This window comes from Lichenostomus cassidix, chromosome 2 (genome assembly GCF_008360975.1).
Source record: "Lichenostomus cassidix isolate B80296 chromosome 2, HeHo_3.0, whole genome shotgun sequence".
Taxonomy (NCBI): Eukaryota; Metazoa; Chordata; class Aves; order Passeriformes; family Meliphagidae; genus Lichenostomus; species Lichenostomus cassidix.
This window is the reverse complement of record NC_139482.1, coordinates 105,003,286-105,126,358: the sequence shown is the minus strand read 5'-3', so window position 1 is coordinate 105,126,358 and position 123,073 is coordinate 105,003,286. Positions and strand designations below refer to the sequence as shown.

The window sequence follows — 123,073 nt, the reverse complement described above, 5'->3', positions numbered from 1 at the left end:
CCTTGGAAAAGTGATATCATAACCTCATGATCTGCTTGCCTGGACTATATTGCATAAGAGGCAGAAGAATTATTCCTCTTTCTGAAGACTCCAAGAACAGTCTCTGCAGGCACTGCCTTGGCCATTCTACTGCATCAGATCCTACTGACTGGGACAAACTATTATAAAACTGACGAAGTGTCTTCAAGCAAAATTAGTCTGTTCCTCAGGTGAATTGTAATTCATAAACCCATCTCCTGTTCCTCCTGAAAAATCAGATTTTGATAGTGCCCTTAGGGACTCCTCTGTGACAATTCTGCCCATATTCTCCACTTTGAGAGCCAATCCCCACCACATGGCACCATGGTGCTACAAGGTCTTGGCAAACTGATGGTAATGTAAACCATACACAGCTGTTAGTAGGTCAAACTGAATTTGTCAGCACATCCGTGCTTATGCACAGTGTCTGGCATAAGGACACACTGCACGTATTTGCTCACAGCAACAAGTGCAGGGTGTCTGCAGACTCTGCTGCAATAATAAGCTGCATTTCTACACTGTTTTCCTTCAACAGCTCAGTGGTTGACACCTGGTTTTGGAGCTCTTTGGCCACATGCTGCCGTGCAGTTGGCACCTCTTTATAGAAAAGGAAATTGCACTGGCTAGGTTGGGACCTGACCATGTCATCCAGCAACTTTGTAGCAAAGCTGGAACAAACATTGAGTCTATTGAATTCAAGTCCCAAGCTTTCACTAGAAGGCAATAAATAACTTCACCTGAGTGTAATAAAAATGAACATATTTCATTTATTTCAATGATAAATGCAGACAGGATGTGATTTAAAGAGTGACTATAGAACTGTCTGAGGTTAGATAGGGGCACGCTGGCACAGTTTGGTGGAGCAAAATACACTAGGGAAAATGAAAAGATGAAAAGATGATAAACAGACTTGATTAAGCATCACCTGACATACTACTTGCATATTTGAGTACTGGCAGCATCAGACACATTGCTGTCAGCCCCCTTGCTCTGATTCAATTCCACATGGTTAATCTGAAGCTAAGAGCATCTGACCAAAGTATCAGGTAAATTGAGTCATGTATAATTAAAAACCAAGCAGGCCTCCACAGGTGATGGAGGCAGACAAAAGAGAGCTGATCAAAAGAATATGATTCATTTATAACACAAAAAAGGAAACCCCAGGTTTGTTTAGTACTAGTTTTATTCTGGTTTAGCTGGAAAAACAGTCTTGGAACGAGCTATAGTGGTTTTGTCTGAGCCCACAAAAAACCAGAGGTATGAGAAACTGGGTGAAACTTCTCACTCACCTGTTGCAGCTTGTCTGCACACAGATTGCAAGACATTCCCGAGGAGAACATCCAACTTTCCCATATGCTTGTGCAGGGTGTTGCTTACCGTAGCTCCCACTTCTTGCAGCAAGTGCCTCCAGGTGCTATTGCAATAGAAATAATAAAGGCTTATAATAAATTATGGAGAATAAACAGCAATAGACATTTTAATTGATTTTGCTGCAAACCAGTCATGTACTGTGTTTCTGCTGGTAGGCACAAGTAGTTACAGACAAATTGCTATCTAGAAATTGCAAGGTTATTACCACTAGGTGTTCAGTTTCTACTGGAAGTGGTAACACAGGTTTCATCTCTGCATTGAATAAAGGGATGGGTACACAATAAGGCCTATACCTCTGCAGGCAATGCTTCTGCTTTCTGTCAAAGACACAGAACAGAACAAAGTTATTTCACATGAGCTTTCTGGCAGGAAACTTTACACCATTCAGGGTACCCAATGAGGGAAACGGCTGATTTGACTCTAATGGAAAATTAAAGGACTTGTTCAATGAATTAGTAGCAGCTTCTTCCAGGCAGGAAAATTCAGAACCAGAACAAGTGTTCTCCATTAATCTTCCAAGTCCCCAGCAGTTATGCATAATCCTGGGTTTAAAAGGGAACCTTATAACTTGATAAACATCCTTCTAAAAGAGCAGCTGGGAGTGGGAATGTTGTCTTTTGGGCAACGTGTATCACAGATGAGGCAATGAGCTGTTAGCAGCATATTGACTAGGGTTAACAATTCAGGGCTACTTTTTCCCTGCCCATAAGGAATGAGATAACCTTAAAGTGACACAGTCAACAGTGCCAGCTTTGTCATTGATAACACTCATGCAATTGTATTTAAGTAAATGTCTATGAGCTGCCAGAGATAGCTCTGCATCCCCATCCCCAAAATCTGGCACACAGCCACGACTAAGACCAATGGCTGCAGCAGGACTGAAGGCATACCCTGCTCTGGTCACCTGGCTGCCAGGGTGCAGAGGCCATGTAAAAACAGATACTTGTTTGAGTTTCTGCATCTGGCATTGCGCAAGATTGCAGTGCTTGTTAATCAGTCTTCATACCTGCACCACTTCAACTTGCAAGTGCAAAAAGGCAGCACTCTGAGGGATTGCATTGGAGTAACAATGTGAATTTAGTCAGCCATCTAGAGATATCCTTTAGAGAGTTATATAAATATTAAAATAGTACCCTCTCTCTCTGTGCTGTAGATGGAAGATAAGTGTGGTGTTATAGACTTAATTATTTTATGGTGAAAGTTGTCTTTGCAGTAGCCTCCCTCTTTTTTGTTTCACACCATTATACATTGGTTGTCTCTCACCTCTCATTCTTAAATCACTTATTCATGATGTGATTTATTCAGAAAGAAAATTTCTGCTCAGTTTTGCTATCCTTCAATTTTTTTCACAAGCACTGAAACAAGGTTCGTCCATTTTTTAAACTCGTAGCTATGCAAACTATGCAGCTCTGCTTATGTGGATTGCCTGGAAAATGTGGCAACTAGTTCTCCTGCTTCTAGGATCACACTTCATGGTCCCGAACAATTTTTAATTTATGACATGAAAATTAAAACACAGTATAACTTTAACTATTCTAGCTTTGTTTTGCTCTTGCCAAATGTCAACTCCTGCATTTGGGGTGGAGTAATCCCACAGAAAAATACAAGCTGGGCAGTGGCTAGATGGAAAACCGTTTGGAAGAATAGGGTGGCTGGGCGAAATGCGGAACATGAGTCAGCAGGCTGCATCATCAGCAAGGGGGTGGTCAGTAGGTCAAGGGTTAGGGTTCTTTCTCTTTAAGACATGTAAGACACATGTCAGCTGGAGTGCTGTGTCCAGGTTTAAGCTCTCCAGAACAAAAAAGAAAACCAAAAACCCAACCCAAACTAAACAAACAAACAAAAAAAAAAAAACCAAACCAAACCAAACTGAAAACTAAAAAAACCTCCCAACAAACAAAAACAAAATAGAAACAAACAAACAAACAAACAAACAAAAGACACTGACATACTGCAGCAAAATCCACTTTACTGCCACCCTGACAGCCTGGACTGCTGAAGCTGTGTTTACTCAGCCCTAAGCAGAAAGATGGCACTAGGGACATCTTACTAATCGTTGCATCTACGAAACGGGAGGATGTGGAGAAGGGGAAGTCACACCCTTCTCAGTCAGGCACCATGGCAGCATAAGAGGCAACAGCCTCAAGATGGAACATGGGAAAATCTCTTTAGATACAGGAAGAGCATTTTACTGCAAGTGTGGTCATTCAATGGAACAGTTTGTCCAAAGAGGTTGTAAAATCTCTATCTCTGAAGCTATTCATAGCCGGACAATTCCCTGAGCCACCTGCTCTCAGCAGAAAGTCGGATTATGTGACCCCCAGGAGGTCGCCGGCCAGCACGCCAGCCCGTGCTGCTGACTGACAGCCAGACTGGTCTGCATTTCTGTCAGCAGATGGCAATATCAGCTAAATTACATGTTTTATTCCAGCAGACCAATGCGCGTTACCTGTCTGGGAAGGCAATAAATTGTTAGGGAAGGCAGTAAAGAGGTGGAGAAATCAGAGACAGCGTGCACGACAATACCTCACGCCCTGCTTTTACTGTGCCTCCTCCCAGCCAGGTCCCGAGCTGATCCCAAACAAGACTCCAAACAAGCAGAGCCCAAAGTAACAGAGCCCAAACACGCAGACAGTTTTGGCAGAGCGCAGGCAGCACTCCCAGAACTGCTGATTGCGACAGCGCTCAGTGCAGCCGGTGTCAGCGCGTCGGGAGCGGAGCGGGCGGCGGGCACAGCCCCGGGACTGCCCCGGGACAGCAGGCACAGCCCTGGGACGGCGGGCACAGCCCCGGGACTGCCCCGGGACAGCAGGCACAGCCCCGGGACAGCAGGCACAGCCCTGGGACGGCGGGCACAGCCCTGGGACGGCGGGCACAGACCCGGCACGGCGGCTCTCGGCCGGGCAGAGCGGGGTCTCCGCTCTTTGCAGCTGCACGGCACGGTACGCGGGGCTGCGAGACCAGCCCTTGGCAATCACGAATCAGTGACTTTGAAGCCAAATTAAGGCGCTTTTGCCAAATCCAGGGGGATTTAAAGCGACTTCTGAGATTTACAAACTACGCAATTAACACTCCCGCGCGCGGACAAAGCCGCTGCTCGGCTGCCGGTGCAGCTAGCGGGGGATGGTCCATCCCGGAGGGGCACGGCTCCGTTCCCACACCGGAATGAGCCTCCCACCGGGGCCCCACAGAGCATCCTCCCCCTGCCCTGTGCGGAACGCTACCGCCGTGGCGTGACAGGCGGCCCCGCCCGCTGCCGCCGCCGGGCCAGGCCGTGCTGGGGAGGCGGTGCCGAGGGAGGTGTTTCGGGCGGGTGTGGGGGGGGTGGGGGGGTGTTTGTGGTGGGGGGGGGGGGGGGCAGGCCGTGCTGGGGAGGCGGTGCCGAGGGAGGTGTTTGTGGTGCAGCGGCGAAGGGGAGGCGGTGCTGGGGGCGGTGTTCGTGGTGCAGCGGCGAGAGGGAGGCGGTGCGGGGGGCGGGCCGGCGGTCGCGGTTGGCAGCGGCGCTGGGGCGGCCCTCGGCCTCTGCTCGAAGGGGTCGGCGGCACCGCCCGGGCAGGCGAGAGCGGCTCTTCCAGACTGCGCTGGCGCGGCTGCCTCGCCGCCGCCTCCGCCCCCCCGTCGCCTCCTCCCCCGTCCCCTCCTCCGCTTCCATTCGCCGGCGCTCGCTGCTGCTACAGACAGCGCCTGCTGGTCCCCCACGCTTCAGCCCGCGCCGCCATGGGGGCCCCGCAAGGCAGCGCCGGGCGGGCCGGCCTCGGCTTCCTCGTCCTCCTCCTACTTCTGTCGCCCGTGCGGGTGAGTCCCTCCCGGCAGGTCGCCGCGGGGTGGGGATGCCGGGCCTCCCGGCACTGTGGGGATGAGAGGGAGAGGCGGGTGGGCAGCGGGATCCCGCGGGTGCTGCCTGGGCCGGGGGAGCCGTGGTGTCCCCGCGCATCCCGCAGCCGGAGGTGTGCAGGCGGTGGGGCTGGGTAGGGGCGGCGGTGTCCGCGTTAGGCCCCTGGGCTCGGGGCGGCGCGAAGCTGAAGTGTGGTACTGGGGTGTCCCTTCCTCGTCCCCGGTGGGGTTTCCCCCCTTCTCCCGTGCCCCTGGTCCCCGTCGGGACAGGGGTGACAGCCGGTAGCACAGCAGACCGGCCGGGGAGCACCCGCGAACTTCAGCCTCTGCCCTGTCCCGTCCCCTGCGATCGCACCCAGCGCCGGCAGCCCCCGGGATGCCGCGTTCCCGTGGCGTGCCCTGGTTATGCAATGCCCAGTGCATGTGAGTGGCCACGCAGTCACATGCTCGGCAGAGGCTTGCAGATGTCCTCGGTGTCTGGTTTGCTTTGCTTGGGGTGTGACTTACCCTGGGTGACAGCTTCTTAGAAGTAATGGTCTGTGCGGAGTGAGAGCTGCTATTTATTCGTGTGCCAGTAGTAACTACTGTTTCCTTAAAATGAAAAACTACGTTTCCTTAAAATTAAGGACTAGAATATGTTGGACTTCTTGATGCTTTAGGAAAAAATACGGTAAAACATTCACTCCTCTCAGTCATGTTTTGTTATGCTGTAGTGCAAGATAGGAGCGGGATACTCTACATTCCTCTGGAGAAACTAGGAGTGTCCCGTAAGCCTTAGTAGGTTGTTTTCTTTCCCTCTGTACCTAAGTTGGGAACATACTTTCTAGGTCAAGTTTTATGATTAGCCCTTTTAAAACATAATGGCTTGTCATCTTGTGTGTGTGCTGAGGTTCTCCTGTTCTCATATCCTCTTCACAAACTTTTAAAGAGCTTGAACATAAAACTAGGAATTCATTCTTCTGTTACCACTGGAGAAGGTGATTGTTAGGAGTGACTCATGATCTTCAGGTGAGTAAGTAATGGTACTTCACACCTAACCAGTGCACCTTTATGTAATGTTTTTTGGAGGGAGATATCATCTTGGAGCAGTGAGGTGTGTCCTAGGCTGGTAAAGAAATGACAAAATGCTTCCCTTTACTTATCAGGCGGATACTGACCTAGGGTAACGTGTTTCAAGTTCCCCAAATGTTTAGGGGAATCATTGTGGAGGCTTTGTGGCCCGTCAAAGTAAACATTGCAAAATTTCTCTAACCATGTGCGTTACAGTTGTGTATTCTAAGAAGGCAGAATCTGGTTTTGTTGAAGTTTTTTGCCATTAGCTCTTATTTACAGCCTGGCACTTCACAGAAGACCTTAATATCTTTCAAAGAGAAGCTGATCCTTCAATTAGACTGAGCCTCTGTAGTGATAGATGCTTGCAGAAGAGAAGCATTGTGAAGGTGAACCTGTTCTCTCCCTCAAGTGTACTGGTGGTGTAATGTTTTTGTGCTTTCAGTTGTGATGTTTGTAATCCAAAGTGCCATATGTCCTGTTTTTTCTGTTTCAAAGCAGTCGGTGGACTGGAGTGGCACTTCAGTTCACAATCCTTCCATTACACATGCATTCACAATGAACTTGAAGTGTGCAGCCTGTATCTTTCACTCTGAACAGTGCAATGTACAAGATCTGTGCCAGCTATCCATTATTATTTTGTTTTCTTATCAGTGTCTTAATGCACTAGATGATATTTGTGTGCTTAATGGCCACTCTTGCAATTGATCTTTGTGTAATTACACTAAAACACAAGCTGTTAAATCACTGGCTAATCAAGGTTGGATACAGGTTTCCTATCAGCTGCTGGGATCCCAAGCTGTAGGATATATTTGATTTCTGAAATCCCATGGGAAAATGTTACTGACAAGTGCTGCTCTTGCCAAGCAGCCTACAGTGTGGTGTTACCTGACCGTGGACACCAAGTTCTGAAATGTCTGTGTGGAGCAGTTTCTTGTCAGGGATGGCAATGTAGCTCCAGAACAAGACAGTAACCACTTCACCTAAATTGCTTCCTGGAAAATCAGGAGTGACTTGTTCAGCCTTTCTGGATGGAAGATGAGGAAGCTTTCTTAGAAGGGGAGAGATGACTGAAGGGAATGACTGGTAGAACTGAATAGTACTTAGCTGGGCAGTAGCCAAAACAATCCAGCTGTTGTGCAGTATTATTTTAATTATTATTATTTACCTGCAGAACATCAGAGGTATTTTGGTGCAGATGGCTTTAGTTGCAGACAGGTGCAGTTAGGGACCCTGCGCTTTCTGATCATGCATGCATCCTTGTCAGCTAACATTAGCTCGTTCCCACAGATACTCTATTATTACTATTATTGCAGCTTTCTCTTCCTACTTGACTTTGACTTTATTGTGACATTTGAAATGTGCTTGGATAACTCCAGAACTGTGGCTTGCTTTGCCTGACCAGAAGTAGTAATGATTTTTCTGTCTGAAAGGGAACAGTCTCTTGCCTATGAGCAAAGGAACAGGAGGAGCTTGGCAGATAAAGCATGGCTCTGAATTGGCTGCCTCTGAACAAGTTACTGAACGAGACAAAGAGTAAGAACTAAACCTATAAAGTTTCCTTTAGTCCATGGACCTCTTTCCCCCACAGGAAGGGCTGTGAGGTAATATGCAGCCTCTGGGGCAGATATGTGAACTTGACCAGGTCACTTGTTTCCATAAACTAGTCTTGCCATTTATTAAGGGTGGTGTTGTGTTTCCTTAAAACTCCCAACCTAGTTGGCAAGAGCAGATATTAAGGGAGTGCAGGGGAAGAGTATGCTCTTTCCTGGATTGATCTTTTGCCCTGCAAGATCACAGATGTGTCGTCCTAGATGAAGGAAGGGGAAACAGCTGTATCTGATGCTCTTGCCTTTTCCATACATTAGTAATCTTAATTTGAAGAGCCAAACAGTGTTCACTTGTCATCTGGTATTTGCAAGACCACAAACAGTTGCTGTTTCTGTGTACAACATCATCATTGTTCTTTGTCTGCTTAACAGCTATGTATTCATTGGTGGTGGTGGCGGCAAATGTTGCTGGAAGCATGGAAAATTATCAGTTTGTTTCAACCTGCAGTTGAAGAAACTTAGGCTGAAATAAATGTGTTGATGATCTGTTGGAACACTAGTTCAGTTACAAATGAATGATAATGCCTGGGAACCAGAAAGCTCTAACAGAACTTTTGTAGAATGCCCATACTTGCTCATGTGCAAATTCTTTAGTAGGGCTCCTGAAGCCTTGGCCTGAAGTGAAATTTCTCTTCCAACATTCTAAGTCTGCCAGAAGTAGGAATAGAGTTTTCTGTACTCTGGGATATACTGAGGGTTAGAGTACTGACAAATTGTTTCTAAGATGTGCTAGAGGCAGGAAGGAACAGCCTTAATCTAAGGTTATGTTGCTGTTGCTTTATGAAGTACTTAGGAAACTCCCGTTTTAATGTATGAAGTACTTAGTCATGTGATCTTGAAAGAAAAACACACCAAAAAACCCCCCAAAACTATCAACTGAGCCCTGTGTTACTTATGGAATATTTTGCCTCATTTAGAAGGCAGTTGGGTTCAACATAGCATTTCTCTGTTACTTTTGGAGCTAGGCTTTCAGCCATTTAAGAAGCCTAATACCTAGGTGAGCAATTATCTGACCTAAAAGTCTGACTCTGCAAGCAGCACTGTTGCTAACTATGACTTAATTTACAACCACACTTACTCATCCCTATCTTGCCCTACCAGCATAGGAGCGTTCTTCTGAAAGAATGGAAAGAGCAAAGTGCTTGTCTTTCTCTGTAGCTTAATCTAGCTTTTACTAGAGGGTATTTGGGGGAAAGAGCTATCAGCTATATCTCATCTGTGGTACTGGAGTAGTTACATAGTTACTTGTATCTCCGAATACTGCCTCAACCTTAGGAGAGCAGCCCTCTCCCTTGTTTTGTGGCTGACTCAATGATAAGCAGGCTATTGACTTGTTAGTGATCAAGAGCTGTGTTGGAGACTTTAGGCTGTTAATGTGCAATGATTTGGTGTTTTTTAGGCTTATTGAGTTGGTTCCACCATTGTAAAGAAAGCATCCCCAAAGCTTACTGATTCAGGGAGCAAACTCATACTTTTATTAGTGAAATCTTGCTAGGTCATGGAGTAAATGTAGAATCTTAAGATGTTTCTGAAATTGCATTCTTGGTGTTAATATTGAAACAGAGTATTCAGACTTGCAGTTCTAGGCCTAAGTGCTCTTCTAATAGTTTAAAGAAGCTGATCTATTCAGCTTTTCTTAAACAGGCTGAAAGTTTGAGTGGCAAAGGTTGTTTTTTTTTTTTTTCTATTGCATGTTGTATTGCTGTGGAACTTAAGGAAAATTATTTGAAATTCTTTATCCACATTCAAATGTAAAATACTAGGCCGAACCTTGTCTTGGTTTATTTTTCTTCTGTTTAGATGGATACCTTTTGGTATGTGACCAAGTGTCATGGGCAAGCAAGTTATTTTATGTTCTGTCCTGAAAATGATGACAGAAAGCCTTGTAGGTAAATCTATAGACATAAATTTATAGACAAAAATATAGAAATTAAAACAAGATTGTGTTTTGTTTCGTATCCTTATAGCTATAACCAAGGAATTGCTACCTTGAAATACAGATAATGTTTTTAAAACAACTGAACTATCAGTCAGACTGATGTGGTAGTGGAAATTTAGTCAAGTTTTTCTATGCAAGAGGTGCCCTGATAAGTTTTTTGTAACTGTTAATTGCATTAACAGTTTTCCCACACTTTCTACTCTGAAAAAAACTAAGTCTTTCTGTAAAGAGTAGGTTGATGAATTTGTGTGTTTTGAAAAATATGATAACAAGACTCAATGGAGCACAGAAAGTGTTTTTTGGAAAGGATGATTACAAGCCATTCTAGACTAAACAAGAAAGCCAGCCTGATACTGAAGAAATACCTAATCCTTTTCTCATGGGCAGTGCAAAGCAGCTCTGAATTCTTTCCCCTTTTGCAAGAATAGTAGTGAACCTGTGCTTCCTCTTGAACAGAGAATTCACTTCTGATGCTGGTGCAAACAGTAAAACAATTTCTCACTGCTAGTAGATTGTTTGCTATTAAAACTGGGGCTTACAGGTGTGAGGAAGCAGAGTTGAAGATGATGACTTCTAAATTTGCCTCAAAGTAGTGTTAACTTCATAGATTAATTTGGTACATAAACACATTTACAATGTAGTTTTGAGAAATAGTCTACAAGTCATGGAAGTTTGACTTTTTGATTTATGCTGGTGCTAAACATTCAGTATTTATAAGTGCAATCTTAAGGGGTGTTTTCCTACTTGTATCATAATACATAACCATTTGTGGTTTATCTAGAAGAAGTGCTAGAATAGACAAATGGAATGGTGATCTAGATGAGTGGTACTTAAACTGACTTTTAGACCTGGCTTACAGTGAGTAACTTTGAACAGGGCTATGTTGCCCTGATTAAAGAGGAAACAAGTCTTGGGTTGGTTAAATTGGTGATGGTTATTGTTCCTGATAAACAACCAACTACTGATGTACTTTTTGAAGAACTGTCAGTGTTGTTCAGCACAAAAATGGATGTTGTGGAAGCACTGTGATTCTGGGTAGCTCTTGGGTATTATGAATACAGCCTTTCAGGGGCCTCTCTGGTCAGTAAGCAATGCTATTCATGGTCAAGCACAAAGCCCAGCAGTCCGTCTTTGCAGCATAAACATATGGTGTCTCTATGAATGCTAGGTCAAGGTTGTTCAGGAGATCAAAACAGGTTAGTTATCTCTCAAGCTGTACTAAGCAAACTCCTGATCAGAGCTGGCAGAAGTGTAGTGAATGTTTGCACAGTCTGCCTTCTGCTTGCAGCCCAGGTGGTGGGAAAACCTTGGAGGTGCTCTAAAGCTTTTTCTGTAAATAACTTCTTATTGCATTAAATGTTTCAATTTTTAGAATAAATATTGTGGCTTAGTATCTTGGATGTCTCAGGGATAGTACCACTGAATAAAATAAAAGGTTTTCAAGGTGCCCACTGTGCTTTTTCAATATCCTTTATGCACATAATAAAGAACAAATTTCTGAATTTCCAGTAGTCCCTTAAATTAAAACATCTTTAAAATTAAGCTTTTTTCTTAGCACTGTAATCCCATTTAAATATTCCATGCTTAGGCTTGAGAGCAGTGATGAAGGGCATGCTTTGAGATTGTGACAATACATGCATAGCAAGTGCAGAGCTATGATGTTCTGTTTCAGAATCCTTTCTATGCTGCTATTTCCTCAAGCTGTCACTGTAATGAGTTTTCAGGAAGGATCAAAAGGTGGCAGGAGGAAGTGAAATTGCACACAAGCAATGTGTTTTTCTCTGTGTGAACTGACTCACATGCTCTAATGTGACTGTTCAACCCGCCAATTATTTTGTTGTCTTGCATGAACAAATTGTTTTCTAAATCACCTTGTACTTGAAGATGCTTTTCAGGTATTGATTTAGGTTTATAAGTAACTCTTATACTTGATCTTAACGATAGACTGTACACTTCCTGTTTCTGTAAGGAGCGGGGGAGGGTGGGAAGCTGATCTGAAGATCAGTGACGATGTGCACCATGTCAAAAACACCTGCTTTTGTTAATGGGTGTTTTATGTAGTACACGCTGATGTTTTAATCAGCAGGAATTTATCTATTCAGGACTACAAGTGGCTTTTGGAGTAGTAGTGCATAAACTCTACAATAGCTGAGGAATTTGGCAACTGTTCCTCCTTGCAGTTAATCACTTATCTTGTTGATTAGGTACTTCCACAAATGTGTGTCTGGTATGGAGAATGTGGAGTTGCTTCTGGAGACAAGAGATACAACTGTGCTTATGATGGACCACCAATACCACTACCAGAAGATGGCTATGACTTAATGCAGGTGAGCTTTTCTTGGAAGTCTGCTGCTAAAAAAACTAATTCTCTATCACTTTAGAATTCTCTATTGGGTTCTGTTGGACCTGTGCTGTAACCTCTCATTCTAACCTGATGAGAAAGTAGACATGTTATCTCTGATTTCTCAGGTTCAGCTTGATGAAGGTAATTTACCTCAGCTCCTTTGCAGAGATACGAGAAGTCTCCAAAACATGTGATTAGAGGCTGTCACAGACATAACCTTAAGTATAGGATTGGCTCACTTTCCTTCATATTTTCCTCACTGGTTTGACTATCTTTCAGTCAGATTGATTTTTTTTTTTTTAAGAGTCTTTCAAAATATTATATGTTCCACAGTTAGGCCCTTCTGATCTCTAAAGGACAAGACTAAACTGTTGTACTTCAGATGCTCATTCCTTATCTCTCCTTAAATAGGAAGGTGTTAACTGACACTTGTTCAAATGGAGCACATTTGGACAAAATTAGCTGTGCCTAGCGTGAGACTGTATTTCCATGTCTGGGCTTCAGCTGCAGAAGTGAGCAAAACCACAATAAAAATAGTTTGTGTATTTCATGCGTATCACAGGATGACATTGCCAGATTTGCCTTCTGGTATTTGATAGTTCAAAGCTTTAAAGTATGAAATAACTACAGAGTTAAATGATGGTTTGACAGGTGACAGGAATGACTTCATTAAATATGTAGGTGAGCTAACTACTGTTGTGTATTGTTTCTGAAGACTTGATGTACAGTTCTTGTATGTTACAATCAGTTATACTTGTGTTAAATGCATTTGTCTCTTCTATAAACTGAACATGAAATAGCTCTTCCAGGTAGTCAGTGATTTTGTGGTTAGTGGTTTGCCTTCTGAGACCTCAAAATCTGATAGTATCCAGAAGGAGTACTAGAGGATAAGCTGCGGGAATACTTTCAACTTGGATAAACATGTGTTGTCTTCTTACTAACAGGCTCTTAAATGCCATTATCATTCTATATATAGACCCTGGTGACTAAAGATCATCTGAAGGAGCTTTTCAAAAGGAAGTGCTGCCTTGAATAAAAGAAGTGAAAAGAGTGATCCTTCTCTCCAGTCTCTAAACAAAAATCTTGTTTACTGGACTGTTTTTCTCCTATGCATCTCCCACAGCAACAGCTACTGTCTTCTGAAATATGCTGAAGCAGAGCCTGTGATTATAATGAATTCTTCAGTCTTAAACATGCTTTTTCTTACTTCCCTCCTGATCTCAGTGTTTGTTTTTTTAAGGAACTCTGTCCAGGTTTATTCTTCGGCAATGTTAGCACTTGCTGTGATGTTCATCAGCTTCAGACTTTGAAAAATAACTTGCAGCTGCCTCTGCAGTTTCTCTCCAGGTATGCTATTGAATTGCAAAGCAACTAGTTTTGTAACATAATAACAAAGCACTTGTCTTCAAGTAGGCTGTAGAAAAAGTGGTAATTTCATTTAAAGAATTATTGGAGCAAGTTTTTGGAGTGACTTTTTTATCCATATGAGCAGGCTGTAATGTCATGAAACAGCTACTTGCAGTTTGGATTTACTTAGCTGGGAGAATAAACGTTCTCTTAGTTTATCTCAAGCTACTGCATCTAATGAAACCTTCAGAAGAGAGTAACATAAAGCACTGTGTGGTCTTGTTCTAAAAGAAGTCTTCCTGCTAGCAACAGTTAAGTTCTTCTTCAAATTCTCGTAAAACTGTTTGAATCTATGTGAGGCAGGCAATTTTATTAGTGAATTATGGTGCTTAAAGTTGTTCATCTGTAGCATCAACAACAATTGTTGTATTGCTCATTAAAAGCTTACAGAACTTAAGTATTTTGTTCTGTCACTCTGGGCAGAATGTTTACATTTACAAGATTTATCTGACTTGACCTACATAGCACCTTTACCTGTAAATCTCATTGCTCTTCATTGGCTTTCCTACACAGATGTCCATCGTGTTTTTACAACTTGATAAACCTCTTCTGTGAACTGACTTGTAGTCCAAATCAGTCTGACTTTTTGAATGTTACAAGCACCATACCTTACTATGATCCAGTTTCAAAAGAGAACAAAAGTAGCATTACAGAGCTGCTGTACTTTATTGGAGATCGATTTGCAAATGGTGAGTAAACAGTGTGTTAATTTACCTTGGCTTTTGTCCAGGTAACAAGACCAGTGCTTTTTCAGAAAGAATTGTGAGGGGCAAGTATCTCTTTGACTGTCTTTTTGAAGTTTGACTCATCACATAGGTAACAGCAGGTCCTCCTTAAAACTTATGGAACACTTAACTTCTGCCTGGGCCGGGTCATTACACTGGCACTGTAAAATAACAGTGTTTTTAAAGGTTCAGCTTAGGCTGAACATCTATGCAAATGGTTATTAGCTGATAACCCTGATGACTTTAAGTGTAGAAAAATAAAGTTTTTGCCAAGTATTTTATGTCCAAAGCCTACCTGATAGTAAAACAGTCTGGCAAGTATGATAGTAAAGTTTATACACAGTGTACTACAGTGGTTCTCTAAGAGGCACTCAGTCTTGTAATGGACTGTTCTAGTCCTTTGTCAAAATCAGATGCTTTTAGAGAGCAATACATTTGGGTTGTATTTTGATTTTGTTGCAAGCTTAAAGCATTAATTCAGTCTTTGTGCAATAACCTTTAATAAAATGATGAGACACTTGAAAGTCATATATGGCCTACAAGTTGAAAGTACCTTAAATGTTTTCCATAGCTTTCTCTGAAAATAAGGTTTCCTGTCACGCAGAAAAGTAGATTCATTGCAACCTTGAATACTATAAATACAACTGAAAGCATTAGTTTACTATCCTAAGATGTTTCTCTGTGAAAGCTGTGTGTGTGTTCTTGGAACCTGGGGAGTCTGTCATGCTGGAAATACTTGGAATACTTACTCAAATTGTAACATTGGTTTAATGACTCTTCCTAGCAATGTACAATGCCTGCAAAGATGTGGAGGCTCCATCAAGCAATGTTAAAGCACTGGGGCTGCTATGTGGGAAGGATGTCAAGGACTGCAATGCAACCAACTGGATTGAGTACATGTTTAGTAAAGACAATGGGCAAACTCCTTTCAGCATAATTCCATTCTTTTCAGGTAAGAAACTGAATTGTCATTGCCTTCAAAGCTCCTGTCAAAGGCTGTGTGCTATGGCTAGAATACTGATTTTTAAACAGCTGCCCAGCAATGAAAGTCTGCAGTCAGAGGCTTTCAAAGCAATGTGAGATTAACTTCATTTTAATTCCTGCTTGGAAACCATACTTTGTGCTTTTTTTCTATACAGCTTTTTACTGTAGAATTCTCTAAAACTCATTAATAATGGACTAAGCTTAGGCAACTGGCTACTTGTATTCCTTGGGGAATGGGCAGTACACTGATCCTTTAGGATTTCTTTATAAGGAAATTTTTGTTACACATTTTGCAACCTGGACAGATAAGGGGGATGACAAATCATTGCTGGCATGATAGAAGTATGTGCTTATTACTTTTACAGGCTGAAGTGTTATAGAGATGACCAGTCATTTAATTAGGAGACAGCTGTAAATAGTTGGTACACCTTGTGGAAAAGGCAGTGGCTTCTTCTTCTGTAAGACCAAGAAATGCTGCTCTGTATAGGGGCTGGGGGCTTTCATATAAAGGGTTAACTCACTTAACTGGGAAGATCTGAATTTTTCCTTGTAGTAAACTGGCTCTGCAACTTGTGATTTGTCTTAGATGTTCCTGTCCATGGAATGAATCCTATGAATAATGCTACCAAAGGCTGTAATGAGTCCGTGGATGATTCAACAGGACCATGCAGCTGTCAGGACTGTTCAATTGTTTGTGGTCCAAAACCTCAGCCCCCTCCATTACCTCCTCCTTGGCTGTTGTTTGGTTTGGATGCTGTGTATGTCATCATGTGGATCTCCTACATGGGCTTTCTACTCATATTTTTTGCACTGGTGTTTGGAGTCTGGTGTTACAGGTAAAGCATTCAAAATGCTTCGCTCTGCAAGTCACTTGTTTACCCCTGAAAACTTCTTTGCCCAGGTTGGATGCTTATGTCTTGACTACTTCAGCCAGTCAAAAGTCATGTTCTGTAGCAGATGTCACATATGCTTACAGGGAGTGTTCTAACAGCTAAAGCCACCTGGTAGAAAGTGATTGCAGAAGTTGATTTGGTTAATGCACAACTCTCATAGCATTCCTAGCTACAGAATCACATACACTGTTCTCAGCTTCCATAAGCAAGTATGCTGAAGTCTGAGAAAGCACATTCATACCAAAATAGTCACTGCCCTATTGCAAACTAAGTAATGAATACTTTTTCCTAGTCTTCTGTTTTGCAAATAACTAACTGAAAGGTGAGCTTCCAGTAATTATAGCATATCACTCTTGATTGTGTGGCTGGAGCACCTCTTCTATGAAGGCAGGCTGACAGAGTGGGGACTGTTCAGCCCTGAGAAGAAAAGGCTCCAGGGATTCCTTACAGCACCTTCCAGTACACAAAGGGGGCCTTCAAGAGAGCTAGAGAGGGATTTTTTTTTTTATAAAGGTATGTAGGAAAGGGTAAGGGGCAGTGGTATTAAGCTGAAGGAGAGTGTGTGGATTAGATATTAAAAACTAATTCCAAACTATAAAGGTCGTGAGGCAGTGAAAGAGGTTGCCCAGAGCGATTGTGGACTCCCATTTCTGGAGGTGTTCAAGGTCAGGCTCAATGGGGCTCTGAGTAAACCTATCTAGTGAGAGGTGTCCCTACTTATGGCAGGGGAGTTGGAATTAGATGATATTTAAGCTAACATTAGATGATATTTGCTTACAACCCACACCACTCTGATTCTATGATTGTTTGGCTATGACCAGAAAACTGAAGTTACTCTATAATAAAAATAAAGTCTGCATGGGAAAGGATAGTGTGTATGAAGACTTACATTCAGCAGCCTTACCTTACTGGGCAACATGAAATGGTAGGTGTGTTTGAGATGCCTGGTTCATATTTCTAAAGTGAAAATCTCCTGCCAATTTCAAGTTATGATTAATTTAAAGAGGTGCTCTGTGTTGTTAATGCTAGGGATCTAAATGGGAAAAGAACCTGTGCTTGATGTAAGCTGGAAAAGTTTATTAAGACAGCTGACATGGCTGTATGTTTTTCCAAAGGATTATAAAGCTGGAGATTTTTGTAGAAAAACAGTACAGATGCCTTTTTGGACAAGCAGGATAACAGCTTTTTGCCTTGCAGGAGGCGGCACTTTGTCTCAGAGTACACCCCAATTGACAGCAATGTAGCCTTTTCTGCGAATTCTCACCATGACAATGGTATGTCTTGGATAAGAGTAATAATTTCATTAGAAATTCAACTTAAGTGCATCCCTTTCCTATGGATGGGCTCTGGAGTTTTAGCTTTGTTAGTTAAAACTCCGTTTTTAGAGGGCCTTCAGCCTTTTGACCAATATCTCTCTTCTTTTAGAGTAGTATTTGCCCCTATTTTACTGGATGCTGAAAGCCCTGGGTACACAATTCATGGATCTAGCTAAGCACCAAGGAGATTCTGGAGGGCTTTGTAGCAGGGAATGGGGAGGGCAACATGGTGCTAAAATCAATTAGATCATGTTTTGGCTCATCCATGTATCCATTTAAAGCATGCCATGAAAGAACTGTAGTTTAACTTGTGTAGCAGCTGAGGTAGCTTGTTTTAATTGCTTATATATCTTTTAGCTGCTTCTTCCTTGATTTGCTACGCCTACAGCTGTCAAAGACAATCTTGCATTACAAGGGGCAAGGTAGCCACAGGCTATTTTCTGCCCCCTTGGCATCAGTCAAGGATTTATCCCAGGGTCTGACTGTCAGTGGAGACATAACTTCTGGTGCTTTCTGCAAACAGAGCTAGAATAAAATTTCGTCTTTTCATGTTGGAATTCAAGTGGATTCCAAGAAAATGGTACTTAACTGACTTCTCAAACATTCACTGTTTACTTCTTTCTCTTGCAGGGGAAACTACCTGTGGTGAAAGGCTTGGTGAAAGGTTTGAAAATGGCCTGAGGATGACATTCACATCATGGGGGGCTTTCTGTGTCAGAAATCCACGTCCTGTTATCCTCTTCTCTGTGGTCTTCATTGCAATGTGCTGCTCAGGCTTTGTATATATTAAAGCAACTACAAATCCTGTAGATCTCTGGTCAGCTCCAAACAGTCAAGCTCGCAAGGAGAAGGAATACTTTGACACACACTTTGGGCCTTTCTTCCGTACTGAACAAGTCATTATTCAAGCACCAAAGAGCCACCCAGACACCTACTCACCTTACCCATCAGGAGAAGATGTACCTTTTGGGCCTCCCCTTACCAAAGATATTCTCCATCAGGTAATTGGGGCTTTCCAAGAGCGAAGACTTAAGCATAGTTGACAGATATAACCACATGGAGTTGGCTTCCATGTGCAATGTTGTGTCCATCAAAACAGTCACTAGATTTTCATATTAAAAATCACAGCCTTCATATAAAAGCTTTTTGCTGAAAACCTTTCTGTTGCAGAGACACTTGCAAGCTAGGTCCCAGTTCTTAGCACGAACACAGATATAAGGTTTTGTAATGTGCTTCTATTTACATGTGCCTCTGTCTCTGGAAACTTGCAGGAGTATAATGTGCACTTAAGTTCTGTCTTGCAAGGGAAGTGCTTTCTTGTGCTGCTCTTAAACTGTGGTTTGTTGGTTTTTTTTTTTTTCCAAAGGTACTGGATTTGCAGGATGCTATTGTCAACATAACTGCTTCTTATGACAATGAGACTGTAATGCTGAAGGATATTTGCCTGGCTCCTCTTGCTCCCTACAACAACAACTGCACTATCCTGAGTGTACTCAACTACTTTCAGAACAGCCATTCTGTTCTGGATCACACTGTTGGGGATGAGTTCTTTGTCTATGCTGATTACCACACTCACTTCTTATACTGTGTTCGGTAAGCTGTACAATTACATGTTTTTTAATCAAGTTGCCAGTTAAACTTGGTTTGATATGGATGCTGCTGACTCTGGTTTACCTTAAACATGTTTTCAGTGCTTCTGAAGAGTTCTGAACAGAAGACAGTTTCTAAGCTTTCACTTTAGTTTATTGTTCGGTTGGATAGAAGGTACTCCTTGTCTTAAAGGCTATAAGGCAGATGCCTTTAAAATTGTATTTAAATTCAAAGCAAATGTAGCACAAGGACAATGTATCACTAGCAGTTGTCTTGTTTCTGTCTTGATTTTCAGTTATAACACAGCAGCTTTTTATTGTTTGTGCTGTGCCTGAGCTGTCAAGCAGAAGCTAACAATTACTGCTGGTGATCTCTTTAGGGCTCCAGCATCACTGAATGACACAAGCTTGCTTCACGACCCCTGCTTAGGAACATTTGGTGGACCTGTATTTCCATGGCTGGTGTTGGGAGGATATGATGGTGAGTGACAAAATAGTACTGCAGTTTGAAAGTACATACTTGTGTGCTGTCCTTGGAGCTAAAGGTGCATTCTCATTTAATGCAGGTGTTTAAGTGTACTCCAGAGAAACTGGAGTTTTGTTAAACTTTAAGTAAGTAAGGGTGTTTTAAGTAAGTTTTCAGTAGACCAGTGCTAGGATTGGAGGCAGACTATTCTGGAAGTGCAAAATGCAAGCAATCTATAATTGGCAAATACTTGTCAACAGGACAAATGTTCAGTCTGTTTTGGGCCTGCTAAAAGGTAAAGATCTAAAGTAGTTCAGGTTGATGTGCTGGGATGTATGTGTATTTTGGTATGAGTTAGAATAAAGTTTTGTCACTGATCTGACAAAGCAGTTAAGAATATATTACTATGTTCACAAAGGAAATTCTTTCATAATTACTCCCAAGCCAGGATTTTGTTCAAGCAATTTATCTAATTAAACTTGTCAGTAGATTTGGGTTTAATAAATCTAAAATAGTGTTTAAAAGCAAGCACTTCTTTATTAAACTGTAGGGGATTTGTATTTGCTTTAAGTAAAATTTAAGAGGTACAGTGTTTAGGAAGCCCCATTTCTCATTTGATGGAAAATCATAAGCAGTGGTTATATAGTAGCTCTTTTTCTAACCGTGCAACAAGTTAATGTTGGGGTGTCATGACCATGTTAAAAAACGAATAATTACTATTGAATACAATCTGGAGTGCTTATCAGCTTCTGTTCTTATTTCAGTAGTGTGTTTAAGAACTCAGTGGTGTGCAGTGGAGTTGTAGGGATGGGATTGCTTTGGGCAATTCTGATTTTAAACTTATTTGTATCTGCTTTACTAGAATGTAAGTTCAATTTTTTAATGCCAAACTTGTTTTTATTTCCTCTGTAGATGATAACTATAATAATGCTACAGCTCTTGTTATTACTTTTCCTGTCAACAACTACTACAATGACTCAAAAAAGCTGATGAAGGCCTTGGCATGGGAAAAAGAGTAAGTAGTCTTCCTGTGTTCTGAAATGCATACATGACTTAAAGAAGTTTTAAATACAGATAAACAAGAAATACCTTCACTGTACTGACAGTTTTTCATTATTAACTACAGGGATGTTTTGAGAGGCAGCAAAACTGGTTAAAAACAGACTGTGCAGGTCACAAGACCTTCACTTTGGCACACTTCATTTGCTTGGAGACATAGGTTCTAGTCCTGTTAGTGATCATCTAGCCCAGTAGTACTTGCCAATAAGTACCTTTAGAAAGGATTTGATGTATTTTATTGCGGCTAGAATTACACAGGTAGACTCTTTAATTTACTGGACCATTAACCATGAGTAGAAAGGTCTAGCCTGATGCTGTAGTTCTTTAACTTTTAAAAATGTCATCCAGAGCATCTAAGGCTTTCATCCCCTTTACCACTTTGAAGAGCTGTCTTGCACTGGCCAGCTGCTCTGGCTAGCAGTTCAGATAAAAACTATTGTACTAGGATGTTTGAGACAAAGTAAAAGTATGACAAGCATTTGCCTGTGTCACAAGCATCTCTCAAGTTGGGAAAATGAAACACGGGCTAATAAACTGTTCCAGTACTGTAAGAAAGCTGCAGTCATCTTTCATGTATATTCCTAGGTCTAACTTTGAGAAAAATTGTACTTAGAGCTTGAAAGAGCTTACGCAAAAGAACTATTTGTCTTCAAACTTTGGAGAGAACATGGAAAGTATTTCAGCACAGTATATTTCTAGTGCTTGGAGTAGAGTTCTAGGTATGTGTAGCCTTAAAATGAGAGAGGTCCCTTCCAGAAGTACTGTCTGGCCACAGTGCACTCTTACACCACACAGATGATGTAAATTTGCCATCAACTGACTTTAAAGTATTTCTAGTGAAAGATGTTATATCCTTCAGAGTACGACTGACCTCTTGGTTTTGATTTTTTAGATTTATTAACTTTCTGAAGAACTATAATAATTCAAACTTAACTATATCATTTTCTGCTGAACGGAGTATTGAAGATGAAATCGACCGCGAAAGCAACAGTGATATTAGCGTTGTATTGATAAGCTATATTGTGATGTTTGTGTACATCTCCATAGCTTTGGGACATATCCAGAGCTGTAGAAGACTGCTGGTATGTATATATTTTTCATTGCTATTAAGACTGAAGCTATAGTTTGCTGTTAGCTTTAAGTGACTTCACTATTTTTGCAGAATGTTGATGTTCAATTTTTTATTAGAGCATTAAGTCTTCCTTGGGTGGTAGGAGTTAGGGGGAGCATTGTTCTTGTCATATGAGATAATTCATGTGTGCTTCATAGTCTCAGCTAAGTTCTTTCACTTGATGTTCAGTTAACATAAGCTTTAAGACTTGTAACTTCAAGGCTGATTATTTTTTTTAATATCTGGATCTTCAAAAAAACCCAGAAGAGTTTTCTACTACCTCGACTAAATGTAAGAATATGGCTTTTGCCTTTGCTATAATCTGTTCTGTGGGATGATGCTTGTTTCGCTGATGGTCAGTACAACTTTTTTTTAGGTGGATTCGAAGATCTCTCTGGGCATTGCAGGCATCCTGATTGTACTGAGCTCAGTAGCATGTTCTATAGGCATTTTCAGCTACTTTGGAATCCCACTGACACTGATTGTGATAGAAGTAATTCCTTTCTTGGTGCTGGCTATTGGAGTGGACAACATCTTCATTATGGTTCAGACACTTCAGGTATTTATTCTTTCATACAGACTCTTCTAAGAAAAATGCCTGTTGTGTTTGAAGGCTGTAGACTTGGAGCAGGAAGTCTTCTGCATTTTGGTGCTCAGCTCAATCTGAGCAGCTCTGGACTCTCACAAGATATCAAGTGGAAGAGAGCCAAGAATCTGTGTACATTTTACCTTCATGAAAAAACCTTCAATTTATGCCTCTGCATTTTCTTACTACTGCATATCAGAATAGTTGTAGAACTCTACTGGTATTTTGATTACTTGTAATGTTAGCATATTGTAAGCAGTAGTCATGAACTAAACCACATGCTGAAGACTAGTGACTTCTGACATTAGGTCTTAGTGGGTAATCAGCTTTTTTTTGACAGCTTCAATCACCCACTGAAACTGGCACTGCCTCTGTCAAGTGTGTAGTTTTGTCTGAAGTAATGAACTTAGTAATATATTTTAAATTTTAAGCAAGACAAGAAGTAACATTCAGGCTGCTCTTGTTTTAGAGAGTTTCAGCTGTTTTTATCTAACTCTTGTTAATGCAGTGAAAACAACAAGAGATAGTTTAAGATATTTTAAAGTTTTGGGTTTTTAAAAGCCATATGAAATAGCTTTATACATTGCATGATTCCTAATAATAAATTCCTGCCTTAAAACAGAGAGATGAACGCCTTCAGGGTGAAACTCTGGATAGACAGATTGGCAGAGTCTTGGGAGATGTGGCACCCAGTATGTTTCTCTCATCCTTTTCGGAGACTGTGGCATTCTTTCTTGGTAAGACTCCATTAATATTTGAAGATAAGGGCCTTATCATAACTGTGTGTTGCAAGAATAAATTCAAAACTAAAATACAAAAGCCAAGTAAAAATTTGTAGAGGCAGTTAAACTCAATTGTTCATTGTTACAATCAAGAGAACTTCTACTGGGGATAGGCACTGGAGTACTTTAAAAGTCTGGCACAGCTAAAAAGATTCAGTTCTGAATCTGTCAAGCTTTTCAGCATGAAAGGCTGGAGATTTTTAGCAACTTGCAGTGACTGACAAGCCTAAATTTGACCTTACGAATAGATCAAATATCAGGGTGTATGAACTCCTATATTACATTTAGTCATCTTGCTACTGCTTGAAAAAAGTTCCCATATGACAGATTATGTTTGAGGTTCACTTTACAATATGTTTTAGAGGTAAATCTTATGTTACCCTACAAGTATAATTTGGCCTTCTTTCATAATGGCTTTGTTTACCTGGAATGTAATTTGTCATTGGATCAACTTGCATTGGAATGTCTTAATACTGAAGTAAGATGTTGCATGACAGCACTTCTTAACTGCCTTGTTACACAGTCTGCACCTAACTTTGGAATTGAGAAATATCTTAGAACTAGTTGCTCCTTTGCACAGCTCCAGCGTTGTTAAAAAGGTCAAAGACAGCAGCTGTAGCCAGGCTTACATGAGCTGGTTCCTTTGCTCTGAAAATAAAGGCTTTTTGTTGCTATAAGGCTACCACTTAAACTGGATGTTTGTCTAGAAAATGCTTGTGCATTTCTAGGAGAAGGGAGCTCACTTAACAAACTGGGTCACTTCCTCCAGGGACACTGTCTACGATGCCAGCAGTTCGCACATTTTCCCTGTTTGCTGGAATGGCTGTGCTCATAGACTTTCTTCTTCAAGTCACTTGCTTCGTGAGTCTCCTGGGCTTGGATATTAAGCGTCAAGAGGTGAGTTTAAATGCACCTGGAACTGTAGTGTAAGGGGGATGATGTAGAACTGCACTGACTCTGGCATTTAATCCATTTTCAGAGGAATAGACTGGATATTCTGTGTTGCATCAAAAGCAGTGAAGAAACGGGTGGAGTCCAGCGTTCTGACAGCATGTTATTTCTGTTCTTCAAAAATCTGTTTTCTCCATATCTGCTTAAGGATTGGATGAGACCAATAGTAGTATGTATACTCTATTTCAAGTAAGCAGTCATCTAAACTTGAGCAAAAGAGTAGTAAAGCCTGAAAGCCTAAATGGGGAAAAAAAGTCTTCAATATAATGAAGCAAATGAAGCTTCCAGTATTTTTCATTTCAGCATTAGTATAGAAATAGGCTTTTGTAGCTGCAAAAATATTTCAGTAAATAGAGGCTTGATCATGGATTGTCCAAAGCCCAGATTTAGGAGTTGCATCACTGACAATCAAATTACTTTAGCCTATGTAAAAAATATGAGCATGTGTTGGCTTCTACAGTGCATTAATCCAGAGTGTTGTTGCTGAATCTGTGATTCAGTTTAAGTTTACCATGCTTATTTACAGAAGGTGTTTGTAAGCAGCAGTTTGTAAGAAGGTGTGTTTCAGAGCTGATTTCTAAGAATAAATTTCCTTACAGTTCCAAAGGGACCTCTGAGTAGCTACATTTTACTACCACTGTTGTACTAAGCCTGGGGACATATTTAAACTAGAGCCTCTTTGCATGATTCCTATTAGCTTAGCAAATGACTCCTATTGCTTGTTGTTTCTGTACAGTTCTCACGTCCATGGATTTGCTTTTTTTGCAGATAGCAGTGTTTGTGGGTATCCTGTCATTCAGTGCAGCAGTTGTGCACAATGTAGAGATTGGACTGGATCAGTCTCTCTCAATGCCAGATGTAAGTCTTATGATCATGTCACTGCTCAGCAGTTTGTGGCTGAATTGAAACCTTGATACCTTGTTGTGCTACCTCAACATTCCATAATAGTAACTGAAAACTTTCCCTTGAAGGACTCCTATGTAATCGATTACTTCAGCCACATCAGCAAATACCTGCATGCAGGTCCCCCTGTCTACTTTGTCTTAGAAGAAGGACACAACTACACCTCTTTGGAAGGGCAGAACATGGTGTGTGGTGGAATGGGATGTAATAATGATTCACTTGTCCAGCAAGTCTTCAATGCTGCAGAAATTGGTAGCTAGTAAGTCTTACATGCTTGTCTCTGCGTAGTTGCATGGAAGAGATGTATCTGACCAGTGTGTAGTCCTGATTTATTTCAGCCTCAGCTGTTGGTTGTAAACAGATATTCTGTTGTATTTGCTTTATGCTGTGGGTCTGGGAGTGAAGGAGTTGGAAGCAAGTGTGACACTTTCTAGAATGAGAATAAAACCTGTCTGGACTGGTGGGATATATTGATGTACTTGGGTTTGGAAAAGGGGCTTGATCCTTCGAGGAATATTGGAATGGTAGAAAGAAAAGACTTCTAAAAACCTTTCAGTGGGGTTATGATGTTCTGGAAAATGGCTGCAGGCTCAGCTTCTAAGCCTGGTGAATAAACTAGGCTAGCCTGGGAATTTTATCTGGAGCTATCAACTTAAGGAAGTCTTTTCCCAGTTCCTCCCAGTAGTCCACTTCAGCCTAACTGAAGGAGGAGCTTTAGTTGAAAACTGAGACAGCAGCATCTGGAACCCAGGGGAACAGAGTGGACAGGGGAGTAGACAGCTGAGCTTGGCAGTAGAACTGGATGCAGTGAAAAGCTCCTACTGTTTGCTAGCTGCAGTGTTATGAGCTACCTGAGCATTATGGCTCTTGGATGGGGTACTAGAGCATGGGCCTATGGGGAGCTGGAGTAGATTTGACAAGAATGAGTTGACATGGCCTATGTTGGCACTGGTCAGATCAAGTGGTATGTTTTGAAATTAAAGATAAAATTATTGCTGATGGATATGTTGTGTTATTTTTCTTAGCACGAGGATAGGCTATGCCCCATCATCCTGGATTGATGACTACTTTGACTGGGTGAAGCCACAGTCATCCTGTTGCAGAGTCTACAATACCACTGGGCAGTTTTGCAATGCTTCAGGTATTGGCATCCATCTTGTTGCTACTGCATTAACTTAGTTTATAAGTTTCACAGCCAAAACATTTTCTCATGTATGAGTCAAGTGAATACCTCTCCTTACTGTAAGCAGGCACATCTTGAGTTGCCCTCTTAATTTATTTGAACTGCTGTTTGAGTGAGCTTAAATATTCTGCTGGAATACTTCAGGTTGAAAACAGCCTACTTAGACAGCCAATATATTTTGCCATAAAATTTTGATCATTCTGTTGGTTTTCTTAGAGCACACAAACTTAGTGCTCTGGTTTTGTTTAGGTCCTTCAGTTTGGTGTAATTCTCATTGGATGTAAGGTAGATAAGCACACAAGTTACAGAGTTCTTTGTCAGCCCTCGCCTCAATAGTAATGAATTAAGGACCATAAGTCTTATATAGAATTTCAGGATGGGTAAGTTAGTTAATTAGTAAAAATGCTTTTTATAGAATTGCATCCTGTAGCAATGCAAGTCAGAAGTTACTAGTGTTAGGAAAAAGAATACTTGATCCTGTAGATGACCTTCTTCGTGTGTTTCTTCAGTGAGCGATCCATCCTGCACTCGTTGTCGACCACTGACTCAAGAAGGCAAGCAGAGACCACAGGGCAAAGACTTCATGACCTTTTTGCCAATGTTCCTATCGGACAACCCTAATCCTAAGTGTGGCAAAGGGTAAGAGCCTTATTCTATAGACCTCGCTTAGACCAGTTTGTCAGATACTTGCTCTGGATTTTTCTGCAAGGTAGATATCTAATGTCCTCCTGAAAGCCATACAAACATTGACATCTCACCAGTTCTGTAGTATTTTCTGAAAAAAACAAATGTATCATCAACTAAATAGAACAGCAGCTTTCCCCTGTACAAAGAAAGACAATTGCTATGGTCAGTCTGTTCTAGAATATCCTGTGCAATCTTAAAATGTATTGAGCTCTGAAACCTTTATAGTTTTGGAAACTGCTAGAAACAACTACCAGCTGTTAGCCCTCTAAAGGATACCTACAAGACTGCTGGAGGAGGTTTTTTTATGAGGGGTTGTAGTGATAGAACAAGGAGAAATGGCTTTAAAATGAAAGAGGGTAGCATTAGATTAAATGTTAGGAAGAAATTCTTCACTATGAGGGTGGGGAGGCACTGCAACAGATTGCCTGGAGAAGCTGTGCCCCATCCCTGGCCAGGCTGGATGGGGTATGAAGAGCCTTGGTATAGTGAAAGATGTCCCTGCTCAGGGCAGGGGTGGAACCAGACGATTTTTATGGTCTCTTCCAACTCAAGACATTCTGTAATTCTATAATATTATAATAAGCTAATAAATTTGAATGGTGCTGACACATCTAATATGTCCCTGTTTTTATAGAGGACATGCTGCTTATAATTCTGCTGTCAACTTTATAAACAACAAATCTGATGTTGGAGCCACTTATTTTATGACTTACCATACTGTACTGAAAACATCATCTGATTTTATTGATGCTATGAGGAAAGCTCGGATTATAGCAGACAACATTACTGAAACCATGGGCATCAAAGAAAAGAACTACCGGGTGTTTCCTTACAGGTATGGTTAGATCTTTCTTGCCTTGGTGACAAATACTTGAGGAACTGAAAAAAGGTGCTGCTAGTAACATATTAGAAACTTGAGTTTTGTCTAACAGCAGGTAATGCAGAGACTTTGGAATTTCTAGTAAAACGAGAAAGATATAATTTATCCATAGCACTGGCCTCTTGACTGTCATTGATAACTAACTTAAATCCTTCACTACAAAGGTAGCTGTGGCTCCATTTTTGGGCATTTCCTAGCTTTCATAGAAAGGTTTATTAGTTCAAATATAAGCAGATCTGTGGACAGGGGTGGTTGCAAGCTGTAATGTCAATGTGTTGACTTCAAATAAGTTATTTAAATGTAAAGCAAATGCAGCAGCGATGTCAAGTATAAGAGTACCACACTAAAACTGAGTTGGAGTTGGTATCTGTACATCTGAAATACTGGTCCCTTTGCATCAAAGAATCCTGTCTGTACTTATGGTCAATCTGCAGTAAGCTCCTGCAGGTATCACAATGGATCTGAGGACCTACCTTATGGTTTCTATTGTAGCTGCTTATATTGAAGTATGAGCATTCCCTTGACTTCCAGACACAATCTTTATTTGAAGTATTAGTGATGAGTTGTCATAATAGCCAGCATTCTGTAGGAGTCATTCCATTCATACAAGGAAGCCAGGTTCTGTTGGTGACTTCTGTCATGGGGGAACTACTTTATCCTTAGCACAGAAGCTAATCTAATATTAGCATATAAAATCTCTCTTCTTTCCACAGTGTGTTTTATGTCTTCTATGAACAATACTTGACAATTGTGCACGATGCTATCTTTAACCTCTGCATCTCCTTGGGATCAATATTTTTGGTGACAACTGTGCTGCTTGGTTTTGAAGTGTGGGCTGCTGTTGTGGTTACAATAACTATTGCTATGATAATCATCAACATGTTTGGAGTGATGTGGCTCTGGGGCATCAGCTTGAATGCAGTTTCATTAGTAAATCTTGTAATGGTAAGTCAACAAGACATCTCTTTGCTTCTGTTTCCAAGTCTTGAATAGGTCTGTGTCTTACATATATACTCATGATACTGAGCAGTATTCTGCTACTAAACTTCGACAGGCATTTGAACAGTATTGGAACTACCTTAACACATCTAGAAGAAGAGAAAACAAGTTTATTTTGACAACTTGTCCTAGTACTAATAGAGCAATTGAACTGAAGCTATACTGCATCTAATGGAGGTCACTCCTATTCTGCAGCAGCAGCTGTATTGCTGCTATCGATGCTAGGTGCTGCTCCACATCAACACAGCTGGCTCATGCTGACAGGGAGGATACATAGGTTTGTGTTAAGGCTTCTGCTGTATTTATGTTCTACAGAGTAGATCTCGAATGTACTAGCACCAGTATTGTTCCTGCATGAGCTGATGAAATCATTTGGGCAGAGAGCCTTGGTAAAGCACTCCAGAACTAGCTCCAGCAAGCAGCTATTGGTTGCTCTGGCTTACCATGTTCTCTAGAGGTTTGTGGCAGGTGTGAGGGTTAGTGCAAACTGTTGGCCCATGTTACAATTAGATGTATGTTCAAGCAAATTTATCTTCTAGATAAGTCTAAGATTAGTCAGTTCAGTTAGTGTTGCAAATGACTAATGAGCTGAATTGTTGTATACGATCAAGATGTATATTTAATGTTACTCTAAAGCAATGTTATTGCAGCTAATAGTTGTAAACTGATCCTAGTGTTCAATGTTCACTGTGTGCACTGCATCAAAGCCAGCTTGCTTCAACATCAGGAAACTTTTGACCTCTGGAACAATCTCGTGTTCTGCTTCCTGTTTGATTGTCTGTTAGTAATGACTGGGGGTAAAACATCCCATGGTGCCTGCAACAGCCTCTGGGAAGCAGCTAACACTAAGCTTGTAACTTCCCACGGTACTTTAACCCTGGGGACTGATCACAGCAGCTGGGAACCTTTCTAGCCCATCCAGAATACTGAGTAGAGACCTTGCCATTAAAGTGCTTTTCTAACTGACGTTTTCATGTGTTTCCTTTCACTCTCCAGAGCTGTGGTATCGCTGTGGAATTCTGCAGTCACGTGACAAGAGCATTCACTGTCAGTACCAAGGGCAGTAGAGTAGAGCGTGCAGAGGAAGCTCTGTCTCACATGGGCAGCTCAGTGAGTATCTGCTGGGGCAGGGGGGGAAAAACAAGTAGCCAAGTAACAGCCTTGCTATTTGAAGAAATATTATAGACATAAGTCTGAAGTCATAAAGATGACCTTGCCTTTTCTTTTTGGAATGCTCAAAGCGCTTAAGGTCAACTAGGCTTCTGCTAGTAATAGGGGTAATGGAGACTCATCTTTAATCTGATGTTACTACTACCTAATAGTAAAGAGTAAAATGCTTTAGCTGAACTAGTAGTTTGGATAAACCTCAAATTATCTCAGTTAAGTTCAAGTGTTTCTCTTCCAGATACTCAGAGGTGACTAGGAAAGGTTGTTGTGAATATGGGATGCAGTTGGAACTTGTAGAAAACAAGCAGGGCTCAGTGTTAAGGCAGTACAGTGATGTCACTTATCTTAGACTAAGTGACCTGGATGGGGTTGGAATGGACAGTTCTTGTGATGTGTGTACTGCCCCCTAGTAAGGAACTTCACTGGAACGTGAGTCACTTCAAGTAATATCTTTCATCTGTATCTGCCTGAAGAAAAAATTAATTAGGTGGCTGCACAGATCAGAGTGGATTTTTAATCATACTGAGCCTGTCCTGTGGGACCAAAAAGATGGAACTCTTCTCCTGAGTGGTTCTAAAGACTAGCAGGGCAGGAGATATACTCCAGATTACACAGAAATGTTACCAAATGCTAAATACTTGAAGGAAATGGATTACCTAAAGCCCTAATTAGCCCCTTAAATACTTCTTTTTTTTTCATTGCCAGGTTTTCAGTGGTATCACGCTGACCAAATTTGGAGGAATTGTAGTATTGGCTTTTTCCAAATCTCAAATCTTCAAGATATTCTACTTCAGGATGTATCTAGCTATGGTTGTGCTGGGAGCAACACATGGACTGATATTTCTTCCAGTTCTGCTTAGTTACATAGGTAAGATGTGACAGTCTGCTCTATACCACACTTCAAACAAAAATAGATTTCTGTGGACTTTCCATGACATGGAAAGGATTCAGAAATGAAAAGCAGCAGTTGAATGTGCCTCTCTTATCCAAGCGGTCTGTCTTTTGGAAAGCAAACGCTGACTGGTGGCACTGCAAGCTCACTGTTGTGGGCTTGATGAACAGAAGCAAGCACAGTCTGGCCCATGTGCTTGCACTTTGCTGTGCTTTGTGAAGGTGGCTGCTGGGCCCCTGTGGCCCCCAGAGAGAAGCATGATTAGCATGTTTCAACCTGGGGACAGGATGGTGGGTGGAAGCAACAACCCTCCTATGGGACACTGTTCCTGCATTTAGAGAAACAATCTTGCCCTGCAGCAAGGATGGTCCAAGCACTGTCATCTTGAATTTGGAAATGCATGTATATAGTGTAGTCCTTAAAACTAGTTTTAAATTGAGCCTGCCTTAATGGGGTTAAGCTAAGACTGATGGAGTTTCATCTACTGCTGCCCCTGCTGCTGCTGACAGCTACTAACAGCTGAGCAGAAGCACATTTCTGAATGTTAAACTGGGCCTAGACAGTAAGATCATGCATGCTTCTTGATGACTGATCAGTTGTCATGTGGAGACTTTGGATAACTTTGTGTTTTGTCACTCAGGGCCATCAGTAAATAAAGCTAAAACTCGTGCGGCACAGGAGAGGACCAGAGGTACAGAACGGGAGAGACTCCTCTACTTCTAGTTTTTAACAGTGTTCAGTGGACTGCTTGAACTGTGGCTTAGGCCCAACTCTTAAGAACTGAAGTGCAGCAATGTTCTATGACTATCACACTGTAACCACCACAGACTTGACTCCTGCACAGATTCAACTAGAAGATACCAGCTGCAGCTTTGGACATAGCTTTAAACTCAGGAAATGCTAAGTGTGGCTCAAGTAACAGTATTACTAAAACTAGATGTGTTAATAAGATTACTAAAACACTTCTGTTTTCAAGAGGTTGCATCTTTTTCCTCCAGAAACCTAAACCAGCTGTATTGAGAGTTGAATAGCATTTTGTCAATGAAATTGAGGTGATGTGTATGAGAATGGACTGCTAAACCACTGACACTAAATTTTAAATGCAGGTCAATGCAATTTTTGTCTCTATTTTTAGGGGGAAGCCATCACAAGTTGTAATATTTTTAGTACTATTTGCCAAAATGTCTTGTATATACTTTATTATAAAATAGCAATTTTGTAGTTCAAAAATCTACTTAAATGCAATAAATTAAGTTTATACATTTCACTGGAAGAGTCTTTCAGAACGTTGTGGGTTTCATGAGAGCTTGTTCTCCAAAAACTTGTTTGAAGAAGGTGACGTGTTCTTCACAGTGCTCACCTATGGGGACAAAATAAAAGTTCATTTTCACTTTACAACTCAGAAACCAAGAACCAATATTGTGTAGCTTCACTTACCTTAACTTATTGGTACTAATTCTTATCTTTAATGTGTTTGAGCACAGGAGTTGAACAAGTAAGAGAGCATTGGAATACTGAGGTATTTCCAGTCCTGTGACTGGTATTCTTGAGGTGAAGCAGATATTTGATCTAGTTTCTAGATCTAGTTTGTGTATCTAACCAGCACATTCACAGCCATGAGAGGCCTTTACTGTCAAGATACAAGAGCTTGGGGTGGGCTTCTGTGTCTACAGAATGTCTGGTGATTACAAACATGTTGCTGGTGCAAGCAGTTTGGCTTGGCTTTTAAAGGAAGAACTATAGTACAGAGCAGGCCTTGAATTTTTGTAATTTGTGGAAATAGACAACTGAACTCCAAGGTTTCCCAACCTAGTTGCTGACTTCAGGAGAAAGCACTAATTGGAGATAATAGCTGTGCTAAGCTAAGCAGTGAGAGCAACTGCAAGTCAAACAGGTTAATCTGCAAGCTTATGTTTAGCTCAGCCTCCTTACTCCTGGGTGCAGCAGACAAAGGAGTAAGACAAGTTCATTTGGAACTGCACTTAAAGGTAAGTACAAAATATAGGCTAAAATATACCATGAGTTTTATCTTCTAATACAGGCTCAACTGGATTTGAATTGAAACAAGTCTTAGTTGTGCAAACACAACTTGGTTAAACTGGTTATTGCTTACCTGGTGTGAAGCTGGGGTTTCCTCGTAACCGCTGGTTTCTTTGTTCAAAGAATCGGAATATGGTGTAGAAAAGCATCTCATCCTCTGCTTGTTTTGCTGCATCGAGGAATTTGCGAGCTGAAATGCTGTCGTGTCCTCCAATACCCCTGATGAATCTCAAGGCAGCCAAAACTTGGTGTTTGGACAACAGAACTTCCACTATTTCATCATTTGCTGTGGAAAGTCTCTGTGAAGTCAATCACAGCTGTAAGAGTATGCTTCTAATGCAAGCAAATGACTGATGCTAGTTAGTCACTTCAAGCCTGGCCAGGGAAGCTGTTTGACCAGTCTAACCCACATCTGACATGGAGTTACTAAAATCAGAAATGCTTACTTTTAACATGTCCAGTGAGAGCTGATGTGCAGGAGGGTAAATGCTTTCCAGGGATAGTAAGAGACAAGCCTAGGGCAAAAGCAGAAATAACCTTAGAATTCTGAAGACTTCTCACCTCCCTCACTAGCCTGATGAAGCTACTTATCTTACATACCAAAGGCTTTGAGTCACTGAGCACATGGTACTGCAGAAATTGATGGAGCATGTAGAACAAGTTGTGTTGAACAAGGGTTTTGATGACCAGCTCATACAAATAGTGCTGTGAATGTAAGAAAGAGACTATCAAAGGCATGTCTCTACACACGTTTTTACAATCTAAAAGGCAGTATTGTATAGGAGTTACACATGTGACCAAAATGGGACTAAAACTCCATGAAATTTCATGGAGTGGGGCAATGTACTCAACACGTAAGTGATGTACCTGAACTGCAATCTGGAACTGGTTGAGAGAGCGAATGTATTCCATCAAGACAGCTATAGTGAACTTATGGGGTGCTTCCTGGACAAGGAAGAAAGTGTTAGATGGAACTTGCATAGCTTCTCTGTTAATGATAGCTCTGTAAGAATGGGTCTCAAAATACCCTAACCCTGACAAAGCTTCCTGCAGCCAATTTCAAGCAGTCAACTTAAGTTGGCTGCTCTGAGACTGCTGCCAAATTAGCTTTTAAAATTACTTAAATAGCCCTTAACTTACCTTCTTCTCTGTAAATACAGATAAAACATGTGTGTACATATCAGACTGGTCAATAACTGCTTGAGTGCGGACAGGGCGTTTCAGGAGTGGATTACTTCTGCTCAGGCCTGTTTCTACCACCTAGGAGAAAAAAGAAGTCTTTTAAAAAGAAAAGTGTGGTGTTGTTGTACAGTTCAACTCAGTCTCAGCTGTACAGACTATTTTCTGTTTCAAACATAACTATAAGCATGTTGTTAACAAGGAAGTCCATATCTGTGGTCTTGTTATATTAGATTCATCTTGTTCAGTGGGGCTTTCATATTAAATTTAAAACTGCTGTTTAAAGTTATATAAATACAGCTGCTATTATATACCTCAAAGCCAGGAGATGAATCAAACCAACTACACTGACAGAGGCCCTCAGGCTTAGAAGAGTTTTGAGTATATGACTGTACTCTGAGTTAGTACTTGAACTTGATATTTTAACAGAAGTAACTGAGATGTATCAGGACTGCATATGTTGTACAGTGGTAGAGTGTGCAGTGAAATCAGTGCTTTGGAAACCAAGGTAGTAGTTACTGATTCAGAGTTGCTTTTCCAGCTTCTACCCTCTGTCTGCTTTCATGTTAACTCATCACTCTGGAGATGAGCTATGGCAGCACCTGCCATGCAAGTGTCAAGTACAGGGTCTTAGTGCATTTTGCACAGTAGACTTCTACTGTGATCCTGAGGCAGTCAGGACCTTCTGGGGTAAGCCCAAATTTCCTAAATAGAAAAGAGCATGCCTTCATCTTGATGCCACCTAAAAAGCGAACAGCATTGTCTTGTCTCTGTAAGCTGCTCTAGCTAACATGGTTTACCATAGCATAGCTTTGCTCAGCTTCCAAGTACTTCTTATATTCGTGGTTCAGTTTGTCAAAAACAGTTGCAATCACAGACAGTGATCCTCTTTCTGGCTCACTGAGCACTGAAAAGATAAAAAGAAACAAGTATGAGGAGAAATAACCAGGGGCTTGAATGTTGCCTTTTTCAAAAGGTGATCTCTATTCTGTACCTTTTTTTAAAATTTAAGAAACACTTTCAATCAAGTCAGGTGTATTTGAAGTGAAATGGGGGGAAAGTTGAATTTTTCATGCTGGTAAAATCCTTTGGAATGGTTACTGAGGGTAGTTGATGCAAAGTACCTCCTACAGGACCACAGTAGCTTCAGAGGTGATCTCCAGTCTAAGAACAGCTTAGCTACCTTGGGTTAGTATTTATGAATAAGCAGTATTGTACTTTCAAGATATGGACAACACACTTGAACTTACTTTGAGAGCACACAGACAGGATAACCATTTTGCATTCTTTTCTTTGGAGAAGGAAATCCATTAGTTTTCCTTTATCTAGCAAGAGGTTAACTACAGGTTCAAGTTTCACTTGAAGACTCCAGAGGTAACCTTGATTTGAAGGAGTAAACAAAGTGAATTGCCTTGTACAATACAGGCTAGACATACAACTTCTCCACCACCCTCAAATGAAAACACATCTAGATTGTTTATTTGCCTTTCTAAGCCCATATTTTAGAGGAGCATTACCCTTGAAAAGTTGTAGTAAAGATAGTGTCATCCTCAGTTATCATTACCAAGAGCAATCAATCATCTTAGCAGATGTACTTAATAAATCACTTAAGTTTTAAGCTGCTTTATGCTCTGAAAGTATGTACTAGCCACCCTGATAATGAATATCATAGAATCCAAAAGCTCACCACTTACCTTCACTTGCACTGATGATAATATCAGGTTGAAAGACAATCCAAGAAGAAGAATCTAAATGTTAAAGTTTTAACATCCATATTAATCTTGATTCTAAACTGTTTCTCCTGAATTCACATTACTGTAGAGAAGCAAATCCCATTAACATACTTTCATTTACTGTCACTTTTGCTTCTGAGATTTTGAATCATGTTCTTGGAATGATATGTTCAATTTTATGGTGTACCTATTCACTAATTTCATACATGTGTCTCAAATAATCAGGAAATGTGGTATTATACTAGACTTCATTATGAGGCTATGATGAAACATATTTTGTCTTGAAGTGCATGTGCACAATCAGCTAAAACTGCTCTGTTAAGAGGTCAAGGTAACAAATGCTACCTTCTTCCATGCTTGATACATAGAATGAGGTTCTTTCTGAGAGAATTTAAAGGATACAAAGTTTACATGGAACAGGAGCCTGACTTGTCACAGAAGCTGGGCCTGCAGAAAAAAAAAACGTTGTGTGAAGAGCAGTAGTATCCTGGCAGCTCTCCTATACCAACTACAATTTTATACTGAAAAGGCAAGTCTGGACTGTAATACTGTAGCATGAAGTCAAAAAGAGACCCATTTGTAGCCAGATCTACAAAGAAAATCTGACCCTGAGACGGCAAACAAATCCTTCAAAACAAGACTGTTTTGTTTTTCAGCCAAGTGAAATGATGCATGCATAAATATTCCAGCTCTAGTACTGTAATTCTAAATACACAGACTCCATTTGCTGTATTTAAATGCATACTCTTTACGAGTGGTTTGTACATTCTGATCCTAACATCTGTTTAATACAAATCTCCATCAGTAGATGTATCATAGCTGCTATCAGATGTTAGAGCTTTTAATGTGCAATCTTTTTGTATAGAAGCACTTTCTCTTCTACAAAGAGAACCTTGCTGCTTTACCACCTGCTAATGAAACTATGCTCAGACTATTTCTAGCTACTCCCAGCTTCAGGGTCACACTTCTAGGACTGGAGAACAGAAAGGTAATCCAAGAAGAATCTAAGCATTTAAGTACTAACACTGATTGCAGCATTATTTCTAAACTGGTTCCAAACTTGATTCTGAGATTGTATTGTCTTTCAGCCTCTAACTACCTAAGTCACGTAGTCCTGACTTAAGCCAGAAAAGCATGAACTGCTTTTGAACACCCACAAGCTTTGATAGTCATGGCCAAAAAAAACCCTCAAACCCAACAACTTGCAAGTGTAAAAGCAAAGTACTATGGGAAGCATGCACCTTAAACAGCAACTCTTACTCTTCTGTAGCTGGCACATATTTGGAACACAAACTTATGGTCAATTGTTTCTTACCTGTTCCCTTCCTCCCCCTCTCAAATATGTATAATTGAAATGTTAGTAACCAGCCTCCTAAAACCTGAAGCACTCCTGTATGTGAGCTGTTACATTCAAGTACTCTCACTAAGTGTTAGGTTATTCATTATGTAGTTGTTCTACCTGCTACAGGTATTTGATAGGGTTGTATTGATCGAGGTGGAAGTACAAACTGATGGATGGTTGTGGACCCATCAAATTCTCCTTTCAGCTTGATGTCAAATATAACTGAAGTCTGCAATTAAAAAGAGGAAATTAGTATTCACAAACGTGAATCACCACCCATTTCCATGCATTCAGTGTGCTTTTCACATTTCCATCTTGTATTCTCTGATAGAATCATAGAATGGTTTGGGTTGGAAGGGATGTACTGGGTGTGATGACATCTTTCACTGATCAGGCCCATCCAACCTGGCCTTCAACACTTTCAGTGATGGGGCATGCAGGGTCTCACTGCCCTCACTGTAAAAAGCTACTTCCTTGCATCCCATCTAATCTATCCTTCTTTAGTCTAAAACCACTGGCCCCAGAATTGTCACTACATGCCCTCGAAAAAAGTCTCTCAGTCTGTCTTGCACAACACATGCCTTTGACACTGCTTAGTTATGGATGCTAGAAACTCTGAGGAAAATTGTCTATCTTCCTATGATATCCTTGTTCTTCTCCCATTGAGTCTTGTTCAACTCAAGTCACTAACACTTCTACCCAGTACAGACCAAGATGAACAGAAGCTTTGCTTTCAGTACCAGTGAAACTTCAATTACTGGTGTCTCCCAAGCCAAAGTGAGTAATGTTTTCAGGATTTCTATAGTTATGTTTGACCACAATCTTGGGGAGGAAATGCTCTGGGTAAATGCTAATGTTTAGAATTAACATGAACTATACCTGAAACATCAACTAAACCTCCTAGGAGGTAAAATGTCCCAGTTCTTGAAGTTGTTCAAGAAGTTCAAGTCCTTTCCCAAGTTAAGAGCAAAGTACCACTTTAGCTTAACCACTGACCAAGTCTTACTCCTGGGACTACAGGCAAAGAAGTTTTACCCATGCTACCAGAAGCACAGGAAGGTTTGTTTATACAAGTTTTTACAGATCTTCAGGTCTTTAAAACTAAAGGAGCCTCAGTTTGTGTCATAGAAACATTATCATTCAAAGGTTTGTGATAGGAGACGTTTCCCAGGATTAATAATTTAGTATCCAATTTAACTCTACCTCTTTGTATGGTGCCTTAAAAGCCTACACAGTATAGCAGCAAAGCATCGTAAGAAACTAACAAGAAGCAAAAACAGTTTAAGAAAAAAGCAGGCATTACCGACAGCCTGGATTATGTTAGCCCATCACGATAAAAGGACAAATTTGAACCTCTTATAGTGTTATGGTTTTGTTCCTGCAAATACTCTGGCTTTTGGCAAAGCTCAGCCCATAGAAAAATAATTCCTAGAGTGTTACTAAAATCTGCCCATAACTTCTCAAAGTTACAGCACAACATAATATAAATAAATCAGACCTCAGTATCCTGATGATGTACAACCACCAGGTTATCCACTACATTCAATGCAAACTTTCCAGTTCTGTTCAGCTTTAAAATATGTGTCTTCTTACAGGAGCCCTCTCTATGGAAACAAAGAGAAATGAGAACTGGTCAACAAGCCTGTTTAGACTACAAAAGATGTCTTTTTGTCCTGGTTTTGCTGGGACTCAGTTTATTTTCTTCCCAGGAGCTGGTACAGTGCTGTGTTTTGGATTTAGTATGAGAATAACATTGATAAGACACTGATGTTTTGTTTGTTGCTAAACAGTGCTTACTTTAAATCAAGGACTTTTTGGTTTCTCATGCTCTGCCAGTGAGCAGGTGTACAAGAAGCTGGGAGGGAACAGGACCAGGACAGCAGACCTGAACTGGTCAAAGGGATATTCCACACCACAGGCCCTCATGCTTGGTATATAAACTGGGGGAAGTGGGCCAGGAGGTACAGATCACTGCTTAAGACAGGCTGGGTGATGAGCAATTACACTGTGCCACTTATTTTTCATGGAGTTTATTCCCTCCTCCACCCCCTTTTCATTACTACTAGTACTTTTTACTTTATTTCACTTATTAAACTGTTCTTTCAACCCATGAGTTTCACCTTTTTCTGATTCTCCTCCCCTTCCCACCAGGGGTTTGAGGGAGCAGCTGGTTGCCAACTGGGGTTAAACCACAACATTCTGACACAGATGTGAACTGCCACTAGTGCTCTTCATTCTGCTCTTACCTGGGTAAGTGATAGAGCACTACTTCTGCTCCTGTACTGTTGGAAGTCCTTGAGTGATGCCTCAAATAGAGAACAAAAAGCTGCCCATATCTAACAAGACAACAGGATCAAAGAATTATTTTCAATTAAGAGCTCTACCAGGCTCTCAGAGCCACCCATTTTATTCCAAAAGAAGAGATGAGATTACTTAAGTCAGGTAATCATTCAATTAAATGTGAAAGACTAAAACAGTACTTGATAAATAAAAATGCATGGCATATACTGGTGCAAGTTAAGAATCTGTGAACATTTCCTCTATCAAAATATCACCTAAAAATGAAATATTCTCTGAACTTCTGTAGCAATCAAGAACATATTCATATAAAACTTCCCCATTTGCTTCCCCTCCCCACCTTGCCCCAACAAAGTTATTGAGATGCTTTGTTCAAGGCAGGAACTGAAGCACTTTAAAGCAATAGCACTGCTAAAACAAGAAACAAGTGCATCCGTTGTAATGTCCTTGTCTTCTCCCAGCATTCCCAAACTGTCCCACCTTCCCATGACAGACCTGATGAATGATATACGTACATTATAGCCATAGCAATATCTCTTTCAGAAAGGCTGAGCTTGGATGACTTGGGTGCTGCAGGTAACTCAATTTCAAATTTTGATAGTTTTGACATGGTCCCACTCTGTCGAACAGCAAAACAAGAACTGTCACGACCTGAACCACAAAGGGCCGAGCCGCCTCTCCCCAAACGCTGTAGCGCCAGCGCCCCCACGAGGCCAGCCGCGGTCATGAGCCCAAAGAAAGGGTTTTGTGCTTCTTGCCTAAAAAACCCCAAGTGATTCTCAACACACACTTCTGTAACTTCAGAAGCTTTATCGTCTTGATTTCATAACTTCACCTACAAAAAAATTTCTACTTCAATTAAGTCAAGACAAATTTGTATGCAAATCCCACGTACAGTTGGTCTGGAGATCTCAAACAGCAGTTCTCTTAACTTACTTTCCCTCTTTCAGAAAAGTATATGCTCCAACTCTCAAATAACTGCTTTCTGGCAAGGAAAAAATATCACTGCGTCCTACCAGTCAGTCTTCTATAGTTCCTGCCTTATACTTACAGCATATCCCTACTCCTGCCCAAGGCTTCATCTCTCCTCTTCCTCTTTTCTATGGAATTTAAGCAAGCTTTCACCATTTCCAAAGCTTCTACTGAAATTCACTTCCCATTCTCACTGATTCATTCTAGAGTGTGAAGTGTGAATACTACAGAACTACTTCCTTAGCTAGATCTCTATTTGCAAATATTATTTTAGTACAGGACCTTTTAAATACCTTCTGAACACAAAATAAAAATTATTTAGTTTCAAGCTACAACTTGACACAAAATGTGAAGGACAGGGAACCATAACCTAAGCTGTTAAAAATAAAACTGTGAGAGGCTAGTAGGTTCCTCCCAGCCATCTAAGGGAACATCATTTCAGGATGCAGTACAGACCCTACACGAGATTAACACAAAACAGGAAACCCATGTGAATAAGCTGCATTTAATCTCTTCCCTTAGACTGCCACAGAAATCTTCCTAATCCATTAACAGGAGCAAGACAAATGCTGTAGTTCTCTTCCTCATTTTTAAAATCACCTGACTGCATGATTAGCTTAAAACATTCTAGTTTTCACAACACACTTTTTCTGAAATAAAAAGAAAACTATTTTCCCAGTAACAATAAGCATTGCCCACAGGGAAGAACACCAAAAGAAATAATTGCTGTAGACAAAGCCCTCTCTTGCTTGGGACAACAGTTGTTTCTTAAGCACTACCTTTTTTTCTTTATCTCTGCTTCATCCAGTCATATTTGGAAGGTTATAATTATAATGGCAAGTAAAAGGTCCTTATTTTTTCTTTATCATACAACAGGCAGCAAATGTTCGTATTACAAGTAAATCATAAATACCTATTTAAGCGAAAAAAAAATCTCTCTAAAGACATTTAAGTGGTAAAATATTTAGTAACCAATTTTTTCTTTCCTTTCTCAAGGTTAACTGTCCAACCTTGCCTGGACACACCTCTTTTCAAAGAGGATGTAAGAAAGAGTGAATTACCTAATTTTAAGCCATCACCTAGGAACTACCTTATACATTTGCTTATTGGCATGCAAGAATGTGAACACATGAACCTCCTGGAAGAAATTCAAGCAACAGAATATTTGGATGAAGAAGCAGTTTAAAAAAAACGAAAATGAAAAGTTTGGAACATATCCCTTTACCTTGAAATAGAATGGCTGCAGGACATTGCCAAGGACAGTGGTTGAAAGAAGGATAACAGAGCTCTCTGGACAATACATGTACCAATTGACATTAATACTCTGATTCTTCAGAAGCTTTAAACTTCGTTTCTCTGGCAGTACCTGGGAACACAGAATATTAGCATTACATTACCATCAAGATTCCAACAGCATAAATGGTAATGCACAAGATCAAGGAATGTTAAGTGAGAAACAGGTAATTTTAAAGACATTTACTATGCTAGAATTAAAAATCAGAAACCTGACAATTACAGCTCAGGCCCCACTTTACTGTAGCTAAGGAAATAATACACATCAAACCGTCTTCAAATGCTAATGAGCTCAAAGCTGTGTTTTCCCACTCATCCAGATCTGGGTAAAAGTTCTATGCACAATGGAGAAAACACCTAGCTTGATATAACTAGTGAAATTCTGTTAAAAAGTTCTTATAATATTCTTGCTGCCTTCACTCCCCAGCTTCCTTAATCTTTTATATTACGAGAACTAAGTATATAAGGCAATTATCTTCATTTTAAGGGCTTAAACAGCCTCTCTTAAAAAACACACTTATTTTATTTGGTCCTTTTACCTGCATGGTTAACATTCATAATCCTGTCAGGTGCTAAATATGTATTTTCCCACTCAATCTGCAGGAAATAATGCTGCTTTTTCAGTTACTTTCTTTAGTACTAATTATTAGGTAACAGTAATTATGAGAAACATTATGTCATGGCTCCAGGACTGAAACTATTGGGAAGTGAACAACTTTTTTTTACAAAGTATTTAAATATCCATCATCATGAATGTCAGAAAGGGTTATTTATTCATTAGACATCTTTAAAAACACATGAAAAGGAAATGACATATTACACAGAGGAACTCAATGAGGTCAACACAGGAGAAAGCTGCAATTTGCAGAAAGGTACTAGCTAGTCAATTATTTGTTCTTTGCCACATTTTAAGCATTGGCGTATCTTCCCCAATGCTGATTTGTTTTGCATGAAATTATATTTCACATTAGATTTAAATACTCATTTCCATACAAGCCAAGAGCATCTCTTAATCTAGAGTTCCCAAGGCTTAGTTGAGTACTCCTCTATAAAGGGCCTTAAAACCTGTAAATTATAAATTTGCTCTGCCCTAAAAAAAAGTCTTTTCAAAAAAGATTTAAACTTGTAGTCTGCAAACCAAATGGCAGAATTTGTTTTTTAGTACTACACTTTCTTAATTACAGAGACAGAAGAAAGGAATTCAAATATACTGTTACAAAATTACATTTTCAAATCTCTAAGCATGTCCTACAGGAGTTATTTGTATTACCTGATAGAATTCAATTCCTTGATCTGTGATGAAGACAATTTCTGTAGAACTTGTCCAGCAGAATCCTAGAATATTGGCATTCTTTGTCTTTTAACAAACAAGCAAACAAACACTCTTTTACTTGGAAAAATTAGCTATTCAGGTAAGCCAATATTAAATGAAGAGCATGAGATGAAAGGCAATATAGGCATTCAATCTCTGGAATTAATACTTTTGGCCAAGCAGACACCCAACATGCATCAGTCACTTTTATAAACATTCCAACATTATATATGAACACAATTACTGTATGACCTTGATTTTTGGAAGCACGTAAGATTTACAAGTTTGTTATACAATCAAATTTCATTTTCACCCTAGATAAAACTAAGTTCTTCTGGTTCAAACTGTACTGCAAATTTGACCTGTTCCTGACATGAAAAGCAGGAAGAGATGTTGAGAGAAACTAAGTGGAAAAATTTGCCATTATTTCACTCAGCATCTACTACTACTACACCCAGAAGTTTCAATACCATAAATGTTTTGCTAGAATAGTTTACTTAAACTCATAATCCAAAATAATGAAGCAGACAGTACTTCAGCTTTAAAGACTACAGGGATAAAGGGATCTGTGCAAATCAGATGTATAAAAATTTACTTTAACATTCTATTACCTCAAAATGTAATTTGTCTTAGTTAAAAGTTGGAAAGTACCAAACCATGATAATGGGACTTTTTTCTGGTAAAATAATCATTAAAAAATTAGAAGGATTGTTTAAAAATACCAAACATAGTACAAAAACTAGTAATAGTTTACTATTACTGGTTGGTGACTTCAGGTGAAACATCCACATTAACATATCTGGCATTACTTAATATTAATGATCACTGTCCACTGTTTCTGTATCATCAGCACTTTGTCTCTTCTCCTTAGCAAACTCTGACATTTGTTGCCTCCACAGCATTTCTACTCCCTCTAGGAAACAATTACATTCAGGAAGAGCAGGAAGTTTTTTATGGTGTTGTTAATACCTATTTGTATACCTCAATTTAGATAGACAGTAGTGACCTGTTAGTATTTTGAAAGGTACCTCAATTAGTTCTCTTGTAGAGTAGAGGTCACCAGCCTAACTAACATTAGAGTTTCATGTAAGCATGTAACCATAGGACATTTAACTCACCTTACATTCCTGTGTATATTCTAGCTGAGGGCTATCTGGAATAAAATTCAAAAAATCCTGCAAAAACACCCATTAAGTGTATCAGAAATTATAAAGCACAGACAAGATTCATACATAGATAGAAAATAATAGATATTAGTTTATCGAATTGTTTTGGATAAGATATATATAGAAGAAAAACTTGACTTATATTCCACTTCACCCTTGCCTGAGAATTCATTATAGAAGAGGACTCCCCCTTAAACTTTTCCTTTAATAATGATACTAGCAAGACAACAAAGCTGCTTGTCCAGCCTCTCAGGATAGCAGAGGAATTTTCATTACAGCTGTTGCTGGCCAGAATATTTGTCTCAGACTTCTACTCTGGTACAGGAAGTAGAGGATTTCCAGCTCCAATTCCCTGTCTGCAGGGTGTAGGTTTCTTACCACACTCTTCAAAGTTCTCTGCACAGCCAGGATCTTGTTCCCCAAGGAAAATTTGATGCACTTCACTTCTCCTTTGTCCTCCATCCTATACAGAAAGAAACAGAAACTATGGAAATATAATCTAAAATAGTTTCTTAAAGAATATACCCTCAAAATAGACAATGAGAAAAGGAAAAAATATGTAACGCAAACGCTTTTGAATAAAGATTATTACTACTGCCTGACAGTAATGCATTCAAACCCCAGACTGAAAGCAAATAGCAGCTCACTATTCAGAAGTCCTGAATACATCAGTTAAAGAATCATGGCTCAGATCACACAAATTACCACCTGAAATCACTGCAAATGCTCAGCTCTGCTGGCCTGTGATGCAGAACTGGAAGACTTGTGGGATTATCCAAACCTGTATTCTCAGTTCTGTCCCACTGAGTCTGGAGTTCTGTGACACTCAACATCCTGCAATCTGCTCTGTTACTTCCAGAACTACTGCTAGCTGACACAAGCCTCCTTGTCTTCCCATCAGGACACAACCTCTAGAAGAATTTCTGATGTTAAAAGGAGAGTGAGCCCATTTTCACACCATTGAAATAAATAAATAAGGTATTCTTACCAAAAAAGGATCAGCACAACTGGCACAAACAAGGTGTATAGTTCTTCCAGCATATGTTATTAAAACCAAAGAGAGTGAGACAGTCAAGTAAGAAAATAGTGGATCATGAAGTTTACTAAGTATTTTGAGCTCCTTCAGGATTTGTGACAAGTGTAATCAAATAAAAAAGTAAAATAAAACCAGCAACTTTCAGGACAGGCTCTATGCAATACCCAACAGATCACAGCAAACACATCTTGACTACAAATTGCTTAATCCATTTCTGTATTGTGTCCATACTGTATCCATATTCCTTATATATGGACAGCAGACTACAAAGAGCCATCACTCTTAAGAGAGACATATGTAAAATAGTTTACAGCTGTCAAATTCTCCAAAAATGTTTTCACAAGAAATGGAAGATATAAAACAAGCCAATTTAGATTAAACAAGGAACAGAACATGAGAAACCTACACCTAGGTTTGGACATTGTGCTTGAATCACAGGCATAACTTGCTAAACTGTATCCTTGGATAAGGAATTGCTGCTGTTGGAATCCCTCTCACATGTATAGCAAGTTTTAATAAAACACTACTGTTAAAAAAAAAAAAGCCACAACCTAATTACTTTTCCCCCCTAGAAGACCTTAGGGAGGTAAAAGCATACCCTTTTAATTGCAAGATTATATCTAATAACAAAGCAAAATATGATCACAATTACTTATAAATTTTATGCCTGAATTACAGTGGATCAGAACTAAGTACCACATAATTTTAAGACTGATAATTCTAACCGAAGATAAAAGTGCCATACCTGAAGGAAATGGGATTTCTATCCTCCAAACCCTTAACAACAACTCCTGTAGCTCCGCCAGATCGAACAGCAAAAACCTACAAAAAAAGTTTTGAACATATTTTTAAATCTTTCAAAGTCATAACCTTCACATGCTGCCTCTAAGGCACCTTTAATTTTCTTACTAGATGAAATTTTTGTTCTTCTGCAGGTCTGCCAGTTCACACCGAGATAATCTGTAATTCCAAATTTACTTAAAGTTTTCAGATTTCCAATAGCACTACAACAGTCTTGCAGGCATATTCTGAACTACTGGCCAAGTTAAATCAGTAAAAATCTTTATAAGCCTTTATCTTGGTTTTGTTTCTTTTATATTCATATTTTAATAAGTCACGTACTAATAAAAGTATCTAAAACATCAGGACATTGTTTAAAACAAAACAGAAATCAGCTTGGGGATTGGGAAGAGATGTAAATCAATGACTCAGAAGCTTGATCCTGTCAGAACATGTTATTAAATAGGAATAGTTTAACAGTAACCTGCAGATTTGCATGTACCCCAGGAGTTTCAGCCAACATGCCCTAGCTACTGAGAATTCCTTTAGCACAACTTCACATATATGTGAATATATGTACATATATGTACAAAACCTGCTAGAGATATGACAAGTATCGAGCTGGAATAAGATAACATGAAAAGAAAAAGAGTCATGCTGTTACAAACTTTATCTAGCTTAGAAAAAGAAAGGCAAATGCCTTATTTGTACTTTTATGTGCAGCACCACTAGGCACACAGATCAGGTCTCTGAGTAATAGTGACATTATTCTGTACTATCAGCCATGATGCCACTCTGCTATGCTCATGCAGGAAATACATGGTGGCAAGACTATAAATTGCAAGCAAGTCCACTAGCCTTACTAGAATGACAAATACTTCAACTATTTTTGCTATTATGTAGATAGAAAATGAAGGCAACACTCTCTTAATCTCTGCAAGAGACACACTGGAAATCAAACTATTTCAGAGAAACAAGAAAACACACAGAAATAAGTTTACACTGGAAAATATGAATCTTTCGAGTGAGCTCTCAACAACCAGTTTCTCTGCAGCTATATCCCAAGAACTCTATGATACAAATGTCTCCTGACACGGTATTTCAACTGGTCCTCAAAATGTAAGTAAAAATAACAGTTTATAGAAGAAACGTTTGGAAAGTGGCCCAGTAGAAAAGGACCTGGAGGTGCTGGTCAACATGCAGCTGAACAAAAGCCAGTGTGTGCCCAGGTGGCCAAGAAACCAATGGCATCCTGGCTTGGATTGGATACAGTGTGACAGCAGCACCAGCACAGTGATTGTCCCCTTGTACTCGGCCCAGGTGAGGCTGCACCTTGAGTCTTGTGTCCAGTTCTGAGCCCCTCAATTCAGGAAGGACACTGAAGTACTGGATCATAACCAGGGAAGGGCAATGGAGCTCGTGAAGGGTCTGAAGCACAAGTCCTGTAAGAAGTGGATGAGGGAGTGGGGGTTGTTTGGCCCGGAGAAAAGAGGCGCAGGGGGGACCCCATGGCTCTCCACAACTGCCTGAGAGTGTGGCCAGGTGGGGGTTGGTCACTTCTCCCAGGCAACAAGCGATAGAACCAGATGGCGTGGCCTAGAGCTGCACCAGGGGAGGTTTAAGTTGGACATCAGGAAGAATTTCTTCCCTGAAAGGGTGATTAAACATTGGAATGAGCTGCCCAGGGAGGTGGTGGAGTCAGCATGCCTGGAGGTGTTCAAGGGCACTCAGTGCCCTGGTCTAGTTGACAAGATGGTGTTTGGTCAAAGGCTGGACTCAATGATCTCAGAGATCTTGTCCAACGTAACTGAGTCTATAATAATTCTGAACAGAGTGCAACAGTAAGAAACACATCCTAGAAGTACTGCTCCCTCTCCAAACATGTCACTGATCATGTTCACACAAGGGGCAATCCATGCCAGCTATATCGGGAAGAGAGCTTGAAGATTTTGATTCCATGAACACTGAGGTCAAAGAACAGTTACAGGAATCAGACAGTGGAATGTATCCACATCTATATAAGCCTCATGACAGCGCGTGGATCTTTCAGCTATACTGAGCTGAACTCTCAGGAGCCAATAAGGACATTAAGGAGAACACGCTTGAAAGCACTTAAGCCAAGAAATGGCCACTTGGGTCTGTGCCACAAGGAAAGCTGTAATTATACATTTTTTTTATTAACATATTGAATTTCAGGAATTGAAAGGGGTGCGGATAATAAGAAAAATAAGAGAAATTAAGTTAACAGCAAAGTGACAAAGTTTGCCAGTCATGTGAGGACACTTGGAACAGAAAGGAAAAGTGCTGACTCCGATGAATTCCAGAAAGACCTTACGGCAGTGAGAGTAAGGCAAGTGAAATCCAACCAAATAAATTGGTAAAGGAAAAAAAAAAAATCTACCGCCTCTAGCACGATGACAGGTCCTGAGCCCGCAGCCGGCGGGAAGGGGAACAACCGGGCTCATGCCGGCAGCCGAAGGAGGGGAAGGGAGGAACCAAAGGCGGGCAGGGAACCAAAGCCCAGCCGGCGAGCAGCAGCGGGCTGGGCTGAGCCCACAGGCCCGGAGCGCGGCCCGGCCCGTGGCGGGGGGAAGGCCCCGCCGCCCCACCTGCTTGTTGGCCTCGTCGAAGAACACGCAGTTCACGGGGTTCGCCTTCTCGAAGTGGACGGGCCGCGCGCACAGCGCCAGGTAGCAGCCGCCGCCCTCCGCGCCGCCCTTCGCTCGCCCCTCGCCGCCTTCTCCTCCTGCTGCCGCCGCCGCCGCTCCCGCTGCTCCCGCTGCTCCCGCTGCTCCCGCCGCTCCCGGCGCCTCGTCCTCGGCCGGCCCCGGCGGCTCGCGGCTCATGGCGGCGGCCATTGCCGACCCCCCGCTCCAGGGCCGCCGCTTCCTGTTTACACTCCCCTCGCGCGTGACGCGCCGCGCCCGCCTTAAAGGCACAGCGCGCCGGCAGGGAGCCGCGTTGTTGGGGAGCCGCTTCGGAAAGGGGTGCTGGCCGGCGTCGGAACCCAGACCTTGTCCGGAGAGAGGGCGAAGTGCATCTGCCTGGTGCTCTAATTTCTATTTCTCCTCTACTAAATTGTGCCGCTCCGCTTTAATCTGAAAGATTTCTAATTGGTACGATCTCAGTCTTTTTTCTTTTCTTTTCCCCTCTTCCATTTAAATTTCCTTTTCTAAGCCAGTATCTTCTCCGTCTTCTGCTCGCTGTATCTCATTTCAAAGACAATGCAGAGATGGGCGAAAGACCCTGCGCTTCCAGCAGCCCAGATCCCGAGCTCCGGGAGAGACTGGGAATAGAAACGTGCCAAGCAGTTCTGAACGCCAATATCCGAAAGGTATCCATGAGCTTAACAAAGGAAAACGGAAACCTGGGAAGCTGAAAACACTGCTTCAGGAAAGGTGTGAATGCTGGCAAGTGGCAAAAAAGAAACGTTCTGTGGAATGAGCACAGAGCTACGATATGGTACCTCAATGCAAAATATTTAGGAGTGCACACATTAGAGGAGGGAAATAAAGGAATTAAGGTGTCAGAGTAAGACTCTAACCAGTGTCACTTATCAGGGCACCCCTCTTGCTGGGAGGATTTATTCTGCTTTTAAAAGCAAAGGTAGTGGACTGTAAAACAGTAATTAGGCAAGCAACAACACTCTTTATAAACCAAGGCAGCATCGTGTGGAGGCCACAGGAGCAGGCTGAGGCTTTTGACCCAACCTTTTATAGTGATTTTAAAACCAACCAACCAACCAACACCAAAAACTTTTATGTGGAGCAAAAAAGGAAACAACTGCTTCCAAGCTCTGCCTTTATTTGTCCACAATTACTGCATCATCACTGTCACCTGCTCCTCAGCAGGAAACTGCTTTTTAGTGGCTTGTAAAATAGTGCAGAAAAGGGAAATAAACTTTGAAAATAGCCCTTATTTCAGGAACAATATTAATAAAGCATTATTGACGTTAAAGTCTAGCTTTGTCCTCAGCATTTATGCTTATTTGTATTTCAGTTTGGACAAGAAAACAGCAGTGGGATTTTTTTTGTTGTTGCTGTTGATGATGCACAGGCTAATGCCTTAGCTCACTAGCTGTAAGCCCTAAATTATGATCTACAAATTGTGTGAGAATATCAACTATGTATTTGCTTACTTGTTTAGAAAGGAAAATTTAAAAAGAGGGGGAAAAATACTTAAGACCATAACAATTTAAAATATTTCAGATTAAAGCAGTAGTACAGCTTAGTATGGGAAGAAACAGAAATTTAAGTACCAGTACTAACACAGTGTCATGAAAACAACTGTTGGATGACTTTTGACCCAGTCTACCTGCAATAATTTTATATCATACTAGAGATACTAAAGTCACAACTAAGCTGTTTGTTCTGCAGAACCCTCCTGCATCATCAAATAATTCTGTTAACTGGAGATTACAAGTATTTCCAAAGCATTTTAAGTACTTTAAAGTTTCTAATTTTTTAAAAAGTAACAACAATCATTGCACGTGAGCCAGAAATTTAGTTAGTCCAGGGTGAAAATGTAAGAAATTCTACTGACATTTACCCTTCTCCTACTTCTCTAAAGAACAGCATGCACTTTCTACAATTGCAATAGAAACTGAGGTATCTTTGAGGGGAAATCAGCAGAAAAGCAAGTAAACACACAGCTTGAAACTCTTCTGATAGAAATAAATCTTAATGGCCAATTCCAAAACTAAGATTCTATTTGCCCAATAATCCTGGAACCTTTTATTTAAAAGTCCAAGAAAATGCTCCTTCGAGCAAATTCTCATTTTCAACTACTTGAAAACATGCCCAGGTGACTTAAAATCTCAAAGCAAATTACTGAGCCAATTTTACTGCTAGAACTGAAAATATATATTACATATTTATAATACGTAATATAATTGAGCTTAATAGCTTTAAATTTGACTCAAGGACAATTGCTTCATTGGTTTGGAGGTTTGTGTGTTTGTTTTTTTTAAGCCTGTGCTAGACAGATTTTAGCAAAAAAATTTAAAATGACAGTGACAACTGAGACTTCAGTCCAAGCACAGAGATACAAGCAGGGGTCTATTTCAAACAGCAGCTCAAAACCCACCCTCCCCTCACTGTTATTTCTGCTGTGTCTTCCTCTCACTTGATGCAAGTATTTGTAGCAATCAGCATCTTCCTCAGACCAGAACATTCTAAGGTATTAGCAACTGCTTTGAGATTTTTTTTTCTCTAAGAAATGTTAAGAGTATTAAAACTAGTTATAAGCCTAGAATAGGACTTTTTTTTTTTTATAAAAAGCCTTCTCCTCTGAAAGAGATCTGATTATCTTTGACAACAGAAGCTTGTAGTCTTCCTGAAGAGGTTAGCTAACTGCAGCACCTCCTTTGCAGTACCTAGTCCATTATTTCCCTGATACCATTATTTTGGGAAACTGTTCCATTGAGAAATTTGGAACAGACTTAAGTGTCCAAAAGATACAAGTTCCTTTATTTCAAAAACATGGGGTAAATGCAAGACAAGTGTCTGGTTTAGAAAAAGGAAGAGGATCCAAGTGCTGGTATGAAACTGGCAAAACCAAGGTTGCAGTACCCACACAAATAATAATTTTTCTATTATTGTAAGGAGTTAGTGTATTCCTACCCTAAGACTGTTCTAGTGAAGCACTGAAGATCAATGAAGGCCTCTGTGATGCAAAGAACCATGCAAGAATACCACCACAAGTTCTTAAGATTTTACTTCACCACCAGTTTTCCAACAAAAAGTGATAAAAAAGTCACTTTCACAGCACACTGTGAGAAGGTCACATGTAGCATCACTATATTCTGCTTGATAAAGAGCAGCATCAGAAACTAGAAACCAGAAATCAGTTAAAAAGAAGTTGATTAGAATTTCTTCATTCCAAACTATCTCACCACATCAGTTCATCTTTAAATGTGTTGCTTTGGAGAGAAACATTGCTAGATTTTTAGAAGTTGCTAAAAAAAAAAAAAAAAAGACTGACATTAAGCATAAAAGCATGAAATATACTGTGGAGACCAATAGCAATCATCATTATTTCTAAACAAAGCTTTTTTGCTTACAGGTTCAAAAAGAATACTCAGATTTGTCTATGATTATATTTAGAGCAAGAACATCAGATGCTCCAAACTGACATTCTAGGTAGAGACAGGATTATTCTACAGTTTTATTTTTGACTTGCACCAAGTTCTTGGAACCATTTGTATGTTAAGAGTGAAGCTACCTGAACTGACTATTACACATTGTTGACTCAGGATTTCCTGGCATGTCACCAAGGAAGTCCTCTGCTGGTTGGATTCAAATCTCTTTCTCATGTAATACACCCAATAGTATTTACAGAGATAGTTAGAGCCACATTCCCTGTACTTCAAATTAAAAGGTCCACACTTTTGCATTTATAAATATATTACTTTGTTAAATTAACATTATCATACGATTGCAGTGCATAGTTTGCCTTTTCATTTTGCCCTTGGTGGAAATGGATGAAAGACATTGTGTCCATACACAATGTTTAATTAGTTTTCAAAGTAGCATTAGCAAAAAATAAAGGGACTTTTCTGGTGTGCTTTCCCACTAAATACTTCAGACAATATAGAAGATTTTTTAATTTATCTTTTTTTAGACTAAAAGATATGTAAGCTCTGAATCATGCAAAATATGATCACCTGAGCTACATACAGTTACAGTCTAATGTAACTGGGCAATTGGTGAAGTTGTCAGTCTGTTCAAAGTGATAGTGACAGTCCATTCTCACAGTGCCAGTCTGATGCGTGGGACAAGTTAAAAAAAAAGCAAACCACTGAGGCATCACCATATGCTCACTGTGTTTTCCATTTTGGTATTCCCAGCCAGCCACTCTCTCGACATTGGTAGTTGACATTTACCACTGCACCAACATAGTTAGAAGCAGTAAATTTGTGTTTTGTTTTGTTAGCAGCTATAAACTCAGTGCTATTCATCATATATAGGTGGGTCTCCATCACTTGAAAATGTTGACAGCTTCTTTCCATGATTCTGCACATGATCTTCATTCATCTTCTCCAAAGCTTCAATCTAGAGAGCCAAAAATAAAAGCATGATAAAATCATAAAACCAGGCCTGCACCAGAATACTTCCAAACAGCATTAAAAAGTAGTTTTAGAGGACAGAGCAGGTATGTAAAATGTTGCTTTTTCCAAGATTCAGGCACATGTAACAGCTTGAATACAGCCACACATGAGCAGCACACCTTTACAGTTTCAAGCTACGTAACTAAAGTGCACCAGTTGCAGGGAGGATTGGATGATTCTTAAGACTTCAGCTGTATTCCTCAAAGCACAGAAGTTTGCCTTTCTTCAATGATACAGAGCTGGTGGAACTGATACTGTGTTCCCTTCATCTCTTTATTTGACCACCTTCCCCGGGAGACACCCGATTTCCAGCTCCCTGGAAATTTCCTACTCCATGCTGAACTAAACTTTAAATTCACGTAAGTTAACATCTAAACCACAAAAAATAGGAAGTAGAACAATTATTATTTTTAACCCAACTTTCCCTTCTCTGCACAGCCTTTGACATACATAAGGAAAGGCAACAGCTTTTAAACTAAAACAGATCACTAGATTTGCCTGAATGCTGAAAGAAGCAACTATATGCAACATGAAGCCTTTTCTACTTGGAAGCAGGGGGATCAGGAAAAGGGATGGAGAGGTCTGTCACTGAGTTTCTGTAAACATTTGTACTAGGTTGAAATACTCAAGGTTTTAAAAGAGATGCAAAATGACTGCTGAAATTTTACTCACACCAATCACACAAACTACATATGGAAAGTTTAAATACTACAATAGCTACCATAGCTAACCAAATTAAAATTATTAGACAGAGAAAGCTATACCTCTGCTTGGAAGTCTACTTCATTGTCAGCTGTAATATTTAGACCTGAGACAGCATTGAAGAGTTCACGCTCATTAAGTGCTTCTGCCACACCTCCTTTCTGGAAGAACTAGTCAATACAAAGAGCACACATTAAACATTTGACTACACAGAACAAAATATTCTTTTGACTCCCCCAAGTTACAATTACAATACTTTGTCAAAATTACATTTTTGTTTTTGTTGGCCCACAGATAAAACTGAAATAAATTTTAAGTTCTAGTGCTATCATTTTACTTTTCAACAATTCTTTCCCTTTCAGAGAAGAACACCATCAGCATGGAAATGAATTGATGAATTGGCTCTGAATTGATTTTATCTTAGAAAACATGCAGCATAACAGAAGATCATCAGACCAAGAGGTCCTACCTGTGAAACATTCCTACAGTCTCTGAACAAAAACTCAAGTCCATGAGGATGGGTTGGTTCCACAGACTGACTGACATCAATGAGCCAGACCTGCAGTCAGAGAAATAGCAATTCACTTTGCATTAATATTTCACAGTAAATGAAACCTTCCCCCACCCCCTCCCCAGATCAAGAACAAACTGACCTTCCCATCATGCCAAAGCATGTTGTATTCACTCAGATCTGCATGGACCAGGTTGCACTCCTTATACAACTGCTGCATCATCTGCAAGGAAGCAAATTAATGAAGGAGGTATGCTATACTCCAAATAAATATTGCTAACATGACTATTAAAAAAAACCCCAAAACAACCCCACCTTTCCCTAATAATACACATAAGTTACATAATTTTTACTCAGGTCTTCAATACATTTCCATTCAGGGAATCGTAGTTGGCAAACTGCCAGCAAACTATGCTTTTTATCACTGAGCTTAGCTTTGGCAAAGTCAGAACAGTTAGTGTGGCAAATTCATGTCAGTGCTGCCAAACAGTCCAAGTGCATGAGACAGATAAACTTGTTCACTAAACATAAAGGTCATTTTCACTCCTATCCTATTGGAAGGAAGTCTCCAGTTATAGAGACTAAACCATAACCAATAAACATGTTCACTCATGTTACCGAACTGTGGGGTTGGTTGCCTGGTTGGGCTTTTTTAGTGTCTATAATACGATGGTGAGTGGACAGTTAGGAGGTGTGTGATTGAACCAAGCAGATAAAAGGAAATTAAAGTATCCCCCATGCAATATTCTAATTCATTCTCCAGTTTCTAGGTTTGCTAAAAAGAGGGCAGGTGATCCCCTGGAGAGTGCTTAAGCATTGCAAAATAACTGTTTGGTAAGCCCAGAAGGACTTCAGAGAACTTTCTACACCACATACTGTTTCAATAAAATGAGGACTACTTGCTCACAATTCCTCTGCTGCTAACCATCTGTTTCTCATCAAATTCCAGCATGTTTTCCACTCAAATTAAGATTAAATTTAATTTTTTTTCAGTGCACAATTTCTTATTGATTCTAAGTCACACATTAAACAGCAGCAAAATAAGACTTTGGACTTTGTATCTTGAAAATTATGTAAGCATCCTGAAAAGGAAGTAAGTGCTGATTTGTCCTTACAGTTATTCCCCTAAAAGAAAACACAATCCAGAACTGAGGAGAAATGAGCATCATCTTACATTAAGAATCTGATAGTAGGCCTTTTTCATATCTTCACTACTAAGTGTTACATCCTTTAGTTTAGGAGCTGGGACTTGATCCTGGCCAATGAAAGACATAACCAAGACGTGTTTCTTAAGGATAACCACCTGAGGACAAGGAATTCCTGCATTTTGCATTCTGTGGATCAGAAAATAGACATTGATCAAAAAAACAGAACAAAAGCTTCTAAGCCCCCAAGTTCTACTTGCTGCTTGCTCATTTGCAATCTGAGACTGTGAGAAAAAGTTGATCCAGAGTAAAAAAGTCTTTGAAAGAATTGTAAATGGAATAAATATATACAATTAATGGTATTTTACATAGGAAAATTCAGATCCTAAAGTCATAAGTGTGTCTGAAAATGCTCACTGAATACTAATCACTTTTACAACTAGAACCTGTTAACTTCATGGGCCTGTAAATTCTGCTGCGAAATCACTGAAGATGCTGACAATTTATTAGACTGTAAGCAACCAGAGACTTATTCAATTTGGGCCAGGTTGTATACCATTTTGGCCTAAAAGTCAAATACCCAGACCTGGAGTAGCTTCCTGAAACAGAGAATAGGAAACTGACAGACATTTGGCAACTACACTTCCTTTTTCTTTCTTTACCTTGTTAAGTTATGCATTTCTTTCTCAGCCCACATACGAATAATCTTTCGTGGATTCAATTTACTGAAGCGGTCTTTAAATCTGTAGTCATCCTTAATGTATTTGTCACGGTTCTTGAATTCATTAAGAGTTGTTTTAAACACTTTGATGGCACATTCTGGAGGAATAACTTTATCTTCAGTTGCACTTCTCATGGAAAAAGACAAATATATAATGAAGTTAACTATTCACGTATTTACAAGCAAATGCATGGTTTTGGGTTTTTATACATAGCAACATACAGAAAAGTTTAATATAAGAGAGGATCTAATTTTCTATCAATTTAGAAGCCTACTTAAGTTTATAGCAATTCTATGATTAAACTTACATATGTTTGGGTTTTGACATTTTGATTATAAGTTGCTTATCAAATAGGTTACCTCTCCCAATTTGTTAAGGCACATCTTTTCTCCCCAGTTCCAACTTTCTCTCTTGACATTTCTAAATACATTATCTGTATTTGAGTTTTATTAATTCTTTCTCAAACGACACTGCTTTAAAGTCAGTTAAAAACAATGCAGTCACTATAATGCACTATAATCCTTGCAGTATGGCAGGAAGGACCCACAATGTGAGCAGCATCCCAACACCATTCTCAAGACAATCTGAAAGTAACAAACAGGACCCCCACTGAGCTGCAAATACAGATCTGACAACAGAGTAATCTGTATGGAAAGACAACCTTCAGGTAGCCCAAGATCCTCACAACAGCTCTGTAGTCTGGGGCAGGTTGGTGGAAAGAGTTTCTCAAAAATCTCAAGATTTCTTTTTTATAAATGGAGTACACATTTTTTCTGAAGAAAGGCACAGTGGATTTGTCCCATTCATTAAATAGCCTCCAAGAAAGAAAGTGGGGAGGTTTTTTACTTTATGGCTGGTACCATTTGGTTTCCAGATTTTATTAGTGTCTGCATATATCTGAATACAAACTTCAAGTCTCGGAAATAAAAAAAGGTGCAGATGCTTAAATATTTTTGTGTTTTCTGCTTTTTAAATCATCTCTGGTATTTAAAGCTATCATATCAGTAACAAACAACATACTCACTTTCCTCCATATGCATGAAAAACAACAGATTCTTTTCCTGTGCTGATGCAACCTGTGATGGTCTCCAGCATCCCAGAATTGACCATCTTGTACAGAAGTAAACGTGTTTTAGGATCCACTGCTTTCTCCTAAAAGAGATTAATTGAATGAATAGGTAAGACGTGAATACACAATTCAATAAAGCAATTCTTTGTTTTACCATGAATAGAATATTTAGAATATTTATATATCACAAGAATTCAACTATGGAAAGAATAATGTGTTAATAAAAATCTCTCAACTGACAGAGGGGAGAGAAAAAAAAGCCAAACCAAAATAAACATATGAAGCAAAGCCAATCTGCTCCAGGACTGATTTAACGATTTAATGCTCTTAGTTTCCCATGAGCTGTGCAGCACAGAGTATTTTACTAATTGCACATATAGACTGTGGCTCAACAGCAGTTTCTACAGTGCTTTCAAAAAGTCTTTACAAATCATGAATCACAGTATGTCAAGTATTATATTCCTTTGATATAAGTAACAATAAAGCAAAGCAAAACACACAAATTTAAAGAAGTCCACATCAGGAATTACCAGAGGCCCTATTCCAAACTCACCCACACAGTCTATCAAGTAAATACCTAAATTATTAAGTCAGTTGGTCACCTCATCTTCCTGCAACTTGTTATGAAGACAGATATTTGGAGCCATATGGTTCCACTGCAGAGGATTAGTCCTCTGGATGTTTCTATAAATAATTTCCAGGCGCTTTATTCATTGTAGCTGATTAAGAGAAAAGTTTAGAAAGACAAAGAGAAAAAAACAGTAGCTGTGTGCTCTTACTTTTATATGGCTCTCACAGTAATGCAGCTCAAATAAAATGCCTTTTTCTAGTAGGAGCTGGCTTATACCATTTCCTTCAGCAATGTTAATGTAATATTGCTTAGCTGTTTTACTAAAAATGGAATGTTGCAAGAAGTTACCAAAGCAGTGTTTAGCTATTACACAAGATAAGGAGTAGATAGAGAGACTTTATTAAAAACATACAGCAGTGGAGTGCTCCTTCTTCTCATGAAGCCTTGCACTTCGACGTTCCTCAGAGTATGCATGCTGTTTTAAGGCATTGAAGACTTGATTTGACAGCTTTAAGTCCATCCCAATTCCATCCCCAACTTGGAATTCAGGTGCAAACTACAAGCAGAAATAACAGGAATTTAAGCATTGTTATTAGAAGACACCAAAAATTGGCATAAACAGATATTTCTCATTCTGATTTGGAAAAACCTAGGATAGATTAGGACCTATGTGAAAGCCACTTTGTGCAATCTTGTCACTGTGTTAAAAAAGACACTGCTTTAAACTCAGAACTCAAAGTTCTGCCCAAATTGATATGAGATTACCTAACATCCTGTAAAAACAGCACTTGCAGCATTTCCTTATTTGCAGAAGTTGCACCAGTTATCTTAAAGAAAATGAAAGGTGTGTACTACAGGTAAACAGACTGAAAAGCTGTAAGTCAAACAATTGACTTACAATAAGTTACTTGGCTTATGAGACAAAATTAATTAGAATAAAGGTTACACAATATCTATGCTTTTCAAAAATAGCTTTTGTTTTATTTGCCTGTGTGCCAAACTTGCTGATAGTTTTGTTTTGGCAAAACAGTTCTGTGCAAATTCTTGAATTGCTCAATAACAAACTATTATTAAACAGAAAACCCACACAACTCAAACTGCCAATTTGAATAACTAAACCAAATACTGCATTGCTTTCATCCAACAGGAAGAAAAAAAGTCAGCACCCTCCCCAATAGCACTGGTGGACAAACATTAGCTCTTTGGCTGAATTGCAGCATTCCAGTTTTACACACAAAATAATTTTCCCTAAGTTTTCACTTACATTTTCCATGCGAGCAGTGTTTTTTCTTCCACATACCACTTCATCATGTTTCGTAGTAATGTCTTTTCCTTTTCCTATGAATCCCCTTCTTGGTGTTGTAGTAGGTTTATCTGCCAGCAGTGAGAAAAATAAATCAAACTTTACATCTAAGCAAACATAACCAATGCTCATAAAGGCCCCACCGTGTCCACAAAAGTAACATAATTTTATTTATAAAACAGAATAAATTACTTCAATTGTATGATCTTAATACAGTCTTCTCTTACCCTAAGCATGACAGCTTCTTTTGCTATGTTATTACTTACTTCTCTGGGGTGTCAGTCACATTTCTGGCATGCTAAGACAGGAATATTCAATATCATGTGCAGATGATATGTAACCATATCATCCAAATGTAGATGACAGATATACACATCCCACAATACTTCCCAGGTTCACTAGTTATTTTGCCAGATTTGGCCACTGAAGCCAATATACTGGCAGACAAGCCTGAAGTTACCTGCCCAAGCTCCTGCTGATACCTCCCACTGAGGTGACCTGATTTTAAATGCAGCTGGTATGTCTCCTTACATTCAAACAAGACCTAATTCAACTCTGTCATATTCTTAGGTCTATTGACTGAAGAAATTGTATTGCTTAAAGCTGTCACATACCTGCTCTGTAGGGATCATGACGGGTATCCTGCCAATCAACCTCATCCTCTGAGCTGTCACTGTCATAGGGATGCACCTTCCGATAATTTTCAAAGGATATGGAGACTTGAGAAACAAAACAAATAAGTATGTCTGTGATTATCAGGGATTTGCTACTTCCTCACAGCTCTGGCAATTTAAGCAAAGTGCCAAGAATAACTCCAATGCAAAAATATTCCTTCTGATGAAGGTACCTTTGCTATCTCCATTGATCTTCTTCTCTTCACGCCGAAGCTGTGCATCATATTCCCTGTCAAATTCCATCTGCAGCATCTGAGCTAGCATTAGATCACTAGAAGTGTCAATATTTTCTCCTGTAATAAATGGTCCTTCAGCAGCACTATAAAAGATGAAAACAGAATTTTTAAAAAAATTAAACACATCAATCTAAGCAGAAACACTGCTTTACACCACTTCACCACTCTATACAACAGACTTCACGCAGAGCTGCACAGAAAGGAATGGATCTCAGCTGTCTGCCTCCTCTCCAAGCCAACACTAAATATTAATAGATCGTGACTTCATTTCTCTTTGCCACTTATTTACGATGCAAATTTTACAGAAACTTTTGCTCGTTTGCCACTCTGGAAGAAGCACTAAGCTCTATTTTTAAGATGACCTTCAGAAAAAAGAAAGAAGGCATACAGATGCATGTGTATATTTATTTATATGTTTTATAAATAAATAAATTTTAAAAACAACTTAAAAAATCCAAATAGTGTTGCTTTTTTCTGCTTCACAGGAAAGATTCAAAATTTGTAAAATTTTGGAATTAGTAAGCTCTTGGCCATTGTTTAGAACTCTCAAATAGATGGAGGATACAGGTGATACACCTGATAGTTGTCAAAACATTGTACACTGTTAACAAAGAGTCCCTAAAAGGGTAGAAAAAACCCATTTCTGACATTTCTCTAAATATAGCTTACACACTGTGTTAACACCCCCAGAAAATGCAAAGAAAACATCAGGAAAGAAGGAAGAGCAACAGAGAAGAGAATCTAAGGAAGACTTTTAGCTGGGGAAGTCATCTTCACTGAAGAACTGAAGAAGCAGATTTAGGAGGCAACAGATTGTTTACTATATTGCTACGCACCGAACACATTGTAAGAAAATGCACGAGAGAGAAGATGGCATCACAACTATGGAGATCACTAATCCAGGACTTAAACTTACGCAACCACTTCAGGAAAAGCAGCATTTTCTTCTTCCAGCTGCAATTCTTTTGCCAGCTGTTCACTCATGACATCAGCAAGAGAACATGATATTGATGTTGTATTAGGGGCTCCCCACGGACACTGTAAATAAACATTTTATTCAAGTCAAGTCAGTTGCAGTAGCAACACAATAATCAGGACAATTAGCTATTGCTAGCTCCAAAATAAGCTCATGTAATCTTGTAAGGGCTCTTCTGCAGATACTTTGGGAACTACGGGGAACTAGTCAAAGAGCAATTTCACAAACTCCGTAGGGAGAACTGCAGTTGAAAAATTGTTGATGGTCACTTACTAATGAAGGAAAAAAAGTCAGTTTGTCAGTGTCAGTACCCTCTTGAGACACGGGTAAAGGCCTTCCCAGGAAGTCTGCATACAAGCAGACAGACTACGTAAAACTTCTCTTGGAATAGCCCAACAGCAACAGCTTACACACATCTTCCTCCCCCACTTCTAGAGCCCTGAAAGGTCAGCCATCGTAAAACATGTCCTCAAAACCGCAGAGAGATACACACACCTCGCTCGGGGAGGGGAGGGCAGGGGAATGACGAATCCAAGCAAGCTGGGACTCGCTGCCTGCCGCCGGGACAACCAAGCTCACTCAGCTCCACTTCCCTCGGAGCGAAGCCACTCGGTTATCAGGCTGCCACAGCAACTCCCCCCACCAAGGAGATAATTGCCGGTAGCAGCAAAACACGCTCGGGTCGCTCTGCCGAGTGACCGTGACCCCGGCGGTGCTGACACCACCTCGCCCTCTCCACGGCCTCGGTCCTCCTGCTCCTCCAGCTCCCCGGGCCACCACCTGCCGGCGGCACAGCGCTCACCTTGCTCTGCCAGGCGGGGCCCGGCCCGGCGTCGGGCGCGGCGGCGGCGACTCCCACCGAGTCCATGGGGCACGCAGGGGCGGCGGGCGGCAGGAGCGAGGTCTCTCCGCGGGGCAGCGACGCTCGGACTGCGAAACCTTCCGGGTTCTCCCCGGTTCTCCGCGGCCGTCAGGCGGCCCATTGGCCGGGGCTGACCCGCCTTTCCGGTGATGTCAGCAGGGCGGCCGCGGCCTCACCGGCGGCGTGCGGAGCCTGCTGGGGCCGCCGGCGGGGTGGGATGGTGGAATCCTTGTCCGGCCGCTCTTGCCCGCCGGGCTGAGGGACAGCGCCGGGCACAGGGCTGCGCTGGGCTGGTGGCAGCGCAAAGGGGGGAGATTAAATAGCTGACGGTTGTTTTTGTCTCGGGAAGTAACCGAGGGAACGGTGGGGAAAAACCCAACAGACCAAACAGTAAGTCAGCGACAAGACAAATGGATGAAATGGAGTCCAGAGAAAGGCAACGGAGCTGGTGAAGGGTGTGGAGCACAAGTCTGATGAGGAGCGGCTGAGGGGACTGGGGTTATTTACCTTTGAGAAAAGAAGGCTCAGGGGAGACCTTATTGCTCTCTACAGCTCCCTGAAAGGAGGGTGTAGCCAGGTGAGGATCGGCCTCTTCTTCCAGGAAACCAGCAAGAGGACCAGAGGACATGGCCTTTAGCTGTGCTGAGGGAGGTTTAGATTGGACATTAGGAAGAATTTCTTCCCAGAAGGGCTGGTTAGGTTGGAATGGACTGCCCAGGGAGGTGATGGAGTCACCATTCCTGGAGGCGTGTAAGGGAAGACTGGACGTGGCACTCAGTGCCTTGGTCTAATTAACTGGGGGTTTGGTCGTAGATTGGACTTGATCTCAGAGGTCTTTTCCAACCTAATTCATTCTGTCATTCTGTGAAATTAAGGAGGTGGCATTTGTTTTTTATCTCTAGGAGTAACTGAGGGAACAGGAAAAAAAATACAAATTAACCAAACCATAAGCGAACAAATTAATTTTATCCCAGTCCTGTAAGTCACTGTAGATACAAATGTAAATACTTTGTATGTGACCTGCTGCCTGTTACATATAAATTTTATATGTAATTTTTATCTGGAAGATAGTATTGTGACAAAAATGCCCTATTTCCAGGACAGCACCAACGGGATAGTGTTTTGCTACAACACAATCACTGTTAGGTCTGCTTGGGCAAGTTTCCTAAAAGGAAAGAAGCAATGCGTAGAAACCTCTGGCTTTGCTCATGACCAGCTGTTGAAGGTATCTGTCTGCAGTCATAGACAAATGTGCCATCACAGTTGCTGTTGATAATCTGAAAAGAAGCCTAGGGAAGCTGGGTGGCTCCAAGGGCAGAAGTGGTAAGGGATTGTATAGCCCCTGTGGCATCCCCCAGCCTGCTGGGAGTAAGTTCTCTGTTACACATCTAGCAAAGCCCATACTGCTGGGCAGGCCCAGCAAAGGCCATTCACTTCAATTCTCAGCCATGCAAGAGTCAGCTTCACTGACCAAAGTTCATTGTGTTTGTCCTTAGCAACCTGCAATGACGTAACACATTACAATCTCCTAAGACACTCTGTTCCAGCGTTCATTACCCCTCAAAGTCCCGAGCTAAAAGGCAAACCATTTGGAAGAGGATAGGGACCCAGGCTGTAACGCACAACCTGCAGGTGTGACACAGGCTTGTGCCACAGAGGCATTATAGGACCATAGAATCATTTAGGTTGTAAAAGACCTTTAAAATCATCAGGTTCAATGGTTACTGCAGCACTACCAAGTGCTGGTGAGAGTGGCTTTGTCTGGTGATGCAGTACCACCATGTCTCTTACCCTCTCTGCACTTAGCCCTGGTGGAAAGAGATTATTTCTTTCCCTTTGCAGCTGCCTTTTGACATGTGAAGATTACTGCCATGCCCCCTTCAGTCTTCTTTGTCTAAATTTAACAGTTTTATATATGAACAGAATATCAAAGCGATGTCCTGCTGCCCTGGGAAAAATCATTATTCTTGTACAGCTGTACGAGCACTGATTAAGAAAATGGGTTTTGGTAGGTTTTGATTAAAAAAGACATGAACAGTGACTTAATATTCCTGTGTCTTGTTGTTAAATTTTTAATTTTCAAAACTCAGTCTTCTATTTTAGTCTCTTAAATATTTCCTGATTAGGCCTTGATCCCATGACCTATTATATGATTGGATCAAGCTTTTAACTGAATTATGTTAAGAAGAAATCTTCTGTAAAATGATGTGTAAACAAAATAATTTGTGACAAATTCATACCTCTCAATAAAAATAGTTTAAAATCTAGATAGAGCAGAAACTTCCATTCATATTAATCAAAATAATTCCAAAGCTGCATAGCATTTACTTATGTAATTCAAGTCAGTTGTGATAACATTAGCAGAAATTTATATCTTCAATCATATTCCCTCACTGTAAGTGGCCTACAAGAATTCAAACCTGCCTCTGTATTTGGCTGTAAGAAGATGTATCATCTTTGCCATAGTCTCCCACTTGTACTAAGAAATACTACAAAAAGCTCAGAGATGTCACTAATATTTTGCATGAAAATTATACCCCACTGTAATAAAAAGTGAAAAGTATTCTTACTGCATGCTTACATTAGTCTTCCTAGATATCTGTAAACTACTCTTACTCTTTTTTAAAGCTTTACAGGCTAAGTTTGTGGCACAATGCAAAGCATGCTTTTGTTTGCAAAATACACATTTGACATGCATACATAAACAGGTACTCTGCAAAGTGGAAATGCTGTATCACCTACCCTGCTGCCTCTGACACATCCATTACAGTGGCTCGTCAGGTCCTCTGTAAGTCTGGATGGACCAAACCTTTCAGCACTGGAAATCGACATCTGTGTTGGGCCACTGCCTCACAAACGAGATAGGATCATGTCTGATACACCAAAATGCTTGAATTTGTCTTGGTGCAGTGTTTACTGTTCAGCTGTTGTGCTCTGTTGACTTTTGTCTTTTGAGGCTAAATGTTGCAAGTTTGACGGGCTCATTTTATGGGCTGGATTTGACCACTTAGTGCCTCCCTCGCTCCCTAGTTTAGGCTGTGCTCATAAATAAGGTTCCTTATTTATGCTGCTTTGCTTCGTCCTCTAAAAAAAAGGGTGTATGTGTACAGAGAGAGCCATGTACTTTGAGTTACCTGAGCAAAGTCAAGGTAAGAAATGTAAAGGTAGGGCCTTGCTAATATCAGGACTGGGAAGAGCAAGGCTTACCTAGGCCATCATAAAAGAACACCCAGTAACCATGACCTGATAGGGTGTGTCTTCCACTACGTCTCATCTGCCTGGATTATTTATAGTTTACACGTCACCAATGAATCATAGCATCATAGGGTCATAAAATAGTTGCTTGGAAGGGGTGTTTAGAGTTAGCCATCCAATCCAACCCCCTGCAATAAGCACAGATTTCTCATTGTGGGAGCTTCAGAGAAAGTTTATTAGAGAAGCCCATTGAGTCAGAGGTGCAGAAAGGACCCCCTTGCTTCCTAAATTCCTTCTCAGAGAGGAACTAAGGTTGGATCTAACAGCTGGATCCAGTCTTAGCCTCAGACTGTCAATGGTTTAAGTCTAAGAAATTATAGTGATGTGACTGAATCCTTGTACAACTTCATCCTGTAGGATAAATGATGGCAAACCAGATATATTTATATAAAAATGAATGATTCAGTATGATAAATGATTAGACAGATCTTAATCAGAATTATTTACTACAGGCTACAGAAGCTAAATTTACTAGGATGGGACAATACAGTGCATGGTATCAAAACAACTGTATTAAAGCAATTCTATTAAAGCTAGCAAAAAAAATTATTAAAGTAGAGATTGATGTAACTCACCCATACCAAGCACCATGGACAAAATCTTTTTCGCTCACTCAGCCTCAAGGACTAACTTTGAGAGGTGTCCCCACCCGAAGGAAAAATCTTTATACACACTCCAAGAAAGAATATGTTAGAAGAACCTAACTCTATGACAGTGGACCAGACTTATATAGTGTAAAGTGATAGACTGTCATTCATATATCTCCAGGTCAGCTTAGCAGGTTCTCTGCCAAATCGTTGCCTCACTGTCAGGGTGTTAATTTGGGGTTGATGTGTCACACTGGTTTTATCATAATTCAACACCAAAACCATCTTGATGCCCTGTCTCAGTCCTTGTAAACAGGGCACTGTCTGAGTTGCTTGACCACATTCCAAGGCAGAGCATCCTGCTAAACATCTTTAACTAGATCAGGTTGCTCAGAGCCCCATCCAGCCTGGCTTTGAACACTTCTAGGGATGTGGTATCCACCAGCTGTTCCACTCTCACCGTGAAAGGTATCTTCCTTATGTCTTGTCTAAATCCCCTCTTACAATTTAAAGTCATTCCCCCTTGTCCTATCACTACATGTCCATATAAAAAGTCCCTTTTGCAGCTCTCTTGCAGGTCCCTTTTAGGTAGTGAAAGGCTGGTGTAAGATCCCTCCACAGCATTCTCTTCTCCAGGCTGAACATCCCGAACTCTCAGCCTGTCTTCACAGGAGAGGTGCTCCGGCCCTCTGATCATCTTCGCATCCCTCCTCTAGACTTGCTTCAGCAGGCCCTCTTGTGCTGCGTGCCTGGCCGCTGGGCGCAGCACTCCAGGTGGGTCTCACAAGGGCACAGCAGAGGGGACAATGGTCTCCCTTGCCGTGCCGGGCACGGTTCGCCCGCTGTCTCTCGGGCCGCGGGCGCTCCCGGCCGGCTCCGGCCGCCCTCAGCCCGGCACGGCCGCCGGGCGGCAGCAGCGGCCCTGCAGAGGCGGCGCCCGCTGAGGCGACGTGTCCCTGCCATGGCCGATGGCCGCCGCCCGCCGCGCCGCTCTCCGCGCCCGCGCTGACAGATGTATTTGAAGAGGTCGGCGGGCGGCCTCGCCTTCTGCCTCTTCTACCTGGCCTCCAGCTTCACCAACAAGGTGAGCGTGGCCGGGGGCAGCCTCGCTCTCGGAGGGGCCGGGCGGGGCGCAGGGAGGTGCGGGGGCGCAGGGCAGCCGGTCCGCAGCTGCGGGAGCGGGGGGCGAGGGAAGTGCAGGGACCCCGGAGCAGGAGGAGGAGAAGGAGGAGAGACGGTGCTCTCTGCTTTCCCTGCCCTGCTCAGGGAGAGCCGGACGGGACTGCCCGGCGAGTGAGAAAGTCCCTGGCACTCTAGCCCGTCGCCCATCCCAGTGTGCTCCCGAAACTGCGGGTAGGGTTGTCTGCTCCCGGTTTCGTTTTGCTCAGTGTATGACATCTTTACCTTTCCACGACACATAAGTTCCACTATTGTCTTACTTAGGAGAGCAAGGAGGCTGACATCACGTCATTCCAATGAATGAAAGTGTTATAGAGCCAGAAGTTACGCTGCACTGAAAGTATCGCCTGTGCTGTATGAATTTCATTATTGGGTGTCTGGGAACCGCACTCATTCCGAAAAGATCTGTTAACTGGAGCAACAACATCAATTATCCAAGGGGCAAATGTGAAATATTCAAAGTATTATTTCAGTAGTGAAACAAACATTAACTTCCATGGCAACTTTGTTCCTTTGACAACTTAATTAACCTACAAATTAAGTACAAGAATTTTGTTTTCCACTACATAACAATTTCTTATTCGTGTTGCTGAAATTTCTGAGCAGAAGCAGTAGAATAAAGTTGTAACATTTAAGCATAGTTTGAAAGTAGTTTTTTCACTCTGGGAGGAGGCGATAGAATAACTACTTTGTGCTGTCCTATTTATGAGTGTGCCTGTATTTCTGGCGCAGATTTCTGAAAGAAAAAAATATTGGTGAAGCAATTGGGGTATGAATTTTCTGAGGGGGATTAGAGAAAAGCAGCATTTCAGAGGTGAAAATGAAATATTTTCTGGGCATGAAATATTTTCTGAACAAAACAGTGGTTTCTGTTCCAAGATATATTTGCCATTAAGGATGCCTAGCAGTAGACTGAAGTTCAGATATGAAGCAAAGTTTGTAGGCAGAGATAATGCACTTGATTTGACAGACTGCTAAGAGCAGTGCTTAGTTAAACAGGGGCTAAAAGAGCTGCCAGGTTGCACCATGCATTGGGGAAGGTACTTGGCTTAACTGTGCTTGAGAGGAAGTCAAAGAGACATTGACAAAGAGACAGTGTCATGTGACATTGTCGATGTCACATCCATTTTCAAACCTGAATGTAGGTCTTAGTGTAATAAAGTTAAAAATAACCAGAATACAGACCTTTCAGTTGTAGCAGGGGGTGTGCAAATGCAAGCAGGGGTACAGATGTGCAGGTATATGGTCCTGATTTAAAATGCATGTGGCAGTTCTGACAGGTGTGTGTGTTACAGGACCTGTTTGAATCAGCATGCCCTGTCCCTGTATATTGATTCTTAGTGACACCCCACACACCCCAAAACTAGACCTTGCAAGGTGCTCAGCACAGTTTCCTCTCTGCTGAAAGCTTTCAGCTTCTCCTTTTGCCCTTGGCAGCTTCTGCCAGCTCCTGGAAGGAACAGCAGGTACCTTTCATTTCCTCTGAGGAAGCTTCAATCATTTTTCTCCTTTGCAGAAGTGGTATTTATATACTTCATTATGGGAAGCTTTTATATACTTCATTACGGGAAGCTGTTAGATCCTGAAGACGTGTATTTATGCCTGATATTTGCATATATACATATACAGTGTGAAGAGACACTAGCATCCATATGTGCAGGCCCAGACAAACCATGCTAAAGCAATGACACAGAGGCTTTGCTTTTTACCCTCATGTATTACATCTCTGATGGGCTTTATGGGCTGTTTAATATTTTACACAAAATAGTGTGTGAGCAGAATGTTAAGTCTGGAAGACACATTAGTCATAAGGAGACAATTATGTTAAGATTATTGCTCCTGTTCTGCCAGAGATGGCCTCTTTTGCATGATATGATTTTAATTGACTGGTGTTTATGGCTTTTTGTTCCTGTTAATCCTTTTCCCATTCAGTGTGATGTATGGAGTGTGTTCAGAAAGTGAAAGTGCAATTCAGATGATATCCTTCTCCATTGTTCAGTGTATCCACTCCATGCCTCTTATACCTTCCACGGTGACTGAGGCAGCTGCCAGCAGTTCTGTCGTGGGAAGTGTCATGAATGAGTGTTTTAGGTCACTCAAAGAGTCACCAGCAAAGGGATCAGCAAAAGCAGGTTTGATATTAAAGTGAAATCGCAACAACGTTTGTTGGCAAGGTTCACTCTACTACCACCAATACTACATTCTTACATCATTACGTCATTTTTACATTACTACATCATTACATCTACTACATCATTATTAGATGGTTAAATAAGAATAATCAAACTAAAATCAATTAATCTAAAAATCAATCAACCTAAAACGCTCTACATGGAAGTAAGAGTAGGAAAGAGTAAGGATACAAGGGAATAAGACATTCACACTGAGTCACAGGGATTGGAGTGGACCTGCTTGCCAAACTTAGCCCCAGACTTGATCAATGGTTTAGCCTAAAGGTTTTAACAGCACTTAAACATAGCAGCTCTCAATCAAAAGCTTAATTTAAACAATTTAACAAAAGATTCATGTAGAACTTAATATAGGCACAACAGTGACTCACAGGCCTGTCTTAACTTATGAACCCAATGTACTTAAGAATCTAAGAGAGCAAAATTCATAATAATTGTGCTACAACATATCCTCATTCACACACACTCAGACTGAAAGGAGTATGTACAAGGTATACTCAGGAAAAATTCCCCTCAAGGTCAGTACTCACTTTGGATGTCCTTGCATCTTCTTCATGGACAAAGGGTTGAGCTTCAAGGAGTGGATAGTATCAGCCCAGGATCCATTGTCATCGTTCAGCAATCATCCAAGTGTAGCAAACTTGAGAGTTTGCTGGCTCTGAGAGGCACCCCAACCAGAGGGAGGTTGCTGGTTGCATCCTGCTGCTGTCCACGAGAGCTCAAATGGTCTCACTCAGGACTGCTGTTTTCAGGGTCACAAGAGAGTTTGGTTTAGTCAAAGTAATTTTCCGCCCTGGTCAAAATGCGGGTTGGTAACTTTAAGAGTTCACTAACAAAAATGTTGTTCTACTTGGGTTGTTATGCACGCAAAAAAACAACTCTCCAAGGCTGTTTGTTAAAAAGCAGGAGCTTGCTGGACAGCATTAAGTTCCTGGGAGCAGACAGTATTTCTGATAAGCTCAAGTGGAGCTTAGCCCAGTAACTATTCATCAAGATTGAGGCCTCTCAAAGGGGATCTGAAGGGGAAGGGAATGCACTACAGCAAGAGAAATTGCTAAATTTTTTTTTTGTCTTTTCTAGCAAAATAAAGAAAAATAAAAATGTTTTGTGTATGTTTTGTTGCTCATGATTGTTTGTTAATATTATGAACTGTAGGTGTTTGATGTCCATTAATTTACTATTTGTTTTCCAGTATGTCCTGTCTGTCCTGCAATTTACCTACCCTACCCTTTTTCAAGGGTAAGTATTGTTTTAAGAATACAGTTGTTTGAAAAATAACTTGAATGTCTTACTGTTCCATACTGAAGCTAACTTTACTACCTCTTGTCATTTCTGGCTTTTGTTGTCTAGAGAACATACTTCATGAAGCCTTAATAAAACATTCATTAGTGTGTCTTGGTTAATTTTTAAACATCATGGAGGTGTTGTGATTAATTGAGTCCATAATTTCTCATTTTCCTTAAAGTCTTGCGCTTCAGCATAGAAAAGTAGCAATTACAGTACAACCTCTCTTTGGAAATGGCACTCGTGGATAATGTGCAGTTATGGTGTGTTCTTTGCTATGCTAGAGAAAATTAACCTTAAACCCATCTTTAGACATTCACAAATACTGTGTTGCTTCTTTTCATGCTTAGCCTTGGTTGTAGCTCTGCATCACAAGTTGCTATCATATCTTAATGACTGTAATGGGAAATTTAATGTTTTGATAAGTGTCCATATATACCATCAATGCTGTTGATGAGACATTTAGTGAAAATCTGCCCTCTTAAGAGTCAAGACTTCCCCCGTTTTTCTTTTGAGATAATATTAAAACCTTCAGACACTGGTTATCTTTCATTCCTTTTCTGCTGCTTAGCTTGGCTTACATTTTTGCCTGGCTTGCAATCCCAGGACTGCAATCAACTCTAGGAATAATTGCCTTGGGAATCTCCACTTACTTTGAGTGTATTCAGCTCAATTAAATATGCAGTGAATGCTTTCTTCATTTTTGCACACACACACACAGACTGTCTCTTGGATAAGGCTTTTATCATATGGAGAGAGGGTTTTGAGTAATTTGTTTAAAATAGACGTGATAAATCAACAGAAAAGCATATTTCAATGGCAAGCAACTGCCTTATGGCATCTGTGTCATCACAGTTATTTCCTTTTTCTATTATTTGGAAATGCATTTCAGCATCTTAATATTTTTCCATAAGTTCTGGCTTTTAGAAGTGGCCTTTCCTTAAATTTTTTTTAAGTGGCTCAGATGCAATTTAATTTAGACTTAAGACAGATGAGCAAAGAGCAAAAGAATGTAATTCTCAGCTCATGCTGTTATTGTTCGTTGTCGTTGGTTTTTTTCTCTGTATAATCTAAGACTATACTGCATAGTCCTAAGAATCTGAAACTGTCACCAACTTCTGTCCTTAAAACCTGAGACAATAGGAAATTCTTCTCAATAAGGTTTCATCACTAGTTTGGGTAGAGCATGGTCAAACCTGCAGCAAACATCAGGAAAACCTGGGTTTTAAGCTCTCATATGTTCTTCATCCAGAAAAGGCGAAGTGAGCTGTGATAGTAGCATTGAATGTTTACCATATCCATGTGAAAAATGGCCTCACTCTTCTCTCACAGTGTGGAATTGTACTAATACTGCATAGAGTGAGTATTTGTTTATTTGTGTATGTGTGAGAAAGATTTTAAATAATTGCTTAAATGCATTGCAATGAAGGGAATAATAAATAGACCCACTTCTATACTTGTTATGGATGTTAATGTTGTTTAACGTTGTAATACAATATCTCTGTCTGAAATGTGCTAGATGTTCAAGGATTTTGACCCAAGAAACATGAAACACCTCTCTGAAAACCATTAGCTTAAAGAAGAAGAAAGCTAATAAGTTATTTAAACCAGCATGCATTACTCACTTTCATACTTCTAATATGCAAGTATTTCCTAGGCCTCACATATTATTTTCTAGTGTTGTTGTATTTCAGGTGGCAAACATTGGTGGGTGGACTTCTGCTTCACATCTCCTGGAAGCTGGGCTGGGTGGAGATAAACTTGTGTTCAAGGTACTGCAGGTTTTTCAGCATCTGCCAAACACTTATTTTCTGTAGCTGGATTACAACATAGTTAAATTGGTCATGGAAGTTACTAGCTGGCTAAAAGAGAGACTGGGGGGGGTATGTGGTGTGTGCATGTTTTGGATGTGTGTGTCTTCTTCACAAGACGTAGAAGAGAACTTGCATCTTAGTCAAATGGGTGTTTAATGGCACACACTTAAACTGACTGCTAATATAGTGTGGTTTCAATTTATCCTTGGTCAGACAACCAAAAAGCCCTTAGTGAAAATGATAACTTATCCGACCATCTGTACATATCTCTTCCCTGAATTGCTTTTTAGTATTATAAGAGAAACCTTGGTAATGTTAGTTAAGAGCATTGACTCAACCTTCCACAAAACCCTTAGGGCTGTGAAGTGCCTTTTCCTGAGAGCTGTGTCTCATAAATGGGGATCATTCACCTTTTTCCAACTGATCAATCACTGAATCTTCATCTCAGGAGATACTAAAATCTTTCCTGGGTAATGACTTGAGTATTGTGACTTGGCTCTGAAGCTGGGGGAGTTTGGACTAAATGATTGCCAGACATCCCTTCTAATGTACCTTTTTCTCAGTGATTCTGTATTAGCAAGTGCCAACTGATGAACTTTCTGTTCGAGGTTCAAACAATTGGCTTGAAAAACTGAATCTCCTCACTTGGAATGAAATCCTGTATGTATGTCAGAAAAACCAGGTAGTGTTCTGTTTTCTTGTCCATGGAAGTAAATACATCACCACGAAAATATAAGTGAGGGTGTAAATGAAAACAGAATTTAGCTTCCTATTTTATAGCTGCAGTCAACTGAGGATATCTTAAAAGCTGTCAAGTGACTTTGGTAGAGACAGGATTAAGGTCCTAACCTTGCTTTACTGGCAGTTACTGATACATATATATATGTATATATAATTATCAAATTTATTTTTTTATGCAGATTTTGTTTTCACAGAACAGTATAGAGGAATACAGCCATCAGTAATGTCCTTTTATAGTTCAGCTTTTCATCTCTAATGATTACTAATGATTACTGCTTTAATTCACAAAATTAAAGAAGTTGAATTTTTTTCCCCAGCTTGGAAAAGATACTTTTGTCTTTTCAAAACCTGGGAAGACATTAAAGAAAATAGAGGACAAGAACCACTCTCTGATGTTGAAGAGTTTGTTTATACCTAAGAAAAGTTTTGATGAAAAAATAGTGCATGTTTTGATCCTGGAGACTTGAGGCCACTAGATGTCAGCACACTGTAGGGAAAGGGGTTGAAATACCTCTCGAGAAACGTCTTTGTTAGCTTAGTTAATACAGGATAACTGTTCTAGAATAGACTGAATGGAACAACCAGAATTAATTGACATGCTGTGGCTGTAATTCATCCAGCTATTTAAGCTTGAGTTTAAACCTGTCTTTCTTCACAAGGATTAGGCACATGCTTTAATGCTTTGCAGAGGTGAATTTGTAGCATATAGCTCCTGTATTAAAAAAACCAAATCAAAGCCGAAACAAAAAACCAGACCCCAAACCCTCTAAACCTCCAAAGTACTACCAACAAAAAACTTCACCAACAAACAAACAAACATAATGTGCAGTGGTGATTTTAATGCTACCACTGGGATATGGACATTTCCATTACCCCTTACAGAATATTGGTCTCTGAATCTATCTGTAGGCTTAGAGGGAGTGGTTTGTGTATATGTAGGAGACTTAGGAATATCACTGCCAGTCTTCAGTCTTGTCATGCTTCAAATAATAGACTGCCATCCATTTGTTTGTTTATTTCCACAAAATCTTAATTTTTCTGTCACATGGATTGATCTCAAATACTTTCTAAACCAGTTCAGATTATCCCGAAGTGTCTCAGCAGAATTAAATTGTTACATAGAGATCGTTGCCCTTTGTCTAAAGTCCAGAATACTAACCTCACTATAAAGACCAAATAAAACCATATTATTTAGATTAATCTCACTTAGGTTTTGTGGATAACCTGCTTTGCGTCTGCTTCCCCCAGGTCATACTGTAAGGGACTCTCCATTATTGCTTCTAAACAGCAAATGTTGATTGTCTGCAAAGCTTTTATCCAAAACAAGGGCTCTGTGGAGCACAGAGGAACATGTAGCATCTTCATGAGGCTTCCAGTGCTGCAGTCTGCTGCCCAGCTTCTGTCTAACCCTTGGAGGCACAGAAGTCTGATATGTTCTGATTGGCATTTCTTATAGTGCTGCATTTCCCTCACAGCTAAGCAGCAGCTCAGAGCCTTACTTGAAGTGTCATTTGGGAGAATCTACCCATTGCCTAACGTGGGCTTTGGATTTAGCCATACAACAACCACAAACTCGTCAATTCTTTTCCTGTTTTGCATGTACATCACTGTATTGCCAACATAAGAAGCTGCTAATTGGTTTACATACAAGACAGATTGTTGATGCTGACACACTGCATCAAACATCCGTACATTCTTTTTCAGTAAAAATTCCCACTTGGCAGCATAAAATTCTACCCTTACATCATGGAAAAAGCATCTGAAGTCCTTTTCCACTGCACTTTGCAGAATGGCATTGGAGATGAAGACATATTTGGGATTCCTACAGTTTAGTGGTGGGGAACATGAAAGAGTGATATTTTTATGTTCTAAATGAAAATTTGGTTTTTATCGTGTGTTCCTTTTATCTTCTCAGACCCGCTTTCTTTTCTTTCCTCCCCCTTTCTTCTATTTGTCGCTGTTCCAATAGGGTGGGGGGCTATTTTTGTTGGTGTCTGATGTGAATTGATTGGTAATGAGGTATGAAAGTATTAGATCTGGGTCTTGATGAAATTCCAGTTGAAGTCAATAACCTCAAAAGAAACAGTGTTTTTATAAAAATTTATGGTGACTAGTCAATAAAACCCAGAGCAAATATTTATGCCAGTGAAAAGGATCTAAAGATTATTTTTGTGACCCTGGGTTTTCTGTTGAGTATCTTGGAAAATTATATATATGACACAGAGGAAATGTGATATTTTTGGTTTTCCCCTTGTCTGTGATTATGTGAATCTTTGCGTATGTTTTGTCTTCATTCATACTGTTCTGATTTCAAAGTTTAGTGGTCTGTTTTCTTGTGTTCCATGAAGTGTGGTAGTGTAGCAGTACCTATTGTTACATTTAATGTCCGAGGTGCTATTTGGAAGTGTAATACAAATTAAGGAGCTACAAGCAGTTTGCTTTTGTTTTGAGAGCCAACACAGCTCACCAACATTTTCTCCACTTTAATTCAAAGCTTCAGAAGAGTGAATGGGGCAGCCATGTCTTCAGTCCTGGGAAGTCCTTGGTTCAGGCCTTTACCTCGCTGCTACTCCTTTCTTCTCTTGCTCAAAATCTTACATTATTCTCTCTGAAATTCACCACCTACCTGATCTCTTTTTCCCTTTAAGTAACAAGATCAAAAAAAGGAAAAGTGCAAGTTCTGAAGTCCCTTCTCAGAACTGAAACCTGATTCTACTGCAGTAACCATGGCTAAAAAAAATTTAATCAGATCAATCTGATGACTTCATTCCTCCATTAGTTGTCAAACTGCCTCTAGGAGTTTGGCTTAGTCAAAGGAATATCATTAGGAAATCTCAAGAGATAGGCTCCCACAGAGACAATCTGATCTTCAGGAAGAATCTCTTTGTAAATCTGGCTGAGAAATGGATGTGTGGGTGGCCAAGTGTATTTGTACATAGTGAAAATGTGTGTTGTCTGTGCAAGTGCGCCATTTTATGCCTTCATTTGTCAGGTTTTGTTCCTTTCACAGAACATCAAGGAAATTAGTTGAAATGTCTCTCCTTTAAAACCCAATTGGAGTAATTTCTAAGGGAGGAAAAAAAAAAGAACGCAATTTTGGAGGGAGAGGAGCCAGGGAAGGAATAAAACAAAGAAAATATACCTGCAGTTAGTTCCTCTATCAGTTTAAATAAAATTAATAATTTCTGACTTGGACTCCTAAGTAAATGGGAGGGATACTGAGCAATCAGACAGTGCACATTTTAGTATTTATGTATTTAATATGCACATTTGAAATTTATGTACGTAATACATAACATTACATTCATTGCAAGCAACTGTTGCTTTCTGTATGTAAACAGAATGTGGTGAAATAATGGGATTTTAATTGCTTTCACAGGTCTGAAATCCTGTCATGGCTTCCCGCATCAGTACTTTTTGTGGGCATTATTTATGCTGGCTCTAGGGCACTCTCTAGATTGGTAAGAAACAAACCAGTAGAAGTCGCTTCTTTAGTACCTCTACTTTGTAAACAAAGAACATTCCCTTCATACATGGTGTTTAGTGCTGTTCCTGGGTTGAGGGGAAAGGAGGGAGGAGGGGTTTAAATAATAGATCAATTGTTAATGGAGCTAATGCAGCAGTCCAATCTTACTATGTATCAGAAAGCATCTCTGTGACAATCCAAAGCACTCAGCATCTCTCCAGAGTACTCAGTGTTTTGCTGAAGAGATCCTCAGTGGTCTGAATTGTACAAGTAGGGAAGAAGATGAAGAAATCTGTAGCTGTAACTTTGCAAAAGGAGGAATGGGGTTGTGGGATCTGTGGGAGATCCTTCCACAAAACTGATGAAGACCATTTCAGTGAGAAGCTTTTGATTCTTTGCAGGATTTGAAAAAATAAATAGAAAGGTGGAAAGAGATTATGGGAAGGGTTTTATGATTCATTTGCATCACAATAATTTACCAAATGTTTACAGAATGTCAAATCTGCTTTCATGAAACTTGAATGCTTTATTCTTAAACTATATAGTCTTCCTTAAAAAAGTAAAATAAATTGGTGGCATTAATTTTTAAAAACAACAATGTTTTGCTGCTGTTATGCTGTCTGCAAGCCCAGATCCTGCAATAGTTCCCTTCTGCATTCTGTCAATGCATCGTAATGTAACTCCAGAGCCAGCTTGCTCCTGTCTCCTCCTAAGCCCCAAGGAGGATCAAAAGGGACTTTTTTCACCAGATTCGGATTGCAGTGATGCCTTGAAAATCCCAGTAGAGAGACAGAGCAGAAAAGAACAGGAGGTCTCTGTCCTCATAAGCAAGGTTGGGGCCTTATCTTGGACACAAATAATCTTGGGAAAGCACAGGCATGTGCTCAGGAGCCCCATGCTCCCAGATTAGTTTTATCTCAGGGTGATTCCTCTTGGTTCCTTGTCAAAGGAAGTTCCATTGGGCTTCTTCGGTGTAAGGTAAGCAAAGTTCCCTAAGGAAAGCCCTGTCTGGAATCAGCAATAAGTCCTTGGCAGCAGCATCTTTTCTGCTTGCTCACCTGGGTGGTGAAAGAGTTATGAATCACATCCTCTCTGTTATTTCTTCTTACTTCCTAGTCATCCTGTAAGTTATTGTGTTTACCTGCTATTCCTGCTCTGGTCACTCATGAGTGAACTGCACTGGAGTGGCAGAAGGGCTGTGAAGGGTTTTGATTTTTATCTGAAACCTTTCTTAAGGTGCATCTCCCATTTCTTAATGGCATTTGTTGTACATGAATGGGAATTTAGAGATCTAATTATGTGGCCATTTAACAAGGCAAGACAAAGAGACAAGTAGTCTTAGGCTATAATTTTTATGTGTTGCCTTGTAGTGGGGCTAAATGCAATCTGATGTAGAAGCTTACAATAACTTTGTGTACAACAATTTTATGACAAAGTGAGAAGGAAAGTGGGCTCTTCCAAACTCATAGCTGAATTGGCTCATCTCAACAGCATATTGGAATTAAGTGGGTTTATTCCTAAAGCAGAAATTATGTGTACTTTTATTATCAAATCCAAGGGGACCCACTTTCAAACACTCCTGTATACTGGCAAAGCTACAACTTCCATCTCTGTTTGTGCCTCTTCCTAGAGGTGCTGGCAATCTCCCCAGACCAAGGATTCAGGGCTATAACTGGAGGAGGACTGCTTAACTCTGGACTGTGATGCATTAAAAAAAGTATGCAGAGCCGTGAGGGGAGATTTGTACCAAGTCTATTCACCCTGCCTGCCCAACCAGTAAACCTTTCTTTTCATAAACATTAAGCCCACTCACAAATTTAAGAAATACTTGCATCAAAGGCAATAGACATATGGAGAAGGTTAACTGGGCTAGGCAAACTGGAGCCATTGTTGGCTCCAAAATACATTTGGAAGAGCCAAAAGCAGAAGGGAGGAGAGAAAAACCCAACAAATTGGCTTTCACAAAGGGAGGAACGTAAATTCTGCTGTCAACTTTCCTTATTTATGGGTATTTCTTGTATTTCCTATTACTGTGTCAAGCTCAGAGTGCTTTTATGCTAGATACTTCTGAGTTAATGTTCTCAGTTGTCCAGCAACAGGGTTGAGAATTGATTTTCAGTACTGGTGAAGCTGGATCCAACAACTTCATGCCAGTTGTGTTTGTGTGATTTTCATTCTTATCTTGCTGTAACTACTGTGTTTCTGGATCCACCCCAGTTGTCATTATGACTTAAAATGTTTAATGAGCAATGCTTATCTGGCTTTATGGTAAAGAAAATAAAATTACAGAAAATACACAAGGTCACATTTGAGAGAGATTTGCTGCTTCTGTCACCTGGTACTTACAAGCTTGGACATCACTGAGAAATTAATGCATTTGCTGCTACTGTGATTTAAATACTATACACTAGTGGGGAAAGACTGCGTCCTAAACTTGTTAAGTCTTTAGATTATCTTAATAGGAGCAGACAATTGCTTCTGTTTCCACTGTCTGAGAGACCATGGATCTGATTTGGAGGAAGTGTTATGAACCACTAATTCTGGTTGGGTTTGCCTGGGGCAATGGTTGTTTGATTCACTATTGTTATCATTGGGGTTTGTTTCTTAATGATTTCATGTTGGGATGGTGTCCAGATACCTCAGTGGATACAATTTCAACATCATTTATGTATGAACTATTGCATTCCTATCCTAATTTTGGGCAGCTCTTCCTAGCAGTAACTGAAAGCAATCACCTAAAATCGTCTTGCCCACAGTTCTGTTGCTAGGAGTCACACTGTATTCTTAGTACCAGCTGACAGAGGTGGAACAACAAATGAGAACTGTTTACTGTGGAGGCTGCAGATCCTGGATCAGAGAGGGAAAACCAGAGGGAGAAACCTGGAGCAAATCTCACTGGGTAGCTGTGTACATATAAAGTGACTGAGCACTCATCAGTTGGAGACACAGCAAGCGGTGTCCCACCACGGTCTATGTTTAAAGATGTCTGTGCCATGTGGTAGTGACTGGAATGGGTTAAGTCTTTTAGGAGATGTGGCATGAATTTACAGCTTCAAAAACAAAACCCCAAAGCACAAACATGTGGGACAGCTGTCTGTAGGAGGAGTGCCCTTTCCTGTGTGTGTGACTGTTCTGGGCTGATTTGGCATTTTTGTTCTCTCCCCATGGCAGCCAATCCCGGTGTTCCTTACTGTGCACAATGCAGCAGAAGTTATAACCTGTGGGTTCCAGAAGTTTGTGCAGAAAGAGGTAATTGATCTATTAATCAAGGTAACTCCTGTGATAGAACTGCCCTATAACAAGATATCTAATTTCTTTTAATACAGGCATCAGTGGCAGGTACTTTTCTAGACTCACTATAATAACTCTCACTATAATTATTGAGTAATAATGAGACTCGGAGCTTTTTGCTGTTGACAAGTATCTATACCGGTGTTTCCTTTTCCCCTTTAGTTGGTGAAATGCTGCAGATACATATCACCAGTTTGATCTGCATTTTTAAGACTGGCTTGGTCTTGCTTGTTTTTTCCTGTTGAAAATTAATATTCCCTCTCCCTCATGCCCCACATAAAAATCTCATTGTTTGAGCTGAGAGGGAGGAGGACTACGTCCTTAGATCTAATCAGAATAATATATCTAGTGTATTGTATGATAGGTCACATCTCCACATAAAATGCAGGAGGAACGGTGCGCTTTTTAGTTTGTTTTGAATGCTTGAGATTCTGCCCCTATGAAAGCCTGGAGAGTAATTTCTGCACCCTTTCGTAAGAGCTGAGGTTTTTTTCTCACAAACTGCATTGAGAAGCCTTCTTTTTAGGCTTTTCTTGAAATGTTCTTCTAACTGACTAAAGAGCTGCTGTGTGAACTAACACTGGGAAATCATTAATCACAAAATTGTTTCTACAGTAGCATCTGGCTTGCTGTGAAAGGCATCTTCCCTTCATTATATCTGTTGTCTATATAGAAGACAGATAAATGACCCATGTTTACTATGTCTAACAAACAAGAGATCACTGAGGTTATGCCTAAGGGACATAGCAGCATGTACCATGGCATGTCCCTGTGTCATTGTCCTCTGATTAGTGTCACTGTCAAAGTGTTTCATATTTTCCTTCTATGTCACATGCTTATGACTCCTCTCTTTGAAAACAAAAGCACTACAGACAAGGATAAAGCAAACACAGGCTTTACTGGAAGCTTCTCAGGAATAATTTTGTATCAAAGAATTGGGAACAGTTTAGATCAAGACTGATTTGACTGGGATAGTACCTAATTAGGAAAACTCAATATTTGAGTACATACATTACACAGTTTTGGTATAATTCAAGTTAAGTTTGAAAACCGGGTATAAAGTTAATGTCAGGTTTTAGGTTTACCTGCTGGTAAATAACCTGGAAATATAAATCAAGCTGAAGTAGGCTAATCTGCAATCCTGAATCTTCTTTTTCAAATTAAATTTGCTAGGTGGTGCTCAAATGTAATGGGATGTTGAATGTTGCTCATTGGAGTTTTAATGTGTGTGGTGCAGTATGATCAGCTGTCACCACTTTCCAGTTTTTGGAAGGATAAAACAATATTTTACCATTTTTATATATATTTTTTCATTTTAATCATACTTTCTTTTTTTACAGCAGACCACTCATCTGAAAGTCTGTAGGTAAGCTTTTAATATTACTCAGATTCAGATTTGTTTTGGCTCCAGCTTCTGTAGTTGCTTCAGATAATAGCACACCAAAACAATGAAGAATGTAAGGCACATTCCCGTGGGCACTGATCCTATATTGCAACATAGGAGTAGTTAAATATTTTTTGGGGTTTTTTAACAATTGCTTTAATAGTTTGATGTGTTTTTTCTGCTTACAAAAATGAAATTAATGAAAAAGCAGTGCTCATAACAGTGCTTTTGCAAAGGAGATGGAAACGAGGCTTGAAGTTCCAGTGGGTAATCATAAACAGTAAGAGAAAGATAATTAGTGAGTTATAAAATACCTAAAAACACCTTTCCTTAGAAGTGAAAGGTAAATGAGATCCATTTCTGGTAGAACCATTCATAGTGATGTGGGGGTCAGTCTCTTTTGCCATGTCTCAAGTGAAGAGACAAGAGGAAATGGCCTTAAATTACTCTGGGAGAGGTTCCGATTAGATATTAGAAAGAAAAATTCTCTGCAGGAGTGGTTTGGCATTGTAATAAATTGCCAGGGAGGTAGTGGAACCCCATCTCTGGAAGTGTTCAAGAGTTGTATGGATGTGGCACTTGGAGATATGGTTTAGGGTGATTATGGTGGTGCTGGGTTGAGAGTTGGACAGATGATCTCAAAGGTCTCTTTCAAACTTGATGGTTCTGTGATACTGAGCTACACAACTACCAACCCTTGCTGGCCCTGGTTATTTAGGCTTCAGAAAGGAGATAGAAAGGGACAAACAGAAGTCAACCAGTTAACAGTCATGTGTTAAAAATTTGATTCTATGTCCCCACACACCCTTGAAGAATGGATATTTGCTGTCCTCCACATCCTGTAATCTTTTAGCTGCACTTAAGAATGGATAATGTTGGGTTATAATTTAGTATACTTAGGGGCATTATTTTCCTAATTTCTTCCTGTTGTTTCCATTATCTGACTTGCTGTGGCCTTGTCTTTGCTACCAGATTATTGTCAAGGATACAATTTTTAAAATAATTTTTATTCTGTCTTTTCCCATGCCCTTAGAGAGTAGGAAAATAAGCTGAAAAAACAAGTATATGTTAATATGAACAGTGACAGTCCACAAAAGTTCCACATCAGTGTATTCCATGTAGCTTGAAAAGTACTGACTCAGCCACAGGTTAAGAATTTATTTCGCCTAAATCAGTGGAGTAGAAGAGGACATTTCTAGTGTAATACCACTTACCCCCACCTTGCTCTGTGTTCTGGAGTAACAACATCTGATAATGGAGTCACCTCTGCTGAAATTCGTGTTAATGAAAGAAGTTTTTGGTAACCATTCAGCCAAAAATTGCCTGATTTTAGCTTTCTGAAGAAGCCTAGGAAAGCCAGATTACAAGCGAAGAATAATATTCTCTACCAAAAAAACTTGTTTTCATCACTTCTGAGGTGTTTTGTGCTGCTTCTCTTCTCATAAAACTTTGCTGTGTAAAAATTATGAAGAGTGCATGATGTAAAACTTAATTTTGGTGGCAGAAATTGCTTCTTAAATATGGAACAATAAAATTAAACAAGTTAAGTCTCAGTGTACAATTGAATGGAATTGCCTGTACTTTGCTGAGGGTACAAAACCAGGTTGAAAGCTTTTGGTGTTGCTTTTTTGTTTTCTTTCTTGTCTCCACAGTGTGCTGTTCCTCCTGGCAGCAGCAGTGTGCCTTCCTTTGTGTGACACACAGGTGAGCTCTGCTTTGTAAAGCAGCTCCAGTTAGGCCTTGATGTTTGACATCTTGTTATCATATGAGGGATGCAGCTTTTACTTGTAAGCTAGAGTATGATTCCTGCGAGGGAATTGTAAATGTTTCCTGTTGCCGTGTTGTAGTCTTGCTGCGTTTACTGTGTTTGCGTCGTGGTAAAACCTCTGAGCAGTGTGGACATACAGCCCTTTGGTGAAGGTGGTGGCTGGGGAAACCACAATTTTACTTCTTAATAGGGCCTACAGCAAATCACTTACATTTGAATTAATTGTGTGTGCTTTTCAGTAAGTTCCTGAATTAGTTTTGTATTCACTGTACACTTTGTAGCTACCTGAGAAAGAAAGGAGGTACCTCCAGAGAGAGCTCTATCCAGCAAAGATCTATTAATTGGAGATTCTCTTTTGGAGACTTAGGAAGGCTGCTCCCTTGCTTTAGATACCTCAGTTAATATCTGAAATCAGATGAGTCTGGAACTTGTCTGGATACATCTGATAAAATGTGGCCATCAAAAGTGTTGCACCTGCACTAGCTCTCTTCATAGTCCATGGTGCAGAGCAGGATCTCCTGATATATAATGCATCTCACCTGCAAGCAGACATCTCAAATATGCCAGGTGAATTCCTCTCAAAAATGTTTGGTTTTCCCTATTGATTTTGAAGAGGGCCTACTTTGCTCAGACAAATGTTCTTTTGAAGCCTTCTTTTGGATATTCTGTTTAGTTGGAGCCTTGGAGAGAGACTGCTTAGCTGCTGCAGAGGCTCAGAGGGGAAAGGAGACAAGACAAAAACCTTTGTGGTTGTCCTCTGATCATCTTGCCCTTCCTTGATTGCTAATACAAGACTAAATGGGCTGGTGTCCATATGCTTAGACTGCTTAAATTGTTGTACACATCTGAAGGAAATTGAATTATCCTTGCTGAGATGAGCTGAGAGCCTGCATAAGTGGCATATGCCAGATTTCTAAGTGTGAAGTGTGACAGGAAGAGTTTCAATCTTCCTAGTCTTCTTGAGTCATCTTCCCTTTCTTTGTAGCACAGGCTCCCACTCACTGTACTTGCTTTGCAGAGCTAACTGCAGGGAAATTGCCATATGTATGTCTACATGATTGTGCTTTTATTTATGTAAATGTTCTTTATTGCAGTTTGATCCAAATGGATATTTTTGGGCTCTAATTCACTTGATCTGTGTTGGTAAGTAATTTTCTTTTGGAAAAAGGATTAGGAAGAGTATATGTGTTGGAGAAACCAGCTTTATTATGAAGTTACTGATATTTGAGACTCTATATGTAAGAAACACTTGGAAAGAATGAAGATCAGTAAATATAACAAAGTGTATTCCTTTTATAGCTTTTATGCTGAAAACAACTCAGAACAAAATACATATTGCAGTCTGTTAACAGTGGATGAAACCATGCACATACAATTTTAATCAGCAGTAAGCTTTTCTGGTTGTTTTTTGATGGTTTCCTACTGAGAGAGACTTATTTCTGAGGGGAGAAGAAACTTGAAAAAAACAAGAAATAACTTGTCCTTAGAGCTTTTTTGCACACACAGATTTTATTTAAAAACTGACAAAAACACACTAAAATATCATGAAATGTGATCCCAGAGGAAGGATGTTGAAATGTTGGGGTTTTTTAGGCAATCATATGCATTTAAAAAAATGTTAACAATGAGTTGCATAATGTATCAGGTTTTCTTTTGTCTTTTTTTCCAGACCAAATGTTGATTTGGATAAATCATAGTTCTTCCCTGAAAAGCTAGAAACTGTCAGACCCAGAAAAATCTGAAGAAAACAAGAGTAGTAATATTTGTCTAGGAGATTTTTGTCTTTTGGAGTATTTTGGTGGATAATAAGGGACTTGTTTTTGATTCTTATCTGTCCTATATACTGACTGAGTGACTCATTCATATGTTAAGTCTTGTCTGCAGATTAAGGATGATACCTTCTTTGTTTCTTCTATTCATACTGTAAAATTTTTAGGGCAGAGGTAATGTGTTTGTATGTATTCCCATCTAGGGAGGTCTGGAAATCCAATCTGAAATGTTAAAGTACAAATAAGAAAGAGTTTGGGTTTGGTTTTTTTTTGAGAAATGTTATATGATAAACATTTATTCATTTATATAAAAGTAAAAGCTGTGGATTTTCCACTTCAAATACTTGTTTACTGTAATGAGTGATGTTCTTGCTTTCTCAAAGGCAAGGGGTCTCCTATGTAAAGCAGTGCTTGGTCACGGAGGTGGAAAATTGCTTAGAGAGTCTTCAGAATGCTTCTTTTGTGTATTTGCAATGTGTAGGAAGTGCCAGTATAATGTTTATGTGCAAAATATAGCTGCCTTCAATTTCTCTTGGTTTTTTGAGTTGTTGATATGGCTATTGGGAGTTATTTTTGTAATTAGATTTCCTACCAACTGAAATGAAGGTGCTACGAGAAAGGGCAAAGAGAAGAACTAACTACATCATAAATCAAGACAGAGCATTAGAGAAAGGATGTGTGTTCTACCCTTCAACTTGTCTAACGGAGGCAGAATTGAGGAGTTCTATTTCGTAGCATTCTACTGGGTTTACTTTCCATGTCCCGGTTTTCTCTGTGAAGAAAAAGATTTGCCCCAAAGACTTGAAGAAAGAGTCTGAAAAAATAGAGCCTGAAGTTGTGTTGTTTCTTCCATGAGTGCTCAAAGCTTTACCCAGAACAGAAATGGAAGCTAACAAGAGGTAGATGGGTGGGTCAAGAATGTAAAGAACCTGAAGACCCCAGAGCTGAGAGAACTTTCAATAGAAAAGATGGTTTAGAGCCTACAGCTCTATGTAAATGAACATATATATCATAGAACTTACCCCCAAAACTGTGTGGGCTGAAGAACCCATTCTGTGGCACTTTTCTGTATGTATTTACACACAAAACCACACACACACACACACACACACAATCCCTCCTTTGCTGTTGCTGTGAGCTAGAAGTAGGAGTAGTAGAACCACAAGGCATGACTGTAGTCAGAGCTGATAACACTTTGAAAAACATTAATTTGAAGCAATAGGCTCATTTTACTCATGGTTTAGGAATTCTTTGTGCTGTGTTGCTAAACTGTAATTCAAAGGGGTTCCATGTCTGACAGTGCCATGGCCAAACAAGCTGTTGTTTGTCAGAATGATTGCACGATATGGCAATTACACATGTCATTTCAATTACAGGGGCTTACAAAGTATTTCACAAGTTGTGGAAACCTGGCTCTTTAAGGTAATGTGTTTTCTTATTTTATAAAGAGAGATGATTGTGTTTTAGGGAGCTCTGCTTTATCAGCAGGAGCTGAGCCACTCCTGGTTAATCATTAATGACTTCTCTTGCAAGAGGAACCTTATTTATTGTTGTAACAATAGCATGTGGTTATTGATAGTTATACTGCTAACTGGAACACTGAATTAGTTTTAAACAGTGTATTAACCAAGGGTGATGACTCAGCCCTGGAAAAAAATACCCTAATTACTGGTACAGGTGTTAAGAGGAAGTGTAAGTCTGTGTTCCTGTGGAAAGCTTCATGGTTTGAATCTGTCACCATGTCCCTTTATGACACAGTCCCAAAAGTGTTCAGCAGCTGGTGACTTACCACAGGACTGGAATGGCTGAGTACCTTAAACACCTTGAAACCTTGCAATAATCCCATGTACACGTTAGAACTGCAACCACACAATAGTAGTCTTGGAATCAGGTGGCATTACATGTTCACAGTGTCTATAATTTGCAGTTGTCTGTATGGATGGAGATGGATATGTTGACACTGCATATGAAGTACACAGTACATGCATGGATAAGCTTACTTATTTCAAAACCATTTTCCGTCTCTGGTTAAAGGGTCTAAATTTTAATCAGTCTCACTTCGTCGTCACTTTAATTGAAACTCCCACTGACAGTAAGAACAGAAATAATGTGTGAATTATGCTTAAATTAATATGTTGGTTAATTGATAATTGATTGGTGTTTATGAAATTATTACTTATATACATAAAATATATTATTTATATGACTATAATTACATATTATGTTTATAATGTATTTAATGTATTACTTAATGATTATTATTATAACATTATTATATATTATAAAAATTAATATTATGTGATATTACAGCATTACTGTATATTACTGCTTAATATACTGATCTGTTCCACCAAATGAAGTGCATTGCTAAAAAAACCACCTTTTTTTCCTTCCCTCCTCTCCCAGTGATCTGGACCAACAGTACATCAACTATGTATTCAGGTAAAATGAATAGGTCTTTGATACACCATAGTTGGCTTTATGTGGTATATGTTTTCATTTTCAACTGTGGCTTGCTGAGGAAACTCATAGCTACCACTACTTAAATGTATTTATTTAGCAGGACATTCACTGAAAGAACAGTGCTAAGCTGAATGGCTTAGCAGCTGAATTTTTTTGGCTCTGGTTGTATGTGGACATGCCAATATACACCTGGGGAGGTAACGAGGTGTTAATTATGAATTTTTAAATCACCACGTGCACAAGTGATCTATCACTTCCAGAAATAATATTTACTGAGTAACTCCCTGGCAATACCCCACTTCAAAAAATAAAACTTGTACAAAATTGCCAGAAGGGGAGGTAGTGATTACAAAAGTACTGTGAGCAAAGAACATGAGCGGTAACTGATTGTTCAGACTGCTGTTAGTGGGATTGAGTAATTCTGACTTTCAGTTGTTTTTCTGATCTGGAGATATAAAAGTGGCTTGTTATTTTGTAGCTAGTGAAAGAGCCTGAATCACTGACCAGATTCCCCTGCTTTTTTAAATCCAATCTGTTTCTCAAAGAACCACAAACCAGGACATTCAGTGTACATGGCTGCTGCTGGGTTTTTGTGAGGCTTTACTTCAAGTATGGCGCCTAGAGACTTGATTGAATTCTCTTCCATCCATAATCACATGTAATATAGGTTGGCCTCTTTTCTTGGGATTGTACCTAAAAGCATTTGGGAACACTGTGAAGTATGAATAATGAATTCAAAGAAAAGGTGGTCAGAATTAATGAAAGAGGGAGCAGAAGTTGGCAATAAGCATAATAAAAGTGAAGTTGTGCTAGTCTATTTGATTAGATAGACCTACGCTCTTGTCTGGCTACATGAAATTTCCTTGGTAGGAATACATCAGGTAAACCAGTGTAGGACAGTTTCTTCACTTCAATTCCCATTTTTATTGTGAACATCATCAATATGATAACACTCTTTCTATCGTAGTTCAATCAAATCTCCTATTTCCATAAGTAAGTAATGCAGGCCTGTGATAAGATTCATCAGGGCCCCATTTGTGGACAACTTGAATATCAGCTTGCTTGAAGTAGACTCTTGTTTAAGTCCATTGTTGTTTTCCATCTACTATGAAATGCAAAGAAAATCAATTTTACGCAAAGAAATTGATAGATGTGTTTATGAAAACTTTGGAAGAATTAGTCATGGAAGTTGCAAATATGCTGCCACATGCAGGAATAACCTATGAAGTTTTGAATGAGTTGTAGCTACTTCTCTGTATTGAAGGGAAGTCATGAACCAAGCAGTAAAATCCACTGGTTTTTTGTTTGGTAGCTGCCTGACTATGGCTCTCAGTTATCTATTTAGTTGAAAACTGCACATAGACCTGAACCTTTAAATTCAGATTTTGGTTGAAGGTCCTTATTTTGCAGTTTTGATTGAAAAGTCAGGGCTGGGTTCATTCTCTGTTAGTTGGTGACCTTGGTCCTTTGAAGTCTGTGAACTTGTGTCCAGCAGAGAGCAGGAGTTCCACATTACATGGAAAGTATGATTATTCATTTGGAAGCTTTTGAAAAGGAGAAACTTCTCACTAAGGAACTGTGAGGTGCAATGGTATATGTATTTTAAAACTGTTCTTTTTACAGAAAAGAAACAAACAATCCAACAATGGATTTGTGCAAATTGGAAGATGATTATTTTCAGCATCTGTTTAAGAGCAAAAATTTGCTATCAAAACTTCCAAAGATTTTCCCCAAGAACAGGCTTAAAGGTCAGCATAAGCTTGCAAGATGATGGTGCAAAGCAACATGCTGGAAAACATGTGGTTTAAGGCAGGTAGCAAACTGTATGCTTATTTGTTTAGCTTGGGTCTATGTGTATCTATATGTGTATGTATCTATATGTGTAGTATTTCTATGTGTTAGAGAGGTTCACAATCCATAGCACTTGGGCCTCATCTTGCCTAGGGAGAACAAGCAGTACCATGGACAATGGGATAAGTGACATCTGATTTCTTTTAGAGTTTCATTTTGTCAAAATAGCAGATGATATAAAAAGGATGTAAAATTTGGCAGAAGCTCTCTCCTCATCCACAACCTCCATGATGTGCCACCTCCAGTGTCTAATGGGGCTAAAATCCTTCTGCTGCAGGAGGCACTGGCAGGGTTTTTCTCTGTATGAGTCCTCTGCGCATGTCGTTATCTTGGAGATATGTTTACCACTTCCCAAATTTGGATGAAGCTGTTCAGCGTGTATGAGAGCTGTATAGGGCTGTGTACACATGGCTTTACTGCACAAGCTTAATTTCTGTAGAAAACATTCAAAAGTATTTTTAAATATCACTGACTAAAGGAATGTTCTCTGAATAAACACTAACTCCTCACAGGCAGCTCTAGGTCAAAATTACTGTAGATGTGGATTATCTCTGTCAGAGGGTGTCCAGCACTAAATGTTGTGATTTTTCCTCTACTCAGGCCTTCTCAAGGAGTGTTCTGACCATGACAGGACTCCAGTTCCACCTCCAGGACAGGATGGTTTAATGTGTACTGGAGGCCTTGTTTATGAAACACAATCGTATGATTCTATGAAGGAGCTTGCTAGTGTGATATTGGGGTAACTTTCTCCTCTTAACATTATTATCGATAGGTGTTTAAAGTTCCTTATGTCTAACCTAGATCAGACAGCTGACATGCAGCTGTGTGGGCAAACGAAAGCAGCTGCATGAGCACAGACATACCTACAGTGTTTAGAATCCTCCAATCAGTTATGCTGGAGAAGACCCTTAAGATCTTTGAGTCCATTAACCAAGCACTACCAAGTCCACCACTGAACTGTGTCCCTAAGTACCACATGTCTCTTAAATACCTCTAGGGATGGTGAATCAGACACTGCCCTGGGCAATCTGTTTCTATGCTTAATAAGCCTTTCAGTGAAGAAATGTTTCCTAATTCCTAGGAAAAATATATAGGGTTATTGTAATAGAGGCTGTCCAAAGCATTTCTCTTCAGTATGAAATCACAGTTGTACTCTACTGAGTGCAGAGATTGCCTGCATAGAGCAGATTAGAAGTTCTGCCCCAAATTACTGCATGTTAGAATCTACCAATATGTTAGAGTAAAAATAAATAAATAAATAGATAAAAGAGAAGGCTCTGTTGGACACTTGCAGAAGTGCAACTGAAATGAGCAGTCACCTAACATGTGCTGTCCTAACATGCCATGCACTGTTTCTTGTTATAAAATCTGGAACAGTTTGGGAGAGAAGAACACCCTAAGTAAATGTACATGAATGGGAACTTTCCAGAATCAAACAGATCTGAAGAAATATTTGCTGATGTTGAAAGTGTGGTGTTCTTCTCACTTCATCACTTCCAACATGATTATTCAATGGCTTTTAAAAAGGGAGCCAGGCCAGGAACAAGTGTAGGAGGGAAAGCAGAGCTGTGCTAGGCAGAAAAGGGAGGGGTGATGTTGCTTCTCAGTGCCCAGCCCCATCCCTTGTGTTTAAGCATCCGGGGCAGGGGCAGGGAGGAAGAGAAGAGGGTCAATGTATTTCCAAGATCCTGTCTCTAATCCTCCAATCCTCTTGATCCCACCCCTTATTTTAATTGCAGTACTGTATTTCCCTGTACTCTGACTTCTGCATTATTGTTCTACTTCCCACTGTTTTGGTGTTTTGTTTTTTGTTTCTGGTAATCTTACATTTTCTTTTATTCCTTTCTGTTCACCACTTTTTATTAAAGAGGCCAGATTTCTGCCCCCTAGCAGGTGAGGGGTAGCATCAGGGGAGGGGTAGTAATGCCTGCCCGGCATGTTGAGGGACACATAAATGTGTCTTAGAAGCAGATTGTAACACATCTTGGACTTTCTCCTATGCTGAGGCAGGTAGAGGTATTTTACTTCTTGTGGAGAACTTGCAAGAAAGTTTCAGTACGTCCTAATATCTGTTCCTGTGTGATATTTGGTCACAAAAGCATGTCCAGAAGACCCTAGCAGCCATTGGTGAGGAGAAAACAAATAACAGGTGAATTTCAGATGGTGAATAAATGACACCGACAAGGTATGAGGTAAAGGCTCCACTCCATGCAGCAAAACTACATCTGGCTTCTGCAAGAGCTGCTAATCAGTCACTTTGATGAATTAAAAATGCTGCAGTAGATTTTCTGCAATAGGGGATGGCAGCTTTGCAGGCATAAATTGCTGTTCTTGCTGACAAGACCTCTTTTTAGCCAGAAAGGAAACCACGGATGACCCAGCCCTCAGTATTGAGTACAGGGGAAAAAATGGGAGGAGCAGAGAAATCCAGCACAGGGAATTTGTTTTTGCTGCAGCCTCATATCCAGGCTGTACTGCTAGAAACCTCTGAATCCCTAATCTGGTTTTACAACATCATCGTGTCTCTTTTACTGATGCTTCATTCAGAGCAGAGCTACAGAGCAGCTGTAATGCCATCTAATCCATTTGCCTTAACCTGCCCTGCACTTCATAAATAAAATTTTGTTTTCCTCTTGTGTTTTCTTTGGACCAAAAGCTGGGATGTCTGGTAGGGTTATCAATTCCTCTTGGTTGCAGAAGGAAGTTTCTCTCTGAGTATTTCCCAATCTGAGTGTTTTTGTTTAAAATGCAATAATGCGAAAAGCAAGTGGAGAAATATGGTTTAGTCCTACTTCTCATCACTGTTGATACAGTTTCACTTGCCCTGCAAGTCTCCTATTTTCTCTGTTATTCAGTCAAAAGCAGTAGACTGTTGCCTCCTTTTCTCTTTTTACAAGGAAACTGAGGAATTGGGCCTGTTTATTGTGAATTACTGTTGGCATCTCTTGACAGGGTGTGTGGATCAGGGGTAGGGGAAATTACCTACTTCTAGTGATGTGCTTTACCTTGTTTAATATCTTTGTGGCAACCATGTCTTTTAAAAACATGTATGAATATTGAGAATATGAACATACTGTACCAGCTGATGCCTTTCAAAGACTTATAAAATGTGAAGCCTAACATACCTGCCTGTCCATCCCTCATAAACCCTTTCCTCTTTCAGCTGCTTGTGTTCCACAGCTGATTTCAGTGACAAGCTTCCCCCCATGGCTTCCTTGGCCATGGGATATCCTTGCTCTTTTGCTGCCAGTGCCTCTGTGAGTGATGCTGAGATTCACCAGAGCTTGCCAAGGGCAGGTCATCAAGCATGGTAGCTTGGTCATGTTGAGAGCTGGGACCAGCTGTGAGTGAACAGGTTTGGAAACAGTAGCTGTGTTAACACTGGAAAAGGGAGTTGTCCTGGAATGCTTGAGCATTTATAACGTTAATTAATGTCTTTTTACCTCTGTAAGTGAAGTGCTTGCTCCTTATCAAGAAGCAAACTCTCCAGACACTCTTCTTCTGCCACTTGTCCTTAGTGTTTGTCATGGATGTATGTTGTTGGTAACTGGAAGAAGCTGTAGCTCTACAGACATGCATACTTATCCCATCTCACAGTGCCCCAGAATATTTCTGTAGCCTTCTAACCTTAGAAGCAATTTAGAATGAAAAATTTGCATTAAAAAAAAAAAAAGAAGAAATTTACAACAAAAATCCGTAACACTAAGTAAGGCTCTCTACAGCCTATACTGCAAATCCAAGAGGGTGAGGTCTTTGTAAGACCTCAGAAATCTTAAGTGATGCTTCAGATAAAGAACTGGTTATAGCTGATTTTCTTCTTCACTTGTATCTTTCTGAAAATATTATTGTGAATCATTTGGGCTGGTATTTGGTTTTATTTTCATGTCTTTTTAAACTTGTCTAAATGCAGTATTTGACTTAATATGAAACAACAACCATACACTGCAACTTTGGTGGTTCAAAAATGGGACAGCAGGAAAAACGTATTTGCTAGGATGGTAGAGTTGCCCTGGGACAAGTTAACCAGACAGGTGTGGAATCTCTATGCTGGTAGGTTTTTGAGGTATGGCTTTTTGAGACAGAACCAGAGGGCATGATCAAATGTTCGTGATAATCCTGCTTCAGGTGAGAAATTTTATTAGGTGACCCCCGAGATTCCTTCCCAATCAGCTTCTCTTTTAATTGATACTTGTGTCTCAGTTACTCTACTTAATTGAAATAAGTTCCACCATGAAAAAGCAAACACAAAGCTGTGAATTCATAGTCTTCAGCCTATGTCATAGGTTCTGTAATATCCAATTATTTTTTTTATTTATTTTTTAGTGTGGTGCTGTTGGCCTCTGCATCCCATCCAGCAGGTAAAGTGATTTGGGTTGTTCCTTTTTTAGGTTTCCATATTGCTTTTTCTTTCTATGCGTGTTTTCAGAGACCAAACCCTTAGGATTTTAACCCTGAATATGACCAATAATATGTTATTATGTAGGAAGAGAAGAGAAGGGTATATAACTAGGTGTAATTTGCATAATATTTCCCAATACCTTTCTTAGCTTCCCTTTGCAGACAAGCAGCATGAGACAGACAACAAAGAATAGTTTTTGAGGTGGTGCATGGTAAAGAGCAAGGATTCCCTAAGTCAACATGTCCTCTTCAGGGCAATGTCCCAGCAGTCCATATAGAACTGAGTTTCCTTCTTTGCATTGTCATCAGTGCTATACAGAGATTTTGTTTTGTTGCTTTCATAACACAGATCTCATTGCTTGGGCCCATGATAGGATTTGAAGTAGCAACAGATCAAGCAGTAAAAATGGGGAAATTTAATATTTTATGATGGCTAATATTCCTACCATATTGGTGTTTTCATAGTTAGTTAGAAGGGTAAAGATGATCATCTGTTGCTTTCATTAGACATTTGTTCAGCCAGAAAAACAAAGAAGGAAGCATTTAAAGAAACATTAATTCCCCCTTTTCCTGGTAGTGCTGATTGTGTATATAGGCAACCCCCATCAGGATAGACATACATGTTAAGCAAAACAGTCCTGCATTTCAAAAAGTGAAAGATGGAGCTTCCTGCAAATCTGTGGAGCCTGAAGGCCAGAGAACTCCTGGGAATTGCTACTGAGAGCAACCAGGGCCCAGGTTCCTGGAAATGAAAGTACTCAAGAGCTGTACTTAGACCTAGGAGAACTTATTTAAACCTCTCAACATGCTCTGTGTTACAGAGTTCAAATGCTAGAGGGGAAAGCAGCCACCATATGTGTTTCCTGTTGCTGCAGTAGGAACTATCACATGCTGTGTAATAAAAGAAGTGGATATGATACATGTCTGTCCACAATGTATCAGCAGCAAATGCTGCTTAAGCAGGACCTTCTGAATACCAGGAAAGAATGCTCTTATATAGCCCTTTTCCCTTTTTTCAACCAAAGGCAGGAACTGGCTAGAGGCAAGGTCAGAGAGAAATCATTAAACACACCAGAAATGTGGAAAGTATCATAAATGAAAAGTCAGCCAGCTGTAAAGACTCAAAGGAATGTTAAACTAGTAAGGTTCATGTAATTGCTGTTGCCTTGCTTGTAACAGTGGGTAATTTTTTTCCCACCATGTACTGAGTGTATTGCTTTGTCCCTCAGGTGATCTCTTCAGTGCCTTGGATTTTCCATTCCTGTACTTCTACAGGTTCCATAGCAGCTGCTGTGCCAGGTAACCTCTCTATAACAGATCATGTAAATGTTTTCAAAATAAGAGATCCCATTGAATTCCAGCCTTGACTCTCAGTTAAAGATTTTGGAGCATGTAAAGCCTTACTTGTACTAGTTACTGTTGCCATAAACCAGTAGAATTGCAGATAATATATCTTTGCATATCTGTGGATATGCATTTGATGGCCTGAGATTCAAACGGCCTGAAAGTGTATGTGTGTCCTTGAGTGAGTGCTGATCATTAGAGTTCCCAGTCACCAGTAAAATTATGTTTATCAAATGTAGCAAAGCTTTGATACATAGCATCTCTCAAATGCTTCTGAAGTCGGATTAGCCCAAACTTGCCATTTGCAGTAATTACTAAGTATTAGTCTTCAGCAGTATATGGGTGCACATGGATTTATTTGCCTGTACATTTTGTTATTTGGCAGAATGCTGTTTTGGGTAAAAAGGAAAAGCTTTAACAAGCATTCCATTATTTTGAGTAGCAAAATTCACTGCTTGATAGCATAATTCTCACAGGACAACATAAATATGTTTTCTATAGAACTTAATTAAAGAAAAAAAAAAATAAATTCCTGCCTTCCCCCCTTCCCCCTCCAGTCTTTTACCAGATGAAAGTTGGTTTTTTTAGAGGGGAAAAAGATATTTTCATGCTAACTGGTTGCAAAAATATTTCCTGATACAGATTTTCTTACTTGTATCTGGATTTTCCGTTGAAAGGGGATATTGAGAATGATTGTTAAATAATTTCTAATGTACATAGTTTTTGTTATGTTTTTCCAAGGGTGTACTATACACACTACAAGTAACTTGCAATTAGGTATTCTGTAGGCAGGTGAAATCTATTTTTCTTGGAGGCGAGGTCCAACTGCAGGCACTAATGGATATCTGTCTGGCCCAGATATTCTTCTCTTTTACTTCATTACAATTTTGCCACTGTGGTAGCCTCCCACTTCTGTTTCCATTGGCCCACCTTCAGTACATGTGTAGTGGATAGCACTGTACACTAGAGGAAGGGTAAAGGAATGGTTAGATGGAGAAAAAAGCCTCCCAGTTTCTCTCTTACATCTTGTAGTCTAGTGTCTTTGTAGAATGTGGGATATGGAGGAAAACTTCTACAATGTAAGGTAAGGGCAACTGATGTAGCAAACCTATTGCCTCTGCAGAATATCTGAAGCATCAACAGTAAGGTGCAAAGTGCTCAAATTATTTAAAGAAATAAATTGGTGTTAATTGTGGGATCAATATTTTAGGTATTCACTGTTTCACTTTTTTATCTCTGGAGATACACTAAACATCTTCAAATCTTTCTGACTGAAAGCCCCTCACAGCAGGGCCGAAGATCTGGAACAAACGTAAGCTACAGGACTCTTAAAAATATGGGCAATGTTGGTTCATTGAACTGACTAATTTCTCAGAGTGGAATGCTCTACCGTTCAGCACTTCATCCTCTGCAACAAGTTGCTGAGTTTAGGCTAATCGTTTGTCATCAAAGCAGCATCTGCTTCCTTGGCTTCAGGGTTCACACACATCCTAAAAGATCTCGTGCTATGCCTCAGTGTGAGAATTCCTGGTACCTTCTACTCCTGGGAAATTATCTTACTCTACTCTTTGGTGCCTTTATGGACATGTAGCTGTGATGGAACTTGGCCACATGTATTGAGAGGGAACAGCACTTGGCTGATATACTGGTGCCCAGCACAGAACTTCTGACCTCGGGAGCCACCATTTTCCACCCTTCCTGCTATTGTAGAGAGGGGACTAACCAGTATGGCATCACCATTCAGAACAGCATACCCTCTGCGAATACCAAGGCACTTTTTGCTTCACCACTTGTTTGCTGTGTTGATCCTATCTTCTTTTCCAAGCAGCTTCTCACAGTACTTTGTAATCTCTTATGCCTCACAGTAATTTGTGCCTTACATATTTTTAAGTCCTTTTCTGTTCCCTGCTTGCTGGTTTGCATTGTTTCACCAGTTCACAATCAGTGGGTTGTACATACGCCACAAGTGGAACAAAATCCAGAGCCAAACCTCATAAACTCCATAAAGTCTGGTGAGATGTGGAACAGAATTCCCTTTAGAGTAGTCTTGGCTACAGGAGCACTGGGGACTTCTGTCCTATATGACTTGAGAATCAAAATTCTCTTAATTGTCAGCAGAAAACTTTCAAGTATTCTGTTCCCAGCACTACTGAGTCATCTATTTGTTATACAGTAGAGATGCATTTGACTTCCTAACTGGAATTTAGGCTTCATGAAGTTTAAACAGCTTGAAAGCTTCAGGCAGAAACTTTCCAGAGGTTATTTTTTCAGTACAAGGCTCTGTGGAGGTTGAAGAGAGTTGGTTGCCAAATATGTGTGGCTCCTGCTGAAATTAGTATTGCTGTTATTCAGAGCCATTTCAATGCCTGAAGTTAATATTTTGCCTCATGTTTCCAATAATCTCTACTTTTCTGATTATGCAAGAGCATTAGAGATCAGCCATAAGAGCACCAGACTTACTTGACTCAGATTCTAGTCACTGACTGAACAAAACCCTAGATGTACTGGACATAATGTAAGCTTCTTGTCCGCCAGCTTTCTTTCTCCAAATGGGATTAACACTGCAATTCTGCATTAGGAAAATCAAGATGTCTGTAAGAGGTGGTTTAGTTGAAATTAAGAGGTTTTATTAACAAACTTTCCCATCCCTTGCAGTGGACTGTTGGGATTCTTTCTGATGTTGCACGCAGTGAAACTAAAAAGCAGCACAACCTCAGGGCAATATGCAGCCTGGAGTTTTCTTGCAAAGGTAAGAGAAAGACCCTCACAGGAACACAGTGGATCTGTGCATCTCCCAGGAGAGCTGAGGAATTTCTACATCTCTAGTTTCTCTTGCTACTCCTCATTGATGCTTCCTAGGTCTGTGCAATCTGCATGTAGAGTTGAGGCAATAAGTATCAGGTGTGTAATAACCCAGGATCATTACCTGAGATGAAATACTGTGTATAAACTGAATCTAATGGAACTGGGGTGATTATTGCAGCTAAGGATTTGGACTACTGAATTCCAGTAATACAAGCCTATACTTTCCGAAGGCGTTTTGGAGAATATTCCTTCTGAGTGTGTGCACCAGCCATTGTTTGCAGTGTGTCTTTCCTGAGCCAAAAGTTAAAACTAATTCCCTGAAGTTCAGTACCAGAACTCTCACTGGTTTTGTTGCAGGAGAGAGCTGAGGATGTCATTTGCCTTGACATTAACAGGGCTTTTGATCGAATGTCCCATAATATTATTATATCTAAATTAGACTGTTACAGTCTGAATGGGCAGACAACTAGATGGGTAAAAAGAAAATGGTTGGAGGATCAGGTTCAGAAGATAGGGGTTAATGATTCCTACTCTAACTGGAATCTTGTGACAAGTGGAGTGGCACAAGGATTTGTCCTGGGTCCCTTCCTATTTAACACCTTTATTGAAGAATGAGAAGTAAGAGAGTGCACTCACATTTCCAAGGGACACCAATTTGGGAGGACCAGTCAATAACACTGGAACATAGAGTTGCCTTCCAGAGGGATCTGGACAGGCTGGAAGAAGGGGCCAACAGAAATAATAGAAAATTCATCAAGTGCATATGTGAACCCCTGTGCATGGGAAGGAAGAGTTGGTGGCAATAATAGAGCATGGGGACTGCACAGCTGGGAAGCAACTCTGTGGAAAAGGACCTGGGATTCTGGTATACAGCAAGCTGGACATGATGCAGCAGTGTGTCCTGGCAGCTAAAAACACCTGAAGTATCCTGGGCTGTACTTACAATAGCATAGACAGTAAATTCATGGAAGTGATCATGACCCTCTCCACAGCACTTGTTAGTCGACATCAGGCCTTGTTTTAGACACCACAGTACAGGGAAGATATTGATAAACTGGAGTGAATTTGGCAGAGGGTTGCCAAGAAAGTCAGGGGACTGGATCACTTGCCTTTTGGGTAGTGGCTGCTAGACCAGGCTTGCTCAGCCTGGAAGAGGGACATCTTTGGATGCACCCAACAAAGAGCAGCCACTCAGTAGCTATGGGGAAATCATCCAAAAGACAGATCCAGGCTATTCACAGTGCTGCGTAGGGATGAGTGTGCATGATAAACAGAGAGGTTCAGATTAGGTACAAGGAAGAATTTTTTCACCCCAAGGACAAGTCAGGCAAGGGCAGAGGTTGCCCAGGAAGGCTGTGCTGTTTCCGTCTTTGAAGGTTTATGAGACCAAACTGGATAAACCCTAAGCAACCCAGTCTGACTTCCTGAGGTCCATTCCAACAGGAATTATCCTATGATCTGTGGATCTAGGGTCTGGCTGTACTTGATTTAAGCTATTAATAACTCATTTCTTAAATTATCAGTGGTGAATACAGTCAAAAGAGCTTGTTAGACTCCTTTGCCCTGGTTAGATTTTATTTAGTTTCATCACTCTCAGCTAGGTCATCTGAAAACCACAACCTTCCTGTGTGGTTTGTGATCTCACCTTTCCTACTACAGTGAATGAAACTGTTACATTATGAAAAAACCAAAACCAACCCCAAAACCAAAAAACAGCAACAACAAAAACCAAACCAACCAAACAAAAAACCCAAAAAAACCAACGCCCTCAAAAAAACCCTACCAAAAAACCCCAAACCAAAATCGTAGACTTGCATAACATGCTTCTTTAGAAACTGTAGTCAAATGAAACTGTTTTTTCTGGGGATAACAAAAATGGAGTGACATGGCTTGGTTTGTGCTTTGCAAGCTGTTTCCCACTGTACAAGTCACATGGAGTTTCTTACTAGTTTGAATTTCTTCCAAACATTCTGACAGTGCAGATTTTAGTACCTTAGCTTGCTTTCTCCTTGGTAGGAGTAATCTAAAACTTGCTCTTGAGTATTTTTTGTTTGTTTGTTTTTTGGTTTTGGGGTTTTTTTTTGCTTTTTTTTTTTTAAACATTCTGGGTTGGAGATTGGAATAGCTGGCTCTGCTAGTAGGTGTTGTGAATGAGGGTAAATGGTTCTACATGTGGTATTTATGACCTATTGGAAAAAAATGCAGGCAAAGACATGTTGTGAAATATATTTTAAGCAGATTTTGGGTCCATCCCAGCTGAAGTGGATCAGAGCCATGAAGTCTGGACTGGATCAAAGCTTTCCCAAAGTTTCTAGATTAGTGGGGGTTTGGCCATCTCTAGACAAAAGTGATACAAAGTTTGTTCTAGCCACTGGTGACAATGCAATTATGTGCCTTTGTAGCAACTAAAAACTTGTGCCAGTGTCACTGTGAGAATTTAATCTGTTCTTTAGCCTTAAAAGTGCATGCTTTTTAATGTACATGGTTTAATTATCTTGCCTGGAAGGTTTTTGTGACAGAGCAATTAGTCCTTTTCCTGTTGTAGCTTCTAACCCAGTGCTCAAATTATATATCTTATCTTGAGTTCAAAGAGGGCAATAAGTAATGAAGACATGAGATCTGTTTGTAGCACTAATAATTTTATCAACACCACAGTGTCCCTAGTGTCTTCCACTAGTGTTTTAAAGGTTGCTATGTGACTTATTTTGAAGTTCTACAATACCTGTTCAAGCATGCATGAGGAGCATGAAGGAACTGCTGCTCCAAATGCTGAAATGGAGCTGATTTGGGGTTAGAGGTCAGGGAATACTTGAAAAGTTTGGAAGCACTATACATCTGTTTTAGAACAGGGATCAAAAGAGACTGCAGAGACAGACATGGACAGGCAGAAAGCAAGAGCTGAACTGGCACTTGCCTGAAGGGTAGGGGCTGATCTACCAGCTCCCAAAAAACTCTCCCAAGGAACCTTGTTTCTACTAGGAACTATAAATTTATGTATTGTGTAGTAAAGATTTAAGTCCCATCTGTCTGATCATTAATACTACTTCCTGCAGGTGTTTGAAAGTGTTAAAACTATGTACTGATCCAGCTCAGCATTGCTCAGGTATGAGGGCTGTGTCAGTCACATCTTAAATCATCGTAAGTGCAGAAAAGCAGCATTTAGCTAGCACTGTAAAAATCTGTTTAAGTGTCTGGCTCCCTTAAAAAAAAAATGAAAAGGAAGGAAGTTAATGATGTGGCTAAAGAATAAAGATAGAAAGTATTTGAATCTGGACTTGTAGAATGGGATCCAGTGGAAAAAAAAACCACCTCTGGTCACAACAACAGCTTTGCATTCCCACATGAGCATTTTTCTTGGATTGAGTAGTGCCCTAGATCATCCTCTTAATCTCTCAGACTGACTGGAGTTTTCACCAGCAGTTGGAAAGGAGCAGCGTTTGAGGCCTGAATATGTTTATCTTGCAAATGAGCCAAGAAAGGAGAATGCTGTAGTCCTCAGACAGCAGCAGAGGCCTCTAGGGAGGTGCAGAGAATCAGAAAATCTGTTTTCCATTTGGATGCTTTGTACCTATGTGACTGATGAGCTGGGGCTGAGATCGTTGTCACAGCTTCATTTCCAATAAACTAACCATGAGATCTGATCAGCTCTGCTTTGCACATCCAAAGACACATTCTTTGTGAAGCTCACATATTTGGCCTCCCTGCCCTCTAATTTTTCATTCACTTAAAAACTGGAGTTTGGTCATAACTTGTTGTTATGGTCTTTACTTTGGCTGTGGCAACTTAATCAATGTATGAGGTTTTTAAATTCCTCCCTGTAATGATTTCTGACAGCTTTCATGTCAGAGTATTGCTTTCTGCAGAGACAGACGAAGCACAGGTTTCATCTGTGTATATAGTCCTGTGTGATAATTATAGTGACAAATGCTCCCTGTACTTTTTCTGTGAAAGCACATAGTATGTGTGTTAGTCATATCTGTATAAATTTGTGAGAAATGCCAAAAAAATCAGTGAAGTGATCTATAAAACAACACCAAAAAAGTTTTTAAGAAGTCCAAGAAATATGAAATGCTTTGTCATAGACTTGCACAGATCTATTCCCCAGAAGAGCAAGGATTTGAAGCTGTGCTGAGATTTCTTGTTTTAATTTGAAAGCTGTGCTAATATCATGGGTCATGTACTGGAAAGAAAAACCTGGAGATGCTCATATATACAGACAGAAGCCTCTGGTGAGAATGCTAATGAGCTCTAACAGTGCTGTCAGTGCATTTGTTTTGATTAAGGTTGCCAATCTATATATGGTGATGAAGCCTGTTAGGGTCTTTAAAAGTTAAGCAGCAGAAATAATTTAAATCATGAATAGAATGGAAAAATGCAGCAAGATACTTGTTACTTATGAATTCATATTCCCGTATCCGGTTCAGTGTTACCCTAATAAACTAGTAGTTGGGAATTCTGCTTGTTCCCAGTAGGAACCTATTGAGGCACCTTGTTATAAAGAGAAAGGACAAATGGGAAAGTCAGTGGATTTTGAATTCTCTCTTTCTTCCTCCCTCACCTGAGGAAAGGAAATTGAATAACTGAAATTAGGTTGCATTGAGCTTTACTCTGATTTTCCTATGCATGGGTTGGAAGGAAATATAGATTAATCAGATCAGGAGTATGCAACTATTTTCTGTACAACCATCCCAGGCACTATTACGTAATCTATAGTTTATCTGAACAGTGTTGGAGGCTCCCTAATACATAAAAGCATCCTCTGACAGCTGCTTTGGTTCCTTGTTTGTTAACTTTAGATGTGTTTGCCCCGGGTCATCCTGTGTTTAATGCTGGCTGCCAGACATTGCGAAAGCAGCTTTGCAGGAGTGTCTGAAAGCATCTTTTATCTGTGGGTTCTGTGTACTGACTGTGTGCTCACTGTACTTACACCCCAGCAGGTTTAGTCTTCCCCCAAAATATCTCCTGCTACTCAGAATGACTCCTGTAGTCTTGGATTTTATATTTTGTGTCTGTGTTTTTATTTGTTTGCTCCCCATGGTGTCTTGAAGAGAATGGATAGACTAGATCCCTCTTCATGTCAAAAAAAATTGTTGAGATCCATCTTAGTGGCTGGAGAAGTACTGATATTTTTATTAAAGTAGAAATTCTTTTTTTTCTGCTTCTCATAAAATGGAGAGGCCATAAATGCAAGTCGTCTGGGGCTTCTAGCCTGGTTATGCTCACTGCACCTCTCTTCACACATAGCAGTTCATGTGAGCATTTTATTTGCCGTAATTCCAGGGACAAACCAACCCAGAGAGATAAAATTAATTCATGCTTTTCTACATTGTTGCAATCTTAAAGCCTCTGCCAAGCATGTGCTTCAATTTGTATACCTCTTAATTCCCCTCTCACTGCTGCTTAGCATGCAAATGCTAGAAATTCTGCTGGGGGCTATTTACTTGCAGGAAATTTATAAAAGAGTCCTGCCATGGGTACCTTCTGAAGCAAATGTCTCTCCTTTTTCTTCTCTGCCCTAATGGAACAGGATTCTGGAGTTTAAAAGTCTGTTAAAAAATGTTATATATATATCATAACTAGAAGAAGAATGTGTTCGGTTTTCTGGCACTTGCCCACTTGGTTATACTGTAGACTGAAGTAGTGTCTTCTTTGCATGCTGCTGGGCTCAGGCAAAAGTGACAGTAAGATTCTTGGCTGAAAATCACATTGCTTTCTTGGCTTGGACCTCATACAGCTTTAGGCAAAAATGTCATAAACTCCCACTGAAGTTCCATAAACACAGTGCGTTTTCATTCGGCAAAGATCCTGCACTTTGTGCAAGACTGTTTCAAGATCTCTGCTCACCCAACCTGGGAAAACTATGCAGCTGCAAGCCAAAGCCCTGGGAGAGTGGGAGAATTTTGTGCTAGACCCATCTGGACTCTGCTGGTCTTTGCTCTTTGTGGCAAAATTGTGGTTAGAAGTGCATCTCTAATCTGAGAGAGAGCTTCTGTGACCCTAAAGTTGTCAAGGATTCCAAGAAGGGGCTCATAAGAGTAGGACTGAGTATCTTCCATCTACACACCTTGTGCACTGTCATGCAGGGGGATATTCACACATATATGCATAAAAATAATTTAAAATTATAAAAATCCTTGTTGATTTGTGATTGGTCCTCACTGTATGAAATATGTACATTTATTCTTGCCACACATATTTGATTCCTGTGAGTCACCATGCGGACTATGCAAATACCTTGGAAAAGAAAATGTGTTTCTCAGCTGAGCTTCAAGCAGAGAAGGCAATCAGTGTGCACTTCACTGCATCATAGGGTTCTATAAAAAAGACCAGTTGCTGAAACCTTAAAAATACAGGTTTTTTGGTAGTTTCCATGGAGACAGATTGATAGTTATGTTGTAGCAGCCAACACTAATTACACCATATAATTGCTGGGGAGGCATCAGTCTCCATAACAACTTCATTGTGTGCTGCATGGCCACTAAGCTAAGTGACACAGGCTCCCTGGGGCACTATTGCAATTTAAGGAAGCTGTCTTGTAAGAAGAGCTGAGACTTGTTGGAGATTTTGAATCTCCAGGTAATGGAAAATTTTAATATTGTGAGGGCGGTGTAAATGGCTGCAATTGTGTATACACTGAAAATGCCAGCTACACAGCTTTTGGGCATGACATGGTCACAGAAATAAATACATAAAGTTATGTGTTGTGAAATTGCGGCACAATTTTCATCTGTGCTTAATATAATAAATCCAGTCTCAGCAGACATTAACTTTGAGCCCTAAGAGATGCTCTGAAATAGTTTGTTTCCTTTTATCATTTAGGATATCCATTTGAAGTATACATTTGGCATTGGCATTTTCTTTAATGTAAAGATAAAGGCAGAACCTTTAGCTTGGAGCTTGGAGTATGTTCTTGGAAGGTACTTTTTCATCCCTTCCCTTGACAAACCATCTCTCTGTGTTTGAGAGTAGAAAATGACAATTCAAAAATAAATTTTGTCAAATTTAACAGAATTTTGAATTGCAGAGAATGTAGGTTCCTCAGTTCTTTTGCATAATAGATTCCTAGTCTCCCATGTTTTTATTTGGTCTCCTGGAGTTACTTGCATATGGAGCGCTGAGGCTGGGAGATGAATCATTATTGTGACAAAGAGAAATCAAAAGAATGAGAACTGTTTTGGAAGTAATTTCCGTTGTTAATGCACTGATGTAAATGCCAAAATTACATGGGAGAGCTGTGCACTCTCTAACGTACTAATGTAGAAGGCTCCAAAGCTTGCTAAGGCTGGGCTTCCAAAAATGAGAAAGAATGGCCACATTCTTCTTTGCTGGTTCTCTGTTCTTTTCAGGATGTGCCTTGCTGATTTTCCAGTACCTTCACAGGTGAAATGTCTCCAGGCTGACTCACAGCTGTTGAGCCTTGACCTCTATGATAGGCACTTAGTGTCACACTTCAGGTGGCTTCCTTCAGAAACTTCAGCTGCTGCTCTCTGAACAGGTCTCTGTGTCTTTCTCTTCCTCCCCAGCTCACACCCTATCTTTGCCAAACCTCAAGTGCGTTAATTCCTCAGTCCAACTCTGTACACCTGTATAAGGATTAAATTTTGACTTTCAACAAAAGTCTGCAAACAGCTGGAGGGAAGGCAGACTAAATGGATTTTGTTCTGTTCCTGAAGTATGTGGTGCTCATGGAAGTCACATAGGCTTCAGACAATCTCAGAAGTTGATTGTAGGGTTTTCTTGACCTGTACACAGCTAGCATGGAGAGAAAGGGGGCAGAGTCCAGCTTTCTCTTCATGTGTGTTGCTGTGGATGGTTGTTCTGAGGGGCCAGAAGGGAATGGGGTCTGTCTTGCAGAGGCTTCCCCACCCTTTCAGAGGGAATGGAAGGCCAAGAGTATAGTTAGCTGTAGTCACTTCTGTCACTGTCTTCCCATGCATGGGACACAAAGACTGCTGAGGCCCACAGTGTGTAACCTTGTGACATTGCTCATAAAAGGCATTGCTCAAAACTTATCAGCTGTATAAATGTTTTTTAAAAAAACATTTTTTCAAGTAGCACATTTTTTAAAGTTTCTGATGGAATATTTTTACCTTTTGTAACATTTAATGGTTAGAAAGCCCTGGAAAGGCTGTCATTTTTAAGTGGAAAAATAAAACCTTAAAGAATACCAATGCTTCCTTGCGGTCCTTGGCATAACAATAGTAATAATAGCATGTCACTTTCTTTCCATTACATCATTACTAAAACAGCATAAACACACCAAAGAATGGCAATGCAGAGACTGTGCCTCTGTTATTATTGTTGGGTAATATGGAAAGGGGTCAGCAGGGAGATTTAGTTATCTACTCTGGGAATTGTTTGTTTATGAATTATGTTTCCCCAAAGGAGTTGTGAGATGGGAAATACAATAGGAAATGGACTTTGTACATGCATAGAAATACCAAAACTGTAAGTGTCATCTGGGAGAGAGGTTGATGGAAACTTGCTATTTTTGCTAACAGACTTTTTTTAAAAACCCTTGATTATGCATCCCAAAGTTTCCTATGCTATTTTGATACTGTTGATATCCTCTGCAGAGTTCTGAGTTAGTCATGACAGAAAAATGTTTTACATCTGATAATATTGACAAGGAACATAGGCATTTCAGGTGTTTCTACAGATTTTAACAATGGAAAATTGCATTGCATTGTTTTTCACTAAAATATTCCCCTTAACTAGGGCATCCTCATTGGTTCCCACAGCCCCCTTGAACCCTTCCAGCAGCATTTGGTCTTTCCATCCATAAGTAAAGCAGCATGCATAGGATCTGTTCTCTTACAGTAGTGACACTGGGGGCAAGGAGAGGTTTGAAGATGCACTCAAGAAATGCACAGATCTTAAGCTGACAATAGCCTCAGTCTTCAGTGTTCTGCCTGAGACCTTTGGGCAATCTAGCACAGAAAGGGCAATCTAGCACAGAAAGAGCAATCTCTGAGTGTGTGTGGCATCCCACTCAACACCCCGTGTACAACAAAGGGCTCCAGATGTGCTCAGTCTTGGGCTAGTCCCCATCTGGGTAATTTGATCCACTTGTGGCAGTGACTTCATAGTGCACAGCTGGGTGGGTATTCACTTGCCTGATGCCTATGTTTGTTTGTTTGCTGTTGTCTTCCCAGGTTGCTCAGGGGGCATTTACTGCCCTCAGTCTTCTGGTCTGTTTTGTGAAGGTGTTATCTACTATTGGGCAACACCTAAGCACAGGGCTTTGGGCTGAGTGTCTTTTGAAAAGACATACCATTTCTGTGATGCTTGGAAACACACTGATGTTGCCTGTAATATCTGCATTTGACCCCGTTTGTTTTTTGGTTTTTTTTTGCCTTAGTCACCTCATTGTTGAAATTATCTTTCAGAAGTGTTGGGTGCTTGAACTATGATCTCTTGTACTTTGAAAGATATCAGGGATTGAAAGAATCAGCCTGGTTAATTTGGACTTCAGTAAGAATGATAAAATGGTGCACATAAAGTAGCTAAATCACAAAGAGTTATCACAGCCTATTACTAAAAAACACTCTGTCTGCTGGGACAAGCTTTTTCTTTTCTCCTCGATGCCAGCTGAGCCACCATGAAGCAGATGCTCTGGAGGTCATGGTCCACCTGTGAGGAGTTTGGAAGTGCACCCTCTCTTGCAAGGCAGTTCCTGGCTGATGCCCACCCATGGGCATCTAGCACTTGGGAAGAAGATAGGCACAGGCAGATGCTGAACTCATTCCTTCCCAAGGAGCCAGTGCCTTTTGTGCCAGATATACATAGCAAACTGCCAGTTGGCTGTTAAATTCACCACTTAAGTGTGACAACAAAAAGCATGGTCATTTTATCTGGGTTGTCTTCATGATTTCGTGAGATGAAGAGTAACTTGGAATGTCAGAAGGCTAGCTCTTGCTGAGCTTAACATAAGATGAAGTGTATTTTATTGTGCTATTTTACAGCAGCAGAGGGTTAGTACAGCTGACTGCTGCCCAAAACTGAAAATCAATACTCCTCAAATCAGATAGAAAAAGTAATTATTTTACACAGTGTACACTATTACTGACCAGTAGAATTCAGTGTCTCAAACAGAAGATAATATTGAGACTGAGTAAAACTAAAGAGAGGTGTATGTTTTTTACGGGTTCATAGCTTCATAAAAGGTTCCAGGGACTGAACCATTTTAGCAGTAATAGACATTCTATGGAATTTTTTCTAGGACAGAAGGGGAAAGATTAATAAACTGCATGCCATGAGAGGTAAGTTTTGTATCAACTAAGGTCAAGATGCAAATACGTCCTTTTCTCTGATGTGCACATTGGCTGCAGACTTGCTGCATTAGGGGAGAATCATAAATTCTCCCAAATTCTCTGCCATCATCTTGATTAAACCTTACCTTAGTCCAATCCAGTTTGTGTCTGTGATCCTAGTCGCTAGAACACTCTACAGTTGTTGTTGTTGCCACTGCAATGCTTATTCCATTACACAAATATTTAATAATTCATAAAATAAGAACAAGATGATGAATCACATTGCCCTGTCAACTTCTGAGCTTAGAGGTTTCAGGGGAGAGGCTAAATGTCAGGAGCTATTTAAGGCCTTTGCAGTAATGTGACAGCATATAAGCAAAAGAGACTCCTTGACAGGAAAAGTACAGTTAAGCATCATAATGCGTGAAGCGTTTACAGGAAACAGGAGGTGTTGAGTCTTAAGTTTGGTGAAATAGCAAGAAAGGGCAGAATGCTTCTTGGTAAATTCAAAGAAAATCAAATTTATTTGGTATAAAGAAGCTTTCTCGTGTCCCTTGTTAAATGACTTTTGTTGTCCTTACTTGACAGAAGCTTCAGCTGCATGGATTGTGCCTCTTGTTTGCAGAGCTGACCTGAACAGATGCTCTTAGTCTGGTCCATGTGCATACACCTGTTTGAATCATGATTGATCGTGTTTCCATATCAGCAAAGCACACTTTGGGACAGTGTACAAGAATTGTGCAGGCTGTTCCCTTTGTGTCCTTAGCACAGAACTGGAACTCTGAAAGTAATAACAGTAGCTGGATTACAGATGGGCACATTTAAGAGAAATATTTAAATATAAGCAGAGGTACTGTAAAAGTTGAGTTCTGTACTAGAACCACTCTAAACTTTATAGGCTGAAGATTGGTGTCGTGGTTGTGTTGATCAAAAAATCCTGGAAACAAAAAGAACTTTTAGAAAACAGCACTGAAAAAAAGTTTTGTAAGAGTGATAGAAAGTAGAGGATGGATACCTACTTTTTTAAATACTGGAACTGCATGTGAGTACCTAGCCATGGAAATGCAGAGAATCATCTTCCCTCTAAATACATACTAGGGCTGATTAAGAAATCTACTTTCTTATAGCAGTCAAAAAGCTAATATATAGAAATACTACTCTGCAGTACAGAGATTATTGGTTTAGGTATGTGTAATGTAAAAAAGAAAAACCACCCTAAAATATCTGACGATTTTTCTAGAGGCAAGCATTCATACTGCTTTTGTTTGAAAACATTTTAGAGGGCAAGTTGCTGATTGTGTTTGATCTACCCTCTCCCTCTGTTTTTAGTATGTTCTATATTTTAAACATAAAGTGTAGGTGATTTTAAGCTTTGTCAGAATGTACTTGCTATCAGAATCAGATAGATTAATTTACATTTAAGTTTTATCATTATCATTAGGCATTTGGCTGCTAAGGCATGTTTAAGCAGTGATTGCTTTTGAGTCAGCATACATGGAATTAATTGTGTTCTTCACCCCTGGAATTCACCATCATTGCTTTTATAATGCTAAAAAAAAAAAAAAAAAAAAGAAATATAAAGAAAGAGCAGAAAAGAATGACCAAAACCTCCTTTGAGAAAAAAAGATGCTTTAGAGAAGATGGGGATGAGTGCAGACATTAGGCAAATATGAAATAAAGGTTCTCAAAGAAATTTACAGCAGCTGAAAAAAACTTCTGTATGGCTGCATCAAAGCTGTGTGGATCATGAAGTTACTGACTCTGTCATTGTTGCCATGGTGCCACTGTTGCCATGGTACCAGCATCACCGGGTTATCCTTTAAGGATCAGCTTGTGTGTCAGAAGGGTTAGAGAGTTTTAGAGGAAGCAGAGTCCTCCTTTGAGCAATGTGCACCTAAGTATGCTGTAATGCACAAACTCATTGCATTGTCTGCTGATTCCATAGACTGACAGTCTCCAGTTAAGTCTGTCAGGAGATGAAATCCCTCAGGACGTCTTCACTTTGGTCAGGCTGAAGGTAACGCAGCAGAAGTGCTCAAGTTAGTGTTAAACTAATGGGCAGACTTGAGAGCAGAGCCTGTTGTGCTTTCCCCTTTCCTCTAATGTATTTCATTTTGAATTGTTTCTTTTCCTTGTTTGGGCTGCTCAGCTTTTTCAGGCAGGATCACAGCATTGCTTTTTCCTTTGGAAAGAGCCATTATTTTAGTGGTTCAAGGCTAAAGCTTCATTACCTTTTCTTGGAGAAAACTGTTTGGCTGCTTGAAATCTTTCCTTGTCAGTGGATTTAGTGCTCCTTCAGGGGCTGCATTATCACCTGAAGCCCTTAGGTTAAGCAGCATATTGTCTTGCTTTTTAATTGGTAACTGCTTACCCTTAGAACGAAGTTGAAAACTCTCACAGTTTGTTTCATTGTATTGATTAATAAGACTAAATGGATATCATGGGGAGGAGACATTAAAGGAGAGTTGGTCAGAGGAATTTTGCCAGAATTTGCTGTATCTTTTTTAACCAGAGACTGACCTTGGTAAACCATAAAAATGGTTTGTGAAGAGCCTTTGAGCTTCTAGAAATGATTGCACACAGTTTTGTCATTGCAGTAGGCAATATAATTCAAAGCTTCCAGGGAAGTTTTTATTTCTGTCATAGATCATCCCCAAAACTGACCTTAAATTAAACAGCTAATGCTACTTTGATTTTGTCTGGTTCAGCATTAAAATATTAGTTGTTCCTTTTTTGTATCCTGAAGATTTTGGTTTGGCTTTACTATATTTCCGTACCTGGCATAACATTTTGTGCACGTTACATATGCTTTCTCTGAAGTAAGCACAAAAGAGATAAAACTCTGAAATCTGGGAAATTATTTCAGTGGCTCTCCCTCAAGAAAAAGAAGTATGTGTTGTTACTGATGTTTGCCTGCTGTAATTTTTGTCTTTTTGGTAGTACTGGATTATCTTGATGTAGCTGTTTTCAGTAGCATTAACAGTGATCCACTTCCCTGGCAATTTTTGATGATTATCTTAGCAGCTGCTGGTTAAACCATGCACGAGAGGAGCAAAACAAATATTATGTCTATAAAAAGCTTGATATTGCTTTAATGAAAACAAAGGTTACATACATCAGAATCTTTTTCCTGATGTTTTGAGAAGATGACCCGATGGTAAATAGAATGATTTATTTTGAACAGTGAGTGAACTTGATGAGCTGTTTCAAAACACTCTCTTTGGAAAAAATACACATCTTTGTAAGGACAGAGGTTTTGGCAGTTTGGGGAAGTGAAGTTACAAGGATTGGCTCTGTGTACACAAACTAAGGAAAACTTTTGTGAAGTATTCTGTGTTCACTTTAGAGTGAGAACTATGACATTTAACTTTTTAGCAGTTTAAAAGTTTCAGAGGGAACATAGTTTTACATGGAATGTACAAGTGGAGATGTAATATTAACAAATCACAGTCATGTCAGGACTAAATCCCCACCACATTTTCCCATTCCAGATAGGAAGATTAAATCAGAATCTAAATTTTGAAAATGTCCTCATCTGTGTTCTTGGCTATGTAAACAACATGTTTCTGAACAACTCAGAAATGCTAGATATTCAAAATCTACACCCAGCTTCTGCAGCTTGAAAATCTTTCTCTGAAGTGATCATGAAGTCAGGAATGAAAGGGATCCATGATAGCTTTGTCACAAACGACACGTTTTTCTGGCCAGTGCTGTCTGGTTTGAAATTATGGAGATTGGACACTCTAGAGCCTGTGGTGTAACCACAGCTGGTCAGTGGAGAAGGCAAGACAGCAAAGAATGCAGAGTTCCACATTCCTCCATCTCCCAGGATCCAAGTTCCTGCTTTGTCAAGGACCAGGAACCCTTAGGATGCATCTCCTATCTTCAAGCCACATGTCAGACTAACCAGAGTTTTCTGATATTATATGTTCAAGAAAAACATCTAACAGGGAAGCTGGCTCAATAGTTATCTTGCCTGTTAATAAAATATTCCTTTAAATGGGTCTTGTTTCCACAGTACAATGGAATGACACATTAAACTTCAAGTGATTTATTTTAAGTAACAATCTTGAGGGGGAGGTTGTTTTGTTTTGTTTTGTTTTTTCATGCAAGGAAGGGTTTGAAATGATTTCTCAGAAAAAATTTCAGCTCACATGGAAATGTTTTGTTAAGTTAGGCTATGTTTGAATTTTTTCCTAATCATGGAAAGCTGTGTCAGAATTTTGTAAGAAAATTTCAGAGTATGAATGTTTTTAAAGTAGCTTTTGTAATACTGTTGGTCACAGTTCCTTTAAAAGTAGGCAGAATCCAAGGAGTTATTCCTGTTTCTAAAACAGTTGGTCTTCAACCATCCAGCCTGTATAATTTGATAGAATTAGTGACTGTATGTCAAAATCCTGGGGAGCTTTGTTCAAAATAGGCATAGTATATCTAATTAAAATTTTCCTTTCCACCTCTTAGTTTTAAAGAGCCAGCATCAAAATATATTTGGAAATCATTAACTTTAGTTTGCCCTTTAACTTGCCTTTCTTTTGTCTTGAAAGCTCATTCCCTTTACTGAAGCATCTGAATGCCTAGGAGGACAACTCTGACCTTTAAAGTGAAGAAAGAGAGATTACTGCACTTAGCTTGTTGTGACTTTGGTTTTGTTTTGTATTATTTTTTTAAAGGCCATTCAGAACAGTGTAGGTACTTTTTTTTTTCCCAACTAAATGTGCACTTAAAAAACTTGAGATAACACTGAAATGCACTTAAAGGAAAATTACCTTCTCTACTGTGTCCCTAGAATTTAGATTCTTTCCCTGGAACAAATTACATAGCTTCTCTGAAAACTTGTTTTTCATTTTAAAATATACTCTTCTTTTAGATAAACAATCAAAGGTAGACATTTTGGCAATGTGTTTTCCTTTTGGTTTGTTTGTGACTTGTTTTTTCTTTCCTTACACACACTTACTTCATGCGCTCTTCCAATCCACATTTTGTTTGTCTTTGGCACTGAGACACTCTTACATAATTTCTCAAAAATACAACAGTGTTCAACTGTAGTAGTCCAAAAGGCTACAGCCTGCATGTTTGCAGAGGTTTGGGATGATTGCAGTAGAATGGTGTATTGTTTCTCATAGGGCCTGTTTTTGGAGGGTTCTTAAATGCCTATTTCTCTGCTCTTGGCCTCTTCTCAAGTTTCTAATAAACAGGACTCTGCAAGGGAGTGGGTGACACAAATGTAACTTGTGCCACTTCTCAAACAGAGCACTTCAGCTTCTTTGAGGAGAAGGGCTTCAAGAAAAGAATGCTCTGTACATACCGCAGCTGCCATCCTTCGTTAGTTTCTGTTTACATGGTCAGTAATTGCTATTGTATATTTTTATGTAATAAGTTAGCCTTAACCTAAAATAAGCTCAGTACAGTTAATTCCACAAGCATTCACACCAGTGCAAATGAGAAATGGTTCCTTATAGGCCAGTGCATCTGCTGCCCAGCTTGTAAGGGGAGAATCCAGCCCACTAGAAGAAGATGCAAATATATTTTAGAGCACTGCTTTTGAACTAAAGGATATTCAGCCTCGCAGCTGATTTTTAGGTAAAGTGCATGAAAGATTTAGCTCCTGAATGGTTAACTTCCACTGTTTGGAGTAGGTGTCAGCTCTCTCTGGCTGCAAATGACTATTAGACAGGCCACTGAACATGCAAAGTTGCTATATGATCTTGAATTTTGAAGCATAATTCTCCGTTTGTGAGTTGTTCTTGTCCTCTGTCAATCTCTTTTGGGTACCTATGTTTAAGTGTACTTTTGCTTATGTGTATAGATACAAGGCTGTAGCAGTAGAGGTGATACATATCTTTGATTTTCCCTAGGGGTGGGAGCTCACTTTTTCTGTTGGCTTGGAACTATACAGCATTGCCTGTGTTGTGCACTTGTGGTTGGCAGTGTGAAAACACTGGAATCAGATGAAGTTTGTATCAGGAGGTGTGTCTCTGTTTGTATTGGTACCAGCAATTTGGCTGCTGTGCAGGAATAGAGTGGGTCTGCAGTCATGTTGTATCCTGCCTGGATCAAGTCCAACTCCTGCCTCATTTCCTCTGACAGGGGCTTGGGCTATAGGAACATGGAGAGCAGTCGTGGTGTGGTATAACTGGAGAACAGTTATGGTAATGTCTAGGAAGAAAAAAGCCACCTGCATGCCTGAATCTCCCTAAAGTAGAAAACATCCTCAAACAGGCCAGAGGATGTACTCCTTGTGTGGTCCCCAGTGAGCACCTTTGCTTCTGTGTCATTGCATTGTCTCACTGCTGCATTTGGATTGTTGTCCCCTGTACATCCAGCTCATAGAGTGGGGCTGTAGAGAGGGCACACAACCACCTCTTCTTCACCTGCCACTGCTGCTTGGGATCCTGCACTGATTACACTCCAGGCAGATTGAGAACCTGCCTTTTAAAATGTGGCAATTTTGTATTAACCTAAATAGTTCCTTTCATTCCTCAGTGCTTGTGTTTCCCAAGTATTTGTAAACCACTACCAAATCTTCCTTTCCCACAGGCATTGCTTATCCTAACTGTTGACTGAAAATCAATCCCCCCATCTAATGAGTGTCACTGTTCTTTGAACTCTTTCCATTTTACATTATCCATCTGGCAACAAAACATCCAAAACTGCACGCAGGCTGCAGATGTGGTAGCTCCATAGCTGCTGAGGCAGGGATCTGTTACAAACCATTGTATGTCAGGATCTAGCTGTTTCTGGGATCAGTACTCAGAAAGTATAAAGTCATTTGTCACTAGCTTCTCTGCCCAGGACACCTCAGGGTAATGAGAGATTTGTAATATAAACCAACTAAAGTTGAGTTGTTTTTCTTTGTCCTATACCCCATTAATTTTGCTTTGGTTTTTCTGCACCTATAAACACATTTCAAGCTCTCGTTCTCTTCAGAAATATAAGGCTTTAGCTGGGTTCTGACTGCTCTCCCCAGTCTGCTGCCAGCAAGTAAAAGCCAGCAGGTTTCTAGGCCAGGCCAGCTAGGATATGTAATAAGGGATCCCCTGCCCTGCCTCTGCTGCGTCCTGGGTTCTGTAGGTGTCAAAACTGAATTGTGATGCATGATGGTCGTACTATCTTCTCCAACTAAAAGAAAAAATATGACTGCACACATGGGAATTAAATTTCAGCAAAAGTATTTCAGTTTTCATTTGTGATATCACAAGTTCACAAAGTGTTTTTTCCTTCTTTTCAATTTAACAGGTTATCACTGCTAGCTTATCACCGTTCTTCTTTGTCATGACTGCCAATGTACTAACAATTTCTTGGTAAGTGCCTACATGAACTTTTTTGCTTAACAGTAAAGATGAATTTTCACACTGTGCTTCATGTGGAAATACTTTTAAATGTCAGGTTCTATTGCTGTCAGTATTATTTTGCATGTAAGGAGAACCAGATGTGCAATGATGGATGCAGTACAGTAATAGAAGGGTGTTTCTTCTGCCTCTGTGGGAGAAGGTGGACATTTTGGACATTAAGACTCACCACAATTCACTCAGCACATTTTACAGTGAGGCAAATGGATGCAATAGGCAAATAAATGACCCATTCAAAGTCACGCTACAATTTACTGGCGGTATTGGAAGTAAAACACAGGAATCAAGGTTTTGCTGACACCATCTTTTTAACCAAAAGGGTGCATTCAAGTTTCCCTAACACACTGTGCACTGTGATGTGAATTTATAAAATTAAAACAAATTATAATAAACTTTTTCCAAACCTGTATTTGGATCTTTCAGTGTGTGGTGTGGCCACACATTGCAAATCACCTAACGTGAATTTTTTAGGTAGTAAAATAAAGATCTGGTGTGTGAACTGCTTTGGTCAAAGGCAGTTTTTGATCTATGTTTGTATAGTGAAAGAAAATCAGACACCATGGCTGATGCTCCTAAATGTTTCTGCCATACAAATCACATCTCAATATGGGATTAAGCCTGTGTCTCTGAGGACAGGTTTATTAATGGAAATAAAAACTTACTTTTGAAAAGCTTTAAGCTTCTTTTTTTCCTCTTGATTCATGATTCATTCAGTTTGATTGCCATCCTAAGGATTCAGCTCTGCACTGAATGGAATTAGCATATCCTTTCTTCAGGTGGGATAAGAACCTTACAGAAAGGAGAACCTCAGTTCAGACTGCCCCATTTACCTGTGTGTGGATATGCATCCCTATATGTATTTTAGGCACATGTGATCTCAAATGCTAAAGTAAGTTTTGTATTTTTTTTAGCTCTAGGAATACATGCAGCCTGTGCATGTCAGAGACTTAACTAATATCAATGCACCTACAACACTCCTAGTCTAGGCCATTAACTTGCTGCTCTTCAGCATGTTTTACATGTGTTTGTACCAGTCAACACAGTTACATGTGTGTGCTAGAGGGAGGCTTTGGTTATACGTCTGTATTCACTGACAAGTGCCCTAAAAATTAATGTGTATCTTTGTTAATAGGAGCACATGGACCCATATAGTTGCACACATACCACCTGCTCTATATGGACTGAAACTTCTATAAATGATGAACACAGCTGCATGTTTAAAAGAAAATTTGCTTTAGCCCTTGGGCCACTGTTGCACTTTGATTGTCATAATTCAAAAAGAAAACCATTTCTTTATTTATTTTTAATTTTAATTCTGTTAGTGTTTGTGCATTGGCAGTACCTTGGCTTATCAGCAAAGCTCTGGAAAATACTTTGTTAGATGATAGCAGCTGCAAAGCACTCATGAGAATATTAATCACCGAGGATTTTAGTGTTGCTTCAGTGTGGTCATGGACAATATCATATGTTAATTTTTGAACGATGGGCAAATGCAGTTAGCTGTCACCCCAATATAAACAAAAGCTGGAGAATTTACCAGATGGTAAATTGAAGGTAAAATCAAGGGCTGGTATTTAGCTGTGGTTTTTACTCTGCTTGAAGATACGACAATGGTTTCCATTTGCCTAGTAATTATGACTGTATGGGCACATGGATACCCAAGGGTTCAAATCCTTCAGAAAGGGATTCTTTTCTGGTGTAGGAGATATGATATTAAAGAACACTTTAGGTGCAGGCATCTTTTTACAGAACAAGGCTGGGCAGTTTACTGTATTTTGTGCACAACTGCTGGTCTGATTTCTGAAATGGTACGTCCAAGATAGGTTTATTTTGAAAGTCTCTGTTAAAACTTTGGAAAACAACCCATCTACAGAAGCAAGAAAAAATTTCTAAGGCTCTGTTGCTTTGAGGTCTTCTGTATGTAGTGTTTTGGGTTTTTTTTCCTTTAGGATAAAGGATATATTATCCAACCTTAGCTTCCAAAGGAATTAATGCATGGGATGTGTTTATAACTGGAGCTGAAATAAGACTCGGGGGTTAACCCTCTGCAGAGAAAAAGCACTCAGAAGTTGCTACGATGGCAAGTGACCAGACTCAGTGGTTTAGACCTTTTTGAAAAGCTTGCAGCCCTTGCAGCCCTTTGCTGCTCGTTGGTAATTCCACACCAATGGTATTCTGTCTCCCCAGTGGATTGTCACAGACTGTTTGTAGCACCTACTTTCCAGGGCTGTTTACTGTGTAATTGTAAGATGTTGTGCTGTTGTTATACAATATTTTTTTTCCTCTCGGGAACAAGGGCAATTATGTGGTTTTTAAAACAGCTCACCAAAGCTAAGATTTAAGTGAATGTAATGCTATTAGACCAAAGAGCCTTCAGCTTTACATGCTTTTTTTTTTCAAGGAAAAAAAGAGAGTACTCTTAGAAATGAACTTAACAGAAGTTTGTTTTGTTTATAAAGTTCAGTAAGGAGCTTTTCTGTTTCATAAGCTAATTAAGCCATGAGGCTAAGATGAAAGGTCAGTACACTTAGCTATGCACTGTTGTAAAAGGGGAGAAGAGTGGGCATCTTACCATATTCCTGTCAGCTGTGATAGATAACAGACGAGACTTGGGGATTATTAACTATTGCCTGGATTAAATAGGTTGATAGCATACTTCAGTGAAGGTATTTTTAAAACCATTCATCCTGCCTTGCTGCTAGGCAGAGTCTTGGGGAGCAGTGCCACCACTGTGCCATGAGCAGCACAGGAAGGAAGTGGTTGGGCATATGTGCCTTTTTGGCTGGGGCAGCTCCTTTCACCAGGCTCCTCACCAGGAGAGGCAAACAGGAATTTCTGCTGGCCTCATTATACCAGTGGGATCACCCCAGGGTAATAGGGTTTTCCCAGATTTCCTTTGTCCCCAAAACCTAGGCTTTTCATCTCCTCCTCATGTTGTCAAGTGGCAGGTTTGCAGGACAGAAATTGCAAGAGGGAATCATTAAGCTAATGAGGTTCAAGCTCTCTTGCCTCTCTTTCCTGTTCTTGTGTAGTGTAGGGGTGTGCAGCTATTCTTGTTACTAGGGGCAACCTTCTGTATTTAGATTCCTGTCTGTGCATTTTCGCTGAATACCAGCAGCCCTAAAACACAGGAAAGGTAGTTTCTGATGATGTCATTTAAATAAGACATTTTGGGTTTCAGCATTTTCTTATCAAGACAAATGAAAAAATCACTTGAGGTACTGTCTCCAGGTTGAAATGTGTTTAGATAAAATAACACCTTTTTTATATCAGGTAGAGGAACTTGTATGATGCTTAATTTGTGATATACTTTGTTTACAGCCTTGTGATCAGTGGAGTTGGAGAAGCATTGCTTGTTTACACTGAAAGGACAGGCACATAAAGAGGAACCAGATCTCACCAGATGGAAAAGAGCTGACTTGAAGCCTAGAGACACTATCATGAAGAAAATGCTGCAGCAGGAATGAAGAAGTGCAACCAAACATGAGGAAAGGGACCTATTGTTTTTTTTTAATTAAAAAGCCCTATGCTATTAATAGTGCTGGTAAGGGAGCAGCATAGTTGGCAAAGGTGGTAGGGAGCCTTTGCCTCAAAGCACAAGACAAACTATATCAGATTGATGTGGTAAAGGAAAAACTGCACTGTCTCATGCTGATGGCTCTGTGTGAGAACCACTCAGTAGCAGCTTCTTGCACAGGGAAATAAACTCAGGAAAAGCAGCATACCCCACTGGATGCCCCTGGTTGGTTTTTTGTTTTTTTTTTTTTTAAGCAGACAGCGGGTCATACCAAACAATGTCAGAGCTGAGATCCTGCCATAAATTCAGGATCTGGAAGGATGGATTTTGTCTCCAACTGTTCTGTAAGCAGCAAGCTGCCACACAGAGGTCTCTAGTCATGTCATCTGAACTGGCACAGGGACTGAGGCCAAGGGGCTTGTGGAGATAATCCCCTTCTGGAACTGTGGCAGTTTGACAGCTTTGCAGAAAGGGAAAATCAGCAATAAATCTCAATATTGGTAGTGATTGCTCTTTGTGCATTTTTTTCTCTCTCATTCTCTGAGATTTCTCTTGAACTCTGCAAATTTTTGTCAGCTGGAGGGGGTGGAGGGACACGTATTGTTCCCAGCAGTGGTTTGTCTCTTAAATAATTGCAAGAGGAAACAAAGAACATGAACCTTGAATGAATGTCAAAAAGAGTGTAAGGAAATTAATCTCAAGAGTTCTTAAAATGATTTCACTTCTGGTTGCTTAATGGCTTTTAGAAATTAGTCTTGATATATTAGAGCCTGCAATCTATGTGAAAGCAATATTAAATTATGAGTTTATAAAATTGTGGGAAAGGCCTACATGGTAAAAGGAACTTGATAACAGCTCTTCAGTGAGGAGAGAGACTTGTATCACATGATATGTACAGTGCAGTCCATTAATCTAAGTTGTCCAAGTTTTCTTCATAGTCAGCGGAAAGAGAGTTGCCCTCACAGGGATGATCCTTCTTGAATAGACTGCTGTGTTAGGAAGTGCCATGTCTCTCTGTAGACAGAAACCGGGTGACTAGTCTAGACATGGTTTCTATAAGGCTACAGTTACCAGAGTCATATCTGCTTCAATCTAACAAATTCCACCAGATGGGCTTGAAAATATGGCTACATTTTAATTTCAAATAAAACACCATAATTTAACAAAGAAGGCAAACAAAGACTGGAAATGTTTGCAGTCGATTCCTGTGACTGGGGAGTTTTAGATAAAGATTAGTTGGTTTTCAGAAAAAAAAAAAAAAAGCTGTCGTTTAAAAGAGAAGTACTCTGGTCTATATTGTACCTAGGCTTATCTCAATTAATCACAAAAGGTCACTTTATATGGGCACGTTGTCCATGTATGTTGGGTCCCACTCTGGCTTAAGTTTGGAGTGGGGCATTTTTTTGCCAGGTGGTAAATCTCAGGTTTGGGAAGAAGGGGGGAGAGAGGGACACATATGAAAAAATAAATGCTTGAACTTCAGCACTAGTCCTGAAACCAGCATGAGCCACATGGGAAGCTGAGCCCATACTCACACTCAGTGAGCCATGACACAGCCAGCCATGGACCCTCATGGCATTCCAGTCTGTAAATTCAGACAGTGCTGGGAGTGATGGCTTCAGCATTCTGGCTTTCCCCAGACAACTCTCTCTGCCAACCACTTGTGGCAACACGGTAGGATCCTTGCTGTGCCACCTTTCTGCCGACTTTGAAATGAATAGTGACCCTAGGAGACCTCATGGAAGAGTCCCTGTGTGATTGCTGAGGTTTTGCAATCGTAGCTGGAACATTTGCTGTGGGAAAAGCTCATCGTGTACCTCTCTTCTTGCATAACTTTCAAGGATAGGCTGTAGTCTGTTTTTTTCATCTTCCTCTATTTTGCCTGTGGTGTTCATAGCAATGTAGCAAATCAGAACACCCATTTTCTCTCTTGCTGGTGGTCTCAGTGGAAAGGCAAAGGCCAAACCAGCAGCCAGGGTTGCTCTAGCACTTTGATCAGAGGGCATCTTGGCATGGCTGCAAGAAACTTGTTTGGCTGCAACAGGCATTTATGTTTTCTGGGCTCTGGGGTAATTCAGTCTCTGGAGATACTACATTAGGATCCCTCTGCAAGTAAGACAACTGCATTTTTATATAACTTATGTGTGTTAAACAATCTGTTTGCATTTTTCGGTGCCTTAGTGCAATGTGCTTGCATTTCTGAGTCTCTGCTTGAGGTGAGTAAAATAGTGTGGGTTTAAATTGATTGCTACATAAGCAAACCAAAGAACCAGAGTTAACAGTGAAGTTGGGCTCCACTGTCAAACACGACTGGGAAGAAGTACCCTCTGAACAGAACCCACCTGCTTCAGATGAGGGTGACCCCTGCAGACCAACATGAGGCTCATCAGTCTCTCTGAAAACTCAGAGTAGGGTGGTAACAGAGCTCAGTGGCCTTCAAAATCCATCTTTATACATTAGAGTTTTTTCAAGGTGCTAAAGACTTGGTTCCTTGCTCAGGCTGTGTCAGAGGGGACAGCAAAGTCAGGCTCCAGTGTGGCATCTGCCTCTGAGGGAGTTCTGTGAGCCAAGGGCTGGTTCAGCACTGGTAACAGTGAGCTGTCAAATGGCCAACCCTGTGGTGGGGGAAATGTGGTGGCGAGAGAGCCCTTCTGGCTGTTGGAGCAAGTGGTGCCTTTCTTAATGCATGTGTGCTGGGGTGGGGATGCCAGCTGGGAAAAGGTGACCTGCTAGAAAAAGTTTTCAGAAGTTGAAAAGCCCCAAGTTGACCTGCAGAAGTTGAAAAGCCTCAAGACAGCATCTCAGCTGGCAGTGCAGAGCAGGTCATACAAACCTAAACGTCAGCTGTGGGAGGGCTTCAAGAAAACCCTGGCTCTCCACCAGTGCCCTTGGGAAGGGGTATGTTCCCACCAGCAGCACGCAAGTGAGCAGAGACACAGAGAGGTGCTGGTTGGGCTTCCTGGTCCTCACAGCCCTGGGTGAGCAGGTGATGGCAGCAGAAGAGAAATGTGGGCAGGGGAGGCACTACTGGCTCCTTGCAGAGGTTGGGGTCTGGAGAGGATTGGGCAGAGCAAACCTGGTGCTTTCTTGAGAAAGTAGTGCCCTGGTCTTTAATTCAGCCCTGCCACAGAAGGAGGAATGCTGCATAATAAACAACATCAGGGTTGGTAAAGTGATCTTCAAAGCAGGAAACCTCAGAAGTTCAAGCTTAAAATGACTCTTGTAAGTCTAGCGGACAGTTATGTTAAGTAATTTAGAGCAAGAATATGCAAAGGTAAATAATTTATATCTAACTGACCTTTCTTCCAGTCTGTCAAAACCACAAAATGCCGAACACACAGCTCTGAGGAATGAGGAGCTCCTTTATGTTGCAGAGAAGAAATGACACCAATTAATGCTTTAATGCAAAGCAGTGGGTCTGTAGCTCAGCTGATACAGAAACCTCCAGATTTATCAGTATCCATCATTTAAGGAATTTACTGTTCTTGGGTTGTCAACACATGAGACTAGAGAGAAAAATTGGAGTGTGCTCGTCTTTCTGAGATGCAGCAGGTACCAGAGGCTGTCCCATCATACCCTTTCCACATCTACTAGTTTTGATCAAACCACTGACAGAGATGGTCCTGAATCGTGTCATACGTTTGTGATCCTACCTTGCTTACACTTATTTCCCAAGCGTCTTTTTAATTTTTTCTTACAAAAACTGGGACAAAGCTTGTATTATCTACTGCAGTGGCATGACTCATGCATGTGGCTGGCCTTCATCATAAAGAACCTCTGCTTAAAGCTAAATGCCATCAAAAGAAGACTTGAAGAGTAAAGCTGCTGGATATGGACTACAAGTGGATTACAAAAATGCAGGCAATGGGGATTCTGTTTTGAAACAATCTTCTGGATCTGGTGGCTGTAACATAGCTTCCAGCAGAAAATGTTAGTAAATGAATTAAATGAACCTGATGCTTAACACTGAATTGATTCTGTTGTTGCTTATTGCTGTGTTGTCCTGGCAGAGAATCTATGCCAGTCTTTAAACACTGAACCTGAAAATCTGCAGAGCAAGTGATCTTAGCAAAAAGCAATAGGATTTAGATAGTATTTAAAATGATTTTTAAAAGAAGCATTGGACCCATAAAAACATTTGGTAAGGCATAGAATTCTGATTTACCATTACTCTTTTTAATACCCGTGTCTGAGTTGATGGATGAGTCTATTTGTGTATGTGTGTGTGCATGTATACATATATATATGTTCTTGTTTCCCACCCTCAAACTAGAATATCTGAAGAATTCAAGAGATGTGATGTCAACATAGGACATGCTTTCAAAAGGATGCTTTATCAAGTATTGTAGAAGAGTTAGTTGCTGGGAGGTGTACTGAGTGCTGAGGAAAGGTTTCCTTCAGCATTGTTTTACCTGTAAGCTAAGGGAAATGGGGGGTTGAAGAAAACTCCATGGCAAATTTGCCTTGCCCAGAGCTGAATGAACAGCTTTCAAACAGATCATCTGCTACTGTGAACCAGGCAACAGGCTCAGTGTGAAACTTTAATCCTGTTCCAGAGGATAGAGGCAGGGACAGGCTCATTTGGTTTGA

At 40.2% G+C, this 123,073-nt stretch overlaps 4 protein-coding genes and 1 long non-coding RNA gene across 7 annotated transcripts; 3 read left to right on the top strand and 2 right to left on the bottom strand.

The window, feature by feature from the left end:
* The first annotated feature begins 4,866 nt into the window (after positions 1–4,866).
* On the top strand, positions 4,867–32,013 carry NPC1 (NPC intracellular cholesterol transporter 1). The gene is made up of 25 exons (XM_085052697.1): positions 4,867–5,184; positions 12,027–12,149; positions 13,407–13,513; positions 14,087–14,262; positions 15,083–15,250; positions 15,869–16,118; positions 17,373–17,449; positions 18,122–18,492; positions 18,858–19,084; positions 19,461–19,561; positions 20,459–20,561; positions 21,498–21,687; positions 22,093–22,275; positions 22,925–23,039; positions 23,854–23,981; positions 24,064–24,204; positions 24,804–24,893; positions 25,007–25,197; positions 25,964–26,079; positions 26,631–26,760; positions 27,443–27,643; positions 28,402–28,633; positions 29,684–29,797; positions 30,560–30,722; positions 31,387–32,013. The coding sequence occupies exons 1-25, from the start codon at positions 5,107–5,109 to the stop codon at positions 31,467–31,469; spliced, it is 3,858 nt and encodes a 1,285-aa protein (XP_084908823.1). The 5' UTR covers positions 4,867–5,106; the 3' UTR covers positions 31,470–32,013.
* Positions 31,929–48,789, bottom strand: RMC1 (regulator of MON1-CCZ1). Its single transcript, XM_085052698.1, has 20 exons — positions 48,507–48,789; positions 45,863–45,939; positions 44,460–44,544; positions 44,034–44,090; positions 42,874–42,960; positions 41,536–41,676; positions 39,854–39,957; positions 39,287–39,376; positions 38,539–38,644; positions 37,158–37,269; positions 36,101–36,145; positions 35,660–35,713; positions 35,216–35,344; positions 34,766–34,872; positions 33,927–34,046; positions 33,654–33,731; positions 33,387–33,491; positions 33,233–33,301; positions 32,860–33,085; positions 31,929–32,106 (listed from the first exon to the last, which is right to left on the bottom strand). The coding sequence occupies exons 1-20, from the start codon at positions 48,753–48,755 to the stop codon at positions 32,027–32,029; spliced, it is 2,121 nt and encodes a 706-aa protein (XP_084908824.1). The 5' UTR covers positions 48,756–48,789; the 3' UTR covers positions 31,929–32,026.
* Positions 48,790–51,595: 2,806 nt separating this feature from the next.
* RIOK3 (RIO kinase 3) lies at positions 51,596–61,917 on the bottom strand. Of its 2 annotated transcripts, none has more exons than XM_085052695.1 (13): positions 61,717–61,917; positions 60,855–60,976; positions 59,876–60,021; positions 59,643–59,747; positions 58,990–59,099; positions 58,138–58,281; positions 57,110–57,237; positions 56,026–56,214; positions 55,393–55,552; positions 54,361–54,441; positions 54,177–54,266; positions 53,770–53,877; positions 51,596–52,949 (listed from the first exon to the last, which is right to left on the bottom strand). In XM_085052695.1, the coding sequence occupies exons 1-13, from the start codon at positions 61,780–61,782 to the stop codon at positions 52,848–52,850; spliced, it is 1,551 nt and encodes a 516-aa protein (XP_084908821.1). In that variant the 5' UTR covers positions 61,783–61,917; the 3' UTR covers positions 51,596–52,847. The 2 variants fall into 2 exon arrangements, with proteins under 2 accessions (XP_084908821.1, XP_084908822.1); XM_085052696.1 differs by having other exon boundaries at positions 56,026–56,211; positions 61,717–61,915.
* An 85-nt stretch (positions 61,918–62,002) lies between these two features.
* Positions 62,003–62,671, top strand: LOC146441906 (uncharacterized). The gene is made up of 2 exons (XR_014850073.1): positions 62,003–62,166; positions 62,329–62,671. It is a non-coding gene; the product is annotated as an uncharacterized LOC146441906 (long non-coding RNA).
* Positions 62,672–66,538: 3,867 nt separating this feature from the next.
* SLC35D4 (solute carrier family 35 member D4) lies at positions 66,539–118,986 on the top strand. Of its 2 annotated transcripts, none has more exons than XM_085052693.1 (15): positions 66,539–66,702; positions 70,179–70,225; positions 71,965–72,042; positions 76,205–76,286; positions 79,463–79,540; positions 80,926–80,948; positions 82,619–82,670; positions 83,829–83,877; positions 85,880–85,925; positions 86,910–86,945; positions 93,141–93,175; positions 94,445–94,514; positions 97,215–97,308; positions 114,854–114,918; positions 118,288–118,986. In XM_085052693.1, exons 1-15 carry the CDS (start codon positions 66,631–66,633, stop codon positions 118,346–118,348), a joined length of 888 nt encoding a protein of 295 aa, XP_084908819.1. In that variant the 5' UTR covers positions 66,539–66,630; the 3' UTR covers positions 118,349–118,986. The 2 variants fall into 2 exon arrangements, with proteins under 2 accessions (XP_084908819.1, XP_084908818.1); XM_085052692.1 differs by having other exon boundaries at positions 66,540–66,702; positions 80,923–80,948.
* Positions 118,987–123,073: the final 4,087 nt, after the last annotated feature.

Excerpts from the sequence above, each read along its gene's own strand:
- NPC1 (XM_085052697.1), top strand. The coding sequence starts at position 5,107 with ATGGGGGCCCCGCAAGGCAGCGCCGGGCGGGCCGGCCTCGGCTTCCTC. Across the intron at positions 19,085-19,460 it reads CACTTCTTATACTGTGTTCG|GGCTCCAGCATCACTGAATG; the intron begins GTAAGCTGTACA and ends TGATCTCTTTAG. Across the intron at positions 24,894-25,006 it reads AGTCTCTCTCAATGCCAGAT|GACTCCTATGTAATCGATTA; the intron begins GTAAGTCTTATG and ends TTTCCCTTGAAG.
- RMC1 (XM_085052698.1), bottom strand. The coding sequence starts at position 48,755 with ATGGCCGCCGCCATGAGCCGCGAGCCGCCGGGGCCGGCCGAGGACGAG. Across the intron at positions 45,940-48,506 it reads TCGACGAGGCCAACAAGCAG|GTTTTTGCTGTTCGATCTGG; the intron begins GTGGGGCGGCGG and ends CTTTTTTTGTAG. Across the intron at positions 34,047-34,765 it reads CTGAGCAAAGCTATGCTATG|GTGGTAGAAACAGGCCTGAG; the intron begins GTAAACCATGTT and ends TTTTTCTCCTAG.
- RIOK3 (XM_085052695.1), bottom strand. The coding sequence starts at position 61,782 with ATGGACTCGGTGGGAGTCGCCGCCGCCGCGCCCGACGCCGGGCCGGGC. Across the intron at positions 60,022-60,854 it reads GCTTTTCCTGAAGTGGTTGC|TGCTGCTGAAGGACCATTTA; the intron begins GTAAGTTTAAGT and ends CATCTTTTATAG. Across the intron at positions 52,950-53,769 it reads AAGTAGACTTCCAAGCAGAG|ATTGAAGCTTTGGAGAAGAT; the intron begins GTATAGCTTTCT and ends TTGGCTCTCTAG.
- SLC35D4 (XM_085052692.1), top strand. The coding sequence starts at position 66,631 with ATGTATTTGAAGAGGTCGGCGGGCGGCCTCGCCTTCTGCCTCTTCTAC. Across the intron at positions 82,671-83,828 it reads TTCCTTTGTGTGACACACAG|TTTGATCCAAATGGATATTT; the intron begins GTGAGCTCTGCT and ends TCTTTATTGCAG. Across the intron at positions 97,309-114,853 it reads CCTGGAGTTTTCTTGCAAAG|GTTATCACTGCTAGCTTATC; the intron begins GTAAGAGAAAGA and ends TCAATTTAACAG.